This window comes from Podarcis liolepis (assembly GCF_965112155.1).
Source record: "Podarcis liolepis genome assembly, chromosome: 11".
In the NCBI taxonomy this organism is placed as follows: domain Eukaryota; kingdom Metazoa; phylum Chordata; class Lepidosauria; order Squamata; family Lacertidae; genus Podarcis; species Podarcis liolepis.
This window is the reverse complement of record NC_139565.1, coordinates 23331202-23455592: the sequence shown is the minus strand read 5'-3', so window position 1 is coordinate 23455592 and position 124391 is coordinate 23331202. Positions and strand designations below refer to the sequence as shown.

The following is a 124391-nucleotide window of genomic DNA, read 5'->3' as shown; positions in this document are numbered from 1 at the left end:
AAGTGGTGATTATTCTTTGTAGCCCAAGCTACGAAAGGGTGAAAGCTGCAACTCTAAGCTGACCAAGCTGCAAGCTTCATTGTACACAGTGGGACTGACTTCTGGGTAAATGAGCCCAGGATTGTGTGGCCTGAAGCTCTTCTGCCCTGTGCCAGTCTTGTCCTTTCAAAAATCTCTATGAACAACTGCTGAATGACATGCATTGAGGGTTCCCCGGTTGGATAAGCCAATAGTCTTCCATCCTGCATGAGGAATTGCTTTAGATCACTGTACTGGCTCAGGTTCTGCAAGGATTGATACGCTATGGGTATTTAGCCATGGTAGCGCCATTCTGAGGTTTTCATACAGGACGAAACATTTCATTTTCCTTTCCAGGCACAAATGCATTGTTTTATTTGTTTAGGCCATTTCTACACCATATCTCTCAGCAGTGTACATAAAATTAGAACAGCAGCAAATATCACAAAAATGGACAATAAATCCATTAATACAAATTACTAATAAACGTATACATATAGTATTTCCTTCTCTGTCAAACATACATCCCACACAAAAAAAAACTTATCCAGAGGTTTTTCTTCTCTGCAGCAGAGTTTGAGGACTGAAAGGGAAAGAAAAGGAAAATTTGGTTCTATTAGCCCGTGTGTCTTGCACTAGCAGAATGGGAGTGTTGGTTGCAGCCCATTACTTGGAAGTTTGTCCCAATGAAACTCATGCTTCCAAGTTATATATTTAAGTTTGCAATGCAAGGCAATGAATAATAATAAAAAAATGAGTAGGGTCACAGGCAATGGGGGAGAAAATTCAGACAAATAGTTGCTGCGCATGAAGACACAGTAATAGTTTCTTTAGCTTTGCTGTGCTTGAAAATTCAACTGGAATGAGACATTTGCCTTTTGCGAATGATGATTTTATGTCTGCATCAGCATGGGGAAGATAGCCTTCCTGCTAATGTGTTTGACACCTCTGCTTTATATAATTTCTAAAGAGCTGAAGTATCTATTAGCTACTGCATGCTTATATTCCAGCTTGACCTCAATGTGTCAAAACACAAACAATACCATTTCATGGTTTATAAAAGCAGTTTGTTATTTGTCCCTTACACACCAGGCTAGCTACAACTGATAAGCATACTCCATTTGCCAGTGTTTAAGCCATTGGTGTGATGCTATTACCAGGAAATGTTTAATCTCTTTTAATCGCTCTAATTCCTTTGTTGTGATTGTGATTATATAGGAAATAAACATTGGACCTTTGAGAAAGCTGGTCTCCTTACAGCTTTATTTCATACAGCCTTCAGTTCAAGTAACATAATAGTGCAGAACAAGGCCATTCTGTTGCTGGTGGTGAATAAGTGATGCAGTTTAAAGATGGCAAATTTGGGAAAACTTTTGTCCAAAGTTCACTGCTCCTGGGTAATCATACAGAGAAGACAGGTGACAATGGCTGCTACTGCTTGGGGGTGAGTGGTAGGCTCTCGCATAGCCATTAAGCCTACAGTGTTGCCACCATAGGGAGTCGTTCAAGGACCAATGGCCTCTGCATGAGACTCTTAAATCTCAGGGTTGTGGGTTCAAGCCCCACGTTGAGCAAAAGATTCCTGCATTGACGGAGGTTGGAACAGACGACCCGTGTGGTCCACTTCCAACTCTACAATTCTGTTATTTCAGGTAACAGAACCAACCATTTCCTAGAATGCCTTTTGTTTTGCCACTGCCTCCTTCATCCCATCAACTTCACATTTGTTTCATTTGGGGGTTTTTGTTGTCGTTGTTAGTATCAGTTTGATTAATGTAGACCTGTGCTTGGTTTAATACACCAGCAGTAGCCGTGAGCAGAGTCAGAAGACAGTGAGCTATGGTCCCTTGCCCCAACTTTGCTTGTTCCTCATGGCAAAGCCATGGGCAACATGCAGACGTCAAGCTCTGATGGGTTATTGTGGCAGCGACACAGGACCGAGTGTGAGAAGAATGGAAAATAAAGAGTTGTGATTGGGTGCTTATTCACTATGTGAATAGGTGCCACCATCCATATACTCCTCCATTCTGTATGCCTTTGTCAGTTCTCCACTCTCTTAAAAATACTCCACATGGGCTATTGGAGATTCACCTGCAATGCTCCCACTGCTCACTTCTTACTGATTGTGCTGATATTGCTGCACCAGTGATAGGTAAGTACTGGTGGCACTGCCAGTTCAGCAGCACGGGTTTCTTCTGGTGGTGTATCTTTGTCTTCTTATTCCTATCCAGTGTGCGTAACACGGATTAGTATCACTGAACCAGCCCCGCTGTTGGTTGTTGTTCTGTGGTTTCAAAGTGTGAACCCATAAGAGGGATTTGGAGTGGGTTAGAAATAATTTGTTTTTTTAAAAAATGAAATGAAAATAGAGTCCGAGGCAATTCCCTCTGCACCCTCCAGGACCACTTCTTACGGGTGTCTTGGAGATTCACCAGAGCAGCTTTTCGGGTGGAACAATCGGCTATGGGGTGGAGAAGCAATTGGCAAAGCTCTCCTGCTTCTCTTCAGCCAGCATATGGAAGTGTCTCACTCCAAACAAACTACAAGCTGTAATGTGGTTTGTGCTTATTGCTCGTGGTTTGTCTGGGAATGCAAAAACACGAATCCAGATTCAGGTGATATAGTAAGCCAAACTATGTCTCAGCTCAGTGCAGTAGGAAAAGTGGCCATAATCTATCCAGAAGCCCACATTTCCTCACACTTACTAAACTAAGTTTTGGCTTAGTTTTGGCTTAGCAAACCAGACTTAATATGCCACTTTTAAATCTGAAAGCTTTTTTTCCTGCATTTGGTTTGAAAGTTGGAGGAAGCATGGAGGAACTCAGGTTCATGATCTGCGATTGCCCATTTACCGGTATATATATGATGGATTTGTCAGCACTGTGGTCACTGTTGCCTTTAATCTCACAGCAGATTGTGGGCACCATTTAAATTCAGAACCCTCTCCCTATTTGATTTTGTGACACCTGGCTCTGGATGTCTACGACGTACAAGGTGACAGCACCTCACACAGGGGATGGCAGCTGACCTCTCCAACATGTCTCACCATATCTGGAATTCTGGGGCTGTAACGCTAAATCGCCTTATCAATACAAAGGAATGCCTAAATACTAGTAACGGAATATTAATGTTGCCTTGCTGAAACTATACAGCGAACTATAATGTTACGAGTGCTGGGTTTTTTTATTTATTTATAGAGCATGCAGTTTGCTAATGCATTGCAGTCATTGGTGACTGTTTGATATTTCTTTATCTCTGCTCTCACAAAATAACCACGTGTCACAAAATCAAGCAGCATGTCACCTAGCAACAGGAAGTGCAGTGCAGGAGCCAAGAAAAGTTCCAGGCTGGGCAGAAAGAAACAGCAAGCGGGGCATCAAGGAGGAGGCATGCATGCGTAAACTGGGTGTCTTAAGAGAACAAAGGCCTCGCAATCCAACAACACCGATGAAAACAACACCGTGGTGAGTATAGCAGGAATCTTTTAACAAGTGATGGGTGAGCTTTCCCACGCTTGCTTAAAATTAGGACTTGGTTTAGACCGAGCCCAAATTAGCTCATTTTAAGAGCAAGTCCATCTGGAGCTCTCTTAAGCCACCCCCTTCTCATCCTCCCCATAAACCTATGCTACTGACCGTGAAAAATGAAGATTAGCGGTAGCAGCATCGACTAAGACCTAGGACAGGTATGAGAAACCTGTCGCCCTCCAGATATTGTTGGATTCCAACATCAGCCCCAAGCCAATGTTTCTGGGGTGATAGAATTTGTAATCCAACAGCACTGGGAGAGCTGCAGGTTCCCCACCCCTTACCCTAGAATGTTGGAGGAACAGTGGATTGGACACCAGGATCCATGAGAATTATAATTTCCCAGGGCTTATTGCCCCTTTGTAAGGTCTTGGTGCTCAAATGCTGCTGAAGTGATGGAAGAAAGCCACAGCTGCAGCCTATTCCATTCTTGCTGCCTTCACCAGGTACCTTTCAGCAGGAAAGAAAGGGAGTTGGCTCTGGCAGCAGGGATGGAACAGATCACAGCTAAGCAATTTGGCCTTTGGGCTAAAAAAATGTCCCGCATGGCACGTGTAATGCCCCAATCAAAGTTATACTAGACCTGCAGCAGAACTACACACATTTGGCATACAAGATTGCAGTTAATGCTTTTTGGTAATGTCAGATACAATCTTCACTGACTATAGAGAGAGCTTGATAATCTGTTCAAATCCTTAAAAAGCAAGGAACCCTCTGTGGTGTGGCCAGCAAACCTGTATTATTTAAACCTGCACCACCTTATTCTACTCCCCCCCTCCAGATTTTTACACTATAATTTCAATAGTTCATAATTGTGGATATCAATCTACAGATAATTTCTGAGTACAGCAGCTCCATGCCACCAATAGAATGCATCACTTCTCAGGTGTTTGACATCATGCTTTACCCTTTTATTTCCAACCTACCTTACTCCAAAGGTCACCTGAGCTAGCTTTTGCATTACACTCTTCTTCACTTAAATTTCATTATTTCTAATGCTTACTGGCAATGTATTACCGGTAATCTATGTAAGAACCCTATATATGGTTTATATGTTTTAATTGTACACCTAAATATGTCAAAGTGTACTTACCTTCCAAGTATTTTCAGCATGCAGCTTTCTACATAGGACCATCAGGTCAGTTGCTGTGCAAACAAATAGATGGACACATGTCTAGTATCAGAAATGGCAACATTAAGAAGCCAAAGGAAGATAATTTTGGTCTCCCGGGATATTCCACTGTTCTCCAACTAAGTGATTTCAAAGGGGACTGCAGCATGAAATTGCTGAACTGGAACTCATCAGGAAATATTGAATATATCAAGTTCATTATCTTGAACTAAGATAATGGTTTCCTGTCCCACCAGAGGTGTCAATTCATCCATCAATCCAAGGGATGACAGTCTCACCAGCCCCTGCGCTCATGCATGGTCACTTTGTATGAATTTTACTTACAACTGCCATATCCTGTATTATTTACATTTCATTGTCCTTAGACCCCACTGTTTCCATCCCTACTTCTCTACACGTGTGTAGACATGTATATGCATATACATGTATTAGAGGTGACGTGAGTTCAAGAGCTAAGGTGTGTAACAACTGGTAATTCATTATAAGCATGGTCAGACTGTGTGCACATAATCCACAAGGCACAGTAAATGGGTGCAATGGCTGGTTGTTATGCACATGAGCCATTCAGCTCATATTACCCCTGATATATATGTCTGCACGTTCTCCAATGGAGGATAACACTCCTTGCATGTGAAGCAGACTCTAGCGTAGGAAAGCTTTGCTTTGCTTTGAATATGATAGGACAAATGCACATTTGCAAATATGTGCATCATATCACATGGCACACTCCTTAGGGAGTTGTGATGGGTTGCGTGGAAGTTTTGTGGGCAACCTGGGTTGGCCTTTGCCTAGTGTGTGAAACTGCCCATGCTGAACCTCGCGAAAGCATGTGATACTCGACCAATGGGGTTAATTGATACTTAGGTCCAGAACCCCAAATCATCCTCTTGTATCATAGGAGCCAACTCCTAGGGGCCAAGATCCCTTCGCCTCCCCCTCAATAAAATATTTGAGGGGGCCCGCGCCCCATTTTTATGGGCATCGCCATTCAAAAGCGGTGTGACTGTGTGTGTGTGTGTGTGTGTGCTGGATCTTGTGATCGATTATGCAGGGCGGAGCTTCCTTGACACCCACCCACCCCAATATTTCGTTCAAGTTGGCACCCCTGTTTCGAATCCAAAGGAAATCGCCTTTTGCGCAGGACTGGTGGCTTTGCAACCTGACCCTCGTAGAGAAAGGAGTTACGAGGATGGCGAGGGGTCTCTCTCTAATTTGCTTCCGTTGCCGAAGCGCACAAGAGTGGAGCGGAGTGTGGAGCGCGAGCCGCCTCCCACCACCGGGGCGAGGAAGGCGGGGCGCATTAGGGCCCTGCGGGAAAGCGCCCCAAGCGGGGTCCCTCTGCCCGGCTTGTCTGGGTCTCGCATACACACCCCGCCCGCCCGCGCGCGCCGAGAGTGGCTGGCAGGCAGGCAGGCAGGGCAGCGGCTGCGCTGAGCCGAGCCCGGGACGGCTTCCAGCCGCTGCTGCCTTCGTGTGTTGCGATGGCAGCGGCGGCGGCGGCAACCCCCTCATTCGACGAAAGGAACCTCTGAAGCCCGCCCGGCTCCCTCCACCATCCGTCCACTTGGCACACACGCGCGCGCGCCTTCACTCATACACGCAGAGGTAGAGAGAGAGAGAGAGAGAGGCGCGCGCGCCCTCTCGCCTCCCCTCACGTTACGCGCTGCGCCCAACCTCAACTTGCCCTCCTCGTCAGGCAGCTGCCAAGAAGACGCGAAGGGTGGGCTTCTGCTCGGCCAGAGCCGCTCCTCTTCGGGGTGACGCCCCCCCTCCACACACACACACACACACACACACACACACACACACACACTTTCGGTGTGTCCGGGCGCGCGCGCGCTAGAGGTGGCGCGCGCGCTCTCCTCCCGCAGCCTCCTCCCCAGCTCCCTTTCCGTTCCGCCAGTCTCCGAGCGCCTCTGTTGCTGCTGCTGCTGCGCCCGCCTCGAAGTTTGGCCGGCAGCTCCGGCTCCTCAGGCAGCCGCCGCCGGCAGCGCCAGCAAGCAGCGCCGCTCTCTCGGAGCCGCCGCTGCACCGCCGAGCCCGCCTCTCTCGCTTAGCCGCCGCTTTGTTCCTGTCGCTCCCCCTCAGCCCCTGAAGAGCCGGACGCCCGCGCCGTTGCCGCGCGCCGCAGCATGCTGAAAGTCACCATGCCCTCGTCGTCGTCGTCTTCGTCGTCGCCCTCCTCCGCCCCCACCTCGTCCACCGCCGCCCCCGCCGGCTCTGCCCCGACCTCGGGCCGGCCCGGGGGCGCTCCTGCCGCCGCCGGCCCCACCGTCGTCCCGGACTACTGGATCGACGGCTCCAACAGAGACACCTTGGCCGACTATTACGACCTGGAGTCGGAGCTGGGACGGTGAGGAGGCGGGAGATTTGCGCGGGCGCCGCCGGGGAAGAGGAGGTGGCGGGGCGTGAGGGGAGGAAAGCTATGCAGGGCTCTCGGGAGGGCAACATCCTGGGTGCTGCTGCTGCTGCTTGCTGGCGCGTCAGGGTGGCGGCAGCGGCGGCTGCCCCCTTATCACTAGGCAGGGTGGCGCTGGGGTGCCCAGGCTGAGGGAGGCGTTCCTGGACAAAGCGGGGCGGGGGGCGGCCAAGGGAGGGGAGGAGGAGCTGGTGGTGCAGCAGCAGCAGCCGGGGCGCTTGTCGCCAGTCGAGGCAATGCAGGGGGCACAGCAGGGCCGGCGAAGTCCTGCGCGGTGCAAGGGATTGTGGGGGTGCGCGGAGCGGTCCAGGCAGAGACCGAGAGATCGTGGTTCCGCAGAGAGGAGACATTCCTAGACAGCCGTGTGGGCGGCCAGCAGTCTCGCTTTAGAGCGGGGGTGGGGAGGGGAAAGACGGCCAGGTGGCGCTGGCGACTGGAGAGTTAGGACCACAGGAGGAGCCAACTCCTAGGGGCCGAGGATCTCTTCGATCCTCCCAATAAATGAAGGGGCCGCGCACCCTCCCCCCAGTTGATGAGCATTGCTATTCAAATGGTATGTGTCTTGTGATCAGTTATGCAGGGTGGGGTTTATCTCTCCCCCACCCCTGTTTTTTTATTCAAGTTGGCACACCCCTGGTTAGGAAGGAGAAAGTGGTGTGGCAGTTTCAGGGCTTGATCCTGGAAGGCAGAGGGGTATCCCGTCCCTCTGCGGGAGAAGTGGCAAATTGGAGTGGAGAGAGTGGCCACTTATGGAAGAGGGGCAACTGCTTGGCGTCTTTCTCTTGCTGGTGTTGGGGAGCAGGGGTCAGACTGGGGCAAGTGTGCTGGGTTGGTGTCTCAGCGCTTCTGCTCAGCAGCCACACACCGCCAAAGATTTCTTCCTCTTCCCCACAAGTCTCCCCTCCTTCCTTCCTTCCCTCCCGCCCACCAACCCTCTTATATTGAGGTAAGAAAGCTGTAAACGGATCGAGCTGTTGCCCCTTGTTTCACATGTGTAGGAGGCAGTATTGAAAGATGCGCCATCTGTAGTGCTCTAATAGGAGATGGAAAATCTATTCTCTCTTTTTTTTTTAACCCACATACAGATTTGGGTAATCAGCATCGTTATTTTATCCATGTTAAACTTATTGTTATCCTATGGAGGCAAGTGACACTGAAAATGGAATTTAAATACTGGTTTGGATTTGCGGTTCTGTCAGTAGGTGCTAGAGAGTGGGAATGAATCATTTAAAGCAGTTGAAAGGAAGAATAATAAAGTGATGCCCTGGTTCAAAGAAATGAACAGCCTAGCACTAATTATCTGGGAAGAGGCTAAGCTTGCAGTGTCGTCTTCTGAAACATGAAGAAATGTTTTGCAAATACCATCTCAAGAGCATTATTATTCTGGATAATTATTTAATGGTAACAGCTGTTGCATACTTATGACTTGACAGAACATTTGTGTTTGCGTGGATAAAGCATTTCCAAAAATTCTTGTGTTCCTCATGAATTGAGGGGGTATGCGTGTCAACCTGCAATCTAAACAGGATGGGAGAAAGGTAGAAACCCACAGGGTTTTCTTTTGGAAAACAGTATTCGTTTTAAGTAGAAAGATTCAAGTTTATTTTTTTTACAGGCGAAAAATGTTTAGAACATTTATCTAACCTTCTCCATCTCATCTGAAAGTAGCTTCCTCCTGAAGCAATATTTTATTTAATTGTGGAGAGTTTGTGAAAACACCAACCTTTGGTTTAGCTGGTGGGCCAGTATTTTAGTTGGCTAATAAGTGAGTGCAGCAGCTTCCCATTCAGAACTATTAGGAAGACGGTGCTGTCATGTGACATCCCTTTCCACACACATTGATACAAGTGTAAAAGGAGTTTTCAGCGCCTTGTCTGTAAAGGCCAGATAAGGTGGGGTAAGAACTTCAGGGAAGTCAATGAAGGGAAAAAGAAAAAATATCAATTAATAGCCTGTTCCAGTGCTGAATAATCCAGGGGTCGCTTTAGTAATATGCAACTGGAAATCTCAGCTGAAAACATTTATGTATTTTACTATTAATATTTTAAAACTACCCGCCATCTTTTCAGACCCCAGGGTGGTATACAATCGGCATTGTTATAATACAGCTGTATGCCATTGGTACCTGACACTTCACAATCATCACGAAATCAAGTTGCCAAAACTCCATTAACCCTGTGTATGTTTACTCAGAAATAAGTTCCACTGTGTGCAGTGAAACTTACTTCCTGATAAGTTTATACAGTCGTACCTCGGGTTACAGACGCATCGGGTTGCGCGTTTTCGGGTTGCGCACCGCGTTTTCGGGTTGTGCACCGCGCCGAACCCGGAAGTACCGGAATAGGTTACTTCTGGGTTTTGGCACCCGCGCATGCACAGAAGCACTAAATCGAATCACAACGTGCGCAGAAGCGGTGCTGTGGGTTGCGAACGCTGCGGGTTGCGAATGTGCCTCCTGCACAGATCACATTCACAACCTGAGCATCCACTGTATAGGATTGCAGCGTAAGTCATTCATGCAATTTCTAACTTTCTTATTCAATATGGGATGAAGAGCAAAGACCCTCCAGTGAGTTGCCATTTGACAAACTGCACCTATATCCATAGCTGTCAACTTACAGATTTGAAAATAAGGGACCAGTAGCCTCAAAAATAAGGGATCAGCAGCCAAAATAAGGGATTTTAGTCAACCAGCAGCCAAATGAAGCCTCAAGCAGTGGTTCCCACAACGCAGCAACCCGACAAAGGGGATGCAGCAGGGAAAACCACTGTCACCTCTCCGCTGGGAAGCGCTGAGCAAAGGCGAGTCCCCAGACAACGCGGCCGATTTGGAGGAGGAGGAGGAGGAGTTTGGATTTGATATCCCGCCTTTCACTCCCTTTTAAGGAGTCTCAAAGCGGCTAACATTCTCCTTTCCCTTCCTCCCCCACAACAAACACTCTGTGAGGTGAGTGGGGCTGAGAGAAGTATGACTGGCCCAAGGTCACCCAGCAGCTGCATGTGGAGGAGCGGAGACTCAAACCTGGTTCCCCAGATTACGAGACTACCGCTCTTAACCACTACACCACACTGGCTCTGATTGGCACAAGGCATGCAAGCTCCACCCCCCAGTTATCCTTAGATTCCTTATTGGGTGAGCAACGCAGCCAAGCAACACAGTTGGAGCCTCCCTCCGCCCTGGCCGGCAGGGAGGGAGGGAGAGGAGCTGCTTCCTTTGAAACACGGGAAATTTAAGGGACATCATCAATAAGGGACAGCAACGGGACACAGCTTTGGGATAAGGGACTGTCCCACCAAATAAGGGATGCTTGACAGCTATGCCTATATCCCATTCCATCCGTACTCCTGAAACGTGTCTCATGGCATCTCAGTGCTATGAAGCACTGCCTTCCTCTTTTTGCTGCAGAATTAGATTGTAATGAAAGTAGCACTATGATGGCTGCCTGGCATCTGCAGAGACAGGGAAGTAGGAGCAATGGCAGAAGCAGAGCTGGGAGAACAGAAGTCACTGGGTAGGAGCCAGTGGAGTTGAACTAGGTAGAAAAAACCTGGATGAGCAGAGTGGGGGGGGGAATAGGTAAGCATCCACAAATATATATATATTAACTAGACTTTGTTAAAGCATAAAGTCAATCATATCTAAATACAAAACCACGTCATGGGGCAATTCCCATTCTCAGTGGCTTATATTGACAGGTGCCTTTTTATAACCTATTTTAGAAGTGCATGAAAAAGTTACATTATGATATTGGGACTATGTGTAGGTTAAAATACACTTTAAGCATCCCTTCTTATGTGGGAGAGAGGACATACCTGCAAACATGCATCATTTTATTTAAAACCATGCTCTAGGAGGCTTACAAGATAAAAACAAAACAATTCAAACACAACAAAAGTAGTCGTAAACAATAAATAAAACATCAAAAAAGCACACAGCCAAACTGAACACTTTCCACATGAATCATAATAAAAATACAAAATAAACACATAAATTTAATATCAATAGCAGCAATAAAATCCTCTAAACAATACCCCCAACCTGAATCTGTTCAGCAGCCTCAGCGTTTGTAGCTGGAGTCAGTCACAGTCCCACCCTCCCAGGCCAGGAATCACAGCCAAGATGGAGAACAAGAGCAGAAACACACTTTGATTCCATATAAACTGTTAAAAACATGGAATAAAATAAATTTAAGACCAGATATTTGGTCGTATCTGTATTAAAGTCTTGTAATATGGGAAACTCATTATAAATTGTTGCTATGGTAGTATCTAACATCAGATAGACTTAATAAAATCTATTCCAACATACAGTTTGAACGTTGAAAGTTTTCTGGCACCAGTGTGCACTAACCTCATTTGTGGCAGAAGTTTAAGAAGGCATATGATTTTTGGAGGCAAATAATATGTACCATGAAATAAGTGGTGTGGATTGCACTGGGACTTAGTCCAATGTTGCTTTTGTTTAAATACATTTTCCCACTGTCTGGGTGATAATGAAAGTTCTAACTCTTTATTCCAATCATCCCTTACTGTCTGTGTATTGAACTTTTGTATTGTTAATATATATCTATAAAAAGCAATTGCTGGATTTTTTTTTTTGAATGAGTTGTCCAATTGCTCCAATATCTCAGGTATCTTGGAAGCTGAAAGGGCTGATGGACCAAACACACTTGGTTAGGAGATGTTGTAATTTAAGATATTGCCATTGGGCTGCATCTGATAGATGATATATTTGTCTTAAAATAGCAAAAGTATAAAATTCATCTTCCCCATCTATCAGTTGGTCCAATGTCAAAACACCTGCTTTCATCCAATTTTTCCATATCATCATCTTTTTTTGCAATTCTTAGTGTGGGGTTTCCCAACAGAGTAAGTTTAACATGTGAAAATGAGTCAAATTTGTTTTTATTAGCCAATATATTCCATATTAATTTTTTCCCAGAGTCACTTGAGACTTCAAATTTTTCAATCCTAGTATTGTCCAACCAACCAAAGGTGCTATGTACATATATTGTAGGGTTGTCCGCATCAGAAAATTAGGGCCAACAGTGGGATTCCAATATTTAGTACTTGACTGTATGTAAGCTTAGTGATATAATTCCAAATTTGGGATTCCAAAACCACCTTTTTAAATTTGTAGCTGTATTCTCTGCAAGGATATTCTTGGTGTTGCTGAGCCCCAAAGGCATTTCCTAAACAATGAGTTTATCTTTTGAAAATATGATTCAGATATAAAAACTGGAAGTCCTTTCAGGATGTAAATGAATCTGGGAATAATATTCATTTTGAGAGCATTCACTCTTCCCCAAAGGGAATTTGTTTTTGTAAATAATGAATTATCCCCTTCTTGTTTTGTAATTAACGTAATCATTCTCTTAAAATAATAATAATAATAAAAAAATGCCTACGTATGAAAATATAAAAGTGTTCCATATCAAGGAGCGTGCTTATAAAACAGTTCTACTCTTTCTCCCTATAAACAATTTGACAGTAAAAATTTTGTGCCATACTAAATCTGAACTGGCACAGTTACTTGACTTATTCATTCCAGAAGGTATTAAACTTTCATGGGTGAAGTTTCAAAGCTCTATAGCTCATATTTTAATGTTTTACATGGATTCATAATTTAGTCGTATATATCTGTAATATGGTGTTAATATTTAAAGCACACAGAGTTCTGGGAATAGTGGCGAAGACATTAGAGTGTACATCTATCTTACACAGTTATGATGAAGTTATTTCTTGCTAGCAAAATCTCCTTTTGCAAAACACTTTAGCAATATATTCTAGAAACGCCAGATACATAAAAAGTTCTGATTTATTTTGCTTTGGAGCTTATTGTTAAGCCAGTCATATCAGTTGAACAATCCCAAGCAAGGTTTTGTTGAAATGTAAGTTGTTTTATACATGAGAATGCAATTTGCTTCTAAAGAAACCTACATTTCTGGAATGCCCATTCGTTTTTCCTTCTGTTTTTCCCCCTCCCATTTTAACCCTACTGACTGAGAGTGAGTGTTGTATTTGAGTCCTCTTTCCTGTGGATATTTGGGTGGTTACTATGACAATAGGGTGCTGGCCTGATGCAGCTATTCTCATGATCTTAGTAGAAGCTCAAGTGTGGTTTATTATTGGTGTCACCAGTTGTGTTTGAAGGACCAAAATGCTATCCTGCCCCCCCCAACTCTGGTCACAAAACATGACCATCAACACATCCATGCTGCACACATCAGATCACAAAGTAGCAAAATAGGCAATAACAACAACATTGTGTTCTGTAAGAATATTTGCCTGAAAACAATTTTTTAAAAGCTGCAATTGACTCAGGAAGTAATTTAGAAATCTTATTCCCATGTAAGGATGCATAACGTTTACCTGGGATGAAGTGAGGATTACCTCTGACATGTACAAGATTGCACTATAATTCACTTTCATCCTACCATTGTGATCTCTGATGCCCCAGAAAGATAAGAGCATATGTGAGAGAGTGAAAGAGATAATGAGAACTTTCCCAGGGTCTCAGCCAGGCAAAAGCTTTCATTTACTAGATATTCAGCTGGAGTTAAGCTAGAAGGTATGTGAGTTATCTGGGTAGATTTTGTTCTCTTTCATGGATAAAGCAAGATATAATGGATCAGGTGGCGCTGTGGGTTAAAACACAGAGCCTAGGACTTGCTGATCAGAAGGTCGGCAGTTCGAATCCCCGCGATGAGGTGAGCTCCCGTTGCTCGGTCCCTGCTCCTGCCAACCTAGCAGTTTGAAAGCACGTCAAAGTGCAAGTAGATAAATAGGTACCGCTCTGGTGGGAAGGTAAACAGCATTTCTGTGCGCTGCTCTGGTTTGCCAGAAGCGGCTTAGTCATGCTGGCCACATGACCCAGAAGCTGTACGCCGGCTCCCTCGGGCCAATAAAGCGAGATGAGCGCCGCAACCCCAGAGTCGGCCACGACTGGACCTAATGGTCAGGGGTCCCTTTAGCTTTACCTAGACTATGTGTAGCAAATGTGCCTGCCACATGTTGTTGCAGTCCGACTCCCATCAACCCAAGCCAGTATGGACAATGGCCAGGGATGATGGGAGTTGTAGTCCCACAACAACTGGCGCTATGTTGTGGAATCCCTTCCCTGCTGAATTATGAGAGGCTCCCGTTAGTACTGGCATTCTGCCAGCTCTCAAAGACACCCTTGTTTGGACAAGCATTCCCCTGAACTCGGAACTTCCTGATCTAATTGCTTTAATTGATTTTTAAACTGTTTTGCTTTTTAAGAGGCTTGTTTTGTTGTATATGTTATTTATGCATATTTTTAATGTTCTGCTGAACTGATAATAATGGCCAAACACAAGTTGAATTGTTTCTCTTGTATCTGCCTCAGACAGCTATGGCCATGCTTGCTATCCCCTTTTTGGGGTAGTCTAACATCACGGGACAATGAAAATATCAGATTCTATCTGTCTGACATTAAACCGGAAGTAACTGCAAAAGTGGCTGAGTTTTTATCAATAGTATCTCTTAAGAGTGGTGAATGGCACTATTTAGTGGTCAAGAAACTCCAATGAAAACCCTCGTTATTACATATTTTTACATGGCTGTTTATTTGTATATATTTTAAAAATTTATACATCTGTGTTTTGTGATGGCCTATATTTGTTATCCCTAATAAAGGTTTGGTGTAGTAAGTAAGTAAGTATAATTCTAGGGCAAGTCTGGTTTGTTCTTTTTCATGGCAATGGAAGTGTCTCAGCTATGTTTCCCCACCCCCTTATAGCTTAATTTGGAATTTAAACTCTTTTGCTTGACAATAGCCAGTCACCAGAATATAAAAGATATATACACAACCTGGCTGGATAGGTAATTATTGTTCATTTTTCAGGACTAGCCTTCTGACAAATTGAGACCGTTTTCTATCATTATTATTTTGCAAACAATTATCCATGACCCTATATTACAGCACTCTTTGCATACATCCGTGTTTGGGGAAAACACAAAGCTCTAATAATTCATAATTTGAGAGCAGCAACGCAATGCAATATAGGGTTTTGTTCAGGAGCAATATCTTTTTCTACACAATTCCTGTTCTAACCAGCTCCCTGTATTGCAGTGTCTCATTTCATTCATTCATCTCATGCCCACACAGATGCATGCACTTGACCTGATTCGTTACACGTGTGTTCAAAACAAAGGCAACTTGGCATCAGCTTGTGTGTGGTTATTTGGTTTGAATGAGTTCATACAAGTTAAGTGAAGCTTGTATGCTTGGAAGTCTTGTCATAATGCTTACTATACATGTAGCAAATATTATGTGAATTAGCCTCAAGTGCAGCAGAATGAGGTGGGGGGAGAGAATTGTATCAGGTGTGGAGGTAGGGGGTACCAAATACAATTTTTAATGATCTCAAATGTTAAAAATGAACCACATGAGAAGGCTGGGTTACAATATCTAATGTAGAGCCTACCACTTTAGGATTCCACAACTTCATTCTGCTACTTGTGCAGATCCGGGCTCAGTCTTGTCTTAATATAAGCAATGGACAGTAGTCTACAGTTTAGGAAAACCACGGTGCTTCTGCAGTTGATTATGAAATGGCAAAGAGCTGCTTTCAAATGGCACATGCAAATCATCATTCAAACACTCAGTCTTTTGGATCATGGCCAAAGCTAACACCATCCACTTCAAAGAAGGTCTCTACCTTTTTCTAGACATAATGCAAATTCTCAGGATTAGAAGTTTCCGCTGTAAACTAGGATACCTCCGGTGCCATCATTGCAGCAATTCAACAACTAATTAATTTCCTTTTAGTTATCAGGTATTCATTCCCTTTCGTGTGTTACCTCTGAGTATTTGGGTCTCTAATCCGGGTTTCTAAAAATGAAGCAGCACTGAACAGTTTGTAAAAAGTATTAGCAGGAAAATGGAAGGCGAAGTACAATTGTTCCAAGACACCATTAGTATATCAGAGGCGGTTCTCTCACTTCCATGTGAGTTACTGCCTGTTTTTCTGCTGAGTTCAACTTAGATATCTTCCATGCATATCTTTCAATACCTTGGTTGGTGTCATAGTTAAAAATTTCTTGATTTTTCCTACCCATGGTGCACAGTACAGCTACAAAAGAAAGAATTTGAATGGCCATAAGATAAGAATAGCTGTAGTCATTGTTGCTGTTTTATCATACTGTGCTTCCAGCTTGTACAAGATCTCCGGTACCTCTTGAAGGAGACTGTGAAACTGGGCCAGTGCTATCTGGGGAACCATAAATCTTGCAATATATTAAAAAGTGAATGAACAAGCCCTTAGAGATTGATCAGCATGAAATGCAATGCTAAATGGATGTTAATGGGCTATCCTTAACTCTCATTAGATTGAGCAACAATCTGCAGTGCAACAATTTAGTCTTTATGGTGCCACAAGACTCTTATTTGCTCAGCCTAAATGTGCATTGTGTACCTTTGTGCATATGGTTCAGAACTTTGCTACCTGCTGAGAAAACCTTTCTTTTGAAGTGGAGAGGGACCACAGAAGTTGAGCATATGCTGTACATGCAGTAGGGGCCTGTTTGCACACCACCCCCAATCTCTGAGCAGTGTGAGGTTCCAGGGGGTTCCAGGTGCTTTACGCAAGGTTCATGCTCTCTTTTGGAAATGAGGCAAGGTGGAGATTGTGGTGTATTTATGACCTATGGTTTATGCCTTGTGTGCCTCTTTCTGGCAGCAACTGGCCACTAAGCTGGTGCCAAACGTATTGTTCTGCTCTCCTTTGGACCACATCAGCGAGGCCAAGAGGGGGGTCTTGTCATCTGGGCAGCACAGGATCTCCATACACGCTGCTCAGACTTGTGCCCCAGGGAAGTCATTTCGGTGCTGCTAACACAGTGGTTTGACTTTACCACTGGAGGAGGTGCACTCCATTGTCTCTCGAGACAGATGGAAGCCAACAACAGCAACACACATATATAATCTGAGTCTATAGTGTAGTTCACAGCATTGGCACCCCAAGAGGGACTTGTTTCTCCCATAGCCACAGCCTTGGGTCCAAACAGACCTCAACCATTGCTCTCAAACATCTCTCTGACTCTCCTGCTTGCTGATTTGCTTCTCCTAGTCACATAACTTCCAACTCTAAAACCCTTCTTCCAACTCTGCCTTTGTCTTCAAAAACTAACCATGAGTTGAGGGGGCAATTGCTGTCTGGCACAGAGTCCCTCCCCACCTTCACCCCAGGTCATTTCCTCATCAGGAAACTGGCCTGGCTTATGTTTTAACATTTGCTGAATCCAGGGGTTCAGTGTGTGGCACCCAGAAACTCATGACACGGGGGAGACTGGCACCCACAAACTCAGCCCCAAGTTCAGTCCCTCTCCTCCCCAATTAAAAGGATTAGGTAACAAAAAGACAGGAAAGACTCAAATGAACGTACCATATTTTTCCGTCTATAAGACTCCCCCTATTTTGGGGGTCTCAGATTTAAGAAGATGGCCTCGGCACTATCCGTGTATAAGAAGCCCCCTAATTTTTGACATTATTTATTAGGGGGGGAAACCTAGTCTTATACACAGAAAAATACACTACTTTCAGTCATTATGTTATTTGTTTAAATATTTATAGACCACACTTTCATATGAAACATTGCAAGGTAGTATACTACCTAAATATGCAATACTACAGTAAACATAATAAAAATGTCAAACACACCAGTAAAAGCTGGATAGCAAAACAAAACTAAGCAAAACTCTCAGGTTTGAACGGCCAGTCTGAATAATACAGTTTTTAAAAGACGTCTGAAAGAGAGCGGGGATGACTCTTGCCAAACCTCCGTTGGCAAGGAGCTCCACAGAGCAGGGCTTGTCAGTCCCTGGTCAAGGCCAGCCAGACTTCAGGAGTATGTGGGACTGCTGAAAATGCCCCATTGGAAGACCTCAGCAATACAGGTGAAACATAAGAAGTCAGGTGGTACTTAGACAATACTAGGCTGGGCTAGATGAACATGTAGCATAAGGCAGCTTCTTCTGAACTGACTTCCCCTCTGAATTCTTGCAGTGCATGATAAAACATAATTGACTCAAAGCACATATGTTATTGAAGAGTCCTGCTGAAGTTCTGAGGTTCTAAACAATTACTCAAGGAAACCCACATCCCAGCACAATGCTCTCCACCAGATGTCCAGCTCTACAATTAATGCACTTCGTTTTTCTTATGCACATGCTCATTTATAAAGCATAAACCTTCAGCCCAGCTTTCCATAGGAAAGAGGTCTTTCTTAACAGCAGCTGTAGCTAGAAAGGATACTACCAAGTCTTCTTCTGCTCTGTTGATCAAGGAGAAAGCCACATGCTATCAAAGGCTGCGTAGATGATGCAGACACCAAGTGATCCTGTGGCTTCTGACTGTGCCCACTCATTAAAGCCAGTGTCTGGACTCTCTGAAAGGGAAACTCCTATGTGAGCAATGTTAAGGAATTGCTCATGTGGAAGGAAGCCCTTTCAAATGGGATGGCAACCTGAAAACACAGGTGTTTTGTTGGAAGGATTTTAGTTCAAATGCAGTGAAATCTCTGAGAGTTTTTCCCCCTAACACCCCCTTCCCCATTGAATGGCAGTCTTCATTCCCGAATCGGGGGTGGGGGCTGTGAAGGCAAGTGTACATAGCTATTAGTATCGTGAAAGAAAGCTACATAAGCAAAAGGTAAATGTAGCACGATTTGTCCCAGTTGTGGGGAATAAAATCTTGGAATGCTTGAATATTTAAATATTGAAGAAGTTGGGTATGTGCAATCTGGAGAGGAGATGATTAAGAGGTGATATGATGACCATTTTCAAATACAGTCATACCTTGGAAGTTGAACGGAATCTGATCTGGAAGCCAGTTTGACTTTCAAAATGTTCGGAAACCAAAGCATGGCTTCTGATTGGCTACAGGAAGCTGTGGAAGCCCAGTCTGACATTCGGGTTACAAAGAACGTTCTCAAACCGGAACACTCACTTCTGGGTTTGCGGCGTTCGGAAGCCAAAACGTCCGAGTACCAAGGCGTTCAGGATTCAAGGTACGACTGCATTTGAAGAACTGTCACATAGATGTTGGAACACATTTGCTTTCTGCTGCCCCAGTGGGTTGAGCTATAACTCAACACTCTTACCCAACTCTTGAACTCAGCACATTTACCCCCCAAAATACTTTTTTGGTGATACACATGTAGCCACCTTATGATACGCAGCAATATTTTGTTGCAAGTGATATTGTAACAATATAATTGTGAAATGTCTAAAGAATCTAGGCCTGATGCAGTGCATATAAATAGACAGACCTTGTCCATTGGGCTTGCATTCTAATTAGGCAAAACTAAAACTATAAGTATAACCAAGAGACTGAAAACTGGAGGAGGAACAGATGAACAGAAATAATTAGGCATAAGCTAGCTGACATAAAGATATTTTTTCCATTAAGGAATGATAAGGAACATTTAAAGAAATGTTAAGAGACTAATTAAGTGAGGAAATTAGCTGGTAAAGGCATTCCATAGATGTGAGGAAGGAAGAAGCATGAAGTGGTGGGAAGGATACAGCATTTAGCAAAGTAAAACTAAAACTAAAAGTTAAGTCAGAACTAGAGAATGAAAGTGAATACATGATCATTATATAAAAAAGGGTAGGTAATGGAATGCAAAACACAAACAAAAAGCTTAAGGTGTGCATAAGGAAAAAGCAACTAAAAGAGCATAACAATTATCCAATCAGGATAAAATAAGAGAATGAGCCAAAGTGTGGGCAGAATAAACAGAAAGAAAAGAGCAAATGTTAGCAATATTTGACAAGTGAACACAGTGAAAGTTAGGAAATGATGAAATCTGAGAAGAAGAAAATATAACAAAATAAGACGAAGTTCTCTTGGTTGAAGAAAATAAAATAAAAGGGGAGGTAGACTTCGGAAATACAGCCAAAACTAGAAAAAATACAAATGAACAGACAGTGGAAAAGGAATGCAAACAAGGAGCAAGTGTGAGTGGGGGATACCGCTAGATTCAAAGCACGGCGTGCAAAAGTGAATAAAAGACAGGAAAGTTTAAAAGAATCAAGAAGAGCAAGAAAATATTGAAGTGACAAACGTGAGACTGGTTGACATGGATGTTTTTGTTTTTCAAGAATGAATTTTTCCTTTTTCCATATAATATGCAACTAGGAGAATAAGTTAGGTTTCCGAAGTTATTCATAAGACTGAATGACAGTTCGGTCTTACTGTTTTATTGCACTCATGGTTAAAAAACATATACACTTGTTGTATCTGTGAGGATGAAGGGCAGCCTAAAAGCAATGAATAAATGAAATAAAAATGTGTCTAAACCATTGTACTATGTGGCCTAAAAATTATCGCAATAAACAGTAGAAAACATAGGAAAGTGCTGATGAGGAGCATTGGTCTAGTCTAGCTCATTATTGCATACACTGACTGGCAGCAACTGCCCAGGGTTTCATGAAGGAGTCTTTTCCGACTGGGGATTGAACTGGGAACCTTCTGTATGCAAGGCAGATGTTCTGTCTTTGAGCTATGGGCCTTCCTACCATGCACCTTGACTTGCAAAGGGAGTCTTCATCTGTTGCTCTGCCTCAGCCAGCAAAATATATTGGTCAGACATGATAGTACCAAAACCTAGACGGGCATTTGTGCACCATAAGGTCCTACTGAAGCAAATGGGTCTTCAAGAGATGCTGAAAGCTTATCACCATGCCAGTGGTAAATTATGGAAGAGGACATTCCACATACCCCCGCAGAATAGGCCTTTTGGTTGCTGAATTTCAGATTTCCCTATGTTGTGGGACAACCAGAATTCAGTGCATCAGCCGCTGAACTTAGCACATGGACAGATTCATGCTGGAGGAATGTTCCTTCAAAAAATGCAGGTGACAAGTTGTTTAGGGCTTTGTAAGTCATTACTGGTGTACCCTGAGTATACTTGAAGGACGTTACATGTACTGAAATCAGAAGGTTCAAAACACCATTCAACCGCATCCAAAATATGGCACAACTCAAGAACCCAGTTAAGTGGATTGATTCTATGGTATGAAGTTGATTTTTGACGATGACATGAACTATGGTAAGTCTCTGTCAGTACCTATCTACTAAGAAGTCAATCCCAATTGGACTTCCGGGTAAGTCTGTATAAGATTGCAAATACAGCCTATTTTTCCTGCATTATTTAAGATTTAAGATGCAAGATTTAAGATTTTGTATGTAGTCTTTGATACCTGATAAACTCATTTAAAAATGTTTCTACTTTCCCCCTATCTTTTATATTTAACTTATAGCTAAAATAAGAGAGAGAGAATAGTGGATGTGTCTAACATGGTGTACTTTTTCAAGGCACATTCCAATAGCCCTTGTAGCACACTATAGTCCGTGAGACTATCTCTATTGTGCAATCTTTGTAAGCTTCCCTGGGGCATCTCAATGGCCATGTGAGATATTTAGTGCTGGCTCACATTATCCTTTTTTGTGTGGTCCAGCATGATACTTAGAATCATAGAGTTGGAAGGGACCACAAGGGCCCAACATGGGCAACCCTCAAACCCATGACTCTGAGATTAAGAATCTCATGCTCTACTGACTGGCCTATCCCACTTCTTCTAGTGTCTTTTTGTTTTAACTTCTATTTCTATGTGTGTTTCCAAAAAACTGAAAATACACTTTTGTTAGCATCCTCTTTTATGCTGGTGAGTTAAACAGGTATCTCTTGTAATTGCTACTGTTGGTATTATTATTATTTGTATATAACATGCTATATTTAAATCAGAACAAACCCTTCTGTGCCCAGCATTGCAACTGCTAGGTAGACCATATGTTAATAAGAACATTTCATTGTAAGTAAACAGTTTATTGCATTTGAAAATAACCAGTCAGGCTCAAAAAGACTTTCACCAACAGCACAGGCTTGTATGCTGCGTAGAAATTATTACCACCACTCAATTACATTTATTTTGTGTATTATTTTTTTAAGTAATTGACACAATGGCCACATTCACACATAAAGTTAAGCAAAGTTGTGTGGTTTGTTTAACCCACAATGTGCACAATCACACAGCTCAAATGCTCTTATTTTGCTCTTTCTTTTGTCTTGCAAGGAGCAACAAACCATGAGCTTTGACGTAGTGTGATGTCCAAACCATTGCACTTTGTTTTTTATTAATCACTGCCCATCTCAAAACCACATGTCATTAAAAATATAGTAGTGCTAACAGCATTTATACCAATGGAGACTGCAAAACTCTTCCATCCTTCTAAAAAAATGTCAGAGTTTCTGTGGTCTGAGAGAAGATAGAAGAACCACAGAGGAAATTCAGAAAGGCTGTAATTGCATGATGGTGTTGTATGGATGTCTTGCAAAAACTGAGTGAACAAACCACAGCAATTTCTCGGTGAGCTTCTATTGTGGAAGCGCCGTTTCAGCCTTGAAAGTAATGTGTACTAAGAAAACGATCTACTAATGGATGGTTTTGATTTCTGAATATGCACAAGCCTCACGTGAAAAGAGAGCCAACTGCAATTTTCAGTAGTGTTTATCAGTGCTTTTGCTGATTTTAAAGTTCTGCTGTGTGCTTCTGCTTTTATTTTTCTAAGATGAAAGATAAATCGGTAAGAATTGCTATTTAAACACAAGCATTTTTGAATAGGCAGTGAAGTTAGAGGACCTGCAGGTGTGTGGTGCAGAAAGCAGATAAATTCTTTAAAATAGTTTCATGGAGGTGGTTTTGAGTAGGCTGGGTAGCAATAAAGGTCTAGGAATTGTATACTGTGAAGTGTAGCAGTATTTATTTACCTGTCATTCAAAACCCTCATCCTTCTGCTATACTTAGAAACATGCCCATGTAGCCCACTGGTGGGCATCGCCCACATCTTTCTTTTAATAAAGAATGACTACATAAGGTGTTTGAACTTTTAAATCTTCTCATTCCTGAGATAATCTTCAAAACACATCTCCAATTGCCAATGCAGATTACATAAACCTGGTACAGGAGCCTTGCAGTACTGTTTAGGGCTCATGAGATGGTGGGAACAGGGAGGTTATAGGATGGGGTAGGTAAGAGAATATATTTTTTCCTCTTTCCCACTAGCCTTGAAACCTTCGTCAGCCAAGCAGATGTTTATGAAGTGATGCTAACTGGTGGGATAGATATGTCAGTTTGCATTTTTCAGTGCAGAAAATACACATCCGATATGTAGAGATCTTTCCTATTCTAATTAATTCAAGAGGGTTCTGGAAGCTTCTCTTGGTGAAAGAAACAAGCAGAAGGTTCATGGTGTTTGGGTTATTCCTTCAGAGAAGCTGAGTACAGCTGGCTTAAACTGGCTCTCTTATCTCTTTCTGTCAAGGCCATGCCGACTATAAAAGTAGGGCCAGAAGGAGCCTGGGTTTCAGTTTCTTTTTCTATCTCTTTTCCTTCTGGTGTGGTGTTCTGTACATAGTATGCTTAGTGTTAAGGTTTGGACTTCTTATAAGTTATTGTAAGTTTAAGTTAAGTCTGCTGCAACTGGATTTTTTTTTGGACTGTGCCAGTTGTGAATGTACAGTGGTACCTCGTATTAAGAACTTAATTCGTTCTGGAGGTCCGTTCTTAACCTGAAACTGTTCTTAACCCGAGGTACCACTTTAGCTAATGGGGCCTCCCGCCACCATGCAATTTCTGTTCTCATCCTGAAGCAAAATTCTTAACCCGAGGTAGTATTTCTGGGTTAGCGGAGTCTGTAACCTGAAGCATCTGTAACCTGAAGCGTCTGTAACTCGAGGTACCATTGTATTGGATTTGTGACCATTTGCCTCTGTAGCAGTAAAGCTCTGCTGGATGAAATATAATTGCCCCTGGTCTATTTTTTGCGAATCCCGCAACACATTTAAGTTGTTACTCTGCTAACTATATGTTGGAATCTGCTCTGGATCAACACTGAGTAGAATGTCAATGACAGGATAAGCACCAGAGCAACAGTTCTTGATAAAGCAGAGGCTAGGTGATGAAATGTAAAAGTTTAAGCCACCTAGCTCTCTACAACGTCACTAGCCAATTTAATTTGAGGAAGATGAACTGACTAGGAGTATATTCACATAACCGTGGACTATGCTTTCAGTGCACTCGCACATGACATTAGCCAAATTCCATATTCTCCCATTTCTTGACCAGCACTGCTTCAATCCAACTAGAAAACTGGATTTGAAGTTAGAGGTAATGTGAACATATCTTAACAGCCGCTGTGCATGTGCAGATGAGCACCCATGCACAGTGGCGAAGCTGCATGCTCTGGCACCAGGGGTGGAGAGCAGGCGTGGGCATGAGTGGTGCACATCCCGGGGCTATGGTGCGCATCCTGGGGGCGTGGCACGTCGCCCCATGGGGTGTGGCATGCATCCTGCGGGCCTGGCTCCCGGCATGGTGAGGGCGTGTGCGGTGCCTGTCCGGGGGCAGCTGCGATGGTACCCCCCTCCCCGATGGTGCCGGGGGCGGTGTGCTCTCTCCGTTCCTCCGCCAGTGGCCATGCACAGATGACAGCTTCATGGATAGAAGTTCTAAGGGGGTTGCATGATTGGGAAACCCAAAGCATTCTGTTCATCAGGTGAAGGCCTCCTCACCCCTTATCTGATGTGAGCACCGTGCAAATGGGGTTTATCTGATGTGAGCACCGTGGGGTTTATCTGATGTGAGCACCTTATCTGATGCAAATGGGGTTTATCTGATGTGAGCACCATATCTGATGTGAGCACCGTGCAAATGCCGCATTTTAAGCTGCTGATGTGAACAAATGCTAAGCAGGAGTTAAACCCATCCCAAGTTACGCAAGAACCTTTTATCTTCAAGTCAGGATGTGACCATTTTAAAGTTTAAAAAGGTTTCTGTTCTTGAAGGAGTGGCAGTGTATATACATCACTACAGTGGTACCTCGGGTTACATACACTTCAGATTACATATGCTTCAGGTTACAGACTCCGCTAACCCTAAAATATTACCTCAGCTTAAGAACTTTGCTTCAGGATGAGAACAGAAATCGCGCGGCAGCGGCGGCACAGCGGCAGTGGGAGGCCCCATGAGCTAAAGTGGTGCTTCAGGTTAAGAACAGTTTCAGGTTAAGAGCAGACCTCCGGAATGAATTAAGTACTTAACCCGAGGTACCAGCGTAGTGCTTTAGAACTTGAGCTCCAAAAAGAAGAAAAAGAAAAAGAAAAAAAGACAATCTGTCCCAGTATTACAACGCCACCCCTTGTAAAACCTGGCAATAATTCTTGGCAAAGGGATATTGTTTAAAATATTTTATTTTCCAGGAGGAATAACAAGCATTAGGGAACATTCAGAACTGTGGAAGGAACAGTGGTTTGTAGCAGGTAGCCACTCAGTTTTGCCATTTAGCATTTTAGTTTCTGGTTTGATTAATTATTTACTCATTTGTTTTATCTCTATGGCACGTCATGTTCATGTGAGTCCCCAAAGGGTTTACAACCAATCAGAAGCAACAGCATAAATATACTGGAACATCATTGTTACAGCACGCATGCACACACACACACAATCACAATTACAATGCCTGGGTCAATTAAAGCTGACCAAACAAATCATATACTGTAATATTAATAAAGTGATGCAATGGGAATTTATGCCTGTAAACATGACATGGTGAGAATTTCATTGAACATGCACGTGGCACAGAGACTAAAATTTAATATGCAAGGAAATCCATTTTGATCATGAAACACAAGCAGAAAGGGGTACCAGGAAATCACATGCATTAAATAAAGGCCATGGTAACCATCTGTTCATAATAATTGAATTGCTACTGAATATAAACTAAAAAGGAAGGGAAGAAATTGAGTATAATAGACAGCATTTCCAGTTTCAGAATACCTGTTTCAGAAATACAGACGGAATCTTCTCCAGATTTAATCCTTTTGTCTTTTATGTCTAAAGAGTATAAATCATTTGTTGTGCATATTTTTTATTAAATTTTCTGTTTTACAGTTTAGAATATTCATTTAAACAACCTTAAAATGTCAATGACTTTCCTTCTTCTCTTTCCATGGTTCATTTTGCATATATAAATCCCTGCATATTTTACATAAACTAAACCATTCAGTATTCCATTATTACATCCGTCAAAACTTGTTTACACTGCTGAATTTATCTTAATGCTTCCAACGTTAAGAGTATAAGTCATTTTTCTTCCTCAAAGATTTTGCTTAAGACCAAGAACAAAAGCTGTGAAGAAGATACACTATTAAAGTGGATTTTCGTGGAACGTTTAAATGTTACAAAACAAAAAAAAGATATTTATTTAAAAAATAGTGCTAATAATGTTATAATGTTGGAAGGCTATGTGAGTTTACTCACCTAACCTTTTCATACTTCTTACAGTATAGTTATTAAGATTCTAACATACAAATTAGGGAGAATGTGATGAACCCTAAAACCCACAAAACATCATTGATGTGGCTCCACAATGAGATATGCGCAATTCTTACCACATGGCTAATTCTAGTCACTAACAGGCATAGTCCTATGCAAACTTACCTAAGATTGAATTCCACATAATAAAATGGAACTGACTTCTGAGTAGACACACATAGGATTTTGCTGCAAGCTGATATGTCAAAAGCTGACCCATATAATATCACTAATTACCTTAAATCTCAGCTCTTTGAGTCATAGTAAGATTCATAACCTCGCTTTTCAAAGTAATATATGAATTGCACACTGGAATCAATAGATAAAGCATGCGTGAGTTCTTGAAAATTATAATCTAGGTCATGGTACTATGAGCACAACTCTGCCCTCACTTTAGCATATTTTGAAATGCTTGGGGTCAAAAGTCTGTAGCGGGTGGTGGTGGGGGAACTAGAGTGCTTTAATATTTGATTGAGTTAAATAAGAACGGGCACTGCTCCACTGCAGCACTTTGCACTAATGTAGCTCTGGCATAAAGATGGACAGTTAAACAAGCCATATTTATTGGCTCCTGGCTTTATTTGAAGCTTCTAAGGAATATATAGGAAAGAGAGCATTACAGTGGTACCTCGGGTTAAGTACTTAATTCGTTCCGGAGGTCCGTACTTAACCACAAACTGTTCTTAACCTGAAGCACCACTTTAGCTCATGGGGCCTCCTGCTGCTGCCGCACTGCCGGAGCACGATTTCTGTTCTCATCCTGAAGCAAAGTTCTTAACCTGAAGCACTATTTCCGGGTTAGCGGAGTCTGTAACCTGAAGCGTATGTAACCTGAAGCGTATGTAACCTGAGGTACCACTGTAGTATCTTGATATGTGAATCTATGAGGAAGCGACTGATTACCCTTGCATGCTGATATGTGTGTGGGGGTGTTAATAAAAAAGAATAGCAGCAGGCGTGTAGAGTTCTGCCCCCCCCCATTGGGGGTGCCCGGTACATGTGTGTGATACCTGACATGGTGAGCACATGACATTACATGGCATGAAGGGGCCCGATGGGGCCCTTTGCGCCCTGCGAAAGCTGCCCCCCCCCCCGAATGTCCTCTCCCTAGAGGCACAACTGGCTACAACACTTTTGTCATTTGACACCATATGAAAACTCTTGTGTTCATCTCGGCTTTTTATAACTAATTAGGAGTTTTGACACTGCTGCAAGCTAGGAGTTTGGCTTGTGGCTCCTTGTATGCTTTTAAGAACATATGGGATTTTATCTGCTTTTATAAATGGTACTAAATTCAGTTTTATTGCAACACTGTTCTACTGTTTTACGGTATTGCAACCTGCTGTGGAATCTTATGGTGAAAGGTGAGCTAGAAATTGCCTTACGAGTATACTGAATATTATTTACTAGCAGTAAATATTACTATTATTAAAAATCAAATACTACTTTAAAAATATAAATAAATAATTTATGGGACAAGCGTTTGACACCTAAAAAGCGGCTGTGTGTGTGTGTGTATAATGCAGAACATGCTAATTATCTCTTGTTTTATCTCCCCCGTTACTGAAAGTCCATACAACAATAGCTTTCCTAACCTTTCTATGGCAACTCAAAGCAAAATTATTAACTTTGACCATCCCTCGCTCTCTTGGGCTATTCCTTTCCATGTGCAGGTGCATCATACCTGCCATTCACACCTGCTTGCCCACTGAGAGCAATCAAACAATACAAGCCGGCAGCTGTTTTATGACCCAGATAAATCAGATGGAGACACGCCGCTGTTCTGTGTCAAAGTAACCTTTTGGGATGTCGTCTTCCAACTTTTTCCTCTATGGAGACTGCTTCCATATGGCAAGGTCACTTCACTCCCCCGCGCCCGCCCCCGCATGTGGCCTTCTCCATATGCCCAGGTTACTTATGAAAAAGCTATTGGGCAGTCAATGGCGAAAGCTTTTTTCTTGGCGCAACCTTGACTCCTCTACAGTAATTTGTTTCTTTTCAGAGAGTTCTCCTTCTCTCCCATCCGAGAAAAAATAACACTTGGGAGTCACTCTTCTCCTTGCTAATCATATCACTTGTCTAAGGGAAGCTACTGCTGTCACAAAAATCGTATTTGCAACACGGAATGGGTTTCTCACGGCTGGCAATTACCCAGGTTAAGTCATTCATTTTTGACAATTTCTGTTACTTGAATCAGTCTGAAAAACACACACAAAAATTATGTTATCTCCAAATATGTTTTAATTAAAATCCTTTGCATAAGATTTTTCCTAAATAGAGAAGGAAAAAAGATATACAGCTCATTATGATGTGTGAAAATCATGCCATAGTTTATTTTGTTATGTGTACATGGGATTAAGAAACCAGTACATGAAGTTCCTTCTAGGTGTTTGTATGCATCAAAATATAACAGCCTGCAGTTTTCACACATCTTGTTGTATACATTTTTTCCTACATGGAAATTAATGCAGTGCAGTGTTGTATTAAACAGCCTTAATATTTATTCAATTCATGCTGGGGGGGGAAAGTGTTTATACCTTAATAATGAATATTTTCTCTTTCCCAATGGTTTTACTGTTAGAACTAACATCTGTTATGTGAAGGATGCCTAACAAGACACTCCTTTGCATGTTTACTCAGACATGTGTGTTCAGTGGGACTTATTCATTGTGAACATGTCTGAGGATGTGGCACAACACAATGAAAGGATAGTCAAATTAATTATCAGTACACACATTGTGACAAAAACGGGAGCAAAATAATTCAGTGATAAAGATGAAAAACTTTGTACTAGACATGAGATAGATGTGACTGATGCCAATCTTTTCGTACTTCTGTTTCACCATTGCCATGGTTTTTGTAGCATGCTTCCATAATCTGATTTTTTTAAAAAGAAATAAATTTGATTATAGGACCGTGTGTTAAGACACAGTTGTGCAGAATGAGAGGCAAAAGTGTCCTTTGAACAATCCAAACCACCCAGTTATATGCATATTCAGTGGTACCTCGGGTTACATACGCTTCAGGTTACAGACTCTGCTAACCCAGAAATAGTACCTCGGGTTAAGAACTTTGCTTCAGGATGAGAACACAAATCGTGCAGCGGCTGCACAGCGGCAGCGGCAGGCCCCATTAGCTAAAGTGGTGCTTCAGGTTAAGAACGGACCTCCGGAACGAATTAAGTACTTAACCCGAGGTACCACTGTATATCTGTCAGTGCAGGAAACCCCCATGCAGTGATGGTTTTGCCCCCTTCTTTCATAGGATATGAGCAGTAGCATCATTTCAGGACAAGGGAGCAAATATGCTTTAAACTTCTCTGGCATTGTCTTTGCTGCAGCCAACAGGCATAGGGAAATCACAGAAGTACCACCATTGATCAGAAAGCACTGCCCCATCCCTAAGCCATGACTTGACAGGACAAAGGGATGGGCAACAGATGCTGGGAGGCAGTGTTATTGCAGATATTCCACAGCAGCTGTAGGGTGCTTCCTCATTCTTCTGGAAGCTGGTAGAGGAGAACACAACCTTTTCGATACAAAGTTGAAGTATGCAGGAGAAACAAGCCTGTACTCCAGACATCAAAAGATGGGGGAAACTGTTCTGTTTGTCTGTGTCTGTCCTTTTGTAGCTTTTGGAAAGTTTCCTGATAGACAAATCAAATTGTTGCAGGCTTTGGCAATTTTTGCAACTATCTTCCACCAGTCATTTTGGTTTTGTGTTCCATTTCTGTAATGAAGGATGTAAAATCATGAGATTGTAGCATAAATATTATGAATGCTGTGGAATATCTGTCTGCCTGCGATCAAACAGAAGCTGAAGTTTGTTACTACCTTAAGAAATGAAACTGACTACACTAGTTTGATTACAGATCTGTTTCTCAGTTGTTACACATTTACAGCATTTGTCACTGCCACCACCCTGGAATTGGATCAAGTTTTGTTCCTCGCTTTCAGTCAAATGCAGATATACAGCTGATACAGATATAGATACACATATTCATATACAGAGAGACATAGGGACCTTGTACAGTCCTCATTATTTAATTAGGCTTTTAACCCCTAATTAAACATTTGGCTGGCAGTGAACGGGAAAGTAGAAGGCAGAGGGCCTTTTTTGGGGAATGGCCTTCCTGTGAAATGCGCACCCCCCCTTCAGATGGCAAGGAGATAAAGAACTACACACTTTTAGAAGACATCTGAAGGCAGCCCTGTATTGGGACGTTTTTTAATGTTTGATGTGTCCATCTCCTTCTCCCTGCACCTGATTACATGTTTAATCAAGGATTTAAACCCTAATTAAACATCCAGTTGGCAGCGAAGAGGGGAAGAAGGAAGGAGGGACAAGAGAGAGTGTTTGCCTATGTCATCTTCCCCCCTCCGCCAACCCTATTTTTAATTAGTGTTTAAAATCCTGATTAAACATGCGGTTGCCTGAGCACCCTGCTTTTAGCAGTCCTGTACTGCTCTGGTTGGACCCAACAAGAAGCAGACCTGGAGCTGCCTTGACGTGCTCTGGGCAAATCCCAGGTTGACCCAAATTGCCTGGTTTGGATTGACAATGAGTTTTTAGAAATGAAAACGTCTCCACACTATGGAATGCAAGAATATGATATGGTCGAAGAGATCCCAAACTCAGATGTGTGAGAGGTTTTATGGGGCTTTGGGGGGGGGGCTGGCAGCTTTGCCAATTTTCTGCACAATTCAAATCTCAGCTCCACCTGAGTGGAGAAGTTTGTATGCAGCAGATCTTGGGCTGTGCCAGCTGAGCTGGGGCAAAGAGGAAGAGGAGGAAGAAGAAGAAGAAGAAGAAGAAGAAGAAGAGGAGGAGGAGAAGGAGTTTGGATTTGATATCCCACTTTATCACTACCCTAAGGAGTCTCAAAGTGACTAACAATCTCCTTTCCCTTCGTCCCCCACAACAAATACTCTGTGAGGTGAGTGAGGCTGAGAGACTTCAGAGAAGTGTGACTAGCCCAAGGTCACCCAGCAGCTGCATGTGGAGGAGCGGGGAAGCGAACCCGGTTCACCAGATTACGAGTCCACCGCTCTTAACCACTACACCACACTGGATCTCCGGTACTAAGCCAGTATAAATCCCCCCTCCTGGCTCAGCTGGCATAAATCCCAGCCCTGACTCTAGCATAAGTTCTGCTGGCTTCCTATTGTTTGAATTGCTCTGTTTTGCCAAATCTCTGACTTTATCTGTAGGGGTGCGTGTGCATGCGTGCATGGGTATGCTCACTTTATGTTACTCATGTTTACTATAGACCCATTTTGTCCTTTGTCACAAAATCTACTAGGCTTTCTGCTGCTGATGTAGATTCAATAATCCACAGTAAGTGTTGCTACTTGTGTAGCTCTACGGAACATCCCCCCACCCCCCCGCTGGTGAAATATGATTCATTGGAGGATTGTGGAAGTGTGATTTAGAATACAGCGCTTACATCTATAGCCAGAGGCCCATATTCATAACTATCATAATTTGCATATGTAGACTTGACATTACCCTTCTGTTCAATGCTTGCTCCGTTATTATCTGAGAATTGTGCAGATGACCTCTGTTCATTTTTACAAATGACCACAGCTGCCTGATCTGCACCTTTATTATTCTACCATGTGATTTTTTTTCAATTAAATATTATTAATTAGATGCTATTGTTCCATATCTAGTTTTTTCAATATGTTAAAGATTCTGCAGAAAAGTGGGGAGGGGGAGAGTAAAAGGAAGCAAGCCACCCAACAGGAATAGCTTTTCTTTTTCCTTGTGATTATATATTCGCAGCCATGTATATACTTCTATATCTATATTGACCCATGTGAATTGCTAAGCAGCTGGCTCTCATTTCGTATGCAGCACCACAGCCTTATGCACAATGATTGTCATATAGACTCCCTTGCCACAAGGAATTGAAAGCCCAACTGGATCAGAATGTGCCACAGGGAGAGAGGGTCACAAAGTGAGGAAGGGATGTTGATAAAGTGCCCCTTTTAAAGCTGTACTACCAAAATGATTAAGGTTTTAAATGACAATTTTAGTTTATATTTTAGTGATCAATATTTAATATATATTTTTAACTGCCACTATATCTGAATTGTCTCTGTTATAGCCAATTGCAATTCAATGTATTCCTGTTGTGTTTTATGATTTTCCTGATATTGTAAGTGAGCTGGAACTGGTCTGTGACCGTAATAATAAAATTCATTCATTCAAGTGCCCCTTTCTCATCCCCCCCCCCCGGCATTGCCTCAGTTTTCAAACAGCAAGTGTCTGCTTTCCTCATTTGCGGTACAGTGGTGCCTCGGGTTATGAACTTAATGCATTCCAGAAGTCAGTTCTTAACCCGAAGTGTTCATAACATAAGGTACGCGTTCCCTACATAGGCCTCCACAGCCCTGGAAGCAGATTATGTTCGTATCCCGGGCACAGTTCGCAACCCAGAGCACCTACTTCCGGGTTTGTGGAGTTCATAACGCGAAGTGTTCGTAAGTAGGACAGTTCGTAACCCGAGGTACCACTGTAGTGGGCTTCTTGGCAATATGTGCATCTGTAGAAATAAATGCATTTGTCAGCATTTCCATGTGAATTTTTCCTAATGCATGCAAATTTACCTAATATACACATTTTTAAAAAACAATTGCAAAAACAATTTTGCAAAAAACAAAAATAATATTTTTGTATGTTGTTTTCAGTAAAATATCATTTAATAATAATAATAATAATAATAATAATAATAATAATAATAATAATAATACCATGCCCATCTGGGTGGCTTCCAACAAAATATTAAAATACAATGGCCTGTTAAACATTAAAAGCTTTCCTAAACAGGGCTGCCTTCAGATGTCTTATGCACACTTTACCCTAGTCTGTGCATTATTATTATTATTATTATTATTATTATTATTACTAACATATTTCTTGTCTGGAGAACTGCACTGCAAAATTTGGAGAAGTGCAAATTTTGAGGGATGATTGTCAGGGACTGGTGGGGCTCTGATGAGTGAGTTGTGGAGGCAGGGGGTGGGGGGCTGTTGACACAGGAGAGCAGACCAATGATTTATAGGGTTTGGTGTCCGCGTGAGGCAAGAGTCAGGGAGGGGGAAAGTAGACAGGTCAGAGCAGTCCAAGGCAGAGGGGCGAGTGCGGGACATGTCAGAAGCAGAAGAGGCTGTCCTGGCGAGGGACTACCTATGCTGTATGGCAAACAAATACTGAAACAGCATTTCAAAAGCAGTTCACAATGTGGCACAGTGGCAGCAAGTAGGGTAGGAAGCGATTCAAGGCAGAAAAATAAACAAACTTTCCACTGGGCTGGGAAAAGCCTAGATACTCTTTAGAGCCTGGCAATAAATTTGCTGTCATTAGGCTAATGGTGAAATAACTGGCTTGGTGAAGTATTTGATTTGCAGAAGTAAAGAAAAAATGAACTATGCCAATTTGGTTATATTTTGTGACATGTTTTAGAGATGATGCTGTCTTAATTGCAAGGAGATAGACAGGAGAAGTGGGAAGTGAGTGTTTTGCTCAACAGTTTTGTATGTTTTGCTTTCCAGCCATGGTTTCTTTGATGTGCAGACAATTCAGAACATTTCCCCCTTATTGTTTGTAAGCCTACACAGATTTTAATTATGGTGAGCTCATTTGGGCATGGCTTATGATGGAAAAGTAGTGCACAATAAACCAGTGTTGATGATAGGTTCACTTGTCAGACCCAATAGTAAAACAAGCCAACAAACAAAAATCCAGTTGGGAGCTAAAAGACATAGATCCAAAATCTATAAGTGCACAGATGTTCTTTCTTGGCAAAATGAAAGCAGAAAAAACCGCTAGCAAAACTTTATTTGCAGGGTTTTACAGATGTTAGCAGGGTGTGTGATTTCAATCAGCCAAATGGCATGTGGGAAAGGTTAACTCCTCCCTCCCTCCTGCATTCACATTCTTTATTCTCTGCCATCCTTTTGGGGGAGACACTATCTTGTCCTTTGCTTCAGTCAGCCAAATGTCTTGGGTTGGCCCTGTTCCTGCACAGCTGCTATCAACAGAACAAACATGCAGGAGATAATTTTCCTGGATCTCTCATGTCATTGAGCTGATGTGGTATAGCGGCCAGTGTGTTGGGCTAGGACCTATGACTTGGGGGTTCAAATCCCCCCCCATCTCTAGGTGACTGAAGTTCACTAGGTGACTGAGCTACTAACCTACCTCAGAGCTTTGTTGTTGGGATCAAACAGGAGGCAGAGAACTATGCAGGTGCCAGTACTCACCACAAAGTTATTACAGTGAGTGCCACACTTTTAACATCTGAAAAAAGGTGTCAGTACTGTGTACAGTGGTACCTTGGGTTACATACACTTCAGGTTACATACGCTTCAGGTTACAGACTCTGCTAACCCAGAAATGGTACCTCAGGATGAGAACAGAAATTGTACTCCAATGGCGCAGCGGCAGCAGGAGGCCCCATTAGCTAAAGTTTCAGGTTAAGAACGGACCTCCGGAATGAATTAAGTACTTAACCCGAGGTACCACTGTACCCTTGGGTACCCCCAGGAAAAAAGCACTGGAACTATGCCACCTTGGAGGAAATGTGAGATATGGATGTAATATTAAATGATAAAATAAATCATCTACTTTGTCCTGAGAAGAAATAGGGGAAATGGAACGTATAATAATTAAAGGCAGGGAAGGGGATGGATCAAAACGGGGAAAGGAGCAGAGTCAAATTCTGAAACAATAACCAGAAATAAGTGTGCCCAAAGCCAGATTTTCCAACTTGCCAAGGATTCTTAAGTGGTGGGGGACCTTGCTGCTTTCCCCACAAATTATTTCTGGACAGGGACATTAAATAAATGGAAGGGGGAGTTGCACGTGCACACACAAGGTTTCTGAGACTACAACATTCTCTGTATCGCTACCTATACAAAATTTTGACTGCTGTGGAGTGTAGACTACCACTTTTGTATGGTCCTACAAAGTTACACACCTAATCTCTTATGCATGTAGAAAAAGTTAGCTTTTATAGTATCGGATCCAGTACCTTATTAGGACCGTTTCATGCAAAGCATTTACCCGTGTTCATTTCATCATTTTACATCCTTTTATTTTGATTTGGGTAGCAATTCTCCGATTAGATAAAATAGAAATTGGATTTTGAAAATATACTCGCACAAATCTGTTTAAGACTTGAATAATTTATCCAGTTGAAATTTAGGCAGGATTGGATTTGTGGTGGTGGTGATTATTGTATTTGAAATGCAGACCAGGGTTGATCTGATTCTTTTTTTTAAAAGATACATAGTGCAATTGTAGCTTTATTAAGCGAAACGTTTCTTTTCCTACTGAATGTGCTGCAGCTGCTTTGTGAAACATAGAGCAAAGACAAATGTGACATTTTGGAACAGTGGAGCAACTCTGGAAACTCCTTTAGTACATTTGATCCACATTTCCCTTCCGTTGTTGAACTGGAACAAAAGAGGTTCTGCAAATCTTTGCAAATCTTTCATTGACTGGCTTCATACCAAGAAGAACAACTTCTCTGGTTCCTCAAACTTTGGAGCAGTCTTGCACTTAAATAAATAAATAAAAAGTGTATAAAAAATTAATAACGAATGAGCACACAAATGCAGCATGTGGTGCTTTTAAAAATAAAAATGTATACAGCCTGACTGAAGGATGGAGAGGGGGAAATGATGGGCAGCCGAGTTGCCATTTTATTTAGCATTATGCATGCATGCATGCATTGTGGTTGCATACTGTTTTGCAAATGGTTCATGCAGGCCAGGGGTCAGCAAACCTTTTCAGCAGAGGGCCGGTCCACTGTCCCTCAGACTAAGGAGTGGGTGGACGGACTACCGTATTTTTCGCTCTATAAGATGCACCAGACCACAAGACGCACCTAGTTTTTGGAGGAGGAAAACAAGGGGGGGGGGAATATTCTGAATCTCAGAAGCCAGAACTCAAGAGGGATCGCTGCGCAGTGAAAGCAGCAATCCCTCTTGCTGTTCTGGCTTCTGTGATAGCTGTGCAGCCTGCATTCACTCCATAAGACGCACACACATTTCCCCTTACTTTTTAGGAGGGAAAAAGTGAGTCTTATAGAGCAAAAAATTCCTATGCCCCACAAATAACCCAGAGATGCATTTTAAACAAAAGCACACATTCTACTCATGTAAAAACAAGCTGATTCCCAGACCATCCGAGGGCCGGATTTAGAAGGCGATTGGGCTGGATCCAGCCCCCGAGCCTTAGCTGGCCTACCCATGATGTAGACCTTGCATGTACTATAGTTTCCAAATCCATTCCATTTTTAAATCTGGCACCACCTGACTCCACTCCCTGCTCACCTTTCTCAGAGAATCTGAAAAAAAAGTGAACAAAGAGACAGTTATGTCCCATGGAAACATTTGAGGCAAGAATTTTGTCTGCCAAGCAATGCCCAGAAGAAGGAAGGGTTGCTGATGGGAATGGAAGAAAGTTCAGCCATAATAACAGGATTCTTCTCAACTGCAATTCTGACAGTTTCTTGAGCGGCCCCAGAATTATTGGCTCTTTCACCTTTATTGAAAGGACCGTTACTCAGAGATCCTTTTTTCTTTCTCGTTTTGTGTCTTCCACATCTGCCTTGTGCCACAAGTTCCTTTAAAATGTTCTGAGTATGCTGCTGGGTCAGGTCTACTTGACATTAATTGCATTTTCTATTATTTTAACTTCCCTTCCTTCTCTAGAATATATACTACAAATATATTAATTAGAAATGGATGCTCTTCATTCAGTGAAGATGTGCTCAGGATAGATGCAAATTCACACATCACTTTCCCTCACTTCTTAACATGTAGATAAGAAGTTTGTGTGAACACACAAATGGCAACTGGAAGGTCTTGCTAATATATTTTTCAAAGTAACACATTTTGCATTAGGGAAATGGTGGATGCATCTGGTTTTTTTAAATTAATGTTCAAAGAGTTCTACCAAACAACACTTCTAGAACTGCAGTATAAATATTCCATATAAGAAAACACATCACCTAATTCTGTCGTTGTTGGTTTTTGTTTTTTGTTTTAAAAAGGAATTGGGGATGTATGAAAAGTTGAATACAGTACTGAAAAGAGCAAAGAAATTTTCGAGACTGACAGCTGAAGATTGCATTTTCCAATGTGCCAAAGTCATTCCAGCAGTGAAATAACAACTCTCCCATGGAACAGAAAGAGCTACAAATGAAACAGTTTTCTGTTCTGCAGGAGTGTTACAATGTCGGTAGCACTGGATTTTATTTATTTGTTTATTCTTCACGATTCCCTAGTACTGTACTGTAGTTAAATATCCCTGGGCAATGGGAATGGAATAATGAACAGAATTACTTTGTTGTAGGTGTTACATTGCTGAGGAATATAGCCAAAATAAATTCCGAGCAAGTACTTGATCAAAACTGAAAATCAAAACCGTACAGTGAAAAATCATAACTTATTTTAATTTCCAAGAATTAAATTTCAAATTTTAAAGCAAGCTCAGTTTTCAGAGAAATTACGTTTTATAGAATAGAATAGAATAGAATAGAATAGAATAGAATAGAATAGAATAGAATAGAATATATTCTACATATCTGAACGTAACTTTATATTCTTTTTTTTTTCAGGGGTGCAACATCTATTGTCTACAGATGCAGGCAGAAAGGAACACAAAAGCCATTTGCTGTCAAAATCTTGAAGAAAACTGTAAGTTTCATTCCACCGCCACCACCCCTTCTCAAATTTTTCTTACAGAGGTTTTCTTCAGAGGATCCATTGCAAATGCGTTTAGGCTTTAATTGCACAGTCTGACCAATGAGGACGTTCCAGCTTGGTTTGATTTAAATTCATGATGTGCACACCAGCAGCCTTTGGAGGAAATTATTCCCGGAGACATGCTATGCATTTACTCATCTTTTTGTATATTACTATTCTATCTGCATATTGTAAAATGGTTAGTAGAAAATGTATACTTAGAAAACACCAAGTGCATGAATTCCTGATGAGAACAAAGCAGCAGGAAGCCATGGAAAGGACATAAAAAAATACAAGAGGTTCTGCAAACTAACCCATATATCTTGTATGACTTCGTGATTTGAACTCAGCCTTCTATGGAATGCAGAATCTTCTGCACAGGCACAAGGGTGTGGGAAGAAGAAAGAGATTATCACCCCCAAGACTACATGCCAGAAAGAATACAACAGTTCTTGTTTTTGTGAAGGAAGCAACCTTACCTTTTGTTTCATGCTGCAGTTGTACCTGAGCAATAGTTCTGACTCAGGGGGTGGCCAGCCCTCAGAAGAGGGATGGGGGGGGGGAGAGAAAGGTTTAAAACAAGAGTAAAACTGTTTATGTGTTCCTAGAGAATTGCTAATTTCTTCTGTAAGTAGGTTAATGGCAGGTGCTACTTCAACTTTGCTAGCATGCCATACTTTGAGAACTCTGCATTGTGGCATGTTCTCTGAGTGCTGAAGGTTTCATGGTATTATAAAAATAGCATTAGGATTAAAAAATTCAAAAGAGAAGTGCAGTCAGGAGATTCATCTAAGAGCTGGTTATTACATAAGCACCTGCAACTCTCTCAAAAGAGTTGCTATTATTCGAGCATCATATTTAGCTTTGAGGCCGAAATTCATATAAGTTATGGATTTTTCAAATTTGTAAGCAGAATGGTGGGGTGAGGGGAGAGAATTTGGATACAGGAGTGTGGGGGACGGCGGGGATGCATTTCCTTTACAACAACAGTTTTATGATCCAGCCATATTCAATGGCGGAGCTTCATGCTCTGGCACCGGGGGGTGCTGCCCAAGGGGGCAGGGCGTGCATCCTGGGGCGGGGCATGTCACCCACAGGGGCGTGGTGTGCATTCTGGGGGTGTGGTGTGCCGCCTGCGGGAGCAGGGCACCCAGCACGAACGGGGGGGGGGCAGCTGTGATGGAACCCCACGGGATTGTGCTGCCGGGGCGGCACGCTCCCCACTTCCTCCTCCAGTGGCCATATTGACAGTGAAAACCTTTTCAGGTTTCAGTAGGTAAGTGAGGGGAGGCATTCAGTAGAGAAGAATGAGATTTGTATCAGTGGAGATCCAACTCACTTCTGTAAATGGAAAGAGCTCTTCTGTAGGTGGAATAGCACGTTTGTACCAACTGTATCACTGTAGGTCGCTTATTCCACCAAATAAGAGGACTGTTCTTTCTGTTCCTCTTATTTCACCAGGGGAGTTTCAAGCACTACTTATGCACCATCTTCCATGGAGTTTAGACTTACCTTCAACAGTAGCTCCTCCACATTTTAAAATGTTCTGACAATAATTTTAATGAGTCCTACTTTAAGATTGTTTTATTGTTTTCTCGCCGAAGGGGCTTGAAATACTAGAGTTGCAAGCTGAAAATTTAGTACAGTGCAGATGTTCCTATCTGAGACCTAATTCTCATTTTCAGCCCCAGATGTAGCTCGTCGCTCTACAGTAAAATATCTTGACACCACTGTTGAAAGAGTAAACACAGTGCAATGGAGCTATGTGACCATGTTGCAACTATCTGTCTGTCTGGAGTGAATATGCATAGTTCTAGCCCCCTCATCTTTAAAAGATGGGCAAATTGGTTAATATGCAAAAAAGCAGCAAATTAATAATCAGGGATATGGGACGTTTTCTATATGGAAAAAATCCAGATTAAGGCCCATCATCTTGGGAAAGAAGTCAGTAAGTGCTTTTGGATGGGTGCTTTCTTGAATGACAGGCATGGTCATTCAGCATATCCAACCAACAGCTACAGGAAACATTGGTTAAATCAATTTATAATGGTCTCTTCCATTTTGAGAGTTTAGTTTAAGGAGACAAAGTAGAACGTTATGGAAAAAAAAGATTAATGCAAAATTTGGCATACGCGGCTCTGCAGGCCCATTTATGTTAACAATTATTTTTCAGTGGATCCTGTGGGATTTCATTGATGATCAAGGTATACACAGGTCGCAAAGCTTGCTTACCCTTCTGAAAAAGGGAGTTCATTGATAGGTGACTTTTATTTGAGAACAGCTTGTCCTTAATCCCCATGTTTTGTTTAGAGTCCTCAATAAGCTAAAGAAATGAAGATGGGGCTGCTAAGATGGACACTCTGGAAGGAAATAGATTAAAGGTGTCTTGTTATCAAAAAATTAAAAAGGGCAATATAAAAAACGGCTCCCCTCCCCTTCCCTAGTTGTTGCTTGACTCCAACTTCCTCTCTTGAAACTCGAATGAAAAGTGTGTTGTGATAGAGAGCACCTTTGGGATAAACTGATGACATTTATAAATTAAAACAGATCCCCTGAGGGACATGGAAGCATTCTAGTCATGTTAAAGGGAGTCCCTCAGGGATGATTTTTGAGAAAATCATTGTACTAATCTTCCCAGAGAAGAGGGAAAAGATATGTTTTATTCCTGATCACGACCCAAACTGGCAACAGTTTTTACAGCAACTGTTATTGTGGGACTTAAGGCAATTTTAGGTTACATCCCAGCAGATAAAATATCCAGAGATGGAGCCAAGTCTACTTGTCTCTCAAAAATAAATCTTCCCTACCAGCAGCAGTTGAGGTTACTGAATGTCTTTAAAGACTGAGGGATCTGCTCAGGCTTTAGAGACACTAAAGTGAAATTGCACTTGGCTGCAGTCCTGCACCCATTTACCTGAAAGTAAGCACAATAGAACTAAATAGGAAAAAGTAAGTCCTCCTCAAAAGTGAGTGGACATGCATAGGATTGTGTGCTGTCACAAATCTGAGCCCCTAGGACGAACCATTTAACTGTCATGTCAACTTTCATTCCAATTCTGCCAACTTGTTCACCCCTCTTTGATCAAATCTTCTGCTCATTTACAGTCAACTGCTGCTTCCATGTGCATACCAGCAAACTTATAGCTAGTCCAGCCATCAGTCTTGTTCTCCACATTCTGTTTGGCCTTTGTTGCTCAAACATGAAATACAAGAATGTTTCTGCGTTTATCTGTTCATTCACCACCTAATTAATTACACAACAGAGCTTTTTAAGGTGTAAAACCGCTTCAAAGATCAGGGAGGGAGCATTATTGGGTTGTTTCTACAGTCAAGCCTTTTAGTAGTGCTTAGGCATTGCTTTCCCACTGTCCACTGTAAGCAAAATCAAAGCAGTAATTCCATGCAGTGCTGCATATATCATAACCATTCCCGCAATGTTCATCACAATGGGCAACAGCCTATGCTTTCTTGGAAGTCCCAAGTGATTCTGCAGGATTTGTTTAAAAGAGTAGGTGCATGAGAATGCAGCCTCTGCAAGGGAGCAGGAGGAGGAGCGGAAAGATAAAGAAGAGAAATTCAGATGTCAGAAGTTCTCGCATCACGCAAGAGGCAGAGTTGAACTGGGCCCTGAAATTAATATAATTCATTGACCTAATGATTACAGAAAATCCAGATGACAAAGCTGCTAAAACATTTGCATTCCTATGTTTTCATGTTGTCATACTTTTGCACGCTGAATTACACTGGCTTATTTCACTTCCTGTGAAACTTCAGCATAATGTTGTTGAATTTGGGCTGGCATAGCAGGTTGAGGGAGAGGGAGATAACATTTTCAGTGGTTGCCTGTCTGGATGGCTACTTCAGTGCTTTTCGCTGTCCATTCTTTGTCCTTCAAAGGAGAAGGCTTAGCTGAAAGGGGGTTCTTTACATGAAAGTGACTGTGAGGCATTCATCACACACATTTGAATGTAATATGGAGTCTGGCTCTGATAAAGTGATAACCTGAAGCTTGAATGTCAAACGTAGCATAGTTTAACTATGATAACTTTTTAAAAAATCATTTAAAAACTTGTTTGCTTCTGTAAAGAAGAGCCGTCTTCATTATTACTCTAGTTTCTAGACTTGGCATGATTATTTTTCGGCTAAGTAAAGCTGGCAGTGCTGTGATTCCATTTTTCCAGTTAGCTGCTGTTCTACAGCCAGATGTTTAATTTACGGTAAGTAAGGTAAAGGTAAAAGTCCCTGGACGGTTAAATCCAGTCAAAGGTGACTATGGGGTTGCAGTGCTCAAATTGCTTTCAGGCTGAGGGAACCGGCGTTTGTCCACAGACAGCTTTCTAGGTCATGTGGCCAGCATGACCAAACCGCATCTGATGCAACGGGACATTGTGACAAGTGCAGAGCGCACGAAAACACCATTTACCTTCCCACCGCAGTGGTACCTATTTATCTACTTGTACTGGCATGCTTTCGAACTGCTAGGTTGGCAGGAGCTGGGACAGAGCAACAAGAGCTCACCCCGTCATGGGGATTCGAACCGCCGACCTTCCGATCGGCAAGCCCAAGAGGCTCAGTGGTTTTGAGCACAGCAACTTAGCACTGACCCTTTGGACTGGAGATGATGGGGTCTGAACCAGAGACCTCCTGTATGCCAAGCAGCGGCTGAACTACTGAGATGCAGACCCTCTATTTTTGGCAGGGCTAACTACCCATCTTGCAAAAATGCATGCAAAGAAGCTGTTGCACCAGCTCTCTTTCTAAATAACAGCAGTTTTAGTGGAGAGCAGAGTTATTTAACCCTTTCCTGTGCTGCAAATTGCTACTTCCCTCATATATAAGCTGCACTCACTCCGTAGGGTTCCAAACACAGCTTGAATCCTGAAGCTCAAGGTTAGTAAAGCAAGAAACAGCCAGCAGTATTTCGCTGTACCATCTGTTGACCAGACTGTTGGAACTAAGCCAGGTAATGTGCAGCTGAGTCTTGTTTCTATGAACACCAAACTAGTGCCAGAGCAGGGCTTGGTAATAGGTTTGTAAACAGTAGAATGGATTTCACTTTATCCAGATTATTGGTTTGCCCCCCCCCGCCCCCCGCAAGGTTTTATCCTAAACATTTGGACTGTTAATGATGATGCATACTTTATCATTTATAAATTATATAACAAATGATAAGTATCAAATAAATGTGGTCTTCAGTGTTGAGACACAGAAACTCTGCAGTGCGAGATACCAGTGAGCATCCTCATAAACATTTACCTGTTGTTGTCATGACATGAAAAGCTCACTAATGCCATGGTAGTGGCTGCTAAAACATTTTGATGGTAAGCATAGGTACTATATTTCACAAACATTAATTCACACATGTATTCAGAGCAAAGTTTAGAGATTGGGTACATTTTTAGCAAGACCTAGGGAAGACAGGGTTTTTTCCCCAGCTAGAATTCGGCAGAACACAGTTCCGGCAACTCTCACCTGGGCGCCATTGCTGTTATAAGAGAACAAGGGAGGCTTTCATGGTGAGTTCCGGCACTTCTTTTTCTAGAAAAATAGCACTGTATAAGGATATACTATTTTTTGTACCATGAGCTCCAATGTATCCATTGGGCCAAGGCTAAACTGGGCGTAAAGCTGTTATAGTAATCTGTAAACAAACATGTTATTTCAGATGTTGCCTGCTGAAGAGCTCTGTGCAACTCTAAAGAAGTTGTTTCAAGAAAAGGTATTGCGATATTTATATATATATATATGATAATAGGAAGAGTATTAAGTGGCTTCAGAAAAACTAGAACTGCAAAAATATACCCGCCCAGTTTAGTAATCCCATGCAGCAAAAGATCTGCTTGCAGAGGAAATTCTCTAAGTATTTTTCCATTCTTTTCATTGATGTTGGGCTGCCTGCTCCATGGGAAGTGAAAGGAATTCAATGTCTGTACACACACTGAGTCGCACATTCGAAGCCTTGTGTTTAAAGCAGCCTTAGGTAAATACCATTCATGTAAATAAATTATTACTAATCAGTCAGTAGCCTTATTACTTTGACTACAAAGCAGGGAGGAGCAGTAAGAAGAACATTGTGCCTTGAACCTGGACGGCAGCCTGTTTGTTGTAATGGTAAAGAGTGCGTTTCGCCTAGTATTTATGCTACACATTCAGCTAAATGCGCAGCATTCATTCTGCGAGGAAATAAGTAACATGTGTGCAGCAGCTGTTGCTTGGTAGATGGCATTTACTGCAACTATTGGTCATGAATTCTATGTAACGATTTTGAACAAACATTAAGGACGGGATTCACCTAATGAAGCCTGCCAGCAGAAGCTTTGTGCAAGGGTTTCCACTTGTGCAAGGGAACTTCCTCATTTCTTCCCTCCCCCTCCCCGCCCCAAACATGCCCCCTGCCCTGACATTGCATCTGAGAGGGTCAGGAAAAACCCCAGAACAGCACATACAGAGGGGGGAATGTTCCATCTGGCAAGCAAATATGCATGCAGATGGAACCTTGTAATTCCATCCTGAGACTTCAAAATGTTAAAGTAGGACAATAATAAATGCCAACTATTACTCTGTGGTATGAACATGTGTAGATATCATACTGGCAAATCAGGGATGGAAACTGCCAAATGGAATTTCTGAGCATTGTATGAACTGGAAACTGGAAACAAACAAAAACAAAAATCTGCTGGGTGCGCAGAGTGCACTGAAGGACTGAGTAATTAATGTTTTATTTTATAAAACTGAGTGATGAGTTCTGCTGAAACATGCAACATTCATCTTAAGTGGAGAGGCAGTCAGAAAAACTACTGGAGCTTACAAAACAGTAAGATTCCCCCCCCCCCTTGTTCCTTTCTTCCGTTCTTGTTTACCCTCTAGGCACTTATTCCTTACCCTCTTGTTTCAGCTAGCTTGCTGGGTCTTTTCAGAGCACAGAGGAAACCTTTCCCCTCTCCCAAATGTGTAAACAAGTGATATAAAATTCTGTCTTTGAGCACATTTCTAAAATTAACTTTGTAGTGTTGTAAAAAGAGAGTCCTCTGTGACATGTTGGCACTAGAGGGTCACTGCTGCCTCACACAGAAGTAGCTTGGGGGCACAGATATTCGCCAGCAGGGAGTGCTTACTAACCTAATAAAACAAAGGGAAGTCTTGCTTCATGTACACCTTGCTTCTGTTTCTTGAACATATTTCCCCCCCACAGACTTAGTGTAAACTTACTTCTCTTGTCTCCTCAGTATCTTGAGATATTCTCAAATCTGTCTAAAGCAGCTGATCATCTTTGTTTCAGACTTCAGACCTCTTTGTGCCCCTGATCACATCTACTATTAATTTTATTTTTATGATTTCTTTTCATTATATAGGTTTCAGTGATGTTGACCTCGGTGCCTGGAGCATTTTCTCCTCTCACTGGTATTAGCAAGATTCCCTCCACCATCCCCTCCACCCCCTGAGAATTCTTGCCTTCCACTTCGCAGAATTATAGAGTTGGGACACTAAGGGTCATTTAGCCCAAACCCCTTGCAATGCAGGCATCTCAACACATGGTCTCCCATCCACTTTGACACCATGCCAGACCCTGCTTAGCTTTGCAAATGTGCTAGCAGTTTTATTGCTACACCTCTAGTCTTTGAACAACATACTGTCTTTTTATGTAGACGTTAAACTCAAGAAAGGAAGGCATATTTTCTTATATTGGTTTTTGCAGTCACACTGATGTCATTGGAACTGTGCTCAGAAGGTAATTGGGCACAAGGCAGCTTTCAGAATAATAATGTGTTTCTAATATATTGTGTAAATACCGGTATATAGGATGTTTGAATGGTAATGCAAGATTTTAAAAAGTAGCCTTGCTGAATGAGACAGGTGGTTGTAGCAGGTTGTGCTGCCTGCAGATAGAAAACTTTTTGATTCAGTGGAACTTCCTGTCAGCTGAAACAATGGGTACTGACCAAATTTCCATCATAATTTTGTATGAAACGTCACTGAAATCTTTGAAATTTCTTTAAGAATGCTGGTATATTTGCTCAAATATCTATTTCTTAACCTGCAGCCTTATCCTAAATATATTAGCATGCAAGTAAGTCCCAGTGACTTCAATAGGACTCACTTCCTAGGACATGTGTTTAGGATTGCACAGTAATAGTTAAAAATGTCTGATGAATACCAACAACTTATTATGAATCCCCCCCTTTAACTAGGTAGACAAGAAGATTGTCCGAACAGAAATAGGCGTTCTACTTCGACTTTCACATCCAAATATTGTAAGTTGGCTATTTTTTACAACACAATTTTTTTTTGCTTGTTTGCTTGCGATACAGATGTTTTATTGTGGAACCTTTAGGCAGAATGAAAAGCAGAGGAAAGTAATAAGAAGTAATTAAAAACAAGAATAAGTTCAAACAAACCCCAAGACCAAGTTAATGGGATAAATGAGACATTCATCCTTCACTGTAACTTCCTTGCTGTTGACCTTCAAAATATATACATACTTTCTCTGAAATTTAAAAATTCCTTATTTTGTGCCTTTCTCAGATAAGACTGAAGGAGATATTTGAAACCCCCACAGAAATCAGCCTTGTCTTGGAGCTGGTCACGGGAGGAGAACTGTTTGACAGGTAGGCAATGTGTGAAAGTTATTCTATATCTCTTGCAGGAATGTTGTTATAATGAAGAGTTACTATTGAATGGGGACTAGTTTTCCACTGTCCTGCCCTGAAAACTGCTGTGATCTTGCTCTCCTCTGGCTCACAGGGCAGACTTCAAAGTAAATGTCTTTCTCAAGGACCTTCCTGTTAGGTTGTAAGAGGAACAGGCCTCAGGCCCCTTCTCAGCTAAGCCCCTAAGGCAGCCTTTCTCAACCCTGGATCTCCAGATGTTGGTAGACTCCCATTGTCCCTGACCACTGGTCCTGCTAGCTAGGGATGATGGGAGCTGTAGTCCACCAGCATCTGGTGATCTAAGCTAGAGAAAGGTTGCAGGCAGTACTTTAAATGCCTGAGGGCGCAAATGCATCATAGCCAGTACTGCAATCACAAAAGAAGCCATGACCTCAGGCAGAAGCAACTGGAGGCAGCCTGTTTCTAATGTTTTCCCTCCTAGGCTTCTTAGCAAGAACTGTGACTGCATTACACATCACATGGTGTCCCTGCTGACATTTCTGGTACCTGGTCAATATGAATAAGGTTGAAGCCTGTTTTTGTCACAGCAATGGTGTGGTTCACACATCACGTTTCCGAGCACAATTCAAAGTGTTAGTGCTGACCTTTAAAGCCCTAAATGGCCTCGGTCCAGTATACCTGAAGGAGCGTCTCCACCTCCGTTGTTCTGCCCGGACACTGAGGTCCAGCTCTGAGGGCCTTCTGGCGGTTCCCTCGCTGCGAGAAGCAAAGCTACACGGAACCAGGCAGAGGGCCTTCTTGGTAGTGGCACCCGCCCTGTGGAATGCCCTCCCACCAGATGTCAAAGAGAAAAACAACTACCAGACTTTTAGAAGACATCTGAAGGCAGCCCTGTTTAGGGAAGCTTTTAATGTTTGACGTACTGTAGTTTAATATTTTGTTGGAAGCCGCCCTGAGTGGCTGGGGAAGCCCAGCCAGATGAGCAGGGTATAAATAATAAATTATTATTATTATTATTATCACATTAAACCATTCTTAAACAGTGGTTTATTTAAACAAGTCAACGAACCTTGTTTAAACCAAAGGATGAACTGCAAATTATCGAAGTAATTCTGGTTTGTTTCACCCTTTTATCCCATTTGGCTTCTAACTCTCTTCTGCCCCTCCTTCTGACATCACTTAAATGTTTGCAGCACCTAGTTACTGGCATTGCCTCACCATGCCACCATTTCCCTTTCCACTGGTCGGCTGTGAGAGTGAGAGCTGTCATCAAACAACTGCTCCCTCTTTCCATTCTGCCAGGAAAGAGACACCCACACTATTTTGCAGCTTGTTGTTTCTTAAACTGTACCCCTTTCCTCTGCAACCATGCCTTTTATTTTTCTTTCCCCAACCTGCAATTGGTTTAAGTAAGCATTCCTTACATTGGACCCCTCTCTACGCTCTTCTTCTGCTAGGTGGGTATTGAAAGACTCATTTGACTAATGCACACTTAAGTAGTTTCATATGTTAATTGTAATGACTGCCAGGAACAGAATCTCGTTTTGAACTCATGCATAATGAGTTTTTTCCTTCAAAAGCTGCCCAAATTGAAAGGAGACACATTCCCAGAAATCATTCCACTCACTAACCAAAACCACTCCAGCGCCCAACAGTGGAAACATTTGCAAAGCAAAAATTCATCAGTGTTTCCTTTAAGTTTTCAAATCCAGCTTGAGCTGCAACTTTGAATAGAAGGGGAAAGGATTCTGTTACCAGGCAAAGTTGGCAGCAGTGTCAACTACAAGAAAAGTGCCAAGGAGAGGAACTGAGCACTAAAAGCGGAAGCGGATTCATTTTTCAGCTACTCTTGTTTGGTGTCTGTTTCTTGGTGGACAATTTGGGAAGGGTGACATTACAAGGGTCACATAAACTATATACAGTGGTACCTCAGGTTACAGACTCCGTTAACCCAGAAATAGTACCGCGGGTTAAGAACTTTGCTTCAGGATGAGAACAGAAATCACGCGGCGGCGGCGTGAGGCCCCATTAGCTAAAGTGATACCTCCGGTTAAGAACAGTTTCAGGTTAAGAACGGACCTCCGGAACGAATTAAGTTCTTAACCCGAGGTACCACTGTAGTTAGGGAGTTGCTCATGTTTACATATAACACTTGGTCATAGTTAAGGTCACTGAGCCAACAACAAATCATGGCTTTAAAAGTTAAACTATAGTTAAGCCACTCTGCTGGGTTCAGATGTAATACTAAACCACGTTTTATGTACCAATATTTATCAGGAGTGACTAGCCTTGCAGGGCAGAGGGCCTGAGGGCTGCATTCACCATTGGCCAATCATAGAAATAATAGAATCATAGAGTTGAAAGGGACCACGAGGGTCATCTAGTCCAACCCCCTGCAATGCAGCAATCTTTTGCCCAAAGTAGGGCTCAAACCCACAACCCTGAGATTCAGAGTCTCATGCTCTACCAGCTGAGCTATCAGGGGATGCATGCCAGCACCATATGTTGCCAAAAATAAGTGTAGTCACCCCACACTCCTGCAAGCACAGATATACGCAGGCAGACATACACACAGCAGAACTGTGTACATGCATCTACCATCCCCCACAGTCACTGGACAGACTCAGCAACACAAAAAGACTCATTCAGCAGCATTTGTGTTCTCCGAATGCTCCAGTATTACCCTGGGGAGCAAAAGCAAAGCCCCCTTTTAAGTTTGCAAAATGACCTATTCTCTCTCTGGTGTGGTGCCATTGTTAGAAGGTCTTACAGAGGAAACAGGTAGGGATGCTTATTCCTGTTTCCTAAGCATCTCTGAGACCTGGGTTGAAATCCCAGCTCTGCCATGATGCTGAGTGAGCTGGGGACAATCATTCTCTCTCAGCCTAACCTATCTCACAGAGTTGTTAAGGTGTGAATAGGGTGTGAGGAACCATGTGTGCTGCCTCGAGTTCCTTGGATAAAAGCTGAGATAAAAATGCCATACATACATACATACATACATACATACATACATACATACACAGGGATATTCTCACCCAGGCAGCCTTTCAAAGACAACATTTTATACCACAAATATGGACCACAGAGGAGAGGTTTCATACCTCAAATGCTCCAATACCCTGACAAAAGTAAACAGTGTGTATCATGAACATGCTGGTCACATCAGTATGTCAAACAGGTTTATTATTTATGGAAGGTCAACAGAGCAGAAGGGAGTAATGAACAGTGAGAGTTTCAGAAGGCGAATGTGGGCAAATTGCCAGCGAATGCATGTGGTCAGATCTGCAGGTGAGGCAAAAATATACAAGAAACAGATGGGCATTTAATAGGATAAGGAAGTGGAGGATAAAATAACCAATCATCAAGATTTGTATCATCATAATGAGTTGTAAAAATCAGACCACTTTGAACGCTTTCCCATTCTTGCGTTTTTCCTTCTGATGGCAGTGCTGCGTGATCCTAGAGGTAAGATAGATAGTAGTTAGGTCCATTTTTCTGTGCTAAACATTATTTAACCAAGGAGGCCCTGTTTTTCTTATTTGCTTATATCTGTGAACTTTGAGAATTTCCTAATGCAGGTTCCTATGGGTGACTGGCTGCAGAGAGCACATTACATGGATTCTTTCATATGGCTTTCATATCACCTGGGCCAGGACAATCCGACACACATCCTGTGGGCCACATGTGGCCCTTGAGGCTGTTTTTTGTGACCCTCCAGCTCCTCACCCAGGGCAGCACAATCAGGCTGGTGAAGATGGTGGTTGCAGCCAAAGGCAGGCTACTGCTGCTGTTCCTCCTCCTCCTCCTCTGCTGCTGCGGCTGCAGGAGTTGTGATTCAAGGACCCGCCACCTGCTTGAGGATAAGAAAGACACATGGACACGGTATATTAGGTTAATGGGCTAAAAAAGGCCACAACTTTATTGATTACAGCATGTGAGAGGTATTGGCTTAGGCATTGGATAAAACAACAGAGCGTGATTCCACCCCCTCAGGGAAGGGTGAGTCTATCAAGGGTTAACCACCAGTGAGAGGAGCCTGTTGATGCAAGTACAACTGAAAGCTCCCCCTGATGTCACCAGGGGTCGTGCCATGGCCCTAGCCACCAGCAAGGGCATCGGACAGGATTCACGACTGCCAGATTCCTTTACCGGAATACCCATAAAATGGAGGGGTAGGTGATGGCCACACCCTGCCCTCCAATGCACAACCATATTCCAATGCCTAACCGCCAATACCTAAAGTTGTGACGATATGCTACGAGGTAGGCGAAAACCAGCAACACAATGGCCAGGAAGTGCTGCTGCCGCCGCATTTGAGTGGCTAAACCCTGCCCCCAAGCCTCCACCTGATTGGCTGGCCACCTGGGGGCGTGGTGTGGCAGCTGGAGCAGCTGGGCAGGGGCTGAAACGCCCCCTGCCTCCTCTGTGAGGAGGAGAGGATTTCTGTGCAGCCAATAGGCTGCGCTCTATGGCCCACTTGGCGTATGGCTGCATCCCCCAGGCTGCCAGAACTCCAGAGCCACCTGGGGGGGGGGGAGAAGAAGAAGAGGAGACCACCTGGTGCAGAGAAGAAGCATGGTGTGTGTGTATGTGTGTGTGTGTGTGTGTGTGTGTGTGTGAGAGAGAGAGAGAGAGAGAGAGAGAGAGAGAGAGAGAGAGAGAGACTTTGCTTTCTTCCTTTTTTGCGATGCAGAGAAGTTTGAGCTTTCGGGTGCACCAGTTGGTGGAGGGAGAGAAGGGAACTTTGGTGCCAGAGTGGGTGGGTGGGTGAACTGTGAACAATCATTTTCAAACATGAACTTCATAAAGTCCCAAACTCAAAACAACCTAGTAGATAATTCACTTGAGAGTTGCCTGCGAATGTCAACAACCAACCTTAAGGCGGACATTGGTCAACTGGTGAAGAATTGTCTAACTCAGACACCCCACTGCTTGTCTGCATTGTTAACGAAAGCACGCATTGAGTTCCTGTCAGGATAAAAGGCGGGGGAATAATAATAATAATAATGATATTTCAGAATATTCAAAACCAGTTGAGTCTCTTGCGAAGTCTGTAAATAAACACAGCCTGCAAAGAAGAAGAGTGCATGATTTTGGACCACCTTGCCTTAAAAACCCTCCTTCCGAATGGTCCTGGAATGGAGTTATCTTGGTTTAGTCTGCAGCTGACTCCCCACCCCAAATAAATCAATAAACTGGGGCAGGAAGGAGTCGTGAAGGGTGCAGAGGAATGACAGACTGTTTCCTTAAGAGTGGAGCCATAAACTGGATTAAGAATAAAATAAAAAGATCTGTTTTCAAGGCCCACACTGGAACAGTTTCTAATCAAGAATACTGAGGAGGAGAATATGCTGAATAAGGCAGAAAGGGAAATCAGTGAAGTCCAGAGACAAATCCTGAGTGCATTTTTGCAGACATTTCAGTCTGAAGGGCTGGGGTGGTGGTGGTTGTATGTCTGATAAGCAACGCCAATCTAGGGCTGACAGAGGTTCCCTATCCCTGCTGTAAACTGCTATGCACATGATGACGGTGAGGTATACAGAAAACATAACACTGTTTCCAGGCCTTTGGGGTTATATAACTGCAACATAAGTTCATGTTCGTCTGTGCTATATGGCCGGATCCCGAGGCAGCGTCACGCTGTGTAGGCAGTGTTAGAAGTAGGAGAAAGCACCATTGCCAAGCACAGTTCCTTCATGACAGCTAGACAAGTCAGAATATGATCTCTTACAAGGCTAGCTAGCTGACATTTGCTAAAAATTCTGAAGTAAGTGCAAAACTAGCATACTGGATTCATTTTCAAAGACACATCACTTTGTAACTATCTAAAGATACCTTGGCAACAAGAAACTGGAACTGCATCAATGCTGATGGCAGGCACTGGGGAAAGCCTTCCATATGCTGTCAGATTTCTTAGCGGAATAAAGAGATCCCATTTTGTTTTAAATATTTTACAAACTTTTCAACAGTTTCAGTCCGCAAAAGGGGGAAAAATTCCCAAAATACCTGTAATTTTAAAAGCATTGCTTTGTAGCAAGTTTAATCTGTGCATCAGCCTCTGCTTTGGACAATCATCTAGCTATTATACAATGTTAGAAAAATGAAACAATATAAGCAATTTAAAATAGGAGAGTAGAAGAAATATTTATTCAGTGAAGTGCCGAATTCTTCACATTTGTTGTTTAGTTGTTTAGTTATGTCCAACTCTTCGTGACCCCATGGACTAGAGCACGCCAGGCACGCCTGTCTTCCACTGCCTCCCGCAGTTTGGTCAAACTCAAGTTGGTAGCTTCGAGAACATCAGGGTCTTTCCCAACATCAGGGTCTTTTCCAGGAAGTCTTCTCTTCTCAGGAGGTAGCCAAAGTATTGGAGCCTCAGCTTCAGGATCTGTCCTTCCAGTGAGCACTCAGGGCTGATTTCCTTAAGAATGGATAGGTCTGATCTTCTTACAGTCCACAAGACTCTCAAGAGTTTGTGTTTCCCCATCCCTCAGTGTTTCTGATATGGGATACCATCTCTCCTAGGGACGGTGGTGGCACTGTGGTCTAAACCACTGAGCCTCCTGGGCTTGCCCATCAGAAGGTCAACGGTTCGAATCCCTGCGACGGGGTGAGCTCCTGATACTCTGTTGCAGCTCCTGCCAACCTAGCAGTAGTCACCTTTGACTGGACTTAACTTTCCAGGCGTCCTTTACCTTTACCTTTTTTACCATCTCTCCTAACAAGTCCTTCAAGATCCTTGAAGTTATCCACCAGCATCACCTCCATCTTCTCTGGTTTAAACACCTGGGGTTTTCTTTTTTCCTTGCTTCTTACCACATCCATTGCTTCCAGACATTGGTTCCAAGCTGAGATAGCTGTTCTGGATGTTAAGTTAATTAAATAAATATAAATTTAGTGTCCTAGGCGTATTGATAACAACAAACTCCACAGCTCTAGATGATGCCTCTATGGAATTTTGAAATACTATGGAAGCTGCAAAAGTTTAAAGAAAGCAAAAGCTGTCATTCAGTGTGTTCCGTGGTGATTCGCATAGCTGTCAGCTCTAAACCATAATGTATTTTATTATTAAAATTTGATCCAGAAACGTAATGTTTGATTTCTGTCCCTGGGAAATCAGTTTTTTGTTTTTTTTAAGTTCATATAACCCAGGCTGGATCTAGACACATCAAAGAAGCGTTTCAGTTAAACGCGTTGTAAGCTTTATAAAGGAAAATCATGTTGACGAAAGATGGGACTCCACGGCGCCATCTGGTGTCATAGTGTTATAACACATATAAAATGGTTTTTCTTTACTAATGTAGCTGAGTCCTAAGTGATTTTGGACCAGTCATTTAGCAATCTAAAATGCTGCATTGAATCCAAATGTGATTTTGCCTTAGTGGAAATGTTTCCTTTCATGCATGTTGTGACATCATGCTTTCCCTTTTACCTACTGCAGCTCTCTGAGCCATATCCCATTATGTGTTTATTTTTTGTGGGGGTGTCCCACTGGTTCTCAGAACCAGTTTCCAGGGTGATTGGGGGACTTCAGTGGGCATGGCAGATTGGCAAAAATCGAATGCCCTGACTTGTGTAAGGCAAAGCCACCACTGGATGCAACCCACTGAGTTGTCTGCTTCCCCATGAAAAATTATTCTGAGAGTAGGCGGTTAAAAGGCAAAGTGATAATTACCAGGTCTTCATATGAGCAGAAAAAAATAAGTTTTGGGGTTTTTTAGGGGGGGGGGATTGCATTGGCCATGTCTCAGTGGAAGGAGAGGGAGAATCCTTGCTGAACATACAGAGAAGTTATATTTGCCTTCTTAGTTCATTAAAGCTGAGGAGTAGGGGGATGAATAATAGCATAAACTTTTGCATTGTTGAGATATTTTTTGACATCAATAAATCAGATAATTTAGCACTTAGAAAAGCATGAGCTGACAATTGAAGGTGAGAGCACTGATAAATGATCTAGACGTGTTCTTTTGTGTGTGGGGTGTGGGTGTGTGTGTGTGTAGCCTCTGACAAGATAGTGTACTTCTTCTGTGTCCCATATACTCAGTCTCAGTTGTGTCTCAGTTGTCTAATGAACTGCTGAAGCAGCATTGCCAAACTATCCATTATTATTAGTAAAACAATGTTCTGGGAAGTAACTAGAATCAATATCTTTAAAAAACCAGTAAATATCAGAGAAAGCCCAGGCAATGATATTTTACCTCATACCCTTGACCTGCCAAGCGCCATTTCTGGCCTCCTCTGATTCTCCCCATGGACTCAGGTGGCCAATATTTCTTAAATTTAAAGCTGGAAACCCTGTACAAAACAATGTTTCTGAGGTAATTTTTTTCCCCTGAGCTGAGCTAGATTAATCTTTTTCCCTCTCTTTCGGATCAATAGAGTAATAAAAGTGAGTCTGTGGGAAAGGTTGGCTGTCGAATGCCTCAGCGCCTCAGAATATACCAACTTTCTTTCTATTTCCAACTCAGAAGAAGCACTTTGCAATAATTGATTGTTCAAGGTTATTTTGCTGTATTATTTTCATTGTACTGTGGTTATTACTATAGCATGGAAGCAATCTTCTTTTCTAAGGAGCTGTGCTGTGATCACATTTTAGTTCACGGAGCCTTCAGTCAGTGAACAGCCCGAAAACAAAATGCTGCTTCTGTACAGGAGACAACAGATTATTTCTGCAGTCTTCAAATCATTTATACTGGAGTAGATCCATTGATTTCACTGCAACTGCCACAGAGTAAAAGGTATGAGGATTATTCCTCTAAAACAGGGGTCAGCAACCTTTTTCAGCTGTGGGCCGGTCCACCGTCCCTCAGACCATTTGGTGGGCCGGACTATATTTTGAAATATATATATATGAACGAATTCCTATGTCCCAGAAATAACCCAGAGATGCATTTTAATTAAAGCACACATTCTACTCATGTAAAAACACGCTGATTCCCAGACTGTTCGCGGGCCAGATTGAGAAGGCGATTGGGCCGCATCCGGCCCCCGGGCCTTAGGCTGCCTACCCCTGCTCTAAAATGACCTTCTGTGCAATGGAGCTATGGCAATTTGAGTGCTTGGTCCTATGCTGCAACTTTTAGCAGTTGCAGTGCAATCAAAAGCTCCTAAAAAGTTATGAATGCAAGTAGCACCCTGTACAATCTCTAGGAAACCCTGATGCTTTGTTAGCCTTAGTATGCAGTTGCCTCATCTGCCCTAGGGCTATATGGTTTACTTAAGGCTAAATCATAAAATCACTGTTACCACCTACATGCCAGGAGTATGGCTGGTCTCTCAGCCATATGCATGTCCAGCCAACACAACCATGGGAATAGCTTCATCTATATCCATAGAGCCTGGTTCATGGTTTCCTTGTTTGGGAAGCCAACTGCGTGGCCCAGCTTTTCAGTAGTTATCAATGGCAACACTGAGATTCCCATTCTGTAAAAATAAGGCACTATGGAACAGCACTTAGACCTGAAAGCTGTATCACAGAATGAATGAAACTAGTGTATATATACACAAAATAGAAGGCATATTATGGCCTTACCTATTCCTGCCTTTTCCTATATATCACTTTTATTTCATTATAGCTTGGTTAAGCTTGCAAGCCATGACTTTAGTCCTTTACACAGTGTCAGAAATAAACAGCATTGGACTCAGAAGGGCTTATTCCTGGCTAAGAGTATGGAGTTTGTGTATCTGCCCTTTAATTCTGGAGTTCATAAGTATGAACATATTTTTTTTTACGGTAGCCTTTTAAGGATACTGCATTTATTAGCACAAATTCATTTCATTCCCATAGCACCTAAGCCGATGTCTTGAAAAACAATCTTTTTGTTATTAGCTGAGAATCAGAGTTGCTGTATATTTGGTAAATCTATTTTTAGCCATGAGCAAGTGGGTTTTTTTATTCTGCGGGAGACTTCCTAGACTATAAGATGTGTCTGCTCTGATTACTGTGTGATTAATTTTTAATAGCACATTTACCTAGGACTGTGCTTTCCTTGTAACCGTTGAGTCTGAAGTGAAATTTCGTGCCAAGTGAAAACATTCCTCTTCAGCCAGGCCTTGGGCTGATTTGCAATCTTTGTCATTTTAAATGTGTTGGGGGGGAGGAGTTATGGGTGTGTTTCATTTTTGTCCTTGCTTTTATTATGTGTTTTGTATGTTTATGCTGTGTTTTGTGTGGTTTGTATGTTTATGCTAAGGGCAGTATACAAATTTATTATGAATAAATAAATCTTCTGTTTCTTTATAGGATTGTGGAAAAAGGATATTACAGCGAACGAGATGCGGCTGATGCTGTCAAACAAATCCTGGAGGCAGTTGCTGTAAGCATTACTACTCTTGCAGAATAATCTTTCACTTACCTGGAGCAATTTATGTGATCAGTATACATATAGGTGTGACAGCTCTTGGGTTGGTTTTCTGCTTACCTGTCTAAATCAGCGGCATCTTTGAGACAAAAGTGATCTTGCGACAGCGTCATCTTTCATGCTGCATACCTGAATGATTGTTATGACAGCTCACTTTCTGTGAAACCTATTTATTTTCACTCTTGGTCATTTATATCAAGAATGAGGAGGCAGCTTTGACAGCGACACTTTCTGTGTCAATATTCTGTGTGCCAATAGCTATCCGTTTGTTCTGGTAAAGCATCTTCAGTATATTGCTTTTATAGTTAGGCAGTTTGGGGTGTATGTTTCTTACTGTATAGAGAGTTAACAAAATAGCACCAGATGTTCAAGGGCAGCATTGAGTTTTGTATTCAGATGAAGAATGTGAGGCCAGATAGCATTCTGCACACCAGCTTCCCTGGTTACCATTTGATGGACAATGTTTTAAAATCCACACGATTCATTTTGCTCATGATGAGTGGCTAGGCACGTGGTGACGCAGTTAAAAATTGCTTCATCCCAAACTGAAAGCTTAGCCTGTGTTCATACCTGAGCCATCGCCAGTGTGGGCTTGAGAAGTAATTATACAATCCAAGCAATCTGCAGGCCAGGACCTTGCATTCATTGGGTTGTGATCCAATGCTCTCTGTGCATGAGTGGAACAGACTTCTGCTTGTGCAACAGGACATCACCTCCCTCTGTCCCTCTTGCAGCCCACTGTGCACCCTCAAAATCTGCTCCAGAGGGTTGGGTTAAGCTTGGAGCAGGTCATTGCATTGTGGAAACTAAACCAGCACATTGGGGCTGCTTTGCTCACCTGACCTCCCTCTAGCGCCATTGCTTCTGGAGGGGGGCAGGCAATACAGCAATAACATAAGGGTAACACAGGCACTACTTCCAATGTGTTTGCACTGCGCTGACCTCTCTGCTGCCTCCCCCTCCCCTTTCCTTCCCAGTATGCAGCAGCAACACAGCTGGAAGGAGGTCTGGTGAGCAGCTTTTCCTTATTCTGTGACATTTATTCTAACAAAATACAAATTAATTTTTTGCTAACTTTTTCATACATTGCTACAAACATGAAGTAAAGGAAGTCAGAAACCATCAAGTATCAGTTCAGTAGTCCTGTGTGAGTCATCATATTTAAACAGGTCCACTGCACTCCACTGCTGCTCCAAACCATGAGCAAATGGGGTTTTTTTAGCAGCTATCATATTGCCTAGTAATATAAGTATCAGGTTCTATGTTATCTTCTAAATGATTGGGGCAATAACTAGGAAGGCTCTGCTTCATCCCCATACCAATTTCAGCTTGGAGTTGGAGGGATCTTTCAAACAGTGTTGGCCTTCTCAGATATTTGCAAAGGAGATTGCTGTGTGTACAAATCTTAAACACAGTCAGAAAGTGGATGAAGGCTGCTGCCACCCAGTTGAATGAGTCACATAATCAAACACAAAGGAAAGATGCAGGAAACAACCAGATTTCTTCTGTGGCTGTAAACTACAACTTTCAACAAAAGCGTGACATTTTAAAGTGCCCACGGAGGAGGAGCTGCTGCTGCAGTGGAGAGTACCTTCAGTTTAATCTCACCTAGGAAGTAGTCACATTGAGGTTTCTGCAGTAGAAAGCAGGATCTGAGTAAACACCAGTTCAGTGGTCAGAATTATAGGTGAGGCATGGTGTTCTTGGGCAGAGGACAGGAGAGCACGGTGCAGGGCTAAATCTGAAAAGAGCTTTAATTGTTTCTCCAGCTCAGAGATTATTAGGGGCTACTGTGCTCTGAAATACTGCTAAAGGGAGCCATGGCTCAAGCCAAGCTCTCTTTAAATGGTCACCTCTCCATCAAAGCAACATCAGCCCAGACCACACACTGCAGTGGCAAGAGGTGTGAAGAGCTGGCCTTGGGATTGAAGATAGGATGGGGGCTGTAGAGGATGCACCTGAGGACGCCAGAAGAAACACCTGGACATTCATAAATAGGGGGTGAAATGTCCTTAATTGATACCTGAAGGAGCATCTACATCCCCTTCGTTCTGTCCAGACATTGAGGTCCAGCGCTGAGGGCCTGCTGGTGGTTCCCTCACTGCGAGAAGTGAAATTACAGGGGATCAGGCAGAGGGCCTTCTCGGTGGTGGTGCCCGCCCTGTGGAATGCCCTCCCATCAGATGTCAAAGGAATAAACAACTATCTGACTTTTAGAAGACATCTGAAGGCAGCCCTGTTTAGGGAAGTTTTTAATGACTGATGTTTTAATTTATTTTTAATCTTTTGTTGGAAGCCACCCAGAGTGGCTGGGGAAACCCAGCCAGATGGGCAGGGAATAAATATATTATTATTATTATTATTATTATTATTATTATTATTATTATTATTATTTCTCCTCTTTGGTGGAGGAATAAGCAAGGAGTGCTACCCAGTAACAAGAAGAGTTTGTCATGAGTTCCTCCTGTGTGTTCATCCCCACCAGCATGGCTTCTTCAAGCTTCTCCTCATCTGTAAGAGTTTTTCCAAGTCTGTTTCTGTATAAAGGGTCATGACATGCTTCCCCATTCATTGTCACGCCAGCATCATCTCTGCACATACATTGGCTGCATGCAGGATGCTAAAGTGAATGAGAAATCCTTGCACGTTAAAGAAACTATTTCAATCACCACAGTGGTTTGCACCTCAGAAGTATTCCACCACTACTCCCTTTGCCTTTATTGTGCAGTGAATTCAAGTCTTATTATCCATGTGCCTCAGCATGTACAATTCTATTTTAAAAGCATTAACTTGGAAACACATGAAATTAAAAATGTCCAGAGGGATAAGAGGCTGTTACAGGAAGACTTTGAAAAAAATTGCCCCAAAATGTGTGTGTGTGTGTGTGTGTAGTGTGTGGGAATTCACCAAAGATTATGTTTCATTTAACTAAAGAGAAAAAAAGTGAGGCATTGTGTCTCATTTTAATTCCATTGCCTTGGTTATATGGCTCTTTATACTACAAATGTCAGGTCATGAAGTGCCAGAATATTCTGTTCCATTCTGTAAGAACTGAGGAATTTCAGAACTAATTGATCTTCTGTTGCTCTTTCAATGAAGTTCATTAGAATCCTGTTCATGATATGCTAGTTTAAATACAATGACTCACACAGGACTACTGAACTGATACTTGATGGCTTCTGACTGACTTCCTTTACTTGTAGCCACATAAGAAAAAGTTAACGAAAGGTTAATTTGTATTTTGTTAGAATAAATGTCACGGTACAAGGAAAAGCTAGGATGCAAGACTAAGACTGATGAGGCAGAAGTTCAAATTCTCACTCAACATGAAGTTTGCTGGGTGTTTTTGTCTGACCTTAAACCAAGGAAGCAATGCAGTATGGTGGAACAAGGCATGCTGGTAGTTGCAGCCCCTGGGAGTGCTATAAGTGAGCAAGTGGCTCCAACAAAGAGAGGATTTAAGGTTTTTGTTCTACCAGGCTTGGAGCCTAGAAGTTCCCTCAAGATGTGTTACCACATACATTGGTAGATCAGCCTATGTGTCCATGTGGAGGTGATTGGTTCATCAGGAGTGCAGGCTCTGAAAGATCTGACTTCGGGTTCTTGGACCCCAGAGCCCCCACTGTGGCTTAGGCAATGGGGAACCAACATCCCACAGGCCAGCCCTGGTCCACCAGGAGTCTCAGTTTAGCCCTTGAGGGTACACACCCCCAAAAACCACGCCCACCTGTCAATCAGCTGAAATTCTTCCAATGGGTGGGTGACAGTTGACGGGGAGGAGGTGAAGTTCAATTCTGCTTTGGCTGCATGCCCCAGTTCCCTGTAGCTCATCATGCTTATGTCCATGTCTTTTATGTCCGAAAGAATTATTCTCATTCCCATTTTCTGCCAGTGCACCTGACTCCCATGTTGAACATCCAGGTTATAGAATATCCAGGAGTCTCCTTGGCAGGTAATTCCACACAGTGAGCTTTTCTAGATGTATCGCACAGCTGGCAGGAATGGATTAGCATGTCACCCTCCCTAAACCCTAGTTAAAATGATTTGTGGGACATAATTTTCTACAGTAGATATGATCCAGGATGTTGATTGACCTTGGGATTCATATAACAATTCATACAATTAGAAGTTCTAGGGTAAAATAAGCCCCAGCCACAATGCTATGTTATGTGCATTGTGCTTTTATGTGGAAATGATCAAAGCGCTGTGGGTTAAACCACAGAGCCTAGGACTTGCAGATCAGAAGGTCGGCGGTTCAAATCCCTGCGATGGGGTGAGCTCCTGTTGCTTGGTCCCTGCTCCTGCCAACCTAGCAGTTCGAAAGCACGTTAAAGTGCAAGTAGATAAATAGGTACCGCTCTGGCGGGAAGGTAAACGGTGTTTCTGTGCGCTGCTCTGGTTCGCCAGAAGCGGCTTAGTCATGCTGGCCACATGACCCGGAAGCTGTACGCCGGCTCCCTCGGCCAATAAAGCGAGATGAGCGCCACAACCCCAGAGTCGGCCACGGCTGGACCTAATGGTCAGGGGTCCCTTTACCCTTTTAAACAAAGCCTACCTATGTTAAACGAACCATGCTTTCTTCTTCTAACCACTTTTTAAAAGGCTCTGGATGATTATTTCATGTCCTTTAGCAAATGTATAGGAAAACAGTACACGCCACCCCCTGTAAAAACATTACTCAAAAGTTTACCTTTAGGACAAAGTTTAAATAATAGTAGAAGGGCTTTTATTTTTCTGTTGTTTGTGTCTATTAAGAACCCATTTCAAAAACTGATAAATGAAGTAAACTATAAAAGGAGAACTCACATTCATCAACCTGGGGAACCGAAGTAGGGTTCCTAGAACTCTGCCTTCTTCCAGTGGTTTTAAATTCATGAGAAAAATTGGGCAATTATTCAGTGTCCATTCAGAAATTGAACTTTTGGCAGTGTTTGTTTCATGAAATACTGAGTGCTCTGGTCATTAATTTATTGTCAGGAGTCAATTTTGATTTGTTTTGCCTTTGCTTTTATTCTATAATGAAGTATGGACATAAATATTAGTATGGACGATTAGCACATAAACATTGCAGTATGTAGTCTTAATTTGTTTTTCCTGAACTGTAATAGAATCATAGAGTTGGGTCACCTATATCATATGAATACTTTAAACACACACATCTTAGCTTGCTTTTTAAAAATAATAATAATGAAATAGACAAATAGTTTTTTGTGCTAACTATACACTAGAGCAGGGAGGAGGCAAATTTTTGTGGTAGTGCACATGTATAAGGTCCCAGGTTCATGACTAGTTTCTCCAGCTGACGTAGCTCAGCCCTTTAAAAGATACTGCCAGTTAGGATAAATATTACTGGATTGTAGACCCTAAGTCCAGCTCAAATAAAGGCAGCTCCTCAAATATATCAACTGTTAAAATTAGGTCTGAACCCAACATTTAAATTAATTTTAGGATTTTAAAAAATGAACTTTCCAATATATCTATCCAGATTTTGAATGGAGAATCCAGATTCATTTTTGAATGTGAAACACTTACCTCAGCAATTTGAATCAAAATGCTTTTAGCCTTAACAGATTTTCCTGACTGAAACCTGTCAAAATCAAAACATGCGAAATCTCATGAAGCCGTCAACTACTAATTATCATTGCATGTTGTCTATCAAATGCTGTCAGACATGAAATACAGTTGAATGACAACCAACTTACTGTCGAATATGAAACTTTATTTCATTGCAACTTCCAAATATCCATTTATTTTCCCCCTCCGTAAAACAAAGGTCAGTTGCAAAACTTTGCAACTGTGTTTAAGGAAATTGGAAAATCAGTTTGGCACAGAGGAAAAGCAGAACTCAAGACCTAAGTTTGGAGGAACTGGGTGCTATAAAAAAATGCTGGAGAATCAGGAAGTTGGGAAGAACTCCACTGAGAAACCAAGGGTCTTCACAGAGAGCCCTATTACCAGAGATGGTCATTCTCTTCTGGCAAGCTATAATTAGACATGATGGACAAAGTTTTAGAGTTTGTAGGTCATCAACCTAATACCTTCCGGAATGTGTCCATAGCAAACAAAACATATCGAAGCAATTGTGCTAATACAAGGCCCATGACACTTCACTAAACTGCTCTGCAACCAGCAGGCTGTTCAAAGCAGGATGCAATAAATTTTATTCACAAAGTGTTTTGTTAACATGTCACAACAGATCACTGAGTGATCGCTCAGCTGAGTAGTCCATAAGAACCTAAGAAGAGCCCTGCTGGACGTGGGTGCAGGACGTGGGTGCAATAGTACTCTCCCAGCTGCAATCCCCAGCAAATACAAGGTGAGTCTTTTAAAAGAGGCCCCATGGAACATGTGTACTCTGAAACCACAGGGCCTCTTTTAAAGGACTCGCCCGTAGTATTCAGAGGCAGTACACAGCCAGCATTAGTAGCCATTGACCATGATGGCTATGTACTAGCTCCATTGTCCCCAGATATCCTAAGACTCAGAATTACCCAGAAAAGCTCCAGTGTCCAACATTTCATTGATGCAACAGTGAAGAACCATAATCATTTCATTGATCACACCACCATGGCTGCTCAGTATGCTCAAAAGCTGAATCTAGACCTGCTTAGTTATTTTTGCCCAGTTATTTCTCTACCTGCACCTTAGTTGTCATCCTTGGTGTTTCAGCTTATGGAGCTCTCTGTGGTGCCCAGGGATTACTTGAGCTCTAGTCAGCAGGAACAGTTAGTAGTAATGTCATTGCTGCTCTGCCCAGCTGAGAATTTCCTGGCTGAATTTGACAGCAGTTGATAGGCACTAAAATACACAAAACATGTGGAATTGTTAACAGCGTTAGAACCATTTCTGTTTTGAGGAAATTATACGGGTATTTTCTGCAGGTCCACTTGAAAATGAAGCACACCTACACAGTAATGAAAACTAACCTTGCCAACATACAAATATACCAAAAAGGGTACCTCTATGCAGCTGAAAAGTCAGTAATGCTGATTTAGCCAGCATTCTTGAATAAGCTAGGACTTCGTGCTCTAACTATAGACATGCAAGGTTAAATCTCAAGTTCTGTTGACTCTACATCCTGCTGCAGACAGCATTGTGCCAACTCTGTTGTGGTCTGCCTTTAGATATGAGCCAGCATCAAATCGATTTTAAATGAACATCCTTTGTAACACTGCAGATACTGTCATATCCTCAGGAAGCCTTTCATCTGTGAAAGCAAAGACTGCAGTTCTGAAACCCTTTGAGTTCAGTGCACTTGACTTGGTATTCCAAAAAAGCTGCTTTATATTTATGAGTTATTCAACTCAGATACAATGTTTTATTAATGGTTATATATTTTAAATTACTCTTTCCTTTCTTTCGGCCATTTTCTTTTGTACTAGTACTTTTGGTAATTTGGAGCCATTGTGTACAAGCTAAATTAAAGCCTGCCATTCTCATAAAGAGCAAGAAACCACTGGCAATTTCAGAGAAATATCGGTGCCTTATTGCTTTCTATAACAAGTTCCTTTGCTCTCCAGCTTTGTATATTAATCTGCAAAAATACAAATGCAACAGGGTAGAGGAAAATGCATCAATGTATTTTTGTGCACGTGTAGAGGTGTACCTAGGCTCCCTTGCGCCCCTGAGAAGGAGCTACACTGACCCTCCCCTCCATCCCTTACACCCATGGACTTGAAAGTCTAAAAGGGAGTGCACAGACTGGTGGGCAGGTTCCTAGCCACTTCAAATCAGAGTGGAAAGGCATGATTTTTGTGCCTGCCCTCCCAGGTCTACACCCAACCACCTGCCAAATCCTCACCCAGCCTAGCACACCTGCCAAATGTGGCCACAAGGCTGGTCCTGATAAGAATCTTGTTTGTGGAGCCGAAAGGATTCCCCATCCCAGGCTAGGGAAGGATATAATCTGATCTGAAATAAGGAAACTTTGTTTTTAGAGTAGAAAATACATCCAGGGCAATGGAGGGTCTGTCAAACTACCTTCACCTCTTCTCACAGCTATTGCTAACATACAGACCAAAATGTACGAAGCTTTCATTGTTTACAAGTGGGACACTAATCTTAAAGGATTCTTGACTCCTGCAGAGGAAGAAGCAGAATGAAAGCTGTTTGGACAACCAAGTCCTGTCAGATTAGGTTTCAGGACTATTTGCCTACGATCATTTTAAATTCCCAGCGAAGCTCATCCTCTCACTTGCTTCTGTGCATGAAATGAATGACAAATGAGGATTGCAACTGTGCAGCAGTCCATGTAAGACAGCACTAACACTAATTTTACATGTCCAGGCCTGGATATTTTGCCATGAGAAAGTGACTTGTATCGCAAGCGCTGGAATATATAGAGGTGGAATTTGTAAACAGGGGTGAAGAGGACAGCTGACTGTAGCCATAACGTTCTGATTCAACAGCAGAGCAGAGATACAGCAGATGTAAAAGCCCACTAGGAGAAAGTTGCAGTGGTCTAGAACACAAATTCCAAAATATAAATACGCAGCCTATGTTAAAAGCCATACCCTGATGGTGCTTTGGCTCCCTGACTGGTTACTTGCTTATTTTGATGTTCCCTGAATCCAGCCCTTTATGCCTACCATTGATTCAAGGTTGGGTTTTACCTCTTGTAGTTTCATAGGACAAGACCTACAGTAGCTCATCAAATATGTTAAATAAACAATCTTAGGGTTGCCATATTTCAAAAAGTAAAAACCAGGAGCTTGCACTCATGCCCTGTTGAGCTTTTTTTTTTTAAGGAAACCACCAAAACGTTTGAACTTTTTAAAGAAAACCCCCCAAGTTTTTCAGATTTTTTTTTAGACAAACCCCAAGGTGTTTTTTTTTCTTTTCAAAAATGCCAAACAACCCACAATTTCTCGCTTAACTTGCCTGAGATCCAGGACAAAGCGCTGCCTTTCAGAAATTCCCCATGGATATCAATTCTGCCTTTGAATATCTGGGAAAATCCGGGTGTACGGCAGCTCTAAACAAACTGTTAAAAAATGTAACTGAAGCCCAATACTTGACTTTGACAACTAGACATTTATTGTAAAACTCCATGTGTGTTATATTTTATCCATGTTGCATGCACCTCTCTCAATTTATTGTTGCCAGAGTGATATGAGATTCCAGGAGTTCCAGGCACACTTGCCCAGGGTCCCTGTTTCCTTTTGGAAATGAGGCATAGCGGAGACAGTGGTGTCTTTATGATATATGGCTTATGTACACATATATACTGCCTGAACCTACGATATATACTGCCTGAACCTACTATGGAGGGGGTTCATAGTATTAGCACTCCAAGAGCGTCTTGCTTCCTCCATAGATGTAGCCTAGGATCCAACGAGAGATCCAACATTGTGCTCTGCTTGCTGCTTTGTGTCACCCAGTCACATAACACCTCCTTCTAACTTCTCTAAGCTTTGGCTTTGAGGGAGAGAGGAGGCCCATCCATTTGCCATCTCAGACAGAGTCCCTTGATCATTTGTTGTTAATAGCCCATCCCTAGGCTATCACTTCAACACAAGAAGCTTAGCCTAGCTTAATTAGCTTTTAACACTTGGCTTAATTATAGGATTAGACATGTGCAGCACACAGCCTAATACACACAGGTCTGACACCCAGAGTTTTAACACACTGAACCTTGATTAAATTCTATCACTTACTGCTTGCAGGAATTTATAAATATCTAGCGCCCACAAACCCATAAGAATATACTGCATATTCTCCCATCATTTAGAGTGGTATTCAAGTAAGTTTTACTGAGAGTAGACCCACTCAAATTATGGACCTAACTTTGCTGTGTTTACTAATCTCAATGGGTCTACTCTAAGTAATACTTACTTGAATACAATCCTTGGTTTTCAGCTAGCTGCCATGCTGTGCAGCTCCGCAGGACAAGTGTGTGTGTATTGTGTGTCTAATAGTACAGAGTAATTAGATTTCTAGCTGCTGTTTTTGAAATGACGCAGTCATAGTAGGTTCTGTTTTGAAAAACGAGGGCTACTTTTGACAGCCGTGTTTTCATCCAGAGGCATATTCCCCATGGATACAAGGTGTACTCCTTACATAATTTATTAGTGGATTCATTTTCCACAATTAGCAGTCCACAATCTGCTGCTTTTCAAATATTCTTGCAAGATTCTTCCTTGAAAATAGGCATCTCAGAATTAAAATATCATTTTAACCTTAGCCCCGTTAACTTCCCAAAGGCTAGCTTCTGCATCTAGGTAACCTGCACTCTAATTGTGATTATAATGATTTAATAATGCTGTTCTAATGTATATTTCAAATCTGCCTTCCACCTTAGGGGAATATATCTGTAATTCAAAAGTATGGTTTGATGAATGGAATCCTATCATGAAATCAAATAACCAATGTTATATTAGAATGAAGACAGCCATTCTGACTGCCCTGGAAACAAAGTCAGAATGCAGCAGTTTCGCCATACTTTATAATGTCTGCCTTCTTCATCCTTATTTTGGATCCTCTGATTTAATTCACTCACTGCACTATAAAATGTAGTGTTTGAAAGCTGCATGATGACATTGGTGAATTGATAAAGACTTTTTTAAAAAAATTGTACCCTTGTTGTAAATAAAAATATGCCCTTTTCCCTTATGGGGTATCCAAGAGCCCATATAGAGTCCTTATATAGGTTCCCTATTGGTAGGAGAGAATAACAGAGGCCAACCAGAGAATATTGAGAAGCAAAGCAGCTAGTAAGCTTGATCTTTATTGATCTGTTGCAACAGGGTGCTCCCCTCACACGCAGGAAAGGAGGAGGACCCACAAAAATGCTGTGCAAGGGCTAATAAAGACTTTTGAAATTCCCATCCTGTAGATGAAGACGACCCCCAGAAAGATTATACATACAGCACAGAAGGGGTGTAACCTAAGACTACCCCTCAGATACATCATGCATATTTGTGAGGAAAGAGACAATGGGGAGGCTTTTCCAGTTTGATCTTGCAGAGAAAACATTTGCTCAGTTTAGGAATCAAAATGATTCCAGGTTGGCCTTCCTGTGCTGATCTATGTACGTGCGGTTATGAACATTGCCATATATCTAGGACCATAAAATTCCTATTATACCCTCTAAGAAATCTTTCACTAACATGAGAGAAGTGAGGCAAAACTGAGATTTCCACCAACCCTGCCAGATTACTATTGCAGTGATTTGTAAATGGAAAATGGGATGTTTGCTTGCCTAGTTGATTACATTAAGCTAGTGACAAGGGAATTAAAGGGCCATGAAGTCTCAAGCACTCTGCCCTGACAGTACCTCTGGAAAAACTGCAAGAAATGGAAATATGATACTTTTCATTCTTAAGAAGCATTTGCAGTTCAACCATCATGCTGCATCAAGAAATCAAGAAGCTGCAACTGTCAAAAGCAGAGAGGACTCTCTACAGATTTATAAAAGTAGCTCTTTGCAGTAGCGAAAAGGAAAAGCTTTGTGTGGTGAAGTGCTCAGCAAGTCATTAGTTTCCTTTGGGTACATCAGTCACGTTTCGTGAAGAAAATTCATTTGCCCAATAGAAACTCAGATGCACCTTAGTGACAGAAGAAAGAGATTATAGATAAAAGAGATGAATGGTGGGAGCAGTGAGTTTTAGCAGAGGGGAAAGGGACAGAGACAAGAAGAGTGTCATGTTGTAGGTTACAATGAAAGCAAAAGAGAGAAAAGAGCAGACAACAGGAAAAGCAAGACAGGGTGGAAATTCGGGGCAGGGCTAGCTCAAGTAAATGCGGAGATTTGACCAAAGAACAGTACACTCCTTCTATCTGGGATGGTCATTCTCTCCCACCAAGTGCGCAGCTTTGGGAGGGATGCACATGAACTGCGAAGGGAGGGAGGGGACACCCACCTAGCCAGCCAGATCAGTTGAATCAACCCTGGCACTCAATGGAGTGACAGATGTCACAGTCAGATCACCCTCACATCCAAACGCAGAGACTAAGCAAGAGGTCAGAAGAAGCAAGAAACAGTATTAACAGAAGCTATGTTAAAAATGGGGTGGAAATAGAATGGCATCCTGTTTCTTTTAGGCAGATATTTCACCTTCCCACTTCTTTTCAGGTGGACATAACTGAATCTAGCCTAATCCCTTTCATTCCTTTTGTCTCCCCCACAAGAATAATGAGCATTGTAGTTTGTTAAGCGTTGCTGGGAGTTGTGATCCTGTGAGGTTTGAGCTACAGTACCCAGAGTTTTTTGAGGGAAACAATGTGCTTCAAATGTGCTTTAAAGGTATAGTGTGTACACAGCCTAAGTTAGGTCTGTTATTTTCAATAGGTTTACCGTATTTTTCCGTGTAGAAGACTAGAGGTTTTTTAACCAAAAAATTAGGTTTAAAATTGGGGTTTGTCTTATACATGGGTAGTGCTGAGGGGTGTTTTCTTAATTCGGAGCCCCCCAAAATAGGAGGTGCCTTATACACGGAAAAATACGGTACTTTGATTAAAGCTCAGTTGAATACCATGCTTCCCCCCCCCTTTATATACATTTTACTGATGCTTATTAAGTCTTTTAAATGTGAACTGCTTTGTGAGGTTCAACAGAGAAAAACATTAATGCATGCATACGCTTGCCTTGAATAAATAAACATAGGTGTTTTATTAAATTATCTTGATCAACATGCCACGTGACATGTTCATAGGTCCAGCAGAAATCCACATCCAAAAAAGTCAACATCTTCTTATAGTTAGTATTCTAGGCTCACAACTACTTAAAATTCTAACCTTGTAGCATTAGTCATCCAAAAAAACCAGAGGACTTTAATAAGGCTGTCAAATTTGCTAACACTTGGTGTGATGTGAATTATTCCCTTGCATTCAGAAGCAGTCAGAAATCACCTAGCATTCACTAGCAGAAAACACATCATTTTCTTCATGTGTCATTTTAGATTCCACTTCCCCCTTCCCTTCCAAAGCAGGTTACATCTATTATAGAGAGACTAAACCTGTAGCTTCTGTTTTTTTGACCTCATTTTCATAATGGAAGCAATTCTTAACTTGCATTGTATTACTTCAGTGTAACCTACGCTGAAAATGTGTGCAACTTAATTCCAAGTAATATATTTAGGACTTGATGTAAGTCTGGTAAATTAATTTCTTTTCCAGCTGAAGATTTTGCTTTATTCCAATCATTCATATGTATGGCATGCATACATATGTTTTTTTAAAATGTAATGCAGTTAAGTACCATGGAAAGGTACCATTCATGGAATACTAGATTAGATAAATCTGCCATGCTTAAATGTTTTTAGAGTCGTGGAGTAAAGACAGTGATTTAGAGTGTTAACAGTGCAATCAGATTCTTTACTTATTATTTATTTATTCATTTAATTTTCAAAAAAAGGGGGGGAAAGATTGATTTTAATTATTTATTCAATCCTCCTGAAGAAGCCCAAGGTGGCACATCAATAATAAGTAAAATAAGGCACTAAAAACACACCACAATTTAAAACATAAAAACAGTTCGTTCTAAAAACAGTTAGAACATTTTCTCAGCTGGCGATCTGAGTTTTGCCAAGAACAATGACTTTCAGCCATCAAATGCCTAAGTATAACAGGAATGTTTTGAAGGTCTTCCTGAAAAATCAACAATGAGAAAGATAGACACATGTCAGAAAGAAAGGCATTCCACAGTCAGTATCTGCCACTGAAAAGGCGTGGCAAAGAAATTGTCATGAGTCACCACCAAGGCTTCACCTGCTGATCATAATGGTCTGAGATAGTTGATATTGGGGAATGTGCTCTTTTAGAAACACCACAGAGAACAGAAGGATGGAAAAATTGACAAGTCACTTTCCAAAATATATAGCAGATGACAGAGGAATGGTTAGAAAGCAAGATCAGTGTAATAAATCTCCTCAAGCCTGACCTTTGTAGTAATAAAATAATTACACTAAAATATATCTTGTTTTTTTATAACAGAATATATTTTGATCTACTTTCTTGTTATCTCCTTAAAGTTCTTTTTTATAATGTTACTGCATTCATTTTGGTTGCAGTTCATGAAGCCATTACATCAAAACTCCCTATGAAACACATAGTTATTACAGCCATGTTATTGCTAGAATTTATTAACAGGTAATAGGGTCTGTGACTGCAGCTTAAATAAACAATGCTTGTAAATCACCAGGAGCTTCTGAAATGAGAAAATCTAATTGTATTTTTGCACAGAGCAATCATGCTTATTCAAATGTCAATAAACCACAGGAACAAGCAGCAACATGTCTGAGGTTTGCATGTTTCAAACTTCCCTGTCCCCGCCAACGCCTCTCCTTTTTTGGCGTGGAGGTTGGAATTTTTCATTTCTGGTTTTTACTAATCACAGTTCAGCATTATTGTGAAACCCTGAACTACAGTTAATCCTAACTATCATTTCTTGAAACGATCCAAGATTTGAAACAACCCATGATTTGAAGTTTCAAACAAACCACATTAAAACTAACCCCAGTTTGTTGGGTTCCGACAAAATGATGAGCTGCAGTTAATTAAAAAATGGAAACCAAAGCTTCTGAAGCCTTTCTTGCACCCATGGCAGAGAAGGGTGAAGCACATGGCCCCAAGACTCAGTACATCTCATTCCCATAGTGCTAAATCATGATTTATCATGAGATCTGAACAGGGACGCGGACTTATAAAAAATATTGGGGGGCCGGGAAAGCTCATGAATAATAAATAAGCTCATGAATATGCAAATAAAGTGGCGCCGCCTCCTCGTGAGCGAATAGGGGAGAGCGTGCTGCGCCTATTAATCAGCTCCGAAGGAAATTGGGTGGAGTTTTTGCTCGGGAGGGAGGGCAGGAGGCATGCAGCCCGACCCTGTGCATTTTGGGCTGGGGGAGGGGCGGCAATGGTGCTCTGCCGGAGGGGCACCGGAGATTATTGGGGGGGCAGAGCCCCCCCAAACGAATTTTTGAGGGGGCTCGGGCCCCCTCAAGCCCCATGGAGTCGGCGCCTATGGATCTGAATGCAGGAATAGGCTAGATATTTCTTCACTTTATTTTGATCGAACCATCTTGCTCCAGTGAGTAACCTGACCACTGAATTCTGCACCAGCTAAAGTTTCTGAACCGTCCTCAGAGGCAGCCCAACATATAATATGTTGCAGTAATCTAACCTAGAGCTTACCAGAGCATAGTTAGCAGAAGTTAGACCATCCTTGTTCTGATAGGCGTGCAGCTGGGTCATCAGCCAAAGTTCATGGAAGGCAATCCACTTGAGCCTGAAGCAACAGCAATAGACACAGGAGTACCCACAATCTATGTACCCGTTCTTTCAGAGGGAGTGTAACTCCATCAAGAGCAGGCCATCTCCCATCCATCCTGTATAGGGAACCACCTCCTAACACTGCTTCAGTCTTATCTGGATTGAGCTTCAGTTCGTTGGCTCTCATCTAGTCCATTACCAAGGCTAGAAATGTACACTAGTGGCCAAAATTGTGGAAACCTTTTGGAAAAAGTGTATTTCTGAAGTTTGATGGCTCATAACACCACTTTTGGGGGGAGTAATGCCATAAAATTATATATCAATGGAAAGATAATGTAATGAAGAATGTAAAGCAACAAGGTTTGTTCAGTTATCTGTATTCTATCAAAAGTTATAGCCAAATAACCAGAAAAAGGAAGCACAACGTGCTTAGGTTGATATGCAGTAACTTTCCTTCACTTGAATGTAGCCAATGAGCATATGAGTGTTTAGAGAGCCAATCAGGTGTTATGAGCCATCAAACCTCGGAAATACACTTTCCCCAAAAAGTTTCCACAATTGTGGCCACTACTGTAGCTACATCTTGTGCAGACACAGAAAACTATGGCTACCATTTACCATTGTAATTTCCAAAAGAACTTTTTTTAAAAAACAACAACAACACCTGATACATTTATGCTGTATAAAAAGTGATTATTTTCCGTTTCCTCTTGAGGTTACAATTTGCATTCAAATGTCTTGAGATAGAATTTTCTTTTTCAAATAATTGGTTCGTTTGCTGTTGGAATTGTAGTACTCTAAATGCACAGTGTTATGGAGGGTGGGGGAGAAATACTCATCACAAATGCAAGTTTAAAATTGTGCGTTTCCACTTATTCCTTCCAAGTATCTACATGCCAATGGAATTGTTCACCGTGATTTGAAACCAGAAAATCTACTGTATGCAACGCCAGCTCCAGATGCGTCTTTAAAAATAGGTAAATGCTGTTCTTCTGTACCAGTTTTGGTTTGAGTGTTGGTGTTCTAGTGCAACAACTTTACATTCCATGAATTTAGGATTGGATGTATTCACCCACCAGAAAGTTTCACTCCTGTACCTTACATGAGGAGTAATTTGATTAGTGTTTGATTGTTAGTTGATTAGTATAACATTTCCAAATGATGAAATATTATGTTCATTTCATTCCACGGTATCGCGCAAGAAATATAAAATAATGATAATAACAAATAATGAATCCTTTCTGGTTTATATGTAACAGCTGATTTTGGACTTTCCAAGATTGTTGCAGATCAAGTGACCATGAAAACAGTCTGTGGGACTCCAGGGTACTGTGGTATGTTCCTTTATTGCTTACAGTATGTTAGATATCTATTTATTTGTATTCAGTTGCCTTAAATGCTTAGGGTGGTAGTCACCTAAGTTTTATTCAGATTAGACCCACTGAAATAACTTGTAGCTTCACTTTAAAAAGGCACAGTTGACAGGGGGCTCTGTAAAGGGTTTTGGATATTTCCCTCCATTTGGGGCGTCATTTATGACTGATACACATTATGACTGATAAACAAGAATATTACTGTTCTTTACTGCATTTTCTTTATCACGACTTCTGTCAACATAAAGCACAAAATGAATATTACTAACATGGAATGAACAGTGTTAAAGGCACATTTAAGAGTGTTAAATGCACAAATGGTAAAGTGTAGAAGGTGGTGTTAAGTACAAAGGACAAGGCATTTTAGGAAAATTAATGGTATTTCTGTTTGAGGTAACGTTAGGTGAGCATTCCTAAAGTCCCAACTGAAGGCCACTGGAAGCTGTGGCCTTACTGACAGGCAGGGTGAGGCAGCCAAGTCAGGCAGCTGGCTCTGAGTGTCATGAAATGACAGCAAATGACTAGTTAATTCATTTCTTATTGCTGTGTTATTTTTCTGCAAAGGAGATTAAGAGGTGCCTGTGGTATACATGCCAACTCTATGAGGCTGAGGACAGCTCAGTCCCCACAAAGTATATGGGGCTGGGGCTGAGCTCCCCCCCCCCCCAGTTTTGAGGGGCTGGGCCCTGCTGGGCCTCCCCTCCACATGACAAGACACCCCCCCCCCCGATGTTGAGCAGAATTCAGCATCTCTGCCCTGTGGTATTTTCTGCCTCAAGATGCCAAAATATCTTGGCTGGCTTTTAAGTAGTATGCACCTTGACTGAAGGGGGTGCCCTTTGCTGCTCTGCCTCAGGCAGCAAAATGTCTTGAGCCCTGAGTGGAGGCCCTTTAGCAGTGGCAGTGGCAGTGTTCTGTAGGTGGTGGCCCCAAAACAGAATGTTCTGGAAGGCTATCAGAAGAGCTTTGAATCCACAGGATCCAAAGTCTCTTTGTTCCTTTGACACCCAAGAAAATCTGAAAGATGTACACCAGCCCTGGAGCTAGTTATTTCCCCTGCCATCTGTATCAGTGAGAAGAGGAATTTAAAAAGTCAAATTGGGGCAGATGTCTGCAGAAAATTCATCCACACTTTCTGCCCTGGCCACTGCCAGCTTAGGAAGTGGTAGTTTTTTCACCATGGAGTCATCCTCCTCCCTTCCCAATCTTAAGATTGCCCTGTAAATATTTAAAACATTAGCTTAGATTATGTTGCATTTTGATAGGAAGAAATAAATCTGTTTGTTTCAACACACCACCAGCCTTGGGCTTTTAATAATAGATGTAAATAAAGGGTAAGGGATTCAGAAATTATAAACGCAGCAAAACAATGTCCAGACAAAAGCAGGATTCCAAATGGGAAAATTTGAAACAACCACATGCAATGAGAAATGGTGGTGTTACTTGTCCATGAATAATTAACTTCCGAGAATAGTCATGCATTGCCTGAGGGTAGCAAGGCAAGTCAACCACAAAATGGAAATAATAGATTATCACTTTTTGAGCACATTATGTGTAACGAGCCAAGGTCTGACATCTCAGATAATGCACTGATTAAGACATGCAAGGAATACAAACTCACTTTTCAAAATCTGAAAGGAAATTAAAAGTATGAATAATTAACAGTGGGATCCTATGCATCCCTACTCAAAACTAAGTCCCATTGAGCTTCCTGGCACTTACCGTATTTTTCGCTCTATAACACGCACTCGACCATAACACGCACGTAGTTTTTAGAGGAAGAAAATCCGTAGGCATGCCACCCATAGGCATTCCCTCCATAACACACACAGACATTTCCCCTTACTTTTTAGGAGGAAAAAAGTGAGTGTTATGGTGCAAAAAATACGGTACTTACCAGCAAGAGTGTGTAGGACTGCATCCTGAATGAGGGGAAAAGAAAAAGGGGTTGCTTCTAGTTTTTTTAAAAAAGCAGTCTTATCCCTTGACTAAAATAGATTGAACCTATTTTGGGGGACATTCCATTAGAGTCTGGAACCAAATGTTTTTCGCTCTTTCCCTTTTGCCAAACATGGAACTAGACAATTGAACAGGACATTGTAATTACAAAGAGTTATAGTTCTCAGCCACCCTTACCAAACAACAGTACCTAGAATTCTTTGAGGGAAAGGATGTGCTTTGAATGTGCTTTAAATATAAAGTATATACAGTACACAGCTGTAGAGTCAGATTTCATGGTCCAGATTTCTTTTTTCTTCTTCTTTTTTTTATTAAGGGTTGTAACAAAAGGTCTCACAATATAAGCAATTGAAGTGCAGGAGACAATTGCTTGAGAAGGGGCTGTGCTTTCTTCCGTGCTTCTAGAGAGGCTTCACTTCATATGATAATAATATTACCTAAGAATAATAGTTTAATAATATTCATTCTGAATAGCTTCACTATATCTCTTTCCTGAAACACATTCTCCTAGCACATATGAATGCACAATTAATGCGCTTATTTCAGTTACAGATAGGTAGCCGTGTTGGTCTGCCATAGTCAAAATAAAAAAATTCCTTCCAGTAGCACCTTAAAGACCAACTAAGTTAGTTCTTGGTATGAGCTTTCGTGTGCATGCACACTTCTTCAGATACCTGTATGCACACGAAAGCTCATACCAAGAACTAACTTAGTTGGTCTTTAAGGTGCTACTAGAAGCGCTTATTTCAGTAAAGAAATTGGTCTACCTTTGCTGAGCTTAAGCTGCTTTATTTATTTTCTTTCTTTTTCTCTCTCTCACATAGGAATTCTAGGTTTCTAGAATTTTGCTTTTTCTTACCACTGCCTCTGCATTGGGCCATCCCTGCTGGCCACTGCTCTGTTTCACTGTTATTTCTTTCTACATTAAAATTTTGTTTTATTGACAAGATTTTTATAATCTGCAGCACCGGAAATACTGCGAGGCTGTGCCTATGGCCCAGAAGTGGACATGTGGTCCTTGGGAATAATCACTTACATCCTGTGAGTTTGGCTAAAAATTACCCTATATATATATATAAGCAAATGCGATTCATTTATTAGTTTGCTTGCTTTCTCTTCAGATTGTATAAATCTTTCGCCTTACTGAAGCAGTTTGTTTTCTAGCCACCAGATTTTGTATTTGGAAATGTGTTTGGAAGATGGTTCAAACCGTACATTAAAAAATTTGTACTGCCCCTCATTTGTTGAAAATTGAAGTCTTTTGGCACGCTTCTCCTTCTAATTACTCTTTTTTTTCATGGATAGCTGTTATGTTTAACTGGAATAGCCACTGATCTTTAACTGGAAACAGCGGCTTCCCTCACACTGATCATGAGTCAATTGGGATTTAATTTTTGGCTGCAGTTTATGCACTTTACATAGGAGGAAGCCTTATTAAACACAGTAAAAACTTACTTCCAAATTAACATGGGTACGATTGCAATACACACCACTCTTGTCCACTCTTATGATACTCTGCTCTGGTATCAACATTGTCCTTTAGCCAATACAGGCAGCCATGAAGGTGTAGTATCAAAGATTGTCACTCCCTTGGGTTGGAAGTAGGGTGAGAATGTCATCCAATTTGCCTCATGTTTGTGGGAGAAGTTGAGAAGTAAGTTCCCAGTGCTCTCCCAGGAGAATAGGGAACCTATTGAAAGGAATGCCTCCTCAGAAAGACCTAGGAGTTTAGGTCACCAGAGTGAGAGGGGGGCTGTTCTTCAAGATAGCTTAAATAATTTTTTGGAAACCCCTTTTTGCATTGGGTCTTTAATTGTAGTGGAGATGATATTTGTATTGTGGCTGCTTTTGTTAAATCTGAGTAATAATAATAATAATTTTATTGTTTATACCCCGCCCATCTGGCTGGGTTCCCCCAGCCACTCTGGGTGGCTTTCCAGCAAATTATAAAAAATAATAAAATGTCAGGCATTAATAACTTCCCTGAACAGGGCTGCCTTCAAATGTTTTCTAAAAGTTGTGCAATTCTTTATCTCCCTGACATCTGGTGATGGGAGGGTGTTTCACAGGGAGGGCGCCACTGCCGAGAAGACCCTCTGCCTTGTTAACTATGATAGAACCAGGACTTTTTTTCCAGCCAGAATTTGATGGAACTCAGTCTCAATGCCATTGCCATTCCAAGAGAATGAGGGAGGTGTTCCTGGTGAGTTCCGGCACCTCTTTTTCTAGAAAAATAGCACCGGATAGAGCCATTTTTTATCTACAGAGAAGGCAACCCCCATTGCAGCAATGGTGCTCCTTCTTTTAGTGTTCGTGGCTGCAATTTTGTAAACCTAGATTAGAACAGCAATGAGGAAACTGTCGCCCTCCAGATCTATCCAACTATTTATCTATCTGTTAAGACTGTTTATATCCTACTCTTCAACTGAACTATTTAGACCCAAGTGTTGCTACATCCTTTTCTTCTCATATAAACCAATAGATGGCAGCCTTGATACCTACCAGGTTTTCTGCTGTGTCAGCCTCAGAATAGAATATTTCTAATGCTACTTTGCTTCCACCTACAGCCCAGTATGAGATATGCTTAGGTTTCAAATTGCCTAGATACTTTTTAATCCTCCCAAATGTTGTGAAGAAAAATAGATTTAAAATCCTTCATACCTGTTGCAAAATCCTAGGTGCTCTGTTAATCTCTTATGGCCTGATCTTGTGAGCCATTGGCTGAATAGAGTAGCGCATAAGAACATATGTGGAAAGCTGCTGTAGCAGGAAGAAGCTTGTCTAGGATTTATTCCTCTATTCTTTTAGGTAAAGGTAAAGGGACCCCTGACCATTAGGTCCAGTCGTGGCCGACTCTGGGGTTGCAGCGCTCATCTCGCTTTATTGGCCGAGGGAGCCGGCGTACAGCTTCCGGGTCATGTGGCCAGCATGACTAAGCCGCTTCTGGCGAACCAGAGCAGCGCACAGAAATGCCGTTTACCTTCCCGCCAGAGTGGTACCTATTGATCTACTTGCACTTTGACGTGCTTTCGAACTGCTAGGTTGGCAGGAGCAGGGACTGAGCAACGGGAGCTCACCCCGTCACGGGGGTTCGAACCGCCGACCTTCTGATTGGCAAGTCCTAGGCTCTGTGGTTTAACCCACAGGCATGGGGAAATTTTATGGGGAGATGAACATGTGACTACTGCCCCTACAGTCTGAGAAGGGCCATTCTATCTGATGTTCCTTACAGTACACACTTGCATTTGACTCTTGGTACCGAAGACTTTTAAACATGATATGAATTCCACGTCCAATATTATTTATTTCTAAAAACTAATACACCCCTTGACTGTAAAAACAAACAAACCCTCAGAGCAGTTTACAAAGCATAGAACAGTAAAATCAAGAGAAATTTACAAGCCTACTTTAAAACATACAAAAGTTAAAATGCTAAAACAGTTTAAAATTACCTCAACTTCCTAAGCATCTGGGTGGGCTTGTCTAAGCAGGGATGTTTTCAGCAGGTGCCAGCAAGAGTACAGCGAAGCTGCCTGCGTGATCTCAATAGGCGAGGAGTTCCAAAGTGTAGATGCTGCCATACTAAACGACTGAGTTCTTACGAACGCTGAACAAATATTATGTGGCATGATGTGTAGCAGTACCAATTTCGCTGATTGAAGCGGTCAAGTGGGCACATGCAGGGCAAGGTAGATTACTACAGAGGTTACACATTCCTCCGTATTTTGCAGACATAACATGCACTTTGTGTCAAGGAAGTGAAAGCTGATCTACGTGGTTGAGCTATCTCACTGATAATGATGTAACAAGTGCATGCACACTTCTTCGTATCTGAAGAAGTGTGCATGCACACGAAAGCTCATACCAAGAACTAACTTAGTTGGTCTTTAAGGTGCTACTGGAAGGATTTTTTTTTATTTTGACTATGGCAGACCAACACGGCTACCTATCTGTAAATGATGTAACAAGTTTGTTTCTTGCTTGTCTCTAGACTCTGTGGTTTTGAGCCATTCTACGATGAAAGAGGAGACCAGTACATGTTCAAAAGGATCCTGAACTGTGAATATGATTTCGTTTCCCCCTGGTGGGATGATGTGTCTCTAAATGCCAAGGATTTGGTATGTTCGGCTAATTCTGCCATTTACCATCAGCATAATTTTATCAGGATAATCAGCATTGTACTATGCATGTGGAATCTACTTTATGTATATTCATTATAGGTTATATCCCCACAGTGTCTGTGCATGAGAAGAATAGACTTCCACCAATGCAATGGCACTTCTACTTCCTATCCTTACCTCTGCAGCCCCCACGTACCGTCAAAATCTGTGGAGGGTTGGTGGACCCTATGGAACAGATTCGGAGGTGGGATTCATGGGGCTGCAGGAGACAGAAGAGCAAGGAGAAGTCTCGTTGCATCAGCAGAAATCTGCTTGTGTGACATTGGATTTCAGCCAGTAAAATTATAGCCTGAAAGTTTTGAATCTTGATATTGTTCAGATGCACTTTTAGCATGTTACTGGCCCAGTTCATATGCTGATTCAGCTGGCAACAGTCTTTGGATGCTAGAGGCACAAGCTGACTCCTTCCCATCTCCTTTTTTGAGGGGGAGGGATAATGTGCATTGAGAATTTCTATCCATGCGTTCACTGGATGTTTCTACCCAGTGGTTAGAGTGTTGGACTAGGACCTGGAAGACCAGAGTTCAATTCCCACTCAGCTACCTTGGGTGACTTTGGGCCAGTCACTGCCTCTTAGCCTAACCTACCTTATAGGGTTGCTGTGGGATTTGAAAGAGGAGCAGAAGAATATATACACCACCTTGAGCTCCTTGGAGAAATAGAAGTGGGATATAAATGCAATAATTAATCATAAATAATATGTGTGGAGCACTCACACCAGGTTTACTCTAACGTTGCTTCTAAGCAGTTGTTTGATGCTAGAAGTGGATATTGATTGGGTAGCAAGTTGCTAGCATATGAAATTGTGCATATATCCTTAGGTTGGAGCCTACAAGGTTTCCGAGGAATGCGTTTTCCCCCTTACTTTTAAATCATCTTATTATGCAGGTTAAGAAGTTAATTGTGCTTGACCCCAAGAAACGTCTCACCACATTTCAAGCCTTACAACACCCTTGGGTCACAGGCAAGGCAGCCAATTTCGCTCATATGGACACAGCCCAAAAGAAACTCCAAGAATTCAATGCTCGACGTAAACTTAAGGTACATTTCAGGGGGGTGGGATGTTATTGTTTACTTTTGGATGGATTCAAGTAACTCGCTTTGTTAACGGAAGACAGCACAAGGGCTCCACTACATAGCACCATACTTGCACGCTGTTTTCACTGATGTGTGTATTTTTATGCATGTGTCACCAAAGTGCATGGATTTTTGTGCACATCACCTGCCTGGAGAACTTCAGAGAAGTGTGGCTATCTTTTGGTTTGTGTATTACTTTGGAGAGTGAGAAGTAGGTTTGCTCTTTAAATGTACAGTGGTACCTCGAGTTACAGACACTACAGGTTACAGACACTTCAGGTTACAGACTCCACTAACCCAGAAATAGTACCTTGGGTTAAGAACTTTGCTTCAGGATGAGAACAGAAATCGTGCAGTGGTGGGGCAGCGGCAGCAGGAGACCCCCATTAGCTAAAGTGGTGCTTCAGGTTAAGAACAGTTTCAGGTAAGAACGGACCTCCAGAACAAATTAAGTTCTTAACCTGAGGTACCACTATAAAGTGAACTGAATTTCTCCCCCATCCCTCATAGTGACACACTTAGAAAAAAGTAAGGAGGGGCTGCTATAAAGAATACCTAAAAAGGTGGAAATGTGTGGATAAAACATGTTTATTCCCTTAAAACCTACTCTATATGTGCACAGCTGCATATCACCCAGTCTTAGCAGAAACAGCTGGTGTCTCGGTAACTTTGGCTTTTAGCAAAGTATTCTCTTTCGTTAGACCACACTGATTTGTTCAGTTTGGAGACACATTCTGTCTGAACCCCTGCAAGTCTAAATAGAGTTAATTCATACATTATGTAGGAGAGAATCTACTAGGAAGTGATTATAGCCTTGCCTGGGTTGGTACACAGTGGAGACAGATGGGATCGGTGCCACGAAACCACAGCATAGGTGCCAAGAAATCTAACCACTCTTGTTTGTTTTTATTGAAACCCAGGCTGCAGTGAAAGCTGTTGTTGCATCAACTCGTCTTGGGAGTGCAAGCTGCCACAGCACCCACGACAGCAATAAGCCCAGCCAAAGGCAGTCTCTGCGCCCAGAAAGAGAGGACAGCGTGGAGGGAAAAGAAGAAGTAGTAGTAGCAGAAGAAGAAGAAGAAGAAGAAGCAAATTTCACTGAATCTCATGAAGAGGACGCTCACGAAGAAGCAACTGAAGGAGAGTCTTAAATCTTGGGGTATCTTATTCCAGCCAAGTTCTGTCATTCCGTGCACCAGCCAAGATACCATTCAGAAACAAATTACAAGCATGGCTACTCTGAGTGGCTTTGCCTTGGGATGGAAAATGCTCTAGCTGGTGACCTGAACTTCAAAATGCATGTGACTGCTTCTGAAAAAAATAAATAGTTCACAGTCTTTTAATGGCATGCCATGGATAAAGTGATATTTACAGTAATACCAACGAATGAAGTGGAGAGCAGGGAACACTCCTTATTACCAACATGTATATCTCATGTAGAGTGTTGATAGATAACCTCTGAAGTGAATGATGATTATGGCTTATTATACAAGATTTTCTAGAGAGATCTTGACATTTCTTCAATCTGCTTCTTTTCAAACTCATAATCATCCAGTAGATCAATGGGCGTTAAGACCCGCCAAGTGTTTTTTAAATGGCATATGAAATATTTTGCATTCATCCGTGATAGTTTACAAATGGTTACAATTGAGAACTTAAATATTTATATGCAAAAAAACATTCCACTGATTCCTGTGAAAGATTTATTCGAATGGCTATGAAACTATGTTCCTTAAGAATGCCTTACCTCTATAAGTAACCATTTCTGTACAGTATTTTGATGATAACTAGAATATCTTCAGACTTCTGTCACATTACTATCTAGTATTACTTTTACAAAACAATGTTAAGGATAGCACTCAAACAGAGCAGGTATGTGTGCCATTGTTAAGGTACAATTGGAATTAGTCATGACTATGAAACTGTGCACCTGTTTATACAGAGGGGGATTCTGCAATTAATGTCCTGCAAGAAGAATATTCAACAGCATGATACTTTTGCTTTAGGATACCAGTCAAGGTACTTGCCATGGGCAGCAATAGAAATGCTTGCATGATTAGAGATACATGAGAATTGTGTAGCCAGTTGTTGTTCCTTTTTGTTTGATCTGTCAGCGTAGACTTGATCAGTATAAGTATGCCAGTAAAGAACAGGTTAAGGTTAGGATAGGACACTGTCACTGCAAAAAAGAAAGAAAATGTTCTATTCAGGCACTTGTGTATAATAGGTGTTACAATCTTTACTCTGCCAGGTGTAACCTATGCGAGTTGAAAAATAAGCAGAATGGATAGCATTTGTAATACATTTTGTATCACCCGAATTTCTTAACGTATAGATAAAAACGATCCAAAGAAATTAGCATGCAACAATTAACTTTTAGTGCAATCCTATACTCAGAAGTACGTATGCCCCACAGAGTTCAGTGGAGCTTACTCACAGGTAAGTGGGTGTAGTACTGTAGTCTCTGTTGCTTTTCAGGAACACAGCTAATACCCCAATACGTTAGTTATTTCTTGCATTCTTTTTTATTTGCCTTTGAAATAGTATTATCTTGCAGAGAAACAAGAATCAGTTTAACTACAGAAACCAAGAGGAGGCAAATGTTTTGTGTCTTCTGTTCTATTGTAGTTAGAAAAGTAATTAAATAATATTTCTACGAGACTTGGTAAATTGAAACAACTCTGATAACGACAGAACAGAATACTAAGTTAGTTTTTTTGCAGTGAAAGTGTCCTATATGACTTTTGAAAGCTGCCATGATATTTTAACTCATTTATAAATGGATAAATAAGTAGATCTTATATGAAAAATATTTGTTTTGCACATGGAATCATTGTGCCCAAGCACACGAACTGATTCCAAGATGTTGTTCTTGGAAAGTGTTTGCTTGTCTGGCAAAAGGAAGAATTCGAAGTGCTTAGCTAGAAAAGCGCAGCACAATCCAAAGCAGTTTGCAGGTGGGGCTAGTTCTTTTTCTTCTGTGAAGAGGAATGCTCTGGACTTGCATGGAGATTGCCCACTGCATGCAATATGAGTTGATATAGAAGAGGGCTGGCGACCCCTTTGCATGTGAAGTTCTGTGCACACATCAGAAGTGCCAGATCACAGCTTCTGGGTACAATCAGCTGCATATCTGCTTGAAATGAATCAAGGGCTGCTTTCTCAGCTGCACACTGTGACTTGCATTATGTGTTCTGGGTACTGAGCCTGAAGTTGGAAGCTGGTTATTGCTGCCAGGAAAACAGAATTGTTTTTAAATCCAGCCATTCGGGAAACACAGGGTACATGCAGTGATTTCCTAGCTTCTTATACAACTGCTTCAGAAATCCTTCCAGAAAACTAGTTTCCATCTCCATCTCTCTCTCTCTCCTCTGGTAGCATATCATCAGAAGTCTGGAAGCTACTCGTGCTGTGAACCACACAAAATATATTTTTAAAAATCAGCATCTTGGTAGCAGTGAGGTCTGGGGACAATCAAAACACCTGAAGGTTCAAAATTTGGTCCAGAACCTTCAGCTATACTTATTCTAGATACATTTGATTTGGTGTGTAAATCTGATCATGACAAGCACTTGATCAAGTATGTCAAAATGATCTGTGCTCTTGGGAAACCAAGATTCCACACTGCATTGGTGCTACCCGTTTTCTGTGGCAATGAAACTGTTAGAGCAGGGATAGTCCACATGGCACCTTTCCAATCTTGTTGGACCATGGACGCCCATCATCCCTGGCCTTGACCAATGGTCATGCTGGCTAAGCTGATGCAAGTTCACACCCTTGCTTGTTAAGGAGGATTTATTACTACTGCTTGTTATGTCATAGGAATAGTTCATGGTTGTGATCTGTAATCAAATGTCTGAAAGACACCCAGAATACAAAACCCATGGAAGGTTATGGGGTATGGCTAACAGATGACGGTGCAGTTCAGAAGCTGTTGCTGTTCACCAGATCTGATTGCTAAATCCTTGTTATGATTTCTGCTCAGGGTGTTAGAAATAATTCCTCTTCTGCAAGTCTCAGTGTTAAATGTGCACACAGATGCAGATAGCTCAGTTTGTTATCGAGCATGGGGCCGATGATGCCAAGGCTGCAGGTTTAATCCCTGTATGGGATAGCTGCATATTCTTGCATTGCAGGGAGTTGGAGTAGATGATCCTCAGGGTCCCTTCCAACTCTATGATTCTCTGATCTCTGCCATGCTGGACCATATGCTCTAATAATAAGCACCAGGGCAAATTAAGGGAGTGTGTTATATCTGATTCTGTATGGGTCATGGAAATTCCAGTTTATAAGAGTCTTTCAGCTCAGTCTTATGTATACTTACTCAAAAGTAAGCTCTGTGGAATGCAGCGGGACATTCTCCCGGATCAGTGTGCATAAGGTTGCAGCCTTAAAATGCAACTTTGATTCTGTGGTTGCCTAAGGAATAGCATTACCATTTCACATAATGGTATGAAAGCAGCTTACTGTGACAAGGGAAGAAAATGAGGTGTAGACTAACATTGAATGCATGCTATTGGTAAAGTTAATTAGACACTGGTATTTTTATTATTCTGATAGGTGAGATAAGATTAGGGTCTCGTATAGCAGGTACTATTATAAAATCATTTCACAGAATATGTTTCTCGTGAGTGCTAACTTATTTTGCCATGTCAACTGTTCCTGGTTGCAGAACAGCAACAAATCAGTCAAATGACTTACTGTAAGTTGATTTTAAGTCTCTGCTCAGCCAGACTACACCCATGGTTAATGCATAATGTCAAGGCTAATAATAGGGGGTGAAGCGGACCTGTAATTAAATGTTGCAGTGTGGCTTGCCCCTGCTCAAGTTTCCAGCCACTTCATTCTATTCCCCCTTCCCACCGGGTTTCCCATTTTTTTCCTAACAGCCAGAGAGCATCCCTTGCCTACTGAGCAAACTCAGCCCTCCATGGGCTTGGGGGGATTTTTTGCCCTAAATATTTTTGTACTCCTGCAGACCTTGAGGACATAGGGTTCCCTCAAGCAGAGCAACTGATCCTGCTGCTCCTACTGCTGCATTTTCATGTGAGTAGCTGTACATAATTTCCACTGCTCTTTCACTGTGTTGTCTCTTTTGCATTATCAGTAGAGAACCTAGCAGAAAGGATTTCAGGGGTCAGCATGCATCATGACCATTGAGAACGGCAGGTAAAGAGACAGCACAGACCTGGAAGCAGATTAGGAGTGCCTAAGGTTGACTCTTACAATGGGGATCAAGGAATATGGCAGAAACCCAACCATGACCATGTATCTGCAGCCCATTTGCCGCTTAATAATCTCAAGTGTGCAATATGGAATACATGTCTAGCATAAGAGAACTAGGTTGTTAATAACCAATTTGTAATGCAGCTAGAGCATTATTTGTATGTCTGAAAAGCATGGATATGGAAGGTCTCAATTGCACCATTAAACTTTCAAAAACAGTTTGCAATGCATTTCAGGATTCTCATTGCAAAAATTGAATGGCCTGCTGCACAGCTGCGATCCCTTGCACAACCATGAAGTAGTTTATGGATTCTTATCTAATATTGGCTCGTATTGGAGAAGCCTGGCACTGTTAGTGTAGTGGCTAAGTGAAGAGAGGTTGCCTCAAACTCCCTAGGTGGCCTTTGGCACCCTTGGCATCTCTGAACCTCAACTTTCCAGCACCATGTGCAATATAGGCTCATGATATAGGTCTACCTTACAGGACTGTTGTAAAAGTTACTGTGCTAATTATATATCAGTGTATAGAAAGCAGTCTATAAATGCTAATATTACTTCTGACTGAAGAAGGAAGAGGAATTCTCTCCTGCTCAGGATTTTGGTGGGCACAATATTGGGACGTGTACTTCTAGGCTCTTAAAAGGAGACACCGTCCAACGCAACCCTATGCATGTCTCCTCAGAAGTAAACACTGTTAATAGAACTGATACAAAGGTATATAGAAATTGCAGCCTTAAACCTATAAAATGAATGAGATTAAGCACACTTAACTGTGTTAGATTGTGGCCTAAGGCACTTAAGTATAAAAACCTTCCTTTCCTCCCATTAATGAAATATGTGCACTTTTTGTGGGACTGTCACCTAGGACCACTTTCAGGTAAAGCATTGAATGATTATGGTTAACCCAAGATATGTTGCACAAAAGTAGCACTAGCAAAGGACCCTTAGAGTTGGTTTGGGCAACACTTGTGTATGTGTGATTGCTATGTATGCATTCCCTGTACTGTATATTTTCCCCACCTTTGTTATATTTACTCCAAACATCTAGCACATTTTTTGTTGCGTAGTGTATCAAAAAAAACCAAAAAACCATTTGCAATGTTACTAAAGAACAAGAAATAGTTGTGTGTGGAAATGCCTGAAAACTATAACCAAGAATCTGATGGAACAAGCTTGCAAAACCTTTCTATCACATGATAAAGTCAGTACTGTTGAAGTCTCAGAATTAGGCATGTTTGCAGCTTTAATAAGTGCAACTCACCTAGCCTTTCATATGCCCATATGGAAACGAATTATCTGGAGAATGAAGAGAATGCACTTTGATGCTGAAAAGTTTAAGAAGTACTTTGCATGTACCATAAAAATAAACACATATGTCTAGAGAAGTCTGTTTGTCATTCTGTGATATCAGGGGGGGCAGGTACTTAGAACACCATATATTTGTGAAAATGGAAAATGCAGTGACAACCCAAGAGTCAGCCTCAATTTTGTGCCTTTCAGAGTTTCTGATTTGGATGGGTGATGCTCGAGTGACAGAGCACTGGATAGGATCTGGAAGAATTTCCAGCTGTCCGAGTGTGTCCAGGTTCTGTGCTTTATGTTACGTTTACATTAGATGAGCTGACAGGAAAGACATCTGTGCAGGACCCCAAGATCTGCCTAGTAACTCCTGAAATCCAACACCAGCTTTCAGGCTGGTGCCTTATGATAACGATGGCTCACAATAGGCACATGTGAACTTGTGGTTAGGAAGGAAAGCTCAAAAATATGCTCATAGACTTTTGCACTTCGTTGTCAAAATGAAAATATACCAAGTGCCGAAAGTCCACAGCCCCGACATGATGTTTCCTCCAGATCACCCACACCTGTCACAAAGATGGGTGTCAGGCATGGGGCAGGTAGAGAGATGCAGCTGCTAGTGCACAACTGGTAATCTTAAGGTGGCTCCTGATAGGCAAGCCTTTCTAGTCAATGAACTAACAGCTGATAAGTGCTGGCGTTGAGGCTGCTGGGATTGGCTGTAGGGCTTGAAGTCAGCGCCAAGCAGCTGATTGGCAGCAAGCTCAAGCCCTGTTTGGGTCACCTGATGTCCTAGTGACATCAGGCAATTGACAGGTGGGTGGGACTAGCTGGCCAGAACCAGTTCCCCTAGGCACATGCTTTGCTTTAACCACAGCTAAAAGGCTGGGAAAGCTGTTTGCCCAAGACATTGGAGACTCAGTGCTGGCTGAAGCAGACAATGCTGGACTAGGCAGACTAATAATAATAATAATTTATTTCTACCCCACCCATCTGGCTGGGTTTCCCCAGCTACTCTGTTAAAAGCAGATTTGTGTGACTGGCAACATCATCTTATTTTTTTTTTCTTTTTAAAAAAACCACCACCACCAGTATTTTGAACTGAATACTTTAATATACATCTTAAGCATCTTATATAAATAATCTCTCACCAGTTATAATACAGAACTGCAGCACAATTCCTATATATTCTTCCAGCACTAGCACCATCTCAGTGGCTAGCAGCCATTTCAGTAGAACTGTGGGTCACTTGTACCAGCAAGTGAATTTAAAAAACATCTGTTTAAATAATTGAAGCATATTAACAATTTAAAAAAATAAACATCATCGTGAAGCCTTAAGAAGATTATGCTCGACCAAAGTCTCAAATGAATTCTTTCCTGGTAAGTTAACATAAGAGCAATCTTAAGAAAACAATGTCCTGGAGTATAGGCCTTAGATATTATTAAACTGTTTTTATGGAAAATCTTGATTCAGTTCTTAGGTGCACCCAGTCAAAGTTAAGCACTGTTAAGTCCCTCCAATCTCCTATTGAAGGATAATACATTTTACAGATGTTACTAATTGAAACTTGTCACCATGTACTAGTAATAATCAGAGCAGTTTTGCAAATAACCACATGCTTTACTATTTTGTTATCAGTAACAACTACTGCAAACTTTTTGGCTAAAATGGGTGGTATGCAAGTAAGTTTTATACAGAGTAGGTCCATTGAAATTAAAGCTTAAGCAAGGTCCATTAATTTCAGTGGGTCTACTCTGAGTAAGACTCAGTTGCATGCCACCCCAAATAACCAATGACAAAATTACTCTATAAAGCAGTAAAGTATGGAAACAGGAGCACAGAATTCTCTACAGTGCATCAAGCTTTTTAGTTTAAAGATAAAAGATTCTGAACCATCTTTTAGATCAGGATTAGCAAGCAACATAAAGTACATGAAAGCATTAGTATTTCGCATTCATACATTTAGCCCTTGAAAAGAAAAGATTCCAGTGTATTGCTATTCCCACTCTTACAGGCCGCCGCCTTCAATGTTTACTCAGAAGCAAGTCCTACGGTGCTCAATGAGGCTTCTCCCTAGTAATAACGTTTAGTAAAGCAGTCTTAGTAAATAAAGGGGTTGCTGGATGGCAGAGCTTTCCTATCATTGCCTAGTTTCCTTTAGGGGTGAAATTAGCTAGAGCAGAACATGTTTTCACCCTCCAGTTCTACAGCTTCCCTTTGTGAAAACCAGCATCTTCCATGGGGGTGCTACAAACGTGAGCACTGTGATTTGCATGCTTTGGAGCTACAACCATTCTGGAAATTATGTTGTGTAGGCCAGCCCACAGACTGTATTCCTGCAGGGAAGAGATCCTTTCCCTCAACTTGCTAGAACACTCTGATTTAGAGTTCTGTCCAGAATGTGGTTGTGCGAGTGTCATGGGCTTCTGTGTCCACGGCTTGGCTAAGAAGCAACGATGTGCCGAAGGCTTGCCAAGTGAGTTTCATTGAGCTCAGTGGATCTTACTTCAGAGTAAACATGTTTTCAGTTCTTCTGTGCAAATGGGACTACCAGCACCTATAAGGAAAATACTACAGACCTTCATGCAGGAAGCTTCCAACCTAGCCTAAGGTTTTGAGAATCGACTATGAGGTGCAGAATATGATTGCAAGGAACACACAGAGTTTGAGGTCAGCGCAGATTATGCTTTCAGGGTTTTTCTGAGATCAGAATAAAAGTTAGTCAGAGTACTGGCCATAGCCGTGTCCACCGCCGACTGGGGGATCATCCCACGCAAATCTGTCTGGATGAAGCCTATCAACAGGCTGTGTCTAGGATTGTCCTTGAGAGGGAAACAGAACCAGCCACAGGGGTGGTTAAAACCTCGAACATAACCCGGTTTTACTTCACCATAGTCCAGGCTGACACCTGTTTTAAAATAAAACACAGTTGTGGGTTGAACCTCTCAAGCAAAGAGAACGCACCTAGTTTTATTCCTGAGAAATCTTTTTAAGAATTCTATTACAGCCAGGATCCCAAGGATCCTGTGGGAGAGGTAAGCTTCCTTCTAACAACCCCAAACTCCAGACTCAGGGGATCTAGAGTTTCAGCAGTTTGCTGACAAACCTGGAGAAGATATATGCAGATTTTTTTTAAAAAAAGGGAAGTTCCAATATGTAGTCCTTTGTCTTGCCCCTGTTCAAGTTGTGCTTGTAAAGCTGAGGGATTTCTGTCCAAGGCAGTACCTTATATGGGGAACGTGTCCATTTCTTGGAACAAGAAATGGTGGGGTGTAGAAGAAGCTACCCAAACCAACCTTCCCCCATCCAGAGAGGGGCAGGATTTGGGGACAAAGTTACCCAAGAACGCCTTTTTAAGTCAATGTGCAATATTTACAATATTCTGAATCTGGTCTGAACATGGTAATCTCCCAAGCAAAATCTAGGTCTGGTTCTTTGCTCCCCAAAACAGTTACATAGAAGAGAGAACTAGGTTTGGGAGGTTGTGGACAGTGGCGGAGCTTCATGCTCTGGCACTGGGGGGCGGAGAGCAGGCGGGGGCAGGGCTGGCATGCGTCTTGGGGGTGTGGCGACCAGCGTAGACAGGGGGGCAGCCGCAATGGCACCCCACTGGGATCGCGCTGCCGAGGGCGGTGCGCTCCCCCCGCACTCCTCTTTCTCCGCCAGTGTTTGTGGACTCTTCTTCCTTGGAGGTTTTTCAGCAGAGGTTGGATAGCCATCTGTCATGGATGCTTTAGCTGAGATTCCTGAATTGCAGGGGGTTGGACTAGATGACCCTTGGGATCTCTTCCAACTCCACGATTCTATGATTTCAGGGCAGGCCAAGCAGCGCCTGCTCAAATTCCGCATTTTCGGCAGTCAGGAATGGCCCAGGGTTCAGGTTCAACCTGCCAATCCTCATCTCAGGCCAAGTGCAGCTGACTCACCAGAAAATGCAAGTTAGCAATCGTATTCATTCTACTGTCCTTTGCACTAAGTGACTTTTGTATTGTACTTTCGATCTGCCAAGTGACAGACAGGATGTCCTTCTTCGTGGCGCTAGTTTATTTCTAATTTTAGCTTTGAGGAAGTGGGTGTCAAACCAATAATTTGTTGCAAACAGCAGCACGAACGTACACAGATTTGATTTCTAAAGGTTTCAGTGTGCTTTAGACAGCAAGATTAGAAGATAGAAGAGGTTTAATTAGAATTACCGCATGACAGAATCCCGTCTTCGTAGTCTGCTGTGCAGGAGAAGTCAACAAACTCTCTGGGAGAAATGATGTTCCACAACTGGCCAGCTGTGGTGTACCGCATAATACAACAGTTCTGCAGTGCAATTACAAAATGCCCATTTAGGTAGTATTCATTTGTAGAAACTTAGTGTTTCTAGCTATGCCAAGCAATATGGAGACTGTGTTGAAGGGTCAAACTAGATGAGACCAGAAATAAATCATGACATTTCCATCTTTTTAAGCTCTCCAGCAGCAGTTCCACTCCCTACTCCAATTTGGATCAAGCCTGTGACATTGGGAGTTGTGGTTAGAGGGCTGTCCCTTGAATGTGAAGAGATGCAGCTGCCATCTCTTGATATGACTCAGGACTCTATGTAGCTGAATTTTTTTAAGTTTAAAGAGACAAGAGACTTACCCAGCGTACCCCCACCTTAAAAAAATCCATCTACAGGCATAATATGGATTTAATTGACTGCCTGACTCAAATAATGAACTATACAGATATCTCTTACTTGAAGAAACAATCAGGTTTTCCTACAAGTGCTCCTGATTATTCAAATATACTGAGATGAATCATCAGTCTTATCTTAAATACGGTAATAAACATCTTTAAGAAATCTAGGAACAGATTCTTAATAGGAGTTAAATTCACTAGAAACAGTAAGCTTAAAGCTACACACATCAGAATGAAAGGTGCCTGGCAAAATGTAAATAGCCAGAACTGGTGTAGAATCTACAGGCTTTTTTTTTTTTAAAAAAAGGTGTTTGCCTGTGTTTCAGGATTCATTAAGATGCTGTGCTGAAACCAGGACAGTTCTGCTGAAGGTCACTTCTTGGCCAAGAAAAGAGACTTTGGACATCAAAAGAAAATAGGTTTTAAATTAAAAACTGAGAGCATGATGCAGCCAAAGGTTAAGAGTTTAAATCTATCACAATGGGATTAACTTTCCCACTGAAGCCAACTGTTTCTGGATAGTTCAAATTTAGTTGGAAGTTATATCGGAATTAATGCTCAAAACACCTTGGATATGGTTGTATTTGTACGTCCTAGTTTTCAGCTACTCAAAATGAGGCGCTTTCTTGAAAACTGCAAAAGCTATTTTGTTCACTTCGGATTTTTTATACACCACAGGTTCTACCACTGCCAACAAGAAGGTTAAAGTGTCACTCAAAGCACAAGGTATGAAGTGTGGATATATGCAAGTAGAGAAGCTCCCTTCTTGCTGACTGTAAAACTTTAACTTGCATTGCAACTGCTGTGCCAAATGAAAAGCATGCCAGTAGAACTTCTGGTTGTGTGATAAATGGGTGACGCATTACCTCTTCAAACTCATCAACAATATCCATCGAGGTCAACAGACTATCCCAGTGGAGTCGATAGGGTCCAGGGCGTATGTGATCTACTATTCTGTTGGCAACATCCTCCACAATCCCTTCTGCTTTGTAGCTACAGAATCAGATTTAATACAATGATGCTTAGAAAATGTCAAAGCGCCTAGCAACTTTCCACCAGTTTAAAGTAACTATATATGGGTCATGCACGTGCCAATATCTCTTTTATTTTCCATCAGGATCTAGGGGTCTTAGGAATGTTAAATTTCATCAATTATGCCTCAGATTACGCAATCCCCTTGTGCCAAAGCAAAAAGTTATTTTCTATGATCTTTGAGGGTGGGGATGGAGGCACCGCATGTTGGATTTCATTCAGTCAGTCTGAGGCGGAAGAAAGAGGAGATCTGCCAAAGGTTTTTTTTAATGAGAACTCCCTAAAAGGAAAGCTACAACAGGACCTACTCAGCCTCAGAGAACAGCAAGAACTGTCTACAAATGAAATAACCATTTTTATAACAAACAAAATGCAACTGAGAGGAGGATGCTTAGCACCAGAGGCATTATGTACACAAATGCATAGGTGACGGTTTCATGTTTATATTCCACAAAGCACTCAAAGTCACCCACACCCACTATGCATTTTTTTTCTTTTACTGTATGTCCATGGTAGATGCAGAGAAACTATCCTGAAATGAAGTATGATGGCTGGAGGGCACAATGTATTGGGGAGCGGCCCACTTCTGCTCTAATATGGCCAGATTCTTCCTCTCATAAACAGTCCCCTCCCTTGCTACCGGAAATTATATTAATGAAAGAATTCATCTCCTCTGTAAGTTAACTTACAGGTATCCATTGAATTCTTCAGATGGCTTACGCCAAACTGTCGTATCTTTCTGCAGAAAAAAAAGAAGATCACAATATTTGTACTTTATTAAAAATGACTCAATCACTTCACACCTCTGAATGTACAAATATAATGACAGAATCGAGAACTACACAGACCACCGAGGGAACTTTTCAAATATAGTGCATCTTTTACCAACCTGTTCATCAGTACACACATTTTAATTCAACTGTAGTTTTTTAATATATATATATATATATATGCATGCAATAAATTGTCATGTAAATTCTTCTGGTGAATGAGGAGAGAAACCAACACCCAAATATAGCATTAAATCAATAAATGTGAGAACACATCCTCTATGAACTATGGCCATTCATATCATCCCATGCCTCTTTAAAAAAATGTTTCAAAAGAAAAACTCTGAGAACTAAACTTGACAAATCACACATCAAAAAGTCTCCCTATCACAACATCAAATTTTAACTGGGTTGCCTTGGCATTATGTAGGCATCACAACTGACACAATTGCTGAAAATTTTAAGTCAATTTTGTGTTAATCTGATAGTATAAAAAACTGATTTAGTGCCAATCTAGATATGATGAGCTTTGATGAGTATCACTATAGCCTTGGGGGAAAGTATATTATGCTTGTGCCAGCATTTGCACATGCAGTTAAGTAATGAGACAGCACTATCAGATGGAAATAAGAACAAGCTTTCCCCAAACCATACACAGCAAATAAACACATGAGGGAAAAGGGGGACAGGTTGCCATGTCCCACCTGCTTTCGTGAACCAGCCCTACACACTTCCAAAAGTTTTGAGAGCCAAAGTCTGAAGCAGGGAGCCTCTTCTACTGATGGAGGTTCATGGGTGTAGCCAGAGGGGGTAGCTGCCCCCTCCAAATCAATAAAAATTGATAAAAACACATAGATAACTGAGGTTATGTCTCCCCGCAACAAAAGGACTGCCCTCCCACCAACCGAAATCCTGGCTACGCCCATGTAGAGGATCCCTGTGTGACCTCTAGCTTGTGGAAAGGTAGAAAAAAGAGGAAAGTGACCTTAATCTCCTTGTGTAATTTTCATCACTCAAAGAAACAAAACACCAAATCAGGGCTCTGAAATCTACCCACTCAAATGTACGGTACTTCACATATCATCGCACCATATAGGCCCACCTAAAACACAAAAGTAGAATATAAATCACCCTACTCGTTTATTAACAAAAGAAAAGAATCTGGAAAGGCAACGACTTGTCAACTTACTGTTTTCTTAATAAGTCTCCATTCATCATCTTCAACATTGTAGTACCGGATGACCTCATTTTTTAGCTTTGTAGCCACAGAAACTACATCAGGAAAGTCTGCCATTCTCTTCTGTCTTCTGCAGAAAATCAGGATGTAAAAAAACAAAAGGCGGTGATTTACTGTTCCTTCTCAGTTTCCTGTTTGGCGTTAACACTATAATAATCATACAAGTCTCAATTTCTCTCTAAATTGCACAGCTGCATGATTCAGGATCATCTGGAGTAAGCAGCAAGTGTTTTTCTCAACAAAGCAGAAGCAATATATTATTGCAGTGCCCAACAATTAAAATGCACACATTCCAAGATCTAAACAAGTATGTTGCAAGTACTGCCAATCTCCTTCTTGGAAGAAGCTCTGAATACCAAACAATCTTAACAAGTGAGAAAGTGACCTTTGAAAGGCTGTGGTGGTTAAGGATCACACGGGTTGAACATGGAGCTTGAGACTCTGGTGCTAAGATTTCTAGAGTATACGCATAGCTGTCAACCGTCCCTTATTTGGCGGGAAACTCCCTTATCCCAGCGCCGTGTCCCGCTGCTGTCCCATATTGATGATGTCCCTTAAATTTCCTGGGTTTCAAAGGAAGCAGCTCCTCTCCCTCCCTGCTGGCCAGGGAGGAGGGAGGCTCCAACTGTGTTGCTTGACTGCGTTGCTCACCCAATAAGGAGTCTAAGAACGACTGGGGGATGGAGCTTGCATGCCTTCTGCCAATCAAATCGGCCGCGTTGCCTGGGGACTCGCTTTGGCTCAGCGCTTCCCAGCAGAGAGGTGACGGTGGTTTTCCTTGCTGCTTCCCCTTTGCTGCGCTGTGGGAACCACCGCTTGAGGCTTCGTTTGGCTGCTGGCTGGGCTTTCTGCCTTTGGCTCGGAGGGGCTCAGAAGTTGAACATACCTGTGCCCGGAAAATCCCTTGTTTTGGCTGCTGATCCCTTATTTTCGAGGCTGCCGGTCCCTTATTTTCAAATCTGTAAGTTGACAGCTATGAGTATATGCTTAAACTGCTCCATGGCTCCAGGTTGGCATGAGCCTCTGTGACATCAGGGAAGGTAAGCAAATGGCATTCAGAGGGGCTGTGTGGCTCATGCCAGCACAGGCCACCTACAAGATCAGATATTAGTGCCAAAAACACAAAGAAGCTCAATAGAAGACTATGAAAAGAGGCACAGGAGGACTGGCAAATGAGAGAGTCAGTTGGACAAAAACAGAACCTAACATTACCCCACAGATGTCTCCATTAACATAACAACCTGTTAAAATGGAGACTGAAGTGTCTCCTATTATACCATCGAGTAAAACTGCTTCACATATAATTATTCCAGTGATGGGTTTCACTTCTGTGTGTACAACCACTATCTATATGTCACACTCATGATAAGCACCCATCTGTTTCGCCATGTGCATGCTCATCATATATGACTGCACACATTTTCCTACATGGAATTTATTTCTCTGCAGGAAACCACTGTGGGTGAAGGGGTTGTTACTTTCACAACAAGTGGCAGATTGCTTAAATTAAACGCTTGTTCTCAAAAGAGAAATGAAACCTTCACTGAAAGGCAAAGCAGTACAAATATAGACTGAATGTTTTAAAAGTACAGTGGTACCTAAGGTTACATACGCTTCAGGTTACAGACTCCGCTAACCCAGAAATAGTACCTCGGGTTAAGAACTTTGCTTCAGGATGAGAACAGAAATCATGCAGCAGTGGGAGCTTCAGGTGGTGCTTCAGGTTAAGAACAGTTTCAGGTTAAGAACAGGCCTCAAGAACGAATTAAGCTCTTAACCTGAGGTACCACTGTATACATTTCAGTTTCAGTAAGTGCATGCATTAAAATATTGTTTTTATAATATCTGATGCCTGATTAACTGAGAGGCACATTTGTAGTTGATTGAACCTTTAAAATAAAATAAACTAGCATGCCAAAAGCATCTGGAGCGCCACAGGTTTTCTATCCCAGCTCTAATGACTCATCCAGCTGGTAACTTCTAGTAGCCAGGATTTATGTTCCAGGGGGCAGAACCCAGCTATCTGCAATGCAATTGGTTGGCTAGTTAGTTATTTTTTATTTATTTGCTTCATTGGGGAAGGGGCAGCTGCCTCCCCCCTCCCTTTGGCTAAACTATGGCAGGTGACCAACAGGGCCAAAGAGGCCTTTATGCACAATGTGTAGCTGCTAAAAAACAAGTCCGAATGTTTATTATTTAGAAGCACCTGTGACCTACTTTTATACGACTATGCAAATGGGTCTTAATTAAATGTGCTGTTTGTTCCCATCCCATTATCTCTCTCACAGTCAGATAATAAGGTGCTTGGCCAACCATAACAGCTGAGGCTTCTGTGCCAGCTCCCTAACAGACATCTACTTACGAAAGCAGGTGCCGTGCTCAGAGCAAGGAGATGAAACTATTTGCTCCTGCCCTGCCTTTCCTTGGCAAGTGGGTAAAAAACCCACAACAGACTCATCTGAGATGAGTAATGCCCCATTATCCTTTTAATCCAGAATACTGAGTAATGCCCCACATTCTTCTACTCCAGAATAAAAAGTAAGACGGCATATCCTTTCACTCCAGAATAACCTGAATGCCACTGTGATGACATGTATGCGTCAGCCAAGATCTGCAGAGTAAGGTAAAGGTAAAGGTACCCCTGGCAGTACGGGCCAGTCGTGTCCGACTCTAGGGTTGCGCGCCCATCTCACTTAAGAGGCCGGGGGCCAGCGCTGGCCAGAGACACTTCCGGGTCACGTGGCCAGCGTGACGAAGCTGCTCTGGCGAGCCAGCACCAGCGCAGCGCACGGAAACACTGTTTACCTTGCCGCTATAAAGCGGTACCTATTTATCTACTTGCACTTAGGCGTACTCAGTGGCGTAGCGTGGGGGGTGCAGGGGGGGGGCCGGGCGCACCGGGTGCAACATCTGGGGGTTAGGGTTAGGGGGCGCAAATCCACGGGTTAGGGGGCGCAAATTACTTGCCTTGCCCCGGGTGCTGACAACCCACGCTACGCCACTGGGTGTGCTTTCGAACTGCTAGGTGGGCAGGAGCTGGGACCAAACAAAGGGAGCTCACCCCACCGCGGGGATTCGAACCGCCGACCATGCGATCGGCAAGTCCTAGGCACTGAGGTTTTACCCACAGCGCCACCCGCGTCCCGCAGAGACCCGGGTTCAAATCCCTACGCCTCCATCTATAATCACTGGGCCAGTCACTGTCTATCAACTTCACACCAGATATTCTCCTCCTGAGGATAAAACGGGGGGGTGGGGAGGAGCACATACGCCACCAGTGAGCTCGTTGGAGGCAGGCTGAGATATAAATGCAGTAGGATACCAATGAATTCGATACATAAACAAACATGCTGCCTGTCCTCGGATTCATGGGGGGGGGGGATTTCAATCGGCCCACTGCTTTCAAATCTGAACATCCAATGTTATAGGTTTGCGCGGGGCGAACGGTTTTCTTCGCGTTCCCCGTTTCCACACTCCCGGGCTCGTTTCCACACGTGAGGCTCAGAATGCGGGCACGTGAAAACGTAACGTGTGAAAACGGCACACTTTTTCGGGTACCGAGAATTAGCCGCCCGTGGGCGAAGCGAGAGATGCTCACGGGCGAGAGGCTCACGCGCGGAAAGTCAGGGATGCATCTCCACGGGTGAACCAAGCAAGAGAGCATCTCTCGGTGCGTCCGGCCCGCTTCCCCTGGCGGGCAAAAGGGCCGCGTACGCTTACCAGGATCCCGGGCTGCGAGGAGCGACGGTTCGGCGCCGCGTCGAAGGTCCCCCGGACTCCGGCCACGCGCGACCCGCTCCTTCTTCCCCCAGCTCTGCTTCTGTTCCTTCTGCTGTGCTCACCCGGTCCAGCAGCTCATGCCGCTGGGCCAATCAGAGCTCAGCCGGCATCCCCGTCGCAGCCAATCGCAGCGCGCCCGTCTTTTCTCACCTCTCCTTCCCCCGCCCACCGTTTCGCCTCCCAACCCGCCGTCGGTATCGATCTCCCTATGCAAAATTCATAGCCCTTAAACCACGCCCCCAACTGTCCGCCCCTCTCTCTCTTCCCAAAACGGATGACAGGCGGACCGTGCTCATTGGGCACATGGCTGGAGGGAGGCGGGGTGAAGCGCGGGGATTGGCTGACGTGCATGTGGAGTGACAAAACGGCGGGGGCGCGGAGAGAGAGATCAGCAAAGAGAATTTTGCTGCGCCTGAGAGAGGCTTTTGCCACGTTTGTTGTGGCAGGAACTTTTCTGGACCGAAGTCCGGCTCATCTAGTGCAAAAACAGCACCTGGAGGATTGTGCGGTCCAAGAAAGCTGCCTTGTTGTGGCATAATAATAAGTTGGTTGGTCTTAATGGTGCCACCAGATTCTTTGATGTTTTGGTTGCAACAGACTAACAGGACCCATCCCAGTCTTAGGAGTGTGAATGTAAAAGTGGAGTGACAGGAAAGAATTAAGAGGGTGGAAGGCTTTCCAGAAAACGTCTGGCCATTTGACATATAGGAATACTAAACACTCAAGCACTTAATATAATACATTCTGCTATAATGTAATCACATATTTCATACCCTCCAACATTTTTCCAATGAAAATAGGGATTTCCTATTCAACAACAACAACAACAACAACAATAATTTGATTATTTATAACCTGCCCATCTGACTGGGTCGCCCCAGCCACTCCAGGCTGCTTCCAACATACATACATAAAATGATCACCATTCTCAATTTATTATTTATACTCCTCCCATGAACTGCAAGAAGATTAAACCTATCCATTCTGAAGGAAATGAGAACAGAAGACTCCCTGGAAAAGACCCTGATGCTGGGAAAGATTGAGGGCACAAGGAGAAGGGGACGACAGAGGACGAGATGGTTGGACAGTGTTCTTGAAACTACGAACATGAGTTTGACCAAACTGCGGGTGGTAGTGGAAGACAGGAGTGCTTGGCGTGCTCTGGTCCATGGGGTCACGAAGAGTCAGACATGACTAAACGACTAAACAACAACACCACACCCTTCAGACTGAGTTTCTCCAATCAATCTGGGTAGCTCCCAATAGAACATTAAAAACACGATAAAACATTAAACATTAAAACACTTCCCTATACAGGGCTGCCTTCAGATGTCTTCTAAAGTTTGTATAGTTACTTAAGGATGTCCTAAGGAAAAGCGGGACATTCCGGGATTAAATCAGAAACTGGGCCAGCTTCTGTAAATCTGGGACTGTCCATGGAAAAGAGGGACACTTGGAAGGTCTGATACCTGGCTTTCTTAAAACGATGGAATCTCATAGAGCTTTGATAATATTTATTATCAGAGTTTCTATCATGCCTAAAATAATAAGCATTTCAAGAAGAGTGAAGTTTATGTCGCATCTATAACACAAACGGAGAAAACACTGTAAAATCAGACCATACTTTAAACTCTCTTGGATTTCAGCTGCAATTAAAAGAAACACTTTAAAAAAGATCAAAAACTTAAGTTGCAATCCTATGCATACTTATATAGAAGTAAATCTCACTGAACACAGTAGATCTTACTTTTGAGTCAACAGGCTTGTCCTCTGAGGTTGCCGCTTACTGGCCTGGCATCTGCCCCTAATGGGCATATTTAACAAGTGATACTTATCTTAGAATGAAGACAGTGATCAGGAAAGCTTCAAAAATTGAATTTGGGCTGCCGGGCAATGTTAAGAACACCAAATTAAAAATATGGTTACTTTAATTTGTCTCTTCTCAAAATGTCCTTAAGAATAGCTTTTCTAAACCAAGAATCATTTTGTAAGTCTAAAGGTTTGCTGAAGGTCAGGTTTCTTAAGCTCTCTGCCTTGCAAACTGATCAATAACGATGAACAATTAGAAAGATGGCTGCCACATCTTTCTTTTCTCCCGCTCTGCAATTTTCTGTACTGTTAACCAAGCTATCCATCTTCATGTAAAAATCAATAAGGTTTTAAAAGAAAATAAGATAATTAAACCCATATACATGCACTGTGCAAGATGAAGTTGCCTTTGGCAAGCTGACATCAGAAAGCCCTCAGAATATACAGCTGCAGAAACAACAAGTGTGGCATAGTCAATAGTGTTGGAGAAGCGCTGAGGATACCTGGATTCAAATCCTTAGAAAAGGACAAAAGGGACATGAATTTGCATAAAATTTGCATGGTAAAATTATACATATAGATGCACATTTGGAATTAAGTACTAAGGATGGCAAATAATAATAGTAATTTTATTATTTATATGCCGCCCATCTGAATGTCAGTATTAATTTTTCTCCGTTTCTTATTTTCCCAATCTTACATTCAGTTCTTCATGTTTTCACATCAGAATGCCATTTTTTTTAAACAAGGTCCTTCATTCATTAGCATGTTACAGTGGTACCTCGGGTTAAGTACTTAATTCGTTCCGGAGGTCCGTTCTTAACCTGAAACTGTTCTTAACCTAAAGCACTACTTTAGCTAATGGGGCCTCCTGCTGCCGCCGCGCCACCACCAGAGCACGATTTCTGTTCTCATCCTGAAGCAAAGTTCTTAACCCAAGGTAATATTTCTGGGTTAGCGGAGTCTGTAACCTGAAGCATATGTAACCTGCAGCGTATGTAACCCGAGGTACCACTGTAGTGTGAATTTCTCCTTATAGACAAATTTTTGTAGGCAGTTTTGCCAAATCTACACATTTTTGCTAAGTCATTTTCCCTAACATAATGCAATATTTGTATGTCATTTGATTAGAACAAACGGGAGTTTCTCTAATGCCTAGAATGGACATCAATCCAGTAAACCTGTTCAGTATTTGCTGTTGTTGCTTTCAGTTCACACTGCATTTCCTTTGCGTTGAAATGAATGGTGTGGAATAACGTAATTATTAAGTAGTGGGTGGACATAGCAGACGACACAGAGATTTCTCCAAGTAGTTCTTTATAAGTAAGCTGGAACTGAACTGAACAGCAAACAGCTCAGCCGGCCTGCTTTTATAGGCAGCTGACTGTCAACACTGTAACAACAACAGCTCAGGGGTTCCTGCCTAAATTAACTTATGTGGACCTGAGTGAAAACTATATACACAATACCCCTGGTGGCCAGGGGTACTTCAATACATAACAGTAATGACAACATAATTTACACAATTAATTGCAGAAAATATGTAAAATATGCAATTTTGCCATGGTAGACAGTGTGACGAATGGCATAGTCTAGGGTGGAAGACAAACCGCAGTGGAACAGAAGCAGTGCTGCATGCAAGGACTACAGGACAGAATGGAGAATGGGGCGCAGGCCTGGCCAGGATGCAGTCTTGTATGTTCATTGCAGCATCTGGACTTGACAAGGCATGTGACCCATTCTAAGCCTACTCCAGCTGAGGAATCACACACCTCCTCCCTGAGCTAGTGAGCCCCACCTGGGCTGTGGGTCCTTGCCTGCCTTAGCCTCCTAGAGTGTACCTCCTGCAATCAGAATAATTCAACAAAATAACCAAAATTCCAAGCCCACCTCCCAACCCAAAAGAATTAGTGCAAAATCCCTCTCTATGTATAATTCCCTTCTAATTCCTTTGGGGACCTGAAGAACAGTGCCTGTCCTCTGAGGCAAACAAAGTTTTAATTTTTTTCCAAAAGACAGTTCATCAAGATCAACACATTTGGCTTTAAAGCAACTATGCCCCGAATGCCTAATTGCATGCTTTACATGTGATCTAAGCAATGAACTAATTAACTGCTTAAGGCCGCCCCAAAATAATGAATCAACGAACAAGAAGAAGTTGTTACCACAGCAGACTATGTCTTTAGCATGGCAACAAAAGTACGTTTCAAGATCCTCAAGTCACTTCCTGTGACTGAGCAAGAACCTATGGCTCAGGGTAGAAATAACCAAAGTCAAACTAGAAGAACAATTTGCAGTTTTGTGGCTTTCCAGAAAGAGAAGTTGAGACTTTCCTTTTTTTCAGAGGCAGTGCTTGGCCAAATCTTTTCCTTCAGGAACTCCGAGGCACCATCTTCCTAGAATGAGTTCACAGATTTACAGTACTTTCCCACTCAAAAGTACTTTCCCCAGAAGCAATACCTTTCATTTTGGGTGCCAAAACTTACAGATCCATTTTCTTTGTGCTAGATCAGATTCACGATTTGACTTCTTTTAATGTCCGTGAAATCTCCACATTCCAAGATCTCTATTCTTTTTGTGTGTGTTTTTTAAAAAATACCGTATTTTTTGCACCATAACACTCACTTTTTTCCTCCTAAAAAGTAAGGGGAAATGTCTGTGCGTGTTATGGAGGGAATGCCTACGGGTGGCATGCCTACGGATTTTCCTCCTCTAAAAACTACGTGCGTGTTATGGTCGAGTGCGTGTTATAGAGCGAAAAATACGGTAAAATAAAGTAAAATAATTTCCTCTTAATCCTATTATAACAGTCCTCCAACAAGTCGAAATCAAATACAGCAGGTGGGTTTTCCCATGAAAGCTGTTCCTAACTATACGTAGATATGCAGGAGCGTATTTCTAAGAGGAACCACCACTGCTTATCTGAGTTAGGGCTGAGAGCTGGTGATAAGAATCTAAACTCACTACTGTATACAAAATCATATACAAAATCAACAAACCCAATTACATGAGCTGAAGTGCAGTAAAATGGAAAAGAGGGGTAAAGCATCTTCATTTAAGCCTTCGAGCATCTGTTCCACAGCATCAGCTGAGATCAATCTAAGCAAATGGTTTATGGACAAAAGAAGTTCTATTCTTGATCTTGATGACTCCTGGAACTCTTAGAACTGCGATATCTGTACGTACTCTGCTATTTCTAGTTGGTTGATGGGCGTGGGTGGCGCTGTGGGTTAAACCACAGAGCCTAAGACTTGCTGATCAGAAGGTTGGCGGTTCGAATCCCCGTGACGGGGTGAGCGCCTGTTGCTCAGTCCCTGCTCCTGCCAACCTAGCAGTTCGAAAGCACAAAGTGCAAGTAGATAAATAGGTACCGCTCTGGCGGGAAGGTAAACAGCGTTTCCTTCTGCTCTGGTTTGCCAGAAGCGGCTTAGTCATGCTGGCCACATGACCCGGAAGCTGTACACCGGCTCCCTCGGCCAATAAAGCGAGATGAGTGCCGCAACCCCAGAGTCGGCCACAACTGGACCTAATAGTCAGGGGTCCCTTTACCTTTACCTTTACATGGTGGTTGAACTGATTGCACATGAAACAAATCCACAGGACTTGGAAACAAAAGCTGCCTTGCTACACTTGAAGAAATTAAACACACACACACCACCACATAATGTTATTAATCTAAATTTTCAAGTTAGCCTACAAAAGAGAATCACAAAACAAATATAAAACAGATCAGAAACATCAGAAACAAAAGCAATTATCGTAGCAACAGTAAAAATACAAAAAAACAACAACCCAGTAGATATAGACACATATATATTGCACCAAGTATACCAGAAACATTCCTCCTGAGAGCAGATTTGTTGTAATTTAACCCCAGTGTACTTGTTTTACACAGTCAACTCTAGATAACATCGGAAAGAATGCAGTTGAAGACTGGACACATCAAAATACTGAGTTATCAGATGAGTTGCAGTAGGTGGTGTAAATCTAAGTGAATGCCACAAGGTGGCACAAGCGTATAGAATATGTTGTACACAGTGATGGGGAGTGGTGGAATCTATGCCATAGCAACAAAGAAAACCTCCAATTAAGTTTGAGAAACGCACCCAGAATAGGGAGTGCTGAAACATTATTCATTCAGAGTACAAGGGTAGCTCTAAGCATCTGTAAACTTCCTGTGACTGAAGGGTCTATTGTTTTCCTATGCAGGAATGACCCACCCAGTTCTTCCCATGCAGCTGACTCACTGAGCAACCTGTTTTAGCTTTAGACTGATTTGAGTTCATTACCAAAAACAGGGAAAGGTCTGCAACTTTTATAGGGTGACTGTGTGCCCTACTGTACAGAAGGCAGTTCTCTATTGGACAGGCTGTTCAGTCAAACTCCAGAACATGGTTTCTCAAACTCAGGTCTCCAGCTGTTTTTGGACTACAACTCCCATCATCCCTAGCTAGCAGGACCAGTGGTCAGGGAAGATGGGAATTGTAGTCCCCAAACAGCTGGAGACCCAAATTTGGGAATCCCAGACTCTCCAAGTGCCCCTTTTCCCCAGAGACAGTTCTGGATTTGCAGAAGCTGTCCCAGTTTCTGATTTAATCCCCGAATGTCCTGCTTTTCTTTTTCATCAGAGAAATGTTGGAGGGTATGGAGTTATCTGACTGCCAAGACATCTGAAGGCAACCCTGTATAGGGAAGTTCGTAAATGTTTAATGTTTTATTATGCCTTTATATACATTGCAAGCTGCCCAGAGCGGCTTGGGCAACCTAAATAAAAAAAATTATCATTAATAATGTTATTATGGAATAGAACATCCCTATTTTAATCGGAGAAATGTTGGAGGGTATGAAAACCCTGCTCTAGAAGAACCATTAGTAGGGAGAGCAGGGACCTTGAAATTGCCCATTAAAGTTAACACCCCTGGACTGAGCAGGTATGGAGATTTATTCACTATGGTGTTGCATTTCTCTTTAAATTGTGGTAATAATTTCTAAATTTACTAGTTTTCCTCAGGTAGCAAAATATTTTGGACCAGCCCTGTTCCATTAAATTTAAAGCAATAGGAATTCTACTTTTGTGACTCTTTTTCCTGATGCATCCACTTGTACCAGACACCATACAAATTTGCTCTATCTTGCTATTTTATGCAAGTAATGATTATGACCATAATCTGAAATATTTTGCATTTCTGATTATTTGCTCAAGTTACTGATCAGGCAAGATGTCACATTGGACACATCATCTGGCTCTGCAGTAATGCAGACCAAGTTTTAAGGATCTCAGTAGAAGTCTGTTTGTTTGAGGTGTTTATATTTCCTAAGGAAAGATAAAAGTAAAGGACCCCTGGATGGTTAAGCCTAGTCAAAGGTGACTTATGGGGTTGCAGCGCTCATCTTGCTTTCAGGCCGAGGGAGCCGGCATTTGGCCACAGACAGCTTTTCTGGGTCATGTGGCCAGCATGACTAAACCACTATTGGCGCAATGGTACACTGTGACAGAAACCAGAGTGCACAGAAATGTCATTTGCCTTCCTGCCACAGCAGTACCTATTTATCTACTTGCACTGGTGTGCTTTCAAACTGCTAGGTTGGCAGGAGCTGGGGCAGTGCAATGGGAACTCACCCCGTTGTGCAGATTCGAACTGCCGACCTTCTGATTGGCAAACCCAAGAGGCTCAGTGGTTTAGACCACAGCGCCACCTGAATCCTTTATGTTTACTTACTAAGTATACTTAGTCAGAGCTATTTTTCTAGAAAAAGAGGTGCCAGAAAGCACCATGAATGCCTCCCTTGTTCTCTTACAATGGCAATGGCGCACACCTGAGAGGTGCCGGAATTGTGTTCTGGTGAGTTCTGGCTGAAAAAAAGGCCTGTATACTTACCAAAGTATAAGTACTAACCAAACTCTTCGAGACAGCTAGTTACCCCCTGGTAAAATCATCCTTGTTATTATGTTTGAACATGTCCTTGTCTGTTGAAGCACGATGGTCTGCCTACACAGCGATTCCAGCAAGACATAGGATCTAGATTAAACACCAGCAGCAAACATTTGTCAGCTTTTGAGCACAGCGCAGCTCTACTTCAGGCAAAATGGTTCTCTATTTTACTTTTAGCACCGGTATTTTGAGCCAAAAATTGCTGTCTAAAGGGTTTGTTCAAGCAAAAACACATTTTATTTCTCTGTTCCAGTTGGAAAGATTATCTACCTGTTTAGAGGGATTCTGGCCAAATTATTGCTGAGTTTCCATAATAGCTGGCTTACGTGCAATCAGATCTGGCAGTCTGGTTGGCTGAACATGTAATATAATGCCTGTGAAGTTTTATCTCTTGGAATAAATGAGATTTTGAAGCATTTATTAAAGTGTTGCCGGAGGAAGATTGTAGCTGCGATCTTCCAACAGCCTGCCAAAGCAAGCCCCATTCATTTCAATTAGGCTCTTACCCACAAGTGTGTTGAGAATTGGCCTGATGTTTAAATGCTGAAACTTTGCTTTCCGTCCCACAGATCGTTTTGTATGCAGCGTTTTCTGCATATGTGGTTTCAGAAATTTGGTGAGAGGATCACAGCATGGCTGATATATACAGTGGTACCTCGCAAGACGAATGCCTCGCAAGACAAAAAACTCGCTAGACGAAAGGTTTTTCCGTTTTTGATTTGCCTCGCAAGACGAATTTCCCTATGGGCTTGCTTCGCAAGACGAAAACGTCTCGCGACTTTGTTTCCTTTGTCTAAAAACAAAGACATGTTTTGTTTATAAAGTTAATTTATTTTCCCTTCAATTTTTGAACTGCTCTTTACAGTATGTGTGACTTTAAAGAGCAGTTAATAAACTGTTGTTGTACCAAATTTGGCTTTGTTTGGACTTTTTTTGACCATAGGAACGCATTAATTGATTTTCAATGCATTCCTATGGGATTTCGTGATTCGCAAGACGACAAAACTTGCGGAACGAATTAATTTCGTCTTGCGGGGCACCACTGTAATTCACACAGAAACCACACAGCCCACCTCCATCCCCAACTATTCTTATATGTTTGCCTTTTATTGCCCTTCAGTATTCTTTTGTTTCTTAATTGTTGATAGTGGTACAATTAGTCTATCAGCCAAGTCTGATCCCATGCTTAATAAATCAAAGCTGGATTTCCCTAGGGAAGTGGAGTTGTTTATTTTTGTTTTGCAATGCATTTCTTATCAATTAAAAATTCGGTGTGGCTCGAGCAATTTTTTATTCTGAAAGCGTGGCCCAGAGAAAAAAGTTTGACAACCACTGCTTTAGCAAACATCCTCCTCAAACTGCAGCCATTTTAAATGCTTCATACTAATCTGTGCACAGATTGAATCAATAGCAGCTATTTTAAGCCAAATATTCAAAGCATATATTCCTCAGAGCATACATTTCCTGTCTGTTTTTCACTTCACTGGAGCAGTTCTGGGCTTAAAGTAAACAAATGTGTTAGCATTTCAAAGTTTTGCTTTGCTGAGAAGATACAGAACAGCTGACAGAAAACAGACATAAAGTTTACAACTTTAATATTAGGGGCTGATTAAGAAATTGTTTGCATCAATTTATGGTCCTTTCATGAAGGAATACATTTCTCAAGCACATTTCTTTTCCTTCAAGGCAAACTGTATAGTAATTAACGCCATAAAAAATTCACTGGCTGAACACTCATATTTTATTCCTTGTAAACTGTAGGTCTGTGAGGAGAATAGGGAACTTTAACCAGATAGATTGCCACCCCCTGAAATAAAAAATTCTGGTTGACGGCCATACTTTCAGTATGGAATGGAAATGGAAAGTCAGTGATTTCCTCACAACCAACAGGAATATTTTGTCTAGTGTGGGGCTCGAACCCACGACCTGAAATTAAGAGGATCACGCTCTACTGACTGAGCAATACCCCAGGGGTAGATTTATACTAGACAGTCTACACATCATTCCTCCCTTTATTAGTTGTTCTGCAGTGCTTCATCAATGTTATTGTATTGTTGCTGTCTGGAGGAGCATGATTGTGGTATAGCACAAAAACGTGACACACACACACACACAAAATTACCCCACCCCAGGACATTTGTGGTATGAAAAGCTACTGGATTTCAGCAGGAAGCTATGAGACCAACTGGAAACCAAGCAGTATGTCTGCCCCAAAACTTTTGCAGGCACAAACAATATTAAACGTGGGGATGTGAGCCAAGGAGATAAGTAAGTATACAACCTCTAGAAGATATTTGAAGGCAGTCCTGTATAGGGAAGTATTTTTTAATGTTTATTATGCTTTCATATATGTTGGAAGCCTCCCAGAGTGGCTGGGTCAACCCAGTCAGATTGGCAGGGTATAAATAATAAAATTATTATTATTATGGAATAGGACATCCCTATTTTCATCAGAGAAATGTTGGAGGGTATGGTATTTTTCTCAGGCTATTGATGTTAGTGCCCAAACCTACAGAGAACTCTCCAGAACTGAGCTGCAATGTGATGTTCTGTGTGCAAAAATTAAAAATCCCATTTCAATTGGAATTGTTGCATTTTTAAACGACCTATAAAGCAAAACTAGGTCACTGTTACAAAACAACAGAAAGTGTTAAAACAGGGTTTCGTCATAGCCTCTCAGACGTTGCTAGGTAACAGCACCCTGCCTTCAGAAACAGCATCAGCCAATGAAACTATGCTCTGATGATGTAATCATATGGATTTTTAAAAAAATCTTCCATCTCATTGGTGGCCTGTCTTGCCGTTTAGTAGCCCTCTGGGAGGGCTTTTAGGGTTGCGGTTCTGTGCAGCACAATCAGTAGCTGCACGATGTTTAGTGAGGCCATTGCCGTTCTTGAATCTGCTCCTCTTCACATAACTGGCATATGTTTAAAATCATCTGTAGTCCCGGAGAAGAGACACTATTCTATGGGGTTGTGAATTATTTTGAAAACACAGCAAGCAAAATGCCCAGTATATGCTCAGTTAGACATTAGCAAACAAGAGGGAAGGAAGAATTCTGTACTCCAACATCTCCATCTCTAGTCCAGGACTCTTCTCCACACCAGATACCTGCTGAAGCTCACGAGCAGGACATGTGTGCAATACCTGCAAATAATATTTACAGAATAGTTTTATCTTTCATTAAAAATTGGTTCTTGCACAACCTAGTCATGTCAAGCTTTGAACTAAGGTTTAGACTGACATTCCTAAAACAGTGTAGGTGTTATGTACGGAAGTTCTCACCCTGGGCCAGCAGGGGGATACCGTAGATAGTTTTCACTCAGGTCCACATATGCAAATAAGGAATTGAAAGTGACGTTCAGTGATTGGATAGTTACAGAAAATTGTTACTGTTGTGTTGTAGTGGAGCTCTATATAAGCAGGCTGGCTGAACCCTTCAGTTCAGTTCTGTTCTGGATCTGTGAATAAACAAGAGCTGTTTAAAGAATCGCTGTGTTGTCTGATATGTTCACCCACAACCTAACAGTGAGTAGGTCTCAAGAAGTGCTTAATAAGTCATTGATTTGATCTGAGCACTTTCTGGCATTCCTATTCCTGATGATCTCTTGGGACATGGGACATGGGACTTCCCCTGCAGGCAAAGACAGGCACTGGTGAATTGAGCAGACAAGACCAATAGTGGGTCCAATGGTCAAGAAGGCGGTTTCTGCACGTGCTGTAGAGGGAAGTGAGAGGCAAATGGGGCTCATCAACCTAGGAAGGTAGTCCATCTAGGAGAAGGAAAACTCTGGTCCTAAACCTCCACTGCTTTGGGCAAAATCTTTGGGAGAAGAAGAGGCTAAGGAGTAAACCCTAACGAAGCTGTATCATCCATCTAACAACTCCTGCAGCCAAGCTGGTGCCAAATGCATTGCTTTCCTTTCCTTTTGACCACAGCAGTGAGGCCAAGAGGGAGGTCTTGTCATCTGGGCAGCCCAGGACCTCCATACACACTGCCCAGGGGAGGCCATTTTGGTGCTGCTAATGCAGCGGTTTGACTTTACACCCGGAGGCGGACTCCATTGTCTCTCGAGACAGACGGATGCCAGCAACAACCTGTGTCGCCTCTTTGCATCTGCCTCGGCTTTGAATGGAAACCTCTTAAAGAAGCACACCAGCCAGGTACCCCAATCAAATGTGACTCTGCAAGATAAAGAAATTACCGTATTTTTTGCACCATAACACTCACTTTTTTCCTCCTAGAAAGTAAGGGGAAATGTCTGTGCGTGTTATGGAGGGAATGCCTACGGGTGGCATGCCTACTGATTTTCCTCCTCTAAAAACTACGTGCGTGTTATGGTCGGGTGCGTGTTATAGAGCGAAAAATACGGTAGTGTAAATGCTAATTCTGATAAATAATTCACTTAAATGCTAATTTCTTATACATAAGAAACCAGTATTTTCTATTAGTGACATTTTAACGCTGTGAACATTACAGAGTTTTATTGCACACTGATGTGATTTTTTTTAAAATAATAAAATGATATTTTAAAATATATATATATAGTGGTATAATATTTTGAATTGCATATCCTACTTGCCACAGTGATTAGATATTACTCTTACCATTAACCCCAATCCAGTTTGGGCATATGCAAATGGAAATGTGTTTTTTCTTGCACATATCCATAGCTGAATGCGGCACTTAGCATATATGCTGGTGTTGTACGAGTGGACCCTGGCTTGATCTGGATATTGGCGCCATGTCTGCACAGCCCCAGATGGATAGTTGGTGACAGCACCTATTCTCTACTTAGAAAGAAGGGGGCTGGATTTAGTTCCCCACCCACAGATAAATGATACTTGTCAGTGGCGGATTTTGAGGGCTCTCAAAATTCAGTGGCACCCTGACCAACACTATAACCCGTCCGTCCCTGCCTTTCTTGCGCTGCTCTACAGGGTTGTTGTGGCGCCCCCTGCAGCGCGGCACCCAGTGCATCCGAACTGCTTGCACTGCCCTAAAATCTCCTCTAAATTTCTTATACATATATATAATTTTTATACAATTTTCTGTTTTACAATTTAAAATGCTCATTTTACATCCTTAAGCTATCAGTGACTTCCCTTCTTCTCTTTCCATGGTTCATTTTACATATCATAAATCCCTGCATATTTTACAAAAACTATACCATTCTGTATTCCATTACTGCATCCATCAAAACTTCTTTACACTGCTGAGTTTATCTTAACGCTGCCAGCATTTCCAGCTGTGCACAATTATTTTCCATATATTCGATAAACGTTTTCCAGTCTTCTTTAAACGTATGTTCTTCTTCTCTTATTCTATATGTTTAAGTCTGCGAGTTGTGCATATTCTGTCAACTCAAGTTGCCATTCTTCTTTAGTTAGGAGCTTGCTTGTTTTCCATTTTTGGGTTAACAAAACACGGGCCGCAGTAGTAAAGGTAAAGGGACCCCTGACCATTAGGTCCAGTCGTGACCGACTCTGGGGTTGCGGCGCTCCTCTCGCTTTATTGGCCGAGGGAGCCGGCGTACAGCTTCCGGGTCATGTGGCCAGCATGACTAAGCCACTTCTGGTGAATCAGAGCAGGGCATGGAAACACCGTTTACCTTCCCGCTAGAGTGGTACCTATTTATCTACTTGCACTTTGATGTGCTTTCGAACTGCTAGGTTGGCAGGAGCAGGGATCATTGCGGGGATTCGAACTGCCGACCTTCTGATCGGCAAGCCCTGGGCTCTGTGGTTTAACCCACAGCGCCACCCACAGTAGTAGTATACATAACCTTTTTTTGACACCTGGGAATTTCAGTATGAATTGTCCCCAACAGAAAGGACTCTGGTTTTGGGTGGGAAGTACTTTTGAACATTTTTCTTTCAATTCATTATGGATCATTTCCCAGTTCTCTTTTACCCTTTTACAAGCCCACCACAAGTCCCTCCGCCTCTTTGCATCTCCAGCACTTATCTTATTCAGACTTACGCATCTTAGCAAGCCTACTCGGAGTTAAATACCATCTGTGAATCATTTTCAGGTAGTTCTCCTTCAAAGAATAGCATGCTGTAAACTTCAAGTCGTCCTCTGTAGCTTTCTTACCTGGTAGTAGAGAGAACAAGCAGCAAAAAGGCTGTAGAACCCATATAAAAGGGTTATATAAATGATGGATGGTAATAAGCAAGTGTTCTGGAATGTTGCATTTATAATCAGTCAAAAGCAATTGTTTTTGACAAGAAGAAGATCGCAATGAAGTTATGTGTAGTGCTCTGAGCCTTATGGTTACAGTATTTCATCCGCGACAAACATCACTTACATAAGCCATGAGGGAGGAACGGTAACGTGCCCACACTGTACAGTGTGCATTTCTGACCCCAGCAAGTAGGACAAAACCTTTGGCATGCCTAGCATGCTAGCAATGCCAAATTGGAAAACTTCCTACATTGCTGTTGCTTTTTTGGAAAATACTTGAACTGTTTCTTGGAAAAGTGGTCAGAGGGCAGACAGTGTTTATTCTAGGTTTTTACAGTATTTGTTGTTGCATAAGAAGCAAATAATGGGACAGAAGCGGCCAAATAATATTGATACACCAGGCATGGAAGGGATCTTCTCTAGATAGCAAATTATGTGCTATAGACTTGATTGGACTTAAAGGAGGACAATATCCTCCTGCTGGCAACTTTGTCAAGGATGTATAACTTGCTGTTGAAATGGAATACACAGGATGAAACGGTGAAATCTGCTATGATTAAATGGGCACAAGATGTTGGACATAACATAATGATGGCTGACTGGGAACAGTTATGGACCACAGGTATGAAGTTCACGGCATGTAATGCCTTAAAAGAGAATATTATGAAAATGATATACAGGTGATACATGGCACCAGTCAAGCTTGCAAAAATCTATCATTTGCCCGACAATAAATGTTGGAAATGTAAAGAATCTGAAGGTACATTCTTTCACCTTTGGTGGATGTGCCCAAGGATTAACGCTTTCTGGGAGATGATTTATAATGAAATGAAAAGGGTATTTAAATATACCTTCTTGAAGAAACCAGAGGCCTTTCTTCTGGGCATTGTCGGCCAATTGGTGCCAAAGAAGGACAGAACTTTCTTTCTTTCCACAACAGCAGCAAGAATACTTATTGCAAAGTATTGGAAGACACAAGATCTACCCACTTTGGAAGAATGGCAGATGAAGGTGATGGACTATATGGAATTGGCAGAAATGACTGGCAGAATCCGAGACCTGGGAGAAGAGTCGGTGGAAGAAGACTGGAAGAAATTTAAAGACTATCTACAGAAAAATTAATGAATGATAGAATGATGTTGGATAGCAACTAAGGGGTTTCCAGCTGTAATGATTTAAGAGAATATGAAAAAAGGGTTATAAATGGGTTAAAATCTAATGGTAAGGATTTGCTGAACCAATAAATTGAAGTGGAATACAAAAAAGGGAGGTATGAGGAGGTCCGGGAAATAAGCTAAAAGAAAATAAGTAAAAGAAAAAAATGTATGTTTTTAACTGTTTTTATTTTGTATTTTTTTTTCTTTTTCATTTTTACTGTTATATTTCAAAAAAATTTAATAAATATTTTATATTAAAAAAAAGAGAGACAGTGTCTTGAACCACACCTGAGGGCAAGAGGCTAATGTAGGGGCACAAAGTAGATTCCATACCACACCTAGTTCTGTCCTTGAACTAAGAGTGTTCTTCAACTACGGGAGAATTCTGACAAAATGGAAACGAGATCACAAATTGCCAGTGTTTGCTTATTCGTCCCATATCCAGAACAGAAATCAATTCTGTGAATATAATCAGTAGTCATTGTTGTTGTTGTTGTTGCTTTCAGCCTTCAAACAACACATGAAGTTGCTTACAGTTTCCCCACCGTTGCATTGCATTTCCTTTGCATTGAAATAAATGGGTTGGAATAATGTAAAGACAATATAATGAAGTAATTGATTATGTAAGTTGCATAATTTTGCCACAGCAGACAGCGAAACGAATAATGTAGCTTTTGGCTGAAGGCGAACTGCAGTGGAATGGAAACAGAGCTGCACAGGACAAATACAGGGCAGAACAATGCCTTCTTACATTCTTACAATTCTTCTCTGCCTCCAACAGAGATGAATGGCTTGGGAACTCAGGAGGAAGGACAGGGGTCTGCTTCTACCTCTGCCCACCATCCCAGTATCTGCCACTTGAGGCAGCCACTCTATCTTCCTAATGGTAGCGCCGGCCCTGCTCTTTCTTTGCTCTTTGCTCACTATTTGTCTGTCTCTCATACACAAACACACAAATACAAAAGGAGGGACTTCTGCCTCAAAAGAAATGGTTGGCAAAGCTTCCCCCAGATTGTAACTTGATCAGGGTTGCATCTATTGCCTTGACATCAGAATTTCCAAACAAGGACTGGGTTTCTTCTGCACTCACCAAAGCAAGTAGCAGTCCCTTAGCGAGAGACACCATAACAGGACATTGACATTCCCACCCAGCCAAATAATTATTCATTTAGTTTGAGAGATCTATGAACACAAGGTTAATCACATTCAAGTAAACAGCAGCCTTGCAGAAGCCTGGTGCCAAAAGGCAAGGGAGAGGGAAATCTTGGCAATTGTCACAAACAATATCAGTTAGTACTGCTTCTCATGTACTCATTCTTCGTTTGCATCCAAGCTCTAATGAGTTTTAGGTTTTGAAGATCTTAAAGAATTTTAAACTCTTAGTCCTTCCTTCCTTTGCTCTATTAATGGAGAAAGAGAACACATTTTCTAGTCTCAAGAGCGTCATTTGGTTTGTGTGTTTTTTTACATTTTGATTGCTACGTTACATTTCACTCCGAATCTTACTGTCAGCCGCCTTGAACACCATTTGGTGAGAAGGCAGGACACAACTTTTATAAGTCACCAAATAAATAAACAAATGCAGATCGTACAGATATGATCTGTAGAAAGCAACTGTCTGCAGAAGAGAGGAATATGTTAGAGAAAGCACTTTATAGTTAACCATCAGGGCTGATTTTTAAGGCATCATGCTGGGAATTTAACACGAAGCTCTGTGTTTAGAAGACTCTGAAGCAAAATTTAGAAGACTATAGACTCCATAATATCAGCTGTTGGCTGATTAATATTCTACAGCCTTTTCAATGTGTTTGTGGCAGGGGAGGTTATTGTTTTGTTGTTTCTGTTTTAACTATTTATTTGTGCTTTTATCTTGTACTATTATCTTGTGAACCATCCTGAGGTCTGTTGCTGAAGGGCAGTATAAGTATATAAATGTAATGAATAATAATAATAATAAACAAGGACCAGCCTGTTTGCAAAACCGGAGAAACTTGCAGGAGCTGCACACAAACCACAACCAAGCACACACTGCAATCTATCCTATTGAGTACTGTAGAAGGCTTCTTTCAAGCTTATTTTTCCCAGAGGGAGGGGATCCTGTGGACATTAGGGAAGATATCTGCGGATTCTCGTGCACCTACAACAACCATGTTGGCGATCCATCCTTTATAGTATAAGAAGCCAAATGCGGGAGAAATTTGAACTAGTTCTCATTTAAAGGCAAATCCACACTTTTCAAACAATATGCAAACCAAAGCACAGCCGTACTGACACCTGAAGCTCTCCTAATTTTGCAGTGCCATTCTCCGGCAAAGTAATATATACCAAAATGCATGCACTGGAAGAAAGTGTACATAAAAGTGCACATATTAGTGAAAAGAATATATGAAATGCATTATGTTAGGGGGGAAAGTTCTGCAAAAAGGTTTGCATTAGCCAACATTGCATAGAAACTATGGTTTAGCACCATGTGAATGATCCATAGTTATACCTATTGTTATGTACTGAAGTTCTCACCCTGGGCCAGCAGGGGGATACTGTAGATAGTTTTCACTCAGGTCTATGTATGCAAATAAGGAATTGAAAGTGACGTCCAGTGATTGGATAGTTACAGAAAATTGTTACTGTCGCGTTGTAGGGGAGCTCTATATAAGCAGGCTGGCAGAACCCTTCAGTTCAGTTCTGTTCTGGCCTGTGAATAAACAAGAGCTGTCTGAAGAATCGCTGTGTCGTCTGATATGTTCACTCACAACTTAACATCTATGTAGTGCTTTTGTGTGTGAAAAATGAGGTGCCGGTACACGTCTCTTGATAAAAGTGCAGTGGGCAGCAAAAAAAAGGTTACTCTGCACCAGTGAAAAGCATCACAGAAAGAGCACTGTGTATATGTATACAAAGATCAACAATGCCTCTGTCATACCAATATTGCATGTGTCCAGCCTAATTGTAATTAGGGGCATAACTGCAAGCTCAGATTAGTCAAAGCAGAAAGGCAGCATTCAGAAATGAGTGCATCTCATCTCTCCAAGTATTTGCTCAACTTATTTATATATCTGCTTTCCTGGGCAAGTCACCATTCTGCCAGGGTTGGGGGAAGTTTTTATGTTGATTCACAAGACACTTTGATGTCCTAATGAAAAGATCTCTTCCAAACTGCTGGAGTCACAATATTTCAACACACAGGTCAACATGAATTCACCTAAGTTGACTCCTTCCTTTGCTGGCTAAAATCTTACATACTAACAGGGTTTCAGGGCGTGTAATAATTTCCTGCTGTGGCTAAATTAACATTCCAGAACCCAATGGAAATTTTTTACTGCTCCTACAGTAACCTGCAGTTTCAGATAACTGCTGTTTACATAGAAGAATGGTATTCAGATGGAGAGACCTACCACACTCGGGAGGTTTCTCAAAGCCTCCTCTACTTCTGGATAAATAGTTATGGCTGCAGATGTGTGTGATCTGCTTGAGAACTTACACAGGGTTTTAAAGATGTGCAGAGGATCCAGGTGGTTTTGAACAGGAAATTAGGATTGTGCAGGAAATGTGTGTGGCTTCCGAGTAGACTTCAACGGAGCAAGCAGACTTTACAAATGGAGTTAGTGAGTCATGGGCAGAAACATTGCCTTTAAGCAAACAGGAAGGGGAGAACTCCGTAGGAGCCAAAATGACTCAGAGGGAAATGAAACAGGACTATATAAAACTCTGCTGTGAGAATTTGCTAGCAAACCACACTGTAACAACTGATGTGCACAGGGGTCAGTGGGAACAGCAGTAAAATTAATTTGCATGCAGTTTTCCCAGAAGATCATCCAAAGAGTCCACATTTTATCTATTTTGCAAAGCTCTGCAGCCCACACAAAATTGATCTTAGTGTAATGTCCTCTTCCACATTGTCATGCTAAGTGCAATAAAGGATAGTGGAAAGAGAGACAAATTAAACTACTGGATCTCACCTGTCCTAGATCTCACCTATCATGTGTGGTTTGACTCTAAAAAACAATTGCTAAATGATGCCTCACTAACAAGATGTTTGAGCTCTAAAATACACAATATTGGATAAGACACTAAGAATGCATCGGAAATCTAGGAAGAGGAAGCCAGAGGAACTGGGAACTGCTGCAAATTCATGTTTGCACGGATAATGATAGCACTGTAGAAGCATATCAAAGCTGTGCTCAGGTGGTAAATTGTTTAAGCTCAATCTTGAACTATGACCATGTGCATATTATTGTGATTATATTAGAAAATCTGAAAGGTGAGTGCACAGCCTAAGTACGTAGAACATGCCCTAGCAGCCAACAAATGTTCATACTGCCATTTTTGCCACTTTTCCTCCATTTTCGCCAGCCGTTTTTGCTACTCATGTAGAATAAAAATTACATTTACACAGAGATTAGGAATATGGCACACATGGAGACGCAGAAGCAGAAATGGAGTTTTAACGTGTGCTGGGACTTTTCAGCCCCCTCTTGTTGCAGCCCCCTTAATAACACTTCTTTAAATCTCCAAACCAGTATTTGATGTGGCACATGGGGCTGCAGCTGGAAGGGAAAACCACCCGCCCCCTGATGTATTCATGGAAAAATCAGACCCTTTGTAAATGCATAATTTCTTAAACAGCTTTGAAATGACTTAAGGGGAACGCTCTGAAGTTACAAGTAGTACACACAGAGAAGAAGGTTTTGAGATATCAAGAGACAAGTGCAAGGGGACCTCAAGATTGTCTTACATCACAAACAGGGATATTCTTTTTCATCATATAATCCTGATGCTCTGAAATGAGAAATCAGCATGTGTTTATTTGCGAACCGCTCAGCCTCTTGAAGATCCTGGCTATCATAAGAGCCCATTCTTTGGAATGCAGCATTTTTCATTAATGGGTTTTGATATCCTTGGAGCATATGTGATATAGATTAAGGTGGTTTTACAAAAACAACGTAAAGCGGGTGAGAGGGATTTTTGGCTCTCCTGATGTTGCTGGTCTACAACTATCCATGACCATCGGCCATACTGTGCAGGACTTGTGGCGTAGCATGGATTGTCAGTGCCCGGGGTCAAGCCTAGGGAGTGGGGGGGAGGAAAATGGGTGGAGTTCGCATGCGCATTAAACTGCCTAGCGTCGTCCATGTCACCCAGGAGATCACAGCCACAGAGATAAGAAAAGAAGAGTCGTTCTATTGTCCGGAGAGGTCGCTTCCTGGTTCACATGGAGAAGACGTTTTCAGCGGAGCCCCGTGACGGAAGCATGCAGCTGTATTGAGGCAGCAGCAGGTGTCGAAATTTTGCACCCCTATTTTGCACCTGGGGTAACCGCCTCTGTGCTCTCCATGCTACGCCACTCCCCAGGGCTAATGGGATTTGGAGTCCAGCAACAACTGAAGGGACATTTTTGGCATACAGGATGTATTCTTGAATGAAGAATATGTTGATTTGCGGACTTGACTCTCACCTACTCAGGTCTATAGTTAGAGGGGTAAGAGGCAACGTGTGCCCCTGGAGATGCTGTGCTTTGGGGCAATTATTGTAAACCCTGTTTGAGCCAAGTTCTCATTTCAAGCCCAAATAAAGTGATGTAGGCAAGAACTGAATTTTGGGGTAGGACAAGTGAAACAGAAGAATAAAATTATTAAGATTGGATGATGGATGAATCATCCTTCTTTGAGCAGGAGGTTGGATGGAAATACCCCTAACTCTGTGATTCTTTCACGCCATTTTTGTAGCTACTTCTTATTGCTGTTGTCAGGTACTGCTATAAGCCTTGGTGGTGGGACACTGGGGGTGCCGATTACTGTTGTAAAGGGCAGAGGGAGCCCAGGCACTGAGAATCTGATAGGTCAACTGAAAACTATGAGATTTCCCCCCGTCCCCCTTCTGGTCCTGCTTGCAGCCAAGGATGCAATGTCAATGGAGCTGTTACTAAATGCCACCTAGTAGGTTATCCTGAGGATGGGACTGACCTGGGGATACATACCATATTTTTCGCTCTATAACACGCACCAGACCATAACACGCACGTAGTTTTTAGAGGAGGAAAGCAAGAAAAAAAATATTCTAAACAAAATAGTGGATATATGATTTTTGTGGTTCATGCTGTGGCCACAGACATGTGATCTGACAGTGAGTTTGGAGTAGCCCAATGCAAAAATCCTGAGGATCCATGTGGATCCATGCTTTGTAACCACGGAGGAGGGAAGGAAGGGGAACCATGGATCCTCTGCTCACGACTGCAGCAGATCCCCCCTGCCACCTGCAGGCATTCGCTCCATAACACGCACAGACTTTCTAGGAGGAAAAAAGTGAGTGTTATGGTGCAAAAAATACGGTAATAGGCACCTGGGTAGAGGCAGGTGGTATTAGCCTGCTTCAGTTATGTTAACTTAGGTTCTTGGTTCAGCATTAGCCCTCAATGGTTGGGAAAGTGTGGGTTTCATTTCTCCACCCTCTCCCCCAGTTCCTATCTAGCAGAGCTCACATTTAAAGCATTAGCCCCCGATATCACACACATGGGATTGAAGGATTCTGGTTCATGTTTATACCACCCCAGTGACTACTCCTGATAGAGATGGTCTTGGACCTGATGTTGAGAATCCCCAAGCTTTTCTTTCCGGGGGTGGAGGAGGTCTTCAACATTCATGCGAAGACCTCCTTACCAAGTGTAACTACCGTTAGCAACCATGGAGCTGGCCAAGAATGCCTGGGGTCCTATAAATGTGATGGGTCATATGCTCAATCTGGTGTTCTCTGCCAGGTGAGGTGATGGTTCCATGGAGAAATCACAACATGGTGGGGTTTAGAAGCATGGAAACCATAACACCTCCACAGGGATTGGAAACCAGTTAAGATGATCTGCCTGCAAAGACTGATGGATTCTTGGGACCATTCCATTTTTGTAAACATTACTCAGCTGGAGAACTGTGTTGCAAAATTTGGGAAAGTGTAAATTTCAATATGTAGCTGCATTTCTGTCTGCATATTGTTTCAGAAAATGCAAATTTGGTTAAGTTCGCCTTTAAATGTGAATTGTTTCCCTATTCCTAACACCAGCATATATGTGACATTTCACCGTCCCAGTAGTCAGCCTGTTCCCTGAGTGCACTTATTTGCCGGAGCAGCAAATGTTAAAATAATTGCTTATGCAAAAGTCAGAGTGACTACCATCATGAAATCACAAGGGCTCATGTATCTTATGTACTCAAAAGTCACGAAAGGCAGATTGCTTCTAGGAATCTGACGGGCCAACATGGGAATGTGTGTCCTGTTAATTCGTTTTTCACTGTGCCCAAACAGTGCAGCCAGCATTTCTCTCCTTTTTCAACCTGAACATGTGCAGAACTTCCCTTTTAGACTACAAAAACCTATCTAAATAGAGCATCTGAAGTGTTTTGCACAACTGAGTGCAAATCTTTTGCTCAGTGAAGATAGCCATCGGCTCCTGTTATCTGTAATCCGAACGATTCACTCTCTGCATCCCTAAACAGGCTTACACAATGCTGCCACTGCTAGCGGTACCTACCAGCCGTTTACTGCATGTGCAAATCCAGCAAGGGGAATGGCGAACACAGTATGGGGGATGAATGAAAGAATCCAACACAGGAGGCATGCTTTGCACACTGGGAAGTCTAGTTGGTGTCACGGTTGCAAAATATTTCCCATGCTTGGACTGGGGTGATTGCATTTAATTTATTTTTTAACTAGGATATAAATCTTGGAAACATTTTTAAAAAGAACTAAAATATGCAGTCACATTTTTGTGCTGAGATCCAGGGACAAGTTGTAGGATCCTAGTTGCACACATTCGTCAAGCTCCCATATCCTAGAGACCACCTTTCCTTGTAGCAGCACATCCCCCAGCTCTATAGTATTATTCCAACAAAACCATACCTCTCATTTTTATCAGTTCAGGAAATTTGAATTGTAGGCGCAGAAGCAGGGCCTTTACACTGATGGCCCCAGGACTTTGGGATGTTTCTCCCAGCGAACATCCTTGCTTACATTTTGAAAAGACTATATAGCACCTACTGCGATTTCCAAAAGGCTTTTGGTTTCAGGAATTCTGTCGATTAACGTCGGTGGATGGGGTGGGTGCTGTTTTTATTATTTGTTTTTCAACATTCATTCTCGTAACCCACTTTAATAGTCCACACAGGATAAGAGGAAGAAAAAGAAAAAGAGACCACGGATGTTATAGTTACTCTTAGAGCTTGCATATTTATTGAACAAATCCTACTAAAAGAGCTAAAATACATTGGGTACTTGTAGTGCATTATTAAAGATCACACTGTTACAAAAGCCTACATTTTCAGCAGTACACAACTGCAACTATACATAAATGCCACAACTGCTGAATACTGATTCTTGCTATATGTATATACAGCACAATTGACGCTTATCTAGTCTACTAGAAAGAAAGCGCACGAGAATAGGGAAGGAGGAGGAGGAGGAAGAGGAGGAGGAAGTGGAAAGAAAACTAAGAATTGCAGTGCATGCATTGGTATTTAACAGTCAGAAGCTAAACAGTTCAGGTCAAAACCTGCCCAGTCAAAGGAAGAGCTGAAAGACAGAGTTATATAAAAAAATCAAGGTGGGCTTCCAGACTGTGTCTAACACAACAACATTCCATGAGGAGATGGTACAATTTTGTATTGTATTTTGTTTCCTAATACCCTGGGAGCAAGAACAAAAATGTAAAACCCACACATTGGAAAGACTGTGGAATTCTATTCATTGCTTTTTAAAGAGTTTGTCATTTTATACATTTAAAGGAACGATTACGTTTTTGGGGGGAGGGGGGGAAACCAGCCAATTCTTATTGATTTTAAGAGGACATGTAAAAACATGCTAACCCTCCCTTTAAAAAAAAGAAAAGCCTTCCTAATAAATAAAAAAGACAAAAAACATTAAGAAGACCCCTAAAGACCGTATGAAAATTATTGCTATTCTTTTATCCAAATGATATAAGCAGGATGGCAGAAAGGAACTCGTAGTAAATTACAGTTTTGTGATTGCTCCCACTTACCATTTCAAGTTTGTGAGCAGACCCAGGTGGGAATTGGTTCCGCACTTACTGTATTAGTAATTACTCACCCTACAACACTGAATAAGAAAGCCACACTGAAGACACAAGGAAACAAGTCAGTCCAGTCTAAAGAACGAGAACGAAGTACCAACACCTTCTTAGAACATGGAAATTAAAAATAACTCCATCAGAGCTACCTTGCCAAGGAGCACGTTTAAAGTCCAAAATAGCACCATTCATCAGTGTCTCAAATCCCGTGGCAGCATCTCAGTCACTTACCACAAGGAAACCATGAGTTTCATACTACTTCTATACATCAAAAGAGTACATGGATAAAATATAGAGATATACAGACAATCGATGAAAATAAACTACTAGGCTTGTTACATCTAAAATGAAATAAAAGGGGGACTCTCAGCCTCTGCAAGAAGCAGTTCGGAATCATGGAAATGAAGAGGCAGCAAAGTTACCAGTTGCATGCGGTCTGTTGAGTTTTGAGTAGTGGAAGACATTGTTGTGGTAGAACCAGGCCTGAAGGCCCACCTGTAAAGTTTGTAAACTTGGATTCACAGTGTGAAATTCTGAGAGCTTTGACTTGAGTCAGAATGGTAATAAACCGGTTTCATGATACGTATTTCCCCCCCACTGTAATTCTCTATAGAAAGGCTCAGAGTCCCGTAATTTTCTTCGTATGATTTACACAGAAACAATTCCCGATATATGACACCATGATGACCTCATCAACACCCATACATCATATTTAATACAAATGAGGAGTTATGATTAAAAAGAGGAGAGGTAATTTATTTTGGTGAAATGGTGTCCATAGCGATTTGCTGGTGCCAGGAGCGGAGCTTCCACCTTGTCGTTCTTTTTGCGATTGACTTCCTTTGGGATGGGTAGGTTGTCCTACACAAAAAGGGTGGGAGGAGGAGAGAAAAGAGTTAGCTGCATTTCTACCGTACCAATGTAAAACCTTTCCCCTTACATACATTTGGCTTGTTACAGACTTGGTTTAAACATTAAGGATACACAACTTCAAGTTCAAAGTATTAGGTGGAAGAATGTTGTTTAGGATATTGTTTTCCAAACACAATGCAATCAACAAAACTATGATGAATGGAGAAAACATCACACACTACAATTCGCTTTCTAGAGTTCTGGGTCTTGGTAGGTGCAGAAGCCATGCCTTAGGAAATTTCCATCTTGGCTGAATAACCATGTCAGTATGGTACACAC

The 124391-nt window shown here is 42.0% G+C and overlaps 2 protein-coding genes and 1 long non-coding RNA gene across 4 annotated transcripts in view; 1 reads left to right on the top strand and 2 right to left on the bottom strand.

The window, feature by feature from the left end:
• The first annotated feature begins 3322 nt into the window (after positions 1-3322).
• CAMK4 (calcium/calmodulin dependent protein kinase IV) lies at positions 3323-87643 on the top strand. Of its 2 annotated transcripts, XM_083464601.1 has the most exons (13): positions 3323-3482; positions 6766-7030; positions 38130-38208; positions 43922-43975; positions 46446-46508; positions 46780-46862; positions 57112-57184; positions 73329-73419; positions 73702-73776; positions 76740-76815; positions 79766-79892; positions 80844-80996; positions 81953-87643. In XM_083464601.1, exons 2-13 carry the CDS (start codon positions 6810-6812, stop codon positions 82181-82183), a joined length of 1326 nt encoding a protein of 441 aa, XP_083320727.1. In that variant the 5' UTR covers positions 3323-3482; positions 6766-6809; the 3' UTR covers positions 82184-87643. The 2 variants fall into 2 exon arrangements, with proteins under 2 accessions (XP_083320727.1, XP_083320728.1); XM_083464602.1 differs by lacking the exon at positions 43922-43975.
• Positions 87644-88649: 1006 nt separating this feature from the next.
• Positions 88650-99116, bottom strand: STARD4 (StAR related lipid transfer domain containing 4). The gene is made up of 6 exons (XM_083465590.1): positions 98988-99116; positions 95220-95337; positions 93950-93999; positions 93095-93221; positions 91754-91868; positions 88650-90468 (listed from the first exon to the last, which is right to left on the bottom strand). Exons 2-6 carry the CDS (start codon positions 95322-95324, stop codon positions 90242-90244), a joined length of 624 nt encoding a protein of 207 aa, XP_083321716.1. The 5' UTR covers positions 95325-95337; positions 98988-99116; the 3' UTR covers positions 88650-90241.
• A 24904-nt stretch (positions 99117-124020) lies between these two features.
• Positions 124021-124391, bottom strand: part of LOC310688372 — a 342987-nt gene continuing 342616 nt past the window's right edge. Inside the window, exon 2 of the long non-coding RNA XR_014516904.1 lies at positions 124021-124391. This exon is cut by the window's right edge and continues 133 nt beyond it. This is a non-coding gene — a long non-coding RNA (uncharacterized lncRNA).

What these genes read in the sequence shown, in the direction of transcription:
- CAMK4 (XM_083464601.1), top strand. Translation starts at nt 6,810, where the DNA reads ATGCTGAAAGTCACCATGCCCTCGTCGTCGTCGTCTTCGTCGTCGCCC. An exon ending in AGAAGTTGTTTCAAGAAAAG is followed by an intron (nt 43,976 to 46,445) that starts GTATTGCGATAT and finishes CCCTTTAACTAG; the next exon opens with GTAGACAAGAAGATTGTCCG. An exon ending in GGAGGAGAACTGTTTGACAG is followed by an intron (nt 46,863 to 57,111) that starts GTAGGCAATGTG and finishes GTTTCTTTATAG; the next exon opens with GATTGTGGAAAAAGGATATT.
- STARD4 (XM_083465590.1), bottom strand. Translation starts at nt 95,324, where the DNA reads ATGGCAGACTTTCCTGATGTAGTTTCTGTGGCTACAAAGCTAAAAAAT. An exon ending in GGAGACTTATTAAGAAAACA is followed by an intron (nt 94,000 to 95,219) that starts GTAAGTTGACAA and finishes TTTTTTCTGCAG; the next exon opens with AAAGATACGACAGTTTGGCG. An exon ending in TTGTTGATGAGTTTGAAGAG is followed by an intron (nt 91,869 to 93,094) that starts GTAATGCGTCAC and finishes ATTGCACTGCAG; the next exon opens with AACTGTTGTATTATGCGGTA.